General features: G+C 39.0%; 5 protein-coding genes across 20 annotated transcripts; all 5 read right to left on the bottom strand.

Moving 5' to 3' along the window:
* Positions 1 to 1,420: 1,420 nt before the first annotated feature.
* LOC308702549 (uncharacterized protein) lies at positions 1,421 to 16,490 on the bottom strand. Its single transcript, XM_081385492.1, has 3 exons — positions 16,443 to 16,490; positions 15,399 to 15,532; positions 1,421 to 4,475 (listed from the first exon to the last, which is right to left on the bottom strand). Exons 2-3 carry the CDS (start codon positions 15,451 to 15,453, stop codon positions 2,941 to 2,943), a joined length of 1,590 nt encoding a protein of 529 aa, XP_081241618.1. The 5' UTR covers positions 15,454 to 15,532; positions 16,443 to 16,490; the 3' UTR covers positions 1,421 to 2,940.
* A 5,221-nt stretch (positions 16,491 to 21,711) lies between these two features.
* On the bottom strand, positions 21,712 to 29,690 carry LOC308702545 (uncharacterized protein). 2 transcript variants are annotated; one of them, XM_081385477.1, is made up of 3 exons: positions 29,584 to 29,690; positions 28,551 to 28,684; positions 21,712 to 24,336 (listed from the first exon to the last, which is right to left on the bottom strand). In XM_081385477.1, the coding sequence occupies exons 2-3, from the start codon at positions 28,603 to 28,605 to the stop codon at positions 22,595 to 22,597; spliced, it is 1,797 nt and encodes a 598-aa protein (XP_081241603.1). In that variant the 5' UTR covers positions 28,606 to 28,684; positions 29,584 to 29,690; the 3' UTR covers positions 21,712 to 22,594. The 2 variants fall into 2 exon arrangements, with proteins under 2 accessions (XP_081241603.1, XP_081241604.1); XM_081385478.1 differs by having other exon boundaries at positions 21,712 to 24,327; positions 29,584 to 29,626.
* A 6,353-nt stretch (positions 29,691 to 36,043) lies between these two features.
* LOC308702547 (uncharacterized protein) lies at positions 36,044 to 47,901 on the bottom strand. 8 transcript variants are annotated; one of them, XM_081385487.1, is made up of 4 exons: positions 46,759 to 46,991; positions 44,734 to 44,816; positions 42,336 to 42,461; positions 36,044 to 38,259 (listed from the first exon to the last, which is right to left on the bottom strand). In XM_081385487.1, exon 4 carries the CDS (start codon positions 38,240 to 38,242, stop codon positions 36,710 to 36,712), a length of 1,533 nt encoding a protein of 510 aa, XP_081241613.1. In that variant the 5' UTR covers positions 38,243 to 38,259; positions 42,336 to 42,461; positions 44,734 to 44,816; positions 46,759 to 46,991; the 3' UTR covers positions 36,044 to 36,709. The 8 variants fall into 8 exon arrangements, with proteins under 8 accessions (XP_081241613.1, XP_081241609.1, XP_081241614.1 ...); XM_081385483.1 differs by lacking the exons at positions 42,336 to 42,461; positions 44,734 to 44,816 and adding an exon at positions 47,852 to 47,901 and having other exon boundaries at positions 36,055 to 38,259; XM_081385488.1 differs by lacking the exon at positions 44,734 to 44,816 and having other exon boundaries at positions 36,063 to 38,259.
* Positions 47,902 to 48,984: 1,083 nt separating this feature from the next.
* On the bottom strand, positions 48,985 to 67,900 carry LOC308702538 (uncharacterized protein). 2 transcript variants are annotated; one of them, XM_081385463.1, is made up of 3 exons: positions 67,348 to 67,900; positions 64,666 to 64,991; positions 48,985 to 56,356 (listed from the first exon to the last, which is right to left on the bottom strand). In XM_081385463.1, exons 2-3 carry the CDS (start codon positions 64,871 to 64,873, stop codon positions 52,713 to 52,715), a joined length of 3,852 nt encoding a protein of 1,283 aa, XP_081241589.1. In that variant the 5' UTR covers positions 64,874 to 64,991; positions 67,348 to 67,900; the 3' UTR covers positions 48,985 to 52,712. The 2 variants fall into 2 exon arrangements, with proteins under 2 accessions (XP_081241589.1, XP_081241590.1); XM_081385464.1 differs by lacking the exon at positions 48,985 to 56,356 and adding an exon at positions 57,005 to 61,905 and having other exon boundaries at positions 63,943 to 64,991; positions 67,348 to 67,374.
* A 2,964-nt stretch (positions 67,901 to 70,864) lies between these two features.
* Positions 70,865 to 103,291, bottom strand: LOC308702542 (uncharacterized protein). Of its 7 annotated transcripts, XM_081385471.1 has the most exons (5): positions 101,480 to 101,625; positions 98,846 to 99,023; positions 97,921 to 98,395; positions 76,809 to 76,970; positions 70,880 to 72,441 (listed from the first exon to the last, which is right to left on the bottom strand). In XM_081385471.1, the coding sequence occupies exons 3-5, from the start codon at positions 98,294 to 98,296 to the stop codon at positions 71,549 to 71,551; spliced, it is 1,431 nt and encodes a 476-aa protein (XP_081241597.1). In that variant the 5' UTR covers positions 98,297 to 98,395; positions 98,846 to 99,023; positions 101,480 to 101,625; the 3' UTR covers positions 70,880 to 71,548. The 7 variants fall into 7 exon arrangements, 6 of the variants coding, with proteins under 6 accessions (XP_081241598.1, XP_081241597.1, XP_081241599.1 ...); XM_081385473.1 differs by lacking the exons at positions 97,921 to 98,395; positions 98,846 to 99,023 and adding an exon at positions 103,170 to 103,291 and having other exon boundaries at positions 101,480 to 101,621; XM_081385469.1 differs by lacking the exons at positions 70,880 to 72,441; positions 76,809 to 76,970 and adding an exon at positions 81,199 to 83,409.
* Positions 103,292 to 122,265: the final 18,974 nt, after the last annotated feature.

Raw genomic sequence — 122,265 nt, forward strand, 5'->3', positions numbered from 1 at the left:
CTAGAGACAAAATTGTACACCTCCAGAAGGCTGGAAAGGGCTATGGGGAAATTGCCAAGCAGCTTGGTGAAAAAAGGTCCACTGTTGGAGCAATCATTAGAAAATGGAAGAAGCTAAACATGACTGTCAATCTCCCTCGGACTGGGGCTCCATGCAAGATCTCACCTCGTGGGGTCTCAATGATCCTAAGAAAGGTGAGAAATCAGCCCAGAACTACACGGGAGGAGCTGGTCAATGACCTGTAAAGAGCTGGGACCACCGTTTCCAAGGTTACTGTTGGTAATACACTAAGACGTCATGGTTTGAAATCATGCATGGCACGGAAGGTTCCCCTGCTTAAACCAGCACATGTCAAGGCCCGTCTTAAGTTTGCCAATGACCATTTGGATGATCCAGAGGAGTCATGGCAGAAAGTCATGTGGTCAGATGAGACCAAAATAGAACTTTTTGGTCATAATTCCACTAAACGTGTTTGGAGGAAGAAGAATGATGAGTACCATCCCAAGAACACCATCCCTACTGTGAAGCATGGGCGTGGTAGCATCATGCTTTGGGGGTGTTTTTCTGCAAATGGGACAGGGCGACTGCACTGTATTAAGGAGAGGATGACCAGGGCCATGTATTGCGAGATTATGGGGAACAACCTCCTTCCCTCAGTTAGAGCATTGAAGATGGGTCGAGGCTGGGTCTTCCAACATGACAATGACCCGAAGCACACAGCCAGGATAACCAAGGAGTGGCTCTGTAAGAAGCATATCAAGGTTCTTCCGTGCTTCTCGGCGACAGCCAAGAAACCTGACTGATCTAGAGATCTGTGTGGAGGAGTGGGCCAAAATCCCTCCTGCAGTGTGTGCAAACCTGGTGAAAAACTACAGGAAACGTTTGACCTCTGTAATTGCAAACAAAGGCTACTGTACCAAATATTAACATTGATTTTCTCAGGTGTTCAAATACTTATTTGCAGCTGTATCATACAAATAAATAGTTTAAAAAATCATACATTGTGATTTCTGGATTTTTTTTTTTTGATTATGTCTCTCACAGTGGACATGCACCTACGATGACAATTTCAGATCCCTCTATGATTTCTAAGTGGGAGAACTTGCAAAATAGCAGGGTGTTCAAATACTTATTTTCCTCACTGTATGTTTTAAAAAAAAACTTAATATTGCTGCACTCATGCATTGCAATACAAAGCAGTGTTAGATTGGATAGATCTAGACATCAAATATTAGCTCCAAATTCCTATCAGAAGATATCCATGTCTGTCCATGTATTTTGTCTGGTGTCCAAAACCAGTCAAACTTGTCAACAGAAAGTCTTGTCTGGTACCCATAACATTTATTAACAGTTTTCTATCAGCCTGAGAGTTTGACTGAGAAAGCCAGGGAAAAGCAAAAGCAGGAGACGAAGTGATGAGAATAAAAAGAGCAAAGTTTATTGAATAATCTTAGTTGCATATGCATCAATGCTCAGACTTCTTCTAAATGTCAATGTATCAATTCTAAGACTTCATACAATTTCGACAGGTGTCGTCATACCAAAGCAAAAACGATGGAAAATGACTGCTTCACAACATCGTCCTGTGACGTTAAACACCTTGAATCTCTTATCCACACAATCATAAGATTAAACAACAATAGCATGCACTGCAAGAGCAAGGAAATAAAAAAGGTAATAAAAATATATAAAAACATGAAATGAAAATTAATAATAATGATTAAAAGCTAAATCAAATGACAATTACATAAATGACTGAACATTATTATAAAATGTAATAGTATAAAAAACAAGAAAATAAAACAGATGTATGGTTGGTGTTTTTTTCTTGTTTGTTTGTTTTTTACAATTGCTTCAAAACTATTTCACCTGTACTCAAAATCAAAAAAAGCTTTCAGATCATACACACATCAATCGATAATATAAACACTATACAGATTATTCATTAGACACTATATCAAAGAAATTGAGAACACAGCATCCATAACATGTCACAGAAAAAAAAAGTATATTGCATACAGTAAACTAATTTTGAAATTATATAAAAAGTAATCGCAATGGAGTAAAGTGAATATATTGTATAATGTACTGCAGGTATAGTATTTTATTGATTCTGTCCACAATGTTGTCTCTTTCCAAGCAAAGGGAAAAATCCTCTGGACTGACGGATTCAGCCTTGACAACACTCTTGTTCTTTCTAGTCCTCATCCTCTTCCTCCTCGTCTATTACATGTGTTCTTTCACCTCTTCCTCTCAGATTGTTTTCATCCATTGTTCAACAGATCTGCCTTATATTTTGTACAGTTGGTTTGATCACATCATTAGAAACAAGTGTGAACAAATTTGAGTCGTTGTGTAAATGATGACAACTGTTTTAGTTGGTTTGACTTGCAACAAATGCAATAGTCCAATGTATTTTAGTGAGTGAGTATGTTAAGAGTTTTGCGAAAAGAGTGCATGAGATCTGCAAATAGTGTCTAACTGCCTGAACTTGTTCAGGGTTTTGAAGAAAGAGGAATTTATTCAACAAATTGGTTTAGGCCATTGAGAATTTGGTTCATTAGGCCATTGAGAATGGGGTTTAGTGTCTTAGTAATTGTGAAAAACTGTAAAGTAACACACACGAGTTGCTTAGATCCTTCAGCAGTTGGCATATTGGTGACGTCTGAGGAGGACAGAAAACCAGAAAGACATTCAGTTTACTCGGGATTTCCTTGTTTTATCTATTAGTTAGAATGGATATAACTAAATATTTTATGTAACTGCAAAAGCTGAATAATCAAAGGCTACTGATTAATCTGTGAAATAATCAACGAACAGTCGATTAATCGTTGCGATAATTTTTGATAAAATCAATTATCAAAAAAATATGTTGATGCAGAACTACACAGCATCACACCTGGAAGTACAGCATAAGAAATCTAACTTCTTATTGTAATTTTAGGCATGCATTTTCTTTTTATGTCCGATTAGAGTAGATAAATGAGTGAAACTCTTTCCACATGGATGGCAGTGATACGGCTTCTCTCCACTGTGGATCTTCTCATGTATTCTCCGATATTCTGACCTCTTGAATCTCTTGTCGCAGTGTGAACACTTGTAAGGTGTTTCAGTAGTGTGAACTGTCTGGTGCACTTTCAGAGCACCATCTGTAAAAAAACGCTTCCCACACTCGGCGCAAACATGATCCTTCACACCACTGTGTCGTTTCTGGTGTATTTTTAATGCAGTCATATTACGAAAACCCTTTCCACACAAGTAACAGACGCAAGGCCTCTCCTTTGTATGCACTTTCCGGTGGTCCCTTAGGAAATCTGGCCTAAAAAATGTTTTACTACATTGGTCACAGTTATATACTCTTTCTCTAGAATGACTAAGCAGATGTACTTTATAAACACCTGACTTAATGAAACTCTTTCCACATTGATCACATGTGTGCAGATTCTCTCCAGTGTGGATTTTCATGTGATCCTTAAGGGCTCCTTTTCGTGCGTAACTCATCCCACACCGATCACATGCATGTGGCTTCACGCCAGTGTGGATTGACATGTGTTCGTTAAGGGTTGCTTTATGTGCAAAACTCTTCCCACACTGATCACACGTGTACGGCTTCACTCCAGTGTGGCTTTTCATGTGTTCGTTAAGGTTTCCTTTATGCCTGAAACTCTTCCCACACTGAACACATGTGTACGGCTTCTCCCCAGTGTGGATTTTCATGTGTACATTAAGGTTTCCTTTATGTGTGAAACTCTTCCCACACTGATCACATATGAATGGCTTCTCTTTAGTATGGTTTGTCATGTGTACGTTAAGGTTTCCTATTTGAGTGAAACTATTTGTAGCCTGATCATAGGTGTACAGCATCACTCCAGTGTGGATTTTCATGTGTACATTAAGGTTTCCTTTATGCGTGAAACTCTTCCCACACTGATCACATTTGTACGGCTTCTCTCCACTGTGGGTTTTTATGTGTAAGTTAAGGTTTCCTTTTTGTGCAAAACTCTTCCCACACTGATCACATGAATACGGCTTCTCTCCAGTGTGGATCCTCATGTGATCGTTAAGGTTTCCTTGATATGGGAAACTCCTCCCACATTGATCACATGAGAACGGCTTCGCTAAAGTGTGTATTTTCCTGTGCTCATCAAGGATTTTTTGTTGCGCAAAATTCTTCCCACAGTGATCACATATGTACGGCTTCTCTGCACAGTGGATTTTCCTGTGTTCGTCAAGGTTTCCTTTTATTGTGAATATCTTATCACACTGATCACATGCATACGGCTTCCCTCCACGATGAAATTTTATGTGAAGATTAAGATTTTGCTCGCATGAAAAACTTTTTCCACACTGTGAGCAAGTGAAACTTGTTTTGTCTTCTCTGTTCAATGAGGGACTCACGGATGCTTCTTCAGTTTTGATTTGATGATTATTCCCCCCTTCAATCAGTTCTTCAACCTCCTTCTCTTCTATCAGGTCTAAAATGAAAGTTGGAAAAAAAGTTTTAAAAAATTAGATTTTCAGCAAATCATAAAAAAAAGTGAAATATGAAATTAAAGGACACAAGAACGCTGATACTCAGTACCGATACAACCAAAAGTACACAATAATCGATACCAAAGTCGATACCACGATAAAATAACAAATAAATAATAATACTTAGACATTAACTTTGGGGAGGGGGGGCATTTTTACCCTACCTACCTGTAAATACAGAAACTTAATAGTTATCAAACAGTCTGCACTGCATAAATTCTAAATTAAATATAGATAAATCCTTTTTAAAGCTACAAAAATTCTTAAGAGCAGTGAGATTTTCTGTTACCTTTGTTCTTTGATTAACTTTAACGACAGAATTAGTGGCTGCTGTCACTAAGATCTGCCGCTGCTGACAGAGACGCAGATCTCACGTCTCATTCTCTCACAACTCTTTACGTTCATTTTAGACTTTAATTCATTTAAGACTGCTCTTGTAAGGATACTTGACAAAACTTGGCATATTTGTGTTATTGTTGGTTCAAGCGCGAAAGAGAACTCGATTCTGGCGAACTGTCTGTGCTCTCGATCCCAGTGCACGTCTTTCTGTGTGCCGTGTGTCACATAAACATGACATTCACAGACAGCGCGTCCTCTTGTCACGCTTGAATGGTTTAAATGCATTGGCATGAATAAGAGTGTGATCATATAATGTAACACTAGCCAAAGGATGACAGAAAATACGGATGCTGCGTTAAATATTTTAACACATTAAACTGGACAAAAATGTATTGCATGTGTTAACATTGCCAGCACTAACTGTTACACATGCTGTTCACGTTCACATATCTGACGCGAATATTTGCCAATACGGGCATTTTGACATAACTGTGTATGTATTTTAACGTTTATGAGTAATAGGCCGCAACAATCTGACACTCGCGAGAGGCGGCTACGTGTGTGCGCTTCGGTTGAGCACGCACTGACTGAAGACCGTCTCTCAGAGAGCGTGCCAGTCCTTTATAGTTTAAAATCACTAGAATTTATAAATTGGCATGATATAAAACAATGTGCGCTACAGTCTTGTATTGCACAGTCCAGCTCACAAAATCAATGTGGATACTATGGATGTGCGTCAGATTTTTGGACAAGAAAGACTTTGAGACTCTGAGAAAGACTCTGCACCCATGTTTCCTTGCTCATAGCTCTTCTGGAAGCTTCCTCATCCCTCGCTCCTCGCTTGCTTGCGGTGCAATCAGAATTGAGATGTCCTTCAAGATGGTTAACTTTGTTTTTTAGATGTCACAGGCTGGAGGACGGAGGAGCGAGAAGTAAAGGAAGCATTCATTTGAGTAATGAGAAGCACCCATAGTTGTTTGTTTGAAATTAATGTAAACAGTTCAGAAAGAAAACGCATGTGTAACAGTATGTTGGATCCATGCAGCTCTTAAAGTGACCACAGCCTAATAAACCTACTCTCCTGTCTTTGTCCTTATTGTTCATCTAACAACAAAACTAACACTGCTCTTGACTGAATAACTTTTGTAACTTTGATTAAGGATTAATCTAGTGTGTTTTTACATTATATTACTTTATTCAATTTCTGTACCTGAAAATTGTGATGTTTCACTAGCATCTAAAATTTTTGAACCACTGACCCAACGGGGCCAGCAGAAAAAAATTCTTAGCGTTGAGTATTTCTAAATATGCGATATGCTATTAAAGGTGCATTATGCAACTTTTCATGTTAAAAATACCCGTTTTTCTAACCCATACATGCTTAAACAATTGCCTGATGGGCTGAATGAGCCCTTCTCTGATCACTGCGATTGCCTCTATAATCCTGTACAGTAAAATAAATAAGAGGGATTCGGGCTGAATTTGAGACTGGGCGTGACGTCATGCGCGTTCAGTTGCAGTGTTGCAGTTTCATTTGTTGCCAGAGGGGGGCATAGTTCTGCAAAAACTCAGAGACTTGCGCAATGCACCTTTAAATGAAAGATAATATGATAGAGCAATAAAATCAACCGTGAAAGTAACAGAAGCTTCTATAAAACATTTCAACAGGCATAATTAGGCTGAATAACTAAATAAAAAAATATATTTGCTAAGCTAATTTGATTCATATTCTTTGACCCAATATTAATTACAAATGCAATGAATTGCAGGGATTGGTCCCTGGTATCGGCAAGTACCAACTATTGGTATCGGACTAATTCTGGAAAAAGTGGTATCGGTGCAGCACTAATTTAAAATAAACAAATCAATCAATTAATCAATCAATCAATTATTAATAAAGTACACAAAAAAACAGTGTTCGAAACAGTAAAACAGTAAGTTTATAATCATTTATAATTGAATGGTCGGGTTGGGAAATGTCACATCAATCTTTGCGTAATGATGTCATGTATATAAACAGGAAGATGAAATATTTTCAAGAGATGACAACATCTTACATAATCATCATAATACAAACAAGCACAACATACAAACAAAATAAAACATTTAACACATCATAGCACTCAGGTCTCTCTCTTATTTGTAAAATTGGCTTTATGCCCAGATGCACTACTTCCTAAACTTCAGCCAGCTCCTTTGTTTCCTGTCTGCCATTATTGGACAAACTGATTAATCCAGGTGTGCCTGACCTCAGTAACAATAATCAGACACACCTGGATTAATCAGTTTGTACAATAATGGCAGACAGGAAACAAAGGAGCTGGCTGAAGTTCAGCAAGTAGTGCAGCTGGGCATAAAGCCAATGGTATGACTGTACAACAAGGCAAGTTCTATGGAAGTAAAATAATGTCAAATGTTTTTAAAATAATAAAGCCTATTGAATTGCACTACTTGAAAAAAATAGGCATTGCATTAACCATGCTTGCATTTTAATACATTGTATTTTTAGGTCTTGCATTTTTATGGGCTGAAATTCAACATGGTTGAATATTTAAGCTGTGAATATTTCAATTAAAAAGTTCATTATTAAAATTTCAAAAATACATATTCACCTTTCATATTTCACTTCCAAAATATTAAATTCTGTTTAAAAATACAACCTATAATATTCAACAGGCAATTTTCGGTCTATTTTATTTCGCTTTGCAAATTCGATTCAGTGGTTCAAATTCGACAGTAAATTCAACATTGACATCCAGGAACTGCAGGAAAAGCAGTAGCTTGCCGAGCATACTCTCCATCTGCTGTTAGTCAACTTCACCTACAGGTGGTGCAAAAGCACGTGTTGTTGACTAAGACCAGCAACAGTTAGAGCAAGTCAGTCATTCATAAAACTCATTTACAGCAATGTAAGTGTATTTGTGATTATTATGACAGCTGTTTTATGTTAAATTCAGTGTCTTCACGGTTACTTTTCCTGTGTAGCCTACATGCATCTTTCTCTACCGTGAACGAGATTATAATGTTATTCCCCGATTAGGGGTGGGCGATATGGCAAAAATATCATGATTTTTTTCAGAAAAATCACGATTCACGATTTTATCACGATTCTTTTTTTATGTTGGTTTTACTATTTTCTGACTGAGCATTACAGCCAAACTAATATCCATATTTTAAAAACAAAGCCTTAGGTAACAAAATATAAAATAAAAAAGAATGGCAGAAAGGGGCGAAGATAAAAATATTCGTCATTATTTTCTTTGTTATAAAATATTAAGATTAAAGATACACATTACACATACACAATTTAATATACAAATTTAATATACAAATTAAACAGTGCTTTATTTTTTCAGCTACAGTAGGTGTATTTAGCAGTAGCATTGAAGAAAGTAATTAAATGAACAAATATGAAAATTAAACAAAACATAGTTCACTGTATAAATTATACATTGATACTTATTAAAGCTACTATTAAAATTATCAGTCAAGAGCAGTGAGTGATTTTCTCTTTGCATTTTGTTGTTTTATTAACAATAAAGGCATAGTTCTATAAATTCAAATTGTCATAATTTACTCTCTCAGGTTGTTTTAAACTCGAATAAGTTACTTTCTTCTGTTGAAAATAAAAGTTACTGAGCCACATTCTTCAAAATATGAATATTTGGAAAATATTAGAAGGAAATTAATACAGGTTTGGAACAACATTAGAGTGCATAAATAATGAGAATTTTTATTTTTGGGTGAACTATCCCTTTAAGGACAAGCGGCAGTTTACTATTCAGCTACTGTCTCTTTAAGAGCTGCACGCGACGCGTCTAATATACATGCATTTGATGAGCAGATTTTCTCTCAATTTTCTCAAGTTTGCTTTCACTTTAGACAGAACCGACTTTATGTAAATCTTGTGTGTATTTGACAGTATTAGCACAATAAGACTCGAAAGATAACTTAGTCCAGTATCTAGGCGCTGGTAAGACAGGCTTTTAGTGTATGTGAGCTTCACATGTAACGTTAACTTAACGTACGCACTCACTGAGAAACGCGGATCAGCACGCGAATTAAATGTTTAACCGACAAGTCATTATTAAACATGCAAATTATGAACTTTTGTGAACTGTAGTGTCCCGTTCCGCTGCGTAAACTTTTTATGTGAATATACGTCGCGTTGTTTAGTGGGACAGAGGCGCCAGAACAGAAACTGGTAGATGCACGATACTACGATATTTCTTAAAAAGCAGATCGTGGAGACATTTTAATCGTCCACGATTAAAAATCGTCATATCGCACACCCCTATCCCCGATGCAGATGTACAGATCCAATGTTACATTTTTGAGGTTGACATATTTCTCTTGGTTGTTTAGTTGCCTTAACTTTATATTGTGGCGATGTGCTGCATACAGGCTATTAGGGTTTCCCTAAATACTTCAGGATTCCCCTGCTGGACATATAAAAAGCTTAACGTAGCTTAATGGACTACAGTGATATAAAAGACCAAACTCGCATGCAAGCAGATGGACTGAGAATAATGCGCAAAGTTAAATGCTGAGCGTTTCCCAGTGATAGACTGGCATAAAGTTGGCTTGACGTTGAACATTCGCACATTTAGGGACCGTCTCTAAAGTGTATACGACTTTGGTGTACACATTTCTAACTTCGATAGCATTTGAATAGAACGACTTACAGTCATAACACCAACTTTAAAGTGTTCATGTAGTGTCAGGCATAATGCGCACCCTTTGGATTTTTGATAATAAATATCATATAAATAAAAAATAAAAAAATTTAAGTTTGCTATTGAAGTTAGAAACGTGTATGCCAATGCTGTATGCAACTTTAGAGACGGTCCCTAAATGTGCGAATGTCCAATGTCAAGCCAATTTTACATTTAGCAGACGCTTTTATCCAAAGCGATTTACAGTTAAACTAACAATATGCAAGTGCTATGACTCTTCCCAGTTTAAGCTAATGCAATACACGTAGGCATTCTATATATATATATATATATATATATATATATATATATATATATATATATATATATAGAGAGAGAGAGAGAGAGAGAGAGAGAGAGAGAGAGAGAAAGAGAGAGAGAAAGAGAGAATAGAAGAGAAAGTGTTAGTATTAATTGATCAAGTGTTGATTTTATGCCAGTATATCACGAAACGCTCGGCATGAAACTTTGTGCATTAAGTTCATATTCTGAGTCCATCTGCTTGCCTGTAGCCTATAGTAGCCTACATCCCCAATAAGGTGCGAGTTTGGTCTTTTATATAACTGTATTAGTCCATTAAGCTACGTTAAGCGTTTTGTCCGTAAGCGAGTATGAGGTATTGAGGGAAACCGATTATAATCCCGTTCATAGAGAAAGCTGATAGCATGTAGGCTACACAGGGAAAGTAACAATTAAGTTATTGAATGAAACATAAACACAGCTTTTGTGTGTTTATCATCTTTTCCGCATACTGACACAGATAATCATTTTCATTTTATGAATGAATGACTTGCTCTAACTGTTGCTGGTCTTCGTCAACAACACGCGCTTTTGCACCACCTGGTGGTGAGGTCGACTAACAGCAGATGTAGAGTATGCTCGGCAATCTACTGCTTTTCCTGCAGTTTCTGGATGTCAATGTTGAATTTACTGTCGAATTTGAACCACTGAATTTATGGAAGCGAATTTGCAAAGCGAAATAAAATGGACCGAAAATTGCCTGTTGAATATTATAGGTTGTATTTTTAAACAGTTTGAATATTTTGGAAGTGAAATATGAAAGGTGAATATGGATTATTGAATTTTTAATATGAAAATGTGTTTGAAATAGGGCTGCACGATTTGGGGAAAATGTCATATTGCGATAATTGAGGTCAATATTGCGATTACGATTGCGATATGCGATATAATAAACAAATGGTTTCATGAGTCAACTTGCTTGGTTCTCAAGGAAAATAAATGCACACACAGATTAGTGATAATCAGCCTAAAGAAAAAAGTTCTTTAGTCAAGAGCAGTGAGTGTTTTTCTCTGTTCCCTTTGTTCTTTGATTAACTTTAGCGACAGATTTTTTTTTGATTGCATTTTAACAAGAACAAAACATAATTTACATACAAGAGTACATATAGGCCTAACCATACATGTCAGGGGTAAAGAAAAATAATAATAAAAAAAAAAAAAAGCAAAAAGACACTGAACGGAATGAAGACACTCGACAAAAAGACATTTTGGCATAATTGTGTGTGTTATTGTTCGTTCAAGCTCGAAAGAGAACTGTATTCTGTCATGCTGTTTTGTGCGCACGCACGATATTAGTGCGAGTCTTTCTGTGTGTCACAGTCAGACATTCACAAGCAGCGCGTTCATTTTGGCATACATGTGTGTTGTTCGTTCTACCGCGAAAGAGAACTTGATACTGGCGCGTGTCTATCTGTGTGTGTGTGTGTGTGTGTGTGTGGAGGACATTCACAGGCAGCTCGTTCTTTTATGTATTATCGCGCATGAATGGTTTAAAAGCATTTGCATTAATAAGTGCGTTAACAGCGCTAATTTGTTTATTTAATATAAAATCGCAACATTTTGCGTCATATAATCGCGTAGGCTTGACATCGCGATTGCGATACGATTAATCGTGCAGCACTAATTTGAAATGTTTTTAATTGAAATATTAACAGCTTAAATATTCAACCATGTTGAATTTCAGCCCATAAAAATGCAAGCCCTAAAAGTACAATGCATTAAAATGCAAGCATGGTTAATGCAATGCCTATTTTTTTCAAGTAGTGCAATTCAACAGGCTTTTTTTATTTCAAAAACATTTGACATTATTTTACTTCCATAAAGTTCTGGCTACGCGCACTAGTGTTGGCAAAAGTACCAACTTTGGTACCAATTTGGGATTGAAATTTAAAAACTGTGACGATACCAGAATTTTGAGCGCTGTTTAACAGGTTCTTAACACCTCTGATTGGCCATTGCATTCACACGCTCAACATTTATGTCTCTGATTGGTCATTGTGTTCACATGCTAAACATATGTCTGTGATTGGCTACAATGATCAACGCTTCAAAAACATGTCTTCAGAGAGCGCTTACACAGATACACACGGGAGAGTTTAAAAGCAGGAGTCTATCAGCGGATCTGTCTTTCAGTGGATATATTAGGGATCCACTGACAGACGCCTGCTTTCGAACGCTTCCGTGTGTATCTGTGTAAACACACTAACACACATTACCAAAGCCCACCCCCAAAACACTGGATCAGACAGGTAAGATCTAACATGTGCTATAGTATGCAAAATTACCAAATAAAGAAATAATTAAAAACAGACAATGGCTCTCTATTATCCTTACATAGCTACTATTTAACAATAAACAGCCAAAAAACGTCCATAACATTAACAAGTTGACATTGTCCATAAACACATATACATCGTAAACATGCAACAAATAATACATTTATCACGAGATCAACACAAACACCAAGTAAATACAGAATAGTACAAGGCTGTCGCTCATTAGTCATCATCCAGGTGCATGATCACAGTGTGTCTTACAGTAAGGCGTAAGAGTCTGAGACGCACGTAACCTATAGGGGTGGGACGATACAGGTACCTCACGATTCAATTCTGTGGCGATATGTGGTCCACGATATGATAATATCACGATTCGCGATATCTACGATATTCAATATATTGGAAGAAATTTCATCAACGATATATCACGATATATGTGACTGAAAAGAAAAAGAAGGAATAAGGAAACAAGGAAATTTTATGCATTTATTAATGCCAACATTTCCAACATTGTGCAAAGAAATATGCATTTGCATTAGGGCTGGGCGATATGGCCAAAAAATCATATCTCGGTATTTTTGGGTTAAATGGCGATATACGATATATATCTCGGTACTTTCTACATTTTTCCATTTGGATAAAGAAAATCTGTATTTATTTAAAAAACATGCCATTTTCATCCTGCCCAATGATATCCTACAAACAATGTTGATATTGGAGGATATGGAAACAAATATAGTGAATGTAATGTAGGCTATGCAATATATTATGTGCAAAAAGGTGGTTAAAATCACATTACATTCTAACAAAAATAATGCTTTTGTTTTTAAATTGACTAAAGGCTAAACTAAAAATGAAAATAAAAACAAAAGAACTTAAACTATTAGCCTGCGTTTGATTACCCCGTTATAATGATCACTTTCATAAAAATATACTTGTAGGTTTAAAATTCCCCATATGGCATATTTATTGTTTCCAACAACAAATATTTTAGCAATATGTATATTTTAGTCAGAATTATTGCGCTACTATTCTATTGTGCTCCGTCTGTTTGGCGCGCATGCGCGCGGCGTCGCTCATTCACGGAAGCTTGAATATTAGCGGAGATTCAATTGCAGAAGCTCGTCCTCTCCTGACAGTGAAATGGACATATTTGTTTGACTTTCTAACATTTACAGATGGAGAATATACCTGTGAAATGTAAGTTAAGCACTGAGGAAAGCAACACATCTCAAACGCATATACAGCGCAAGTATTTATCTGTCAGTCAGCAACAGTATCTGTCAGTAAGCATCTGACAGGGCAAGCTGCTTTAAACTTGTTAACTATATCTTACCAGTTATTTTGAAGCCCTTAATATAAGCTTGTGTCATGTTTAGGACAAATTGTACTATGTACTTTCACTGCGGCAGCTCACACTGCGTCTTCCGCGTTTTTGAGATGTGCTCATATCAAACTACTGTATCGATATAAACGGTATTGCCTCATTCCATATCGTTTCAAAAAAATATATCGATATATCGTACAAACTCGATATACCGCCCAGCCCTAATTTGCATAATAACTCACTGCCTCCTGGTCTTAAATGTAAACACTGTACATCTAGACAGATAAAAGCGCATGAACATTATAAAACAACATGAACATTAACATGTGTAAACCATAATACTGAAACGTCAGTAGCGAACGAGGTGCATTTGCAGATTCGTAGTGTTGTTGTTATATTTTATCTTTGCAAAGCAGTTCTTGCAGATTGCATAGTCTTTATCCAGTGCCTTTCCGTCGACTGTCTCGTAAAACCCTTTAGAGTGGAAACTAGCGGGTGGGTCTTTGATTAGTTTTTAGCGCAATTTTCCACCGGACAAAATTGCGCTTGTTAACTCATGATTTCTGTTCTGTCTGTGCGCACCAATCTTGCACTTCTATCTACTCCTCAACCAGACCACCTAGAGACTTCGGGTTTTCGGCATTATGTTAAGGAAGGTCTAATCTCGGGAACGCACAAAAAAATCCAGGAAAAGATTTAACATCTCTTAGTGTTGTGATCCCATGAGGTGAGAAAATTGCGCTAAAACACTCACCGAGTTTTTATTACTTTTTTGTTGTTTTCCGCCATTCTTCTTGCTTCTCTTTTTTTCTGCAATTCTCTGTTGTTGTTAGTTAACTTGTGTTCCCGGCCGCTGTTTGCGCCACTTTACCCCTATTTACTCGAACAGCACCCCCCGCAAACAGAATGGTAGATATTGGGTAGTGACAGTGACACTGACAACGGGTAAATTAATCATTTTGTGTTGTAATAAAATATCGATATTGGGCGTTAGTGTATCGATTATTTATTGCGACAGAGAGCACAACAATATATTGCAATATCGATTTTTTTTCCCACCCCTAGTAACCTACATGTAAATAATTAAAGCGCATATGTATATTGAACACACAGGAGAATATATTTAATTAATTGAATCGCAGCCTTTGTGATCTCACAATAGCACTATGCTATAGTATGGTTTTTAAACAGTTTTAGTACATTGTGCAGCCTTAGAAAACAGTCTAATAATGCGGTTCATGAATTCTCATCCGTGGAATACACCGATTCCGGTATTTTGTCCGTTACTTTGATTTAATCAAGGAATACACACAGTGATGTCTATGCTACCGCAATAACAGACTGTTCAATTGTAATTTGACAATGTGTTTTATTCATATCAGATAAACTTTGCGTAGGTAACTGTTAAGTTTACCCTATTCTTCTCCCAGTTCACCGGCCACTTACTTTCATGTGTTTGGGGAGAAGTAGATGAACTTATGTGTTGTATATCTGACAGATCCGATTCTCTGAAGTAACATGGCGGCGCCCATCACGTATTATAGAATTAACATGACCATTATAAAAGGTATTTAAACGACAAAACACATTCACTTACAGGTATTCTGCAATTGGAATATCAGATGTTTCAAAATCTAGTTTACAAGATTGTGAATATTTTGAATAAAAAAGGAAAAATTAAAAAGCAATACATCAGTCATACAGCTCTATTGTGTCTGCTGTGTTACGTGACAAGCATGATGCGTCAGCATGGAAATAAGATACTCAGCTAGAATATTTTAAAACTATGTGTGAAAGGGTTAATTAAGTTATTTCACAGCTCTTATGATTTTCTGACTGCAATCACTGAATCTGATGAACTACTTTAAGTATTATAACATTACTGAAGAATCAAAAATAAACACCAACCTATTTGTTCTTCAGTATCTTCCTCCTTTATTCTGCAGAACTCTGGATCATTCATGTTTTCAATTTTCTTTCACAAACTCTACCGTCTTCACTTGTAGGCTGGTGGGAATATTCCAGCATTTACTGGTGAATCACTGTGGGGGGAGCAGAACAGCTAAAATCAATGATGCTTTTATTAATTCACACACTTAAAGCACAGTGTTTGTGTTTATCTACCGAACCATCGAAATATAAAGTTATTTAATTAGTTTTAAAACAAGTTCACATATTCTACATATATTTTGTCTGTGAGTCAATCTAATTATATTGAAGAGGCTTCTGAGCAGCTGTTAATTGTAACACTCGTTCTTATAAAGTCTTATCAGTGAGATTATTTAATTAACCACAGTTATAATAACTTCTATAGAGCAGTATATGTCCAATGAACCTAAATATAGTTTATGGCTTCAACTAGTCATTGCGTAGTCATAAAAAATAAACACAATACAATATAATACTGATGTTTTTTTTTTTTTTTCTAGGGAGAGAAACGGCTCTTTAAATACAATGAAAGAGCATGACAAAGCAACATTTTTATGTTTACAATGTAAAACTTTCTCCATATTCAGACTTCCCTCTTGCGATGGATTTAAAGTAACAGCTGCTGAAAAGCCTCTTCGTGTCAGAAATATATTAATGTTAAAAATAACAAACAAAAGAAAAGACATATTCCTGTTAACTACCCTCACAAGATCATACTTTGACTTTTGATCAAGTGCCATATCAGTAAATACCATTATTGCTCCACACATAGAAACAATCATACAGACGAACATACAGAAACACACAATACTCTCTCAGGTCATAATTAATTTAACACTGGTTCCTCACATCGTTGCCTGCTAGGCTATGTTTATGTCAGTCAGCAGACGGCAGAAAAGACGTACAAATAGCTCTGTAGCAGATGAAAAACTTACAGAAAATACACTGTAAAATATTGCTATAACAAGCTGCGCGTTTTTTTATATAATTGTATAAACACACGAAGCACCGTGAACTGCTTACCTTATCTCAAAAGGCTAACGCTGTGATGGCGATAGTGGTGACGTCTTCTTCTTGTTTTATGGCGGATCGCAGACACCATGCGCATTACCGCCACCTATCGCCCGGGTGGACCTTGGACCCAGTTTTTTACATTTGTTCTACAAATAAAGGTATGTACATTTCTAACAGTGTACTTTATATTATATTACCTTTGTATCAAATAAATAAAAACCAATAGTTAGTGCTGCTGTAGGGGTGTTTCTAACTGGCTAATATTGACATATTTCTCTCTTCTGACTGCCTTTATCAATCTTTCTCTATTTTTTTTCTTCTTTTTTAAAGTTGTGAAAACACTATTGTGGAGTTTTCTTTTGCTATTTAAGCAAATTGGAGCATACAAATAATCTAGTCTCTCATTCACCACTATATATGTTTACCCAATGACGACTTCCGCTTCTGAGGAACCTGGAAAAATGTGAAAAGGGACACTCAGCCTACGTTTGCCTTAATTACATACACTACACCAACCTGTAGGATCAATTAAGGGTTATTGGTGTGACAGGTTGAGAGTCTCTAATATTTGTTTTGGCTCATTAGAAGGTTTTCATTTGTTATGGTTGCATATAGCCTACCTCAAATGGGAAGACGCACGCCCACTTTCGTTGAGCCGCGTCTCGACATTGAGCACACCTGTTCGGCCTAATCACGGAGGTGCGTTAGGTTCTAGTGGCTTTATAAAAATAATGTCTAAGCGTGACGTTGTCATTTTTCTCCGTAACTAACCAAAGTGGACAAAAATGTCCAAGTCAAAAAACTCTCATAAAAATGTTACGCTTGGGAGCAAATACTTAAGTTTGGTCTCATTTTAAAGAAGACCCTTGGCAGATTGTTGTTGAAGTGAAAATTAAAAATAAGCTTTCAGTAAGATTTTGTTTGGGCACAGTACCAGACTTTCCTCATTGGATGCCAGCAAAACTCCACTGGTGTCCCACTGGTGAAAATCCTCTTGAAAATCCAGTGATTGGATTTTCGATTTGCAGTTGGGTTCTTCTCTCTCAAATATTACAAGCACACAAACAACCTTTTTATTTTACTACATACATAAAAAAGCACACTTAGACATCCATACCAACAAACCCACACAATTATCGCTGCATAATTTATCCAATTGGCTCTATAATATGCCGGAGCAGAAAACAGGAATAAAGCGAGTATTTGCTTTATAGGCCTAACCTGAAAAAATGGCACCATCTGATAAAAAAATTGAAAATAAAAAAACATAAACTGGCGACAGGGTGTTGGGCGCCCAAGGCTCATCGATAAACGAGGGCCGTCCGGTCTGAGCCAACAGAAAGTCTACAGTGGCACAATTTACCATATTTTAATGATGGTTGTTGGAGGAATGTGTGCTTATGATGACCCATCCACCATCGAAAGAGTTAACAATGGGCACATGAGTGTTGGAACTGGACCTTGGAGCAGTGAAAGAAGATTGTCTGGTCCGATGAGTCCCATTTTATTTTACATCACATGGACACCGTGTACATGCACATTGTTTACCTGGGGAAGTATTCGTCGGCCCTTCATGTGGGTGTAAATGCGATCATGACTGTCAGACATGGGTGGAATGATTTTTAAAAAGACACAGCATCACTCCTGTGCTTGTTTTTTTTTTTAGGGAAAAGCTCTTTTAGTAATAAAGACCACAGGGAAATTGTTGCTGCACAGCATGCAAAACTATTAAAAGCCTGCAGTGTGAACAGAACTCTTTTAGTTTAACTGCAAAGAATGCAGAGGAAGCACTCTTTTAGACTGCTAATGAATGCAGAGGAAATCTTTTAGACTGCTAATGAATGCAGAGGAAATGCTCTTTGAAAGGCGACCACCGCTGACTCGTCACACCAAAACTGTCTGGAGCGCTACTTCCGGGTTTTAGAACACTGTTGAGGATTGATTGTAGAGCAAAATCAAACAAAATGCTTGGCTCTGAAGTGAAAGCTTAAAGGATTAGTGCTGCACGAGTCCATATATTCCCGCGTCACAGGGCGTGGTTTGCGATGCAAATCTCACTTGCCAAAGTCTATTGGCTTGTTTTAATTTACACTTAAAGGTGATTGAGCTCTTAGGCAAGATCCCAAATCATCAGACACCTGTTGTTAAATCAAATGTGACAGATAAGGAATTTTCCTTTCAAGGGAACAAAACGTACGTTGAATCATTAAAGTGGAAACATCACGACACCAGAGGAGATGGAAACAATGAGAATATAAACATGATTACAGTAAAGTGATAGTTTGGTTTGCATAGTTTAACTTGATCTAGCTCAGCTCTGGTTTGATCGTCATAAAACTATAGAAGGCATTTTAGGAAAGTAAATGTTAAAAATGTTCCTTCTGGTGGAATGATCTGCCTAACTCAACCAGAGATGCTGAGTCCGTAGCCATTTTCAAGAAACAGTTGAAGACACATCTTTTTCAGCAACACTTGATTGTTAGGCAGAATAATGAATAGGTCAGTAAGTTAATTTTTCACACAGTGAATTAAATGGTGAATGTCTCTCAGCTTATCTCATTTTGTATTGCATATTTATTTGTAGTGTAAAAAATGTTGAATAATAATTGTAAAATAGTAATGATTGTTTGTAGATTAATATTTTATCCCTCTATGTGTTCTGAAATAAATGTCCTTGTGTATTGATGACTTCTGAGGAGGACAGAAAATTTGAAGGAGATACACTGTCGCCAAATGTATCGGGACACCCCTCAAAATCATTGAATTCAGGGGTTTCAATCACTTCCATGGCCACAGTTGTATAAAATCAAGAACCTAGGCATGCAGACTGCTTCTACAATTATTTGTGAAAGAATGGGTCGCTCTCAGGAGCTCAGTGAATTCAAGCGTGGTGCCGTGATAGGTTTCCACCTGTGCAATAAGTCCATTTGTGAAATTTCCTCACTACTGAAAATTCCACGGTCAACGGTTAGCGGTATTATAACAAAGTGGAAGCAGTAGGCAAAGTAAAATCACAGAGCGGGGTCAGCGCATGTTGAGGCGCACAGTGCGCAGAAGTCGCCAACTTTCTGCAGAGTCAATAGCTATTATCTACAGACCTCCAAACTTTGTGTGGCCTTCAGATTAGCTCAAGAACAGGGTATAGAGCTTCATGGAATGGGTTTCCATGGCCGAGCAGCTGCATCCAAGCCTTACATCACCAAGTGCTATGCAAAGTGTCAGATGCAGTGGTGTAAAGCACGCCGGCACTGTACTCTAGAGCAGTGGAGATGTGTTCTCTGGAGTGACAAATCCCGCTTCTCTGTCTGGCAATCCGATTGACAAGCCTGGGTTTGGGGGTTGCCAGGAGAACAGTACTTGCCTGACTGCATTGTGCCAAGTGTAAAGTTTGGTGGAGGGGGGATTATGGTGTGAGGTTGTTTTACAGGGGTTGGGCCTGGCCTAGTTCCAGTAAAAGGAACTCTAAATGCTTCAGCATAACTTAACATTTTGGACAATTTCATGCTCCCAACTTTGTGGGAACAGTTTGGGGATGTTCCTGTTCCAACATGACTGCACACCACTGCACAAAGCAAGGTCCAAAAAGAAATGGATGAGCAAGTTTGGTGTGGAGGAGCTTGACTGGCCTGCACAGAGTCCAGACCTCAACCCGATAGAACACCTTTAGGATGAATTAGAGTGGAGACTGAGAGCATGTGCCTGGTTGCATAAAGCACCTTAAGTTTTTCCTTAAAGTATGATACTTAAGGGGCGATTTCCCGAAAAATTCGGATTACAACTGCTTTCGTCGTCTTCAGCACTTCAGCGACTGGAATAAGTGGAACTCTGTTCTCCTTACGGTGAAGTGCAATGGAGTATCGCCGTTGCTCTCCGCCATGTGCTTGCTTCATTGCGAGCGACAACCCTCACAGTAAGTGCGTTAAGTGTTTGGGTTTTTCGCATGCACGGGAGGCTGTTTTAGGATAGTCTAAATGTAAATTCTGTGACAATCTGCTTCTCAAAACCCTCCGCTCTAGGCTCACGGTTTTTGAGAAGGAGTCATTAGTTTCCCCCCGTCACGCTCCCGAGACCGCCGAGGCCTCTCGAGGATCCGTGACCTGGGGTTCGGATGTAGAGTTTGAGGATGTGGAGTATGAGCAGACGGGCCTCACCCTTTCTCTCCCTCTCTCTCCCGAGCACGCACATGGCATGCCAGTTGAGTTCGCGCATGATAATTTATGCCCCAGCCCGGGAGCACGTGAGTCGGTTTCTTTCGGGCTGGAAGATGTGATTTATACTGCAGCTTCCAACTCCGAGGATTTTGGGCCTGCTTTAACCGACGACGTTATCCCGCCTAGCGGCCAAGAAATGCGGCCTACTGCGGCTTACAAGGAGCTTATGGACGTGCTTTCGCGCGCTACGGAGAAGCTCGCTATGGACTGGCCTGACGAGTCCCGCGAGTCACAGTCGTCTAAACTTGACGAGAGATTTCTTAATGGCCCTAATTCTAGGCCAGAGCGAAGAAAGCTGCCCTTTTTCAGTGCATCACGAGATTTCCAGATCCTGGAAGCAGCCTTTCTCTGCTCGTCTGATAAATGCGGCAGCCGCTGACTTCACCAACCTCATGGGTTCTGTGGAGCAGGGTTATTCCGCCATTCCAGTGGTCGAGGACACATTAGCTAATCACCTCGCTCTGTCGTCTGGGCCGTCATGGAAGTCGCATCCCCTCCTTCCTTCTAAAGCGTGTAGGACTACTTCCTCCCTAATCGGGAAATCCTACATGGCAGCTGGTCAGGCAGGCATGGCCCTACACACTATGGCCATTTTTCAGGCCTACCAGGCGGACGTCCTGAAGGAAATGAACGAGGGAAATGGAGTGACTCCCGAAGCTGTCAAAGAGCTTTGTAAAGCCACGGATCTAGCCCTAAGAGCCACCAAGCACACCGCACGCGCTGTAGGCCATTCTATGGCGGGTGCAGTTGCCGTGGAGCGCCATCTATGGCTTAATCTCACGGAGATCAGTGACAAAGAGAAAGTTTTTCTCCTAGAGGCCCCTATTTCTCAGTCTGGTCTGTTTGGGAAGCAGTCAACACGCTAGTTGAGAAATTCCGAGCTGCTAAGTCTCAGTCGGCTCCGTTTAAGCAATTTATGCCTAGGAGGGTTGGGGAATCTTCCAGCCCCTCCCCTTCTCAACCCAGAGAACGCCCCTCTCATAGAGCGGAGTTCCCTACTAGGAGGAGTGACCCAGCTCATCTCCCACCAACCACAGTTTGGGGAGCCTGCGGTCGCCCGTACTGCAGGTATAGTATTTTATTGATTCTGTCCACAATGTTGTCTCTTTCCAAGCAAAGGGAAAAATCCTCTGGACTGACGGATTCAGCCTTGACAACACTTTTGTTCTTTCTAGTCCTCATCCTCTTCCTCCTCCTCCTCATCCATCTATTACATGTATTCTTTCACCTCTTCCTCTCAGATTGTTTTCATCCATTGTTCAACAGATCTGCCTTATATTTTGTACAGTTGGTTTGATAACATCATTAGAAACAAGTGTGAACAAATTTGAGTCGTTATGTGTAAATGATGACAACTGTTTTAGTTGGTTTGACTTTTTCCCACCTGCGTTTTGAAACAGTCCAATGTATTTTAGTGAGTATGTTAAGAGTTTTGCAAAAAGAGTGCATGAGATTTGCAAATAGTGTCTAACTGCCTGAACTTGTTCAGGGTTTTGCAGAAAGAGGAATTTATTCAACAAATTGTTTTAGGCCATTGAGAATTTGGTTCAGAGAATGGGGTTTAGTGTCTTAGTAATTGTGAAAAACTGTAAAATAACACACATGGGTTGCTTAGATCCTTCAGCAGTTGGCATATTGGTGACGTCTGAGAAGGACAGAAAACCAGAAAGACATTCAGTTTACTCGAGGTTTAGACATTCTCAAAACCTGAAGGGATTTCCTTGTTTTATCTATTAGCTAGAAAGGGTATAACTAAATATTTTAACTGACTGCAAAAGCTGAATAATCAATCAAAGGCAACTGATTAATCTGTGAAATAATCAATGAACAGTCGATTAATCGTTGCGATAATTTTTGATAAAATCAATTATCAAAAAATATGTTGATGCAGGACTACACAGCATCACACCTGGAAGTACAGCATAAGAAATCTAACTTCTTATTGTAATTTTAGGCATGCATTTTCTTTTTATGTCCGATCAGAGTAGATAAATGAGTGAAACTCTTTCCACATGGATGGCAGTGATACGGCTTCTCTCCACTGTGGATCTTCTCATGTATTCTCCGATATTCTGACCTCTTGAATCTCTTGTCGCAGTGTGAACACTTGTAAGGTGTTTCAGTAGTGTGAACTGTCTGGTGCACTTTCAGAGCACCATCTGTAAAAAAACGCTTCCCACACTCGGCGCAAATATGATCCTTCACACGACTGTGTCGTTTCTGGTCGTGATTCGGCTTCTCTCCACTGTGGATCTTCTCATGTATTCTCCGATATTCTGACCTCTTGAATCTCTTGTCGCAGTGTGAACACTTGTAAGGTGTTTCAGTAGTGTGAACTGTCTGGTGCACTTTCAGAGCACCATCTGTAAAAAAACGCTTCCCACACTCGGCGCAAACATGATCCTTCACACCACTGTGTCGTTTCTGGTGTATTTTTAATGCAGTCATATTACGAAAACCCTTTCCGCACAAGTAACAGACGCAAGGCTTCTCCTTTGTGTGCACTTTCCGGTGGTCCCTTAGGAAATCTGGCCTAAAAAATGTTTTACTACATTGGTCACAGTTATATACTCTTTCTCTAGAATGACTAAGCAGATGTACTTTATAAACACCTGACTTAATGAAACTCTTTCCACACTGATCACATGTGTGCAGATTCTCTCCAGTGTGGATTTTCATGTGATCCCTAAGGGCTCCTTTTCGTGCATAACTCATCCCACACCGATCACATGCGTGTGGCTTCACTCCAGTGTGGATTGACATATGTTCGTTAAGGATTGCTCTATGTATGAAACTTTTCCCACACTGGTCACATGTGTACGGCTTCACTCCAGTGTGTCTTTTCATGTGTTCATTAAGGTTTCCTTTATGTCTGAAACTCTTCCCACACTGAACACATGTGTACGGCTTCTCCCCAGTGTGGATTTTCATGTGTACATTAAGGTTTCCTTTATGTGTGAAACTCTTCCCACACTGATCACATATGAATGGCTTCTCTTTAGTATGGTCTGTCATGTGTACGTTAAGGTTTCCTATTTGAGTGAAACTATTTGTAGCCTGATCATAGGTGTACAGCATCACTCCAGTGTGGATTTTCATGTGTACATTAAGGTTTCCTTTATGCGTGAAACTCTTCCCACACTGATCACATGAATACGGCTTCTCTCCACTGTGGATTCGCATGTGTTGCTTAATGTGTCCTTTTTGTGAGAAACTCTTCCCACACTGATCACATGAATACGGCTTCTCTCCAGTGTGGATCCTCATGTGATTGTTAAGGTTTCCTTGATATAGGAAACTCCTTCCACATTGATCACATGAGAACGGCTTCGCTAAAGTGTGTATTTTCCTGTGCTCGTCAAGGAGTTTTTGTTGTTCAAAATTCTTCCCACAGTAATCACATATGTACGGCTTTTCTGCACAGTGCATTTTCCTGTGTTCGTCAAGGTTTCCTTTTATTCTGAATGTCTTATCACACTGATCACATGCATACAGCTTCCCTCCACGATGAAATTTTATGTGAAGATTAAGATTTTGCTCGCATGAAAAACTCTTTCCACACTGTGAGCAAGTGAAACTTGTTTTGTCTTCTCTGTTCAATGAGGGACTCATGGATGCTTCTTCAGTTTTGATATGATGTTTATCCCCCCCTTCAATCAGTTCTTCAACCACCTTGTTCTCTTCTATCAGGTCTAAAATGAAAGTAAAAAAAAAAGTGAATTAGATAAAAAATTAGATTTTCAGCAAATCATTAAAAAAAGAAAGTGAAATTAAAGGACATGAGAACCCTGACACAATAGTAGATAGTCAGTACCGATACCACCAAAAGTACACAATAATCGATACCAAAGTCGATACCACGATAAAATAACAAATAAATAATAATACTTAAACATTAACTTTGGGGAGGGGGGGGGCATTTTTATACATATTTTTAAAAAAGAAATACAATTATCTGACCAAAAAGTTTGCTCTCAATGTATTTGTTTTATGAGGTTTTTTTTGCAATAGTCCGTAATAAAACAAGAATGAATAAACATTAGAAGCAGTAGCATAAATAAATACAGTAGAATAAAGATACAAATTACACAATACTGTATATTTTCAGGTCGGTCTAACAGAAGTATTCAAGTAAAAATAACACAGAAATTGAATAATTAAATATAAAATAACTCGGCATAGTCATAACTGAGCAAGTTAAATATAGATTAATCCTTTTCTATTGATTATTCCTATTCTTAATCCTAATATATTAATATATTAATTAATATATTAATCCTTTTCTTTTGTTGTTTGATTATTATTATTAATAATAATCCAGACATCCAATAGGAGAAAGTAGCAGGTTTTGAAGGCTGCAGTCACTAAGATCCTCACATAAACTCATAATAAATGTCATATTTACCTGTGCCCTTCCTACCTGTAAATACAGAAACTTAATAGTTATCAAACAGTCTGCACTGCATAAATTATAAATTAAATATAGATAAATCCTTATTAAAGCTACAAAAAATCTTAAGAGCAGTGAGATTTTCTGTTACCTTTGTTCTTTGATTAACTTTAACGACAGAATTAGTGGCTGCTGTCACTAAGATCTGCCGCTGCTGACAGAGACGCAGATCTCACGTGTCTCATTCTCTCACAACTCTTTACGTTCATTTTAGACTTTAACTCATTTAAGACTGCTCTTGTAAGGATACTTGACAAAACTTGGCATATTTGTGTTATTGTTGGTTCAAGCGCGAAAGAGAACTCGATTCTGGCGCACTATCTGTGCTCACGATCCCAGTGCGCGTCTTTCTGTGTGCCGTGTGTCACATAAACATGACATTCACAGACAGCGCGTCCTCTTGTCACGCTCGAATGGTTTAAATGCATTGGCATGAATGAGTGTGATCATATAATGTAACACTAGCCAAAGGATGACAGAAAATACGGATGCTGCGTTAAATATTTTAACACGTTAAACTGGACAAAAATGTATTGCATGCGTTAACGTTGACAGCACTAACTGTTACACATGCTGTTCACGTTCACATATCTGACGCGAATATTTGCCAATACGGGCATTTTGACATAACTGTGTATGTATTTTAATGTTTAGGAGTAATAGGCCGCAACAATCTGACACTCGCGAGAGGCGGCTACGTGTGTGCGCTTCGGTTGAGCACGCACTGACTGAAGACCGTCTCTCAGAGAGCGTGCCAGTCCTTTATAGTTTAAAATCACTAGAATTTATAAATTGGCATGATATAAAACAATGTGCGCTACAGTCTTGTATTGCACAGTCCAGCTCACAAAATCAATGTCGATACTATGGATGTAAAGCCAGATTTCATACATGAAGGGGAGATTTTATATGTGCGTCAGATTTTTGGACAAGAAAGACTTCCGCATAGGATGCACCCGTGTTCCCTCGCTCATAGCTCTTCTGGAAGCTTCCTCATCCCTCGCTCCTCGCTTGCTTGCGGTGCAATCAGAATTGAGATGTCCTTCAAGATGGTTAACTTTGTTTTTTAGGTGTCACAGGCTGGAGGACGGAGGAGCGAGGAGTAAAGGAAGCATCAATTTGAGTAATGAGAAGCACCCATAGTTGTTTGTTTGAAATGAATGTAAACAGTTCAGAAAGAAAACGCATGTGTAACAGTATGTTGGATCCATGCAGCTCTTAAAGTGACCACAGCCTAATAAACCTACTCTCCTGTCTTTGTCCTTATTGTTCATCTAACAACAAAACTAACACTGCTCTTGACTGAATAACTTTTGTAACTTTGATTAACGATTAATCTATATTCACTTTATACAGTGAAGACTATGCAGTGTTACATTATATTACTTTATTCAATTTCTGTACCTGAAAATTTTGATGTTTCACTAGCATCTAAAAATTTTGAACCACTGACCCAACGGGGCCAGCAGAAAAAAATCCTTAGCATTGAGTATTTCTAAATATGCGATAAGCTATTAAATGAAAGATAATATATGATAGAGCAATAAAATGAACCGTGAAAGTAACAGAAGCTTCTATAAAACATTTCAACAGGCATAATTAGGCTGAATAACTAAAAAAATATATATTTGCTAAGCTAATTTGATTCATATTCTTTGACCCAATATTAATTACAAATGCAATGAATTGCAGGGATTGGTCCCTGGTATCGGCAAGTACCAAGTATTGGTATCGGACTAATTCTGGAAAAAGTGGTATCGGTGCAGCCCTAATTTAAAATAGACAAATCAATTAATCAATCAATTACTGACAAAGTACACAAAATAAAAACAGTATTCGAAACAGTTAAACAGTAAGTTTATAATAATTTATAATTGAATGGTCGGGTTGGGAAATGTCACATCAATCTTTGCGTAATGATGTCATGTACAATCAAAGATGTCAACAACTTACATAATCATCATAATACAAACAAGCACAACATACAAACAAAATAAAACATTTAACACATCATAGCACTCAGGTCTCTCTCTTATTTGGAAAATTGTACGACTGTACATAAGGCAAGTTCTGGCTACGCGCACTAGTGTTGGCAAAAGTACCGACTTTGGTACCAATTTGGAATTGAAATTTAAAAACTGTGACGATACCAGAATTTTGAGCGCTGTTTAACAGGTTCTTAACACCTCTGATTGGCCATTGCATTCACACGCTCAACATTTATGTCTCTGATTGGTCATTGTGTTCACATGCTAAACATATGTCTGTGATTGGCTACAATGATCAACGCTTCAAAAACATGTCTTCAGAGAGCGCTTACACAGATACACACGGGAGAGTTTAAAAGCAGGAGTCTATCAGCGGATCTGTCTTTCAGTGGATATATTAGGGATCCACTGGCAGACGCCTGCTTTCGAACGTTCCAAAGCCCACCCCCAAAACACTGGATCAGACAGGTAAGATCTAACATGTGCTATAGTATGCAAAATTACCAAATAAAGAGGCTGTCGCTCATCATCCAGGTTCGTCATCACAGTGTGTCTTACAGTAAGGCTTAAGAGTCTGAGACGCACGTAACCTACACGCATGTAAATAAAGCGCATATGTATATTGAACACACAGGAGAATATATTTAATTAATTGAATCGCAGCCTTTGTGATCTCACAATAGCACTATGCTATAGTATGGTTTTTAAACAGTTTTAGTACATTGTGCAGCCTTAGAAAACAGTCTAATAATGCGGTTCATGAATTCTCATCCGTGGAATACAGCACTTCCGGTATTTTGTCCGTTATTCGATACAGGGAAAGTGCAATCGAGGATTTTATAAAATTGAGTACTCTGATTTAATCAAGGAATACAAACAGTGATGTCTATGCTAACGTTGTCAAATTCAATTGTAATTTGAAAACGTGTTTTATTCATATCAGATAAAATGTGCGTAGGTAACTGTTAAGTTTACCCTATTCTTCTCCCAGTTCACCGGCCACTTACTTTCATGTATTTCGGGAGAAGTAGATGAACTTTTGTGTTGTATATCTGACAGATCCGATTCTCTGAAGTAACATGGCGGCGCCCATCACGTATTATAGAATTAACATGACCATTATAAAAGGTATTTAAACGACAAAACACATTCACTTACAGGTATTCTGCAATTGGAATATCAGATGTTTCAAAATCTAGTTTACAAGATTGTGAATATTTTGAACAAAAAAGGGAAAATTAAAAGCAATACATCAGTCATACAGCTCTATTGTGTCTGCTGTGTTACGTGACAAGCATGATGCGTCAGCATGGAAATAAGATACTCAGATAGAATATTTTAAAACTATGTGTGAAAGGGTTAATTAAGTTATTTCACAGCTCTTATGATTTTCTGACTGCAATCACTGAATCTGATGAACTACTTTAAGTATTATAACATTACTGAAGAATCAAAAATAAACACCAACCTATTTGTTCTTCAGTATCTTCCTCCTTTATTCTGCAGAACTCTGGATCATTCATGTTTTCAATTTTCTTTCACAAACTCTACCGTCTTCACTTGTAGGCTGGTGGGAATATTCCAGCATTTACTGGTGAATCACTGTGGGAGGAGCAGAACAGCTAAAATCAATGATGCTTTTATTAATTCACACACTTAAAGCACAGTGTTTGTGTTTATCTACCGAACCATCAAAATATAAAGTTATTTAATTAGTTTTAAAACAAGTTCACATATTCTATATATATTTTGTCTGTGAGTCAATCTAATTATATTGAAGAGGCTTCTGAGCAGCTGTTAATTGTAACACTCGTTCTTATAAAGTCTTATCAGTGAGATTATTTAATTAACCACAGTTATAATAACTTCTATAGAGCAGTATATGTCCAATGAACCTAAATATAGTTTATGACTTCAACTAGTCATTGCGTAGTCATAAAAAATAAACACAATACAATATAATACTGATGTTTTTTTTTAGGGACAGAAAAGGCTCTTTAAATACAATGAAAGAGCATGACAAAGCAACATTTTTATGTTTACAATGTAAAACTTTCTCCATATTCAGACTTCCCTCTTGCGATGGTTAAAGTAACAGCTGCTGAAAAGCCTCTTCGTGTCAGAAATATATTAATGTTAAAAATAACAAACAAAAGAAAAGACATATTCCTATTAACTACCCTCACAAGATCATACTTTGACTTTTGATCAAGTGCCATATCAGTAAATACCATTATTGCTCCAAACATGGAAACAATCATACAGACGAACATACAGAAACACACAATACTCTCTCAGGTCATAATTAATTTAACACTGGTTCCTCACATCGTTGCCTGCTAGGCTATGTTTATGTCAGTCAGCAGACGGAAGAAAAGACGTACAAATAGCTCCGTAGCAAATGAAAAACTTACAGAAAACACACTGTAAAATATTGCTATAACAAGCTGCGCGTTTTTTATATAATTGTATAAACACACGAAGCACCGTGAACTGCTTACCTTATCTCAAAAGGCTAACGCTGTGATGGCGATAGTGGTGACGTCTTCTTCTTGTTTTATGGCGGATCGCAGACACCATGCGCATTACCGCCACCTATCGCCCGGGTGGACCTTGGACCCAGTTTCTTATATTTGTTCTACAAAAAAAGGTATGTACATTTCTAACAGTGTACTTTATATTATATTACCTTTGCATCAAATAAATAAAAACCAATAGTTAGTGCTGCTGTAGGGGTGTTTCTAATACATCGGTTGCGGGAGAGACTGGGTAATATTGACATATTTCTCTCTTCTGACTGCCTTTATCAATCTTTCTCTATTTTTTTTTCTTCTTTTTTAAAGTTGTGAAAACACTATTGTGGAGTTTTCTTTTGCTATTTAAGCAAATGGGAGCATACAAATAATCTAGTCTCTCATTCACCACTGTATATGTTTACCCAATGACGACTTCCGCTTCTGAGAAACCTGGAAAAATGTGAAAAGGGACACTCAGCCTACGTTTGCCTAAATTACATACACTACACCAACCTGTAGGATCAATTAAGGGTTATTGGTGTGACAGGTTGAGAGTCTCTAATATTTGTTTTGGCTCATTAGAAGGTTTTCATTTTTAATGGTTGCATATAGCCTACCTCAAATGGGAAGACACGCCCACTTTCGTTGAGCCGCGTCTCGACATTGAGCACACCTGTTCGGCCTTTTATACTTCTTATTTATACTTCTGCATCGAACTTAAGCCCAATTTATACCTCTGCGTCGAACTTAAAGGGATAGTTCAGGATTTTAGACATGAATCTCTATAGCTTCCCCATAAGCAGTGTGGTGCATTGACCATGACTTACCCCCGACAGCGTCCTGTGAGCCGAGCTCCGGTCCAGTTTTGGTCAAGATGAAATTAGTCCGGCAAGTTTGCTGGGGTCACGGCAATAAAGCTTTTTTCTTCTCAAATCAATATGTGTTCAAAAGAGTGATATATTTGCGTCACAAAACCGCTGTCTATGGAGAGGTCAGACCTCGTAATGGCTTGGCACTTTTTTCTTCCCCGTCATATCACTGCGCGCTGCCGCTACCTACAGCCAGCTGGGAGCCGCGCACGTGTCACTTTGTTTACAGCTCGTAAAGAGAACGATAGTCGCCTCAGAGCAACATCTGCCACAGGAAATCTTTGAAATGTGTGAGGAGAAAGCGCCACATCTTTGTTTGTACAGTCCGGATAGTCACAAGTCCGCACCATTTTCTACAAAGCTTATACAAACTGATCGCTCTTGGTGAGTAGCTATGTTAGCTCGTTCGTGTAGCTGTTCTGAGCACGTAAACACTGCTGTAAACACTGCCGAACAACTGAAAAAGTAGTGTGCGCCTGCGCAGCTCGCAGCTGGCTGTAGGTAGCAGCAGCGCGCAGTGATATGACAGGGGAGAAAATAGTGCCAAGCCATTACGAGGTCTGACCTCTCCATAGACAACGTTTTAGTGACGCAAATATATCACTCTTTTGAACACATATTGATTTGAGAAGAAAAAAGCTTTATTGCCGTGACCCCAGCAATCTTGCCGGACTAATTTCATCTTGACCAAAACGGGACCGGAGCTCGGCTCACAGGACGCTGACGGGGGTAAGTCATGGTCAATGCACCACACTGCTTATGGGGAAGCTATAGAGATTCATGTCTAAAATCCTGAACTATACCTTTAAGCCTGTTTTATACTTCTGCGTCGAACTGCCGCCGTAGCTACGTCGTAGGCTGTGTGTAGCGCATACCCTACGGCGTACCCTGACGTGCACCTCTCCAAAAATGTAACAACGCATCAACTCTACGCGGACGCAAGCGCTGTGATTGGTCTGCTAGCACCACTCCCTCGGGTTTCACATGCTCCCTCTGCGCGCGTCAATGAGGACAACGACGCAGAAGTATAAATGAAAACAAACACGTTGCCTACAGCGTAGAGGTTCCGGCGTTGGTCCGACGCAGAAGTATAAATCAGCCTTCCGGCATAGGTCCGACACAGAATTTTTTTTTTTTTTTTTTGGTATGATAAGTTTCTTTGCAAGTCTATCCACATGTGAATGCTTGTTGAATGTGATACTGAAGCTTAACATGAGGGGGGAGTGTATTTGTTTTTTTCTTTTTTGTTCCTTTATTTTGTTTATCGCTTGCTTTAAGAAGCTTTATTCACTGATTTGCTGTGTGGTTTGTCCCTTCTGTTTAAGTTGGGTTTATTATGGTATCTTATTAACTGTGGGTATTTAATTGGTAAGCTGGGCAAGAGATCTATTTTTAGAATATTTTAGAATGATTTTTTTTTTTTTTTTTTTGGGTGAAATAAATTTTTGTATCATTTTGGAAAGTCACGTCTCTGTCTTCAATACAGTCAGAACCAGCAGGGTCCTTCATATTATTGTAACTCTTTTTTGGTTTAACTATTTTTGGGGTATATTTTATTTTCCTGGGTGGAGAAATAACCAAGGTGGTGTAGTCAGGTGAAGTACTTTCAGCCAAAGGTTACAGGATATAAGGTCAAATGGACAGAATAACTATACAGTTACCTAAACTCAGCTAATGATTGAAAATAAGATCTTTTTTTTCTGAACCCTGTCTGTGAGACCACAAAATCAAAATTGGATGCCTTCAATGGTGTGACAACACATAGGTGGGTGGGACAGGTATCAAACAGGAAGTTGACCCCGAAATGCATGGACTGAGGGGAATGACATATAGGGTGTTCCTCATTTGTGCATCTTCGTTTCTTTTCATCGCATTTTAGCTTCACCCCCTTAAGATGCGAGGGAAGGATACACCTGTGTATCCTTGCTCATAACTCCTCAGGAAACTTCTCCTTGTTCCTTACTTCCTCACTTCCTTAATTTCCTTCAAAGTAATGGGCTCCTCCAGTTTAGAAGCAATATCAGAATCAAGATGTGGAATAATTGTATACTGGAAAAAGCTATTATAAAGAGTTGGCCAACAATTTAGGGATTTTTCCTTCACTCTTTATTGCTCTGCAAATACAGCTGATGAAAGCTGTATTTGCAGAGCAATAAAGAGTGACGGAAAAATCCCTAAATTGTTCATTAATACAAGGGGCTCCACAGTGGTGCCAAAAAGGAGGCCATATGAGTAATATCATGAGAAGAAGAAACTGACGGATTTTAATGAGATAATAATTTACTCCCATTATCGCCAAACTCATAATGCTTCCAGTAAGACTTTTGTAATGCTACAATTGCCTCATTTGTTTTTTTTTTGTTTTTTTTTATTTAACCTTTATTTAACCAGGAAAGTCCCATTGAGGTTAAAAACCTCTTTTTCAAGGGAGTCCTGGCCAAGAGGCAGCAAAAACACAATCAATTACATTTATAAAAGTTATACAACACAAATAATTAAAAACATATACAATTTAAACAGGTCATTTCAGGTTCTCTCAATCTGGACTTAAAAGCATTTAAGGAAATAAGTTCAGATAATTTAAAGTCTTTTTGCAAAAAGTTCCATGCAGAAGGAGCGGAGTAGACAAAAGCCCTTTTAGCTAACAAACGTAGCTAACAAATTAAATTCGGCCTTAGTTGTGAGCAGCTTTTTAACAAGGTCAGAGCTTGGCGAACTTGCCCGACTGTCTTAATTCTTAAGAGCCAGCTCTTTTGGCTGCAATGTTCCAGATTTAAAGTCGGCATGAAACGGAAGTTGAGATTGTCATTTTTTCCTTGTTGTGACGTATATCCGAGTGAAACGGCTTCTGAAATTAGAAAAAAATGTAGGGCGGGGCTTGATTTCGTCCTTCGGGAATTGATTGGATCGTTGGAGGTTGGGCGTTGCAAACAAAATGGAGGCAGATTTGAATGCCAGTTTACATTCAGTTGTGGAGGATTTCTCTCCACCGGACTCCCCACCGTTAAGGCCATTGCACACTGAGTCCGAAATTTTCGTATGCGTTTTTCGTGTTCGTCAGCCTCAAAATTCGTCACGCACAGAAACCTTGCACACTGAGTCCGATGCGTATTTATTAAACCTTTGCGTAAAAAAAACGCAAAAAATACTAAATGGATTTGTCAAGCAGTGAGGATGGTTTTGTTGCCCTCTTTCTTCTTAAAAAGAGAAAAAGAAAGAGGAAATATTGGGTCCATCCAATCCTGACATTGCGCCGAGAGGAAGCAGAGTTTTTTTCACCTCCTTATCAAGGAGTTGCGAAATTATCCCGAGCGATTCAAAATACATCAGAATGTCAGTGGAACAGTTTGATGCTTTGCTAGCGATACTGGAGCCACATATTAAAAAGAAGACCACCAATTTCCGTGAACTAATCGATCCTGAACAGAGACAGGCAATATGGACACACACACGCGCTGGGCAGACAGAACAGCTGGATTTTGTCGTTCGCTTGTACGGTACGTGGCTCTGAATTGTCAAAAAAAAAAAACTCTCAAAATACTGGCTGTGGATGCGAAAAACGCAGAAAATCGAACCCGATCCGAATTTTTTTATTACGAAAGTTTCGTAGACGTGTGCAAGCGTGATTGACATAACGTGAGGTCGATTTTTTTTTTAACGTGCGAAAATTTCGGACGCGAATTTCAGACTTAGTGTGCAATGGCCTTTACCCTCCCATGAAGGATTTTTTTATTTTATTTTATTATTCCCGTGAACCAAGATGAGTCAAGTCATTATCCTTATTAGACATTCTCTGTTATCAGTCAAGTTCACCCTCGAGAGCATCTCGATAGCCGCACCCTCATCAGCTCTAGCTGCACCCTCATCAGCTCTGGCCGCACCCTTTCGCCATGGCACGTGACCGAAAGAGAAGAGAGGTCGTTTCGAGGGGGGAGGGAAGGGTAATGTATTTGATTAAAGATTATAAGGGTACATGAATTTAAAAAAAATAATGAAGTGCACAGATAAATCATTTATAATAAACACTACAATATTACATATAAAAAGAAGATTTGTCAAATTTGATTTCATGCCGACTTTAACAATGTTTTGACCAATGATTGTTCTATTTGCAAATGTATCAATTAATTTATTGTAATTGTACTTAAACCTATAATTTCCAGAATAGCATCGTTTTATGTTATGTTTGGTATAAAGAGTATAAATAATGTAAAACAGAACATGGTGTGCCATAGGCCCGCACAGTTCTGAGTGACGGACCAAATTGTTTTGGCAAGGAAACTAGGCCAGAGTATCTCTGAAATGGCAAGGCTTGTGGGTTACTCCCAGTCAGCAGTGGTGAGAATTTACCAACAGTGGTCTGAGAAACCCCTGAATTCAATGATTTGGAGGGGCCAAATCATTGAATTCAGGGGTTTCAATCACTTCCATGGCCAGTTGTATAAAATCAAGAACCTAGGCATGCAGACTGCTTCTACAATTATTTGTGAAAGAATGGGACGCTCTCAGGAGCTCAGTGAATTCAAGCGTGGTGCCGTGATAGGTTTCAACCTGTGCAATAAGTCCATTCGTGAAATTTCCTTACTACTAAATATTCCACGGTCAACTGTTAGCGGTATTATAACAAAGTGGAAGCAGTTGGGAACAACAGGAACTCAACCACGAAGTGGTAGACCAAGTAAAATCACAGAGTGGGGTCAGCGCATGCTGAGGCGCACCGTGCGCAGAAGTCGCCAACTTTCTGCAGAGTCAATAGCTACAGCCCTCCAAAATTTGTGTGGCCTTCAGATTAGCTCAAGAACAGGGTATAGATCTTCATGGAATGGGTTTCCATGGCCGAGCAGCTGCATCCAAGCCTTACATCACCAAGTGCTATGCAAAGCGTCAGATGCAGTGGTGTAAAGCACTGGCACTGTACTCTAGAGCAGTGGAGATGTGTTCTCTGGAGTGACAAATCACACTTCTCTGTCTGGCAATCCGATTGACAAGCCTGGGTTTGGGGGTTGCCAGGAGAACAGTACTTGCCTGACTGCATTGTGCCAAGTGTAAAGTTTGGTGGAGGGGGGATTATGGTGTGAGGTTGTTTTACAGGGGTTGGGCCTGGCCTAGTTCCAGTGAAAGGAACTCTAAATGTTTCAGCATAACAAGATATTTTGGACAATTTCATGCTCCCAACTTTGTGGGAACAGTTTGGGGATGTTCTTGTTCCAACATGACTGCGCACCAAGCAAGGTCCATAAAGACATGGATGAGCGAGTTTGGTGTGGAGGAGCTTGACTGGCCCGCACTGAGTCCTGAGCTCAACCCGATAGAACACCTTTAGGATGAATTAGAGTGGAGACTGAGAGCCTGGCCTTTTTGTCCAACATCAGTGCCTGACCTCACAAATGTGCTTCTAGAAGAATGGTAAAACATTCCCACAAACACACTCCTAAACCTTGTGGAAAGCCTTCCCAGAAGAGTTGAAGCTGTCATAGTTGCAAAGGGTTGGCCAACTCCATATTAAACCCAACGGATTAAGAATGGGATGTAATAAAAGTTTATGTGCATGTAAAGGCAGGCATCCTAAAACTTTTGGCAATATAGTGTCAATTCAGCTAACAAAGTTTATTACAAAGACATTACAAAATACAAAAACTGAAGTAGTTTTTGTTTCATTTTGTTTTATTTTACATTATGTAAATTTTACAATTTACATTTATATAAGTTACAATTGGAATGACTCAACATTAACAAACTTCAAAAGCTAAATAAGTGATCAAAGCCTGATTTATCTGTAAAATAATCTCTGATGCAGCACTAGACAGCATCACAAATGGAAGTACAAGATCCAAACTCAAACTACTTTTTTTAATGAAAGATTCTTTACACATGAATGGCAATGATACGGTCTCTCTCCAGTGTGGGTCCTCTCATGTATTTTCAGATATACTGACCGTCTAAATCTCGTCACAGTGTGAACACCTTATAAGGTATTTCTATAGTGTGAACTGTCTGGTGCATGATCCTTCACATTGCTGTATTTTTTCTGGTGTAATTTTAAAGCACTCAGCTCACTAAAACTCTTTCCACACAAATAACATATTTAAGGCTTCCCATTTGAATAAAGCAGGTGGTGCTTTAGCAAATATGCTCAATTTCTTTTTTACTGCATTAGTCACTGTTATTTAGTCTTTTTTCTAAAATGAGTAAGCAGATGTACTTTAAAAACACTTGATTTTCTGAAACTCTTCCCATATGGATCACATGTATGGCTTCACTCCAGCGTGGATTTTAATGTGTACGTTAAGGTTTCCTTTATGCGTGAAACTTTTCCCACATTGATTACATGTGTGCGGCTTCTCTCCAGTGTGGATTTTCATGTGTTCGTTAAGGTTTCCTTTTTGTGTGAAACTCTTCCCACACTGATCACATGTGTGTGTCTTCTCTCCCATGTGGATTTTCATGTGTTCATTAAGGTGCTCTTTTCGTGTAAAACTCTTCCTACATTGATCACATGTGTGCGGCTTCTCCCCAGTGTGGATTTGCATGTGTTCGTTAAGGGTTGATTTATGCGCAAAACTCTTCCCACATTTTTCACATGTATAAGGCTTCTCTCCAGTGTGGGTTTTCATGTGTACGTTAAGGTTTCCTTTTAGTGTGAAACTCTTCCCACACTGATCACATGCATGTGGCTTCTCCCCAGTGTGGACCCTCTCATGTATTTTCAGATATACTGACCGTTTAAAACTCTTGTCACAGTATGAACACTTGTAAGGTGTTTCTCTAGTGTGAACAGTCTGGTGCACTTTCAGTGCACCATCAGTAAAAAAAGTCTTTCCACACTCAGAACAAATATGATCCTTCACACCGCTGTGTCTTTTCTGGTGTATTTTTAATGTGCCCATTTGACTAAAACTCTTTTTGCACATATAACAGACGTAAGGCTTCTCCTTTGTATGAACTTTCAGGTGATCCTTCAGGAAATCTGCCCTAAAAAATGTTTTACCACATTGGTCACAGTTGTGTAGTCTTTCTTTAGAATGAGTAAGCAGATGTACTTTAAAAACGCTTGATTTTCTGAAACTCTTCCCACATTGATCACATGTGTACGGCTTCTCTCCAGTGTGGATTCTCATGTGATCGTTAAGCTGTCTTTTTTGCGTGAAACTCTTTCCACATTGATCACATGCGTACGGCTTCTCTCCAGTGTGGATTTTCAAATGATCCTTAAGGGTTCCTTTTTGTGTGAAACTCTTATCACACTGATTACATGTGTATGGCTTCTCCCCGGTGTGGATTTTCATGTGTTCATTAAGGTTTCTTTTTATTGAGAAAATCTTCTCACAGTGATCACATGTGTACGGCTTCTCTCCAGTGTGGATTCTCATGTGTTCGTTAAGGATTACTTTTTGTGTGAAACTCTTCCCACACTGATCGCATGTGTACGGCTTCTCTCCAGTGTGGATTTTCATATGCTTGTTAAGGTTTCCTTTTTGTGTGAAACTCTTCCTACATTGACCACATGTGTACGGCTTCTCTCCAGTGTGGATCCTCATGTGTTCGTTGAAGGTTTTTTTTTGTGAGAAGCTCTTCCCACACTGATTACATGTGAAAGGCTTCTCTCCAGTGTGAATCCTAATGTGAAGTTCAAGACTTTGCTTGTATGGGAAACTCTTTCCACACTCAGGGCAAGTGAAACATAATTTGTCTCTTTTGAATGAGGGACTCAAGGATTTATCTTCAGTTTTGACATGATGTTTCTCCCCCATTTCAAACGGTTCTTCAATCTCCATGTTCTCTTCTATCAGGTCTAAAATTAAAGTAAAAAAAAGTTTAAGTTTTTAAAAAAATTCCAAAAGTTAGATTTTCAGTAAATAATAATAATAATAATAAAAAATTAAAAAAAGAAATGTGAACGGGAAAGGACAAGTGAACCCTGACATAATAGTAGAAAGTGTGATCCTTTTTATGCTTTATTTGGAATCTGGCACATTTATCATCCAATTATTATTTTTAAAACATGACCAGCACAAATTACAGGATTTGTAGTGAGAACTATTAGATATGTTTGATTAACTGCATTTTACACGTAAGGTTGTAACATGTTCAAAATTTTAGTAATATTGTAATTGTTATACAGTGCTCTAGAGGCCCTTCATAATGCAGAGGGCAAATGTTTTCATAGTTAGCAATGTTACACTAAATTATGTGAGGTGAAGTTTAGTGCAGACCCGTATTGTGATATACATTGTATTTGTTGCCTCTGTATCGGGATACGTATCGTATCATGACTTTGTTGCCAATACACAACCCTAGGTGTCACGTACATTGCCAAGAAGAAAGCTTTTCAGAGATGGCAACAACTCAGAGACTTAAATTTTATTAAGTCAAGTCGTCACCTTCATTTATATAACGCTTTTAACAATATAGATTGTTTCATAGCAGCTTTACAGTAACAAAGATTGTTTTGGCTTTACAGCAGCTCTAGGATAAAGTTATTGTCCATCTAAAGTTAGTTTTGATTGATTCACTTCCGCTGCAAAGATCATTAGTTATTAACTTAGGGGCCGCTAACTAGAGCTGAAACAACTAATCGATTTAATCGATTAAAATCGATTATTAAAATAGTTGTCAACTAATTTAGTCATCGATTAGTTGCTAAATAACTTTTATTTGCCGTAAGCGGCTCATTTCGCGCATATTTTAAATCTGCGGTGACCAAAGTGTGGCAGTAATGAGCCACCGGAAGTTTTACTCAGCCAGTACAGCAGGAGAAGTAGCGAATAGCCAATAGCTGGCCTCGTTTTATGTCACGTGCTTCCCGCACAGCGTCTCTGCAGCATTCAGCGAGATGGCGGAGGCAAGCGGCAGTGGAGTAACTGTACGTTCACACCGCCGCCGACTTGAGCTTCCAAAGTTATCGGAAGTCATTCATTTTCAATGGAAGCTGGCTTCTCTCAGAAAAAAATAATTAATTGCACAGTCTAACCATCATAGAGTGAAAGTGTATCATTTGCATGTGCTTTTAAGTCCTGTCAGTTTTTCTTTTACTGTCTATGGTTTAGCAGGGCGCGCTTGACAGGGCATATGAGCAGAGAGAGAGCCCCGGCCGCGCGCGCGCACTCACCCGAGCGCTGTCTTGCTCTCTCTCTCCCTCGCGCATATTAATCAAAATCAATTGATACGCAGATTCTGCAGTAGGCTACAATGTTGTTTGTAAATGTTTAGTCGTAAAAGCTGATAACATTGCTGTTTAAAGCTTTACAAACATGTTCTGTGATCAGTTTGTCGTTTGCCAGTTCATAATTCAGTCTTGCAGCCTATGACTGAATGAGAGAGGGTAAATGTTTTTAAATAAATTTGAAATGCACTTTTTCCCCCCCAAGTATTCACTGCTCTTTTTCACACAGCAGGTTTTTTGTGTGTGTCCAATTTTTTTCTGGACAACCTTCTGATGGATTTTACTTTAAATTTTACTTTAAAATGTGAGTTCCATTCCGGTTTCATGCCATTGGCACTTTATTCGAAGGGTTGTTTACAATTTCACAGCATAAGCTGTAAAGCTGTTTCCCAGGTATAAGCTGTGTGTTTACAGGAAAAAAATAATAAAATGCAATTTACAGCAATTTCATTCTGTTTTATTCTTATTCTTCGTGAAAATATGTTCTGAAAGATTCCTTAAGCTTTGTTCGGGATGTTAAACTACTTTAGTAGCCCTAAGGACAGCCATGGTGAAAACATTATTATTTGAAATCTCCTTGTGAAATTTGCTAGAGTACGTATGGGTCAGTGTTTTGATTGCAGAAGGGTTTGACACAGGATTACTAACACATAATAAAACACAACTCCAGGTATGTTTTTGATGAGGATATGACAATGCAAAATGGTTAAAATCTCTAAAAAGTCTATGTTGAATGATAAAAACCCTTTGTTAATAATTTACTTGGGGAAAAAATGGGCAAAACTAAAATATAAGTACATAAACCGATTAATCGATTAATCGTAAAAATAATCGACCGATTAATCGATTATCAAAATAATCGTTAGTTGCAGCCCTACCGCTAACACAACACCGTTCTAAAACCCTTAACTCGCTCCGGCCCGCTCATTTACACAACAACAGTGCCTGGTGGCTCGAGAACGCAAACCTTGAAATAGGTTCCAAGGTGCAAGTCTTGAAAAAGAAAAAATTCTCTCTTTGCAAACTTCAAAAACGTGAACCTTTGAAAGCGCTGACGGCATGCACAAGCATATTATGTGTTTAGTCTATAGGTATTAGGGGTGTCAAAATTTAGCGTTTCTACGATCCATCATGATGCAGACGAGGACGATTCGGTATGGGTTCAGTAATAGACCACAACCGATTATAATGTACTGCCGCTTTTCTGACATAATTTGTCGCGTACGTGCTTTGTCGCGGTAGCATACAGTGGCAGAGGGGAGGTGAAACACGAGTACGAGAGAATTAAAAATGCTCCAACTACTTTAAAAGCCTACATCTGGGCACATTTCAGCTTTTATGAACAACCTGGTAAGCACGACCCGCAGAAGACGCGCTGTGTGCGCTCATGTCACTTGATAAACCACGTTAGCTGTTTTCATCCCAAGCTGTTAACGGCAGAGTCTGACTGCTGCTAGAGATGCGAAGATGTGCTCAAACGCTGAATCCGCAGCCAAAAATAAATCATCCACCCGCCCCAATAATTTTCTCTGATTTAAATATCCGCACCCGATGGTCAAATTACAATTATTCTGTGTTGTTGCGCGTGATTATAAATGGATGATCGTCATCTTCAACAGCGGAATCGGCGACGGTTGATGCACGCATCTTTAATGGTAACATAATACTTGATTAATGCACTTTTAAATGAACATTTCTTTAAAACTAAATTTATTTGACAGATTTTCCTTTTCTTAATGGCATAAACAAGCTTTACTCCCTTGAAAATTAAACTGTCTGGAATGTCACTGTTTCTGTCACTGCAACTTCCCGAACAGGTGAGCACATGCAGGCCAGCTGACAGTCTTGCCTGGGCCCGGGACGAGATAATCTTAGATGGGCCCCCCCGCGCCCAGATCTCTCCTTTTCCCTTGCTCTTCCTATCCTCTGCATTAACTATGTTAACAAATACAACTTTGATTTCAATAATGTAGGCTATTAGTAGCCTGAATATTAAAATTGATATTAACAATGCCGGTGAAGTGCAGTTTATTAATAGTATGTTAACTAATGTAGTTAACTAGAGTTTAATAAATGGAAGATTATTGTAAAGTGTTTTTTTTTTTTAATACACCAATTCAGTGTTGGACAGATCAGTTGTTTTAACCCTTCATTAAAGTGAATGGTTCAAATGAATCATTCGTATTATGCGTATCGGAGGTGTCATTAGTGGACTTGTGGCCTACAGCATGCATAGATACAGAAGGTTGGTCTGGGAACGGCCTGGGGAACGCCCCGTCACGTGATGTGAATTTAGCCCGTGGGGGGGAAAAATTGCCTTGGCGGTAATTGAAATACACGGGGCAATCATATTATGAGTGAAATACATGGGGCAATATATTCCAGCTTCACCGTCACCGCCTTTTTAAAAAATATTTGTTTAGAAAATCTCCCAGGCCTCTATTTTCTTCTTCTCTTCTTCTCTTTTCTTTCCTTTTCTGAGCACCGGACTTGTGCTGACCGGACATTTTGAGTGTTCTGAACTTCAAATTAAATGACAATATCAACTTTTGATCAGTGGCCAAACCATTTTTGTGTTGGGGGAGGGGGGGTTCTTGGCCACTATTCCAAGGACAATTAGGAAGAAAACAAATATGTAACTCAAATATTCCTTTTTTTTTATATATATATTTTAATGAGGGCCCAGTTCTCTACATCTGTTTTACCTATACAGATGTAAAGGGAAGGAGGCCTTTACAGGGGAGAGACTAGTTGACATTTCAAGACTGCGTTGTCGTCATGTCGAGCCGCATGTCCTTCATCAGGTCTGGATACTGTAGACTGCGGTAAACCTCAGGATAAACAGAAAAACTAATATTAGCGTAGACGGCATTCTTCTTATGATGTAATGAATACATCAGGATTTATGGGAAGATCTCCCGGTTCCGGCTGACCTAATCTATGCAGCCTAACATTGAATTATATAAGTTTATAATGTGTTATGTGCATGCCAGGTCAAAGAGATGTGTTTTTAGTCTAGATTTAAACTGACAGAGCGTGTCTGCTTCCCGGAAAATGTTAGGAAGACGGTTCCAAAGTTTTGGTGCTAAATAGGAAAAGGATCTACCGCCAGCAGTCGATTTTGATATTCTAGGTATTATTAACTGGCCGGAATTTTGAGATCGCAATGGACGTGAAGGATAATATTGAGTTAAGAGCTCGCTCAAGTACTGTGTAGCTAAACCATTTAGTGCTTTGTAAGTAATCAGCAATATTATAAAATGTATACAATGTTTAATAGGGAGCCAGTGCAGTTTTGACAGAACCGGGCTAATATGGTCATACTTCCTGGTTCTGGTAAGAACTATACCTGCTGCGTTTTGGACCAGTTGTAGTTTGTTTATTAAGCGTGCAAGGCAACCACCCATAAGAGCATAACAATAATCTAGCCTTGATGTCATGAATGCATTAACTAATTGATCTTGTCATTGAGAGCATATGATGCAATTTAGATATATTTTTAAGATGGAAGAATGCGGTTTAACAGATACTAGAAAAGTGACTTTCAAATGAAAGATTGGTATCAAAGAGCACAGCCAGGTTCCTAACCGACGACTTGACAGAGCACCCATCAAGTCTTAGACAGTATTCTAGGTCAGTGGTTCCCAACCTTTTTTTGTCTGAGACCCCCTTTTTCCCAAGAAAATATTTTAGGCCCCCCCCCCTTCACATTTAATGATATTCTCGCTCTTGTAAGCTTGCAGCAAGGATGACAGAATATGTTGTTTTCAAGCAAACGGTATGTTTACTATAACCAGATAAGTTTATGCACAAATAATAGCCTATAATATTGAAAATACCATAACAAAAACATCAGTAGGCCCTTTGTAATTTAAAAACGTAAGCCTAGGAGTAGCCTATAAATTGGCCCCATTTGAAATGCAACAAAAATATTCACACTGGTGTGTAGGTAAACAAAAAAACGTTATTTGTGAGGCTTTATCAATGTGAAGGCCCGTTCACACCAAGCACGATAACTATAAGGATAACGATAAAGATAACTATATATGCGTCCACACCAACGAACGATAACGGTCTTTTTATTCTAAGCACGCGCGCGCCCCATTTTAAATGCGCGAGACCTTTAAATTAGAATGGATTCTGATTGACTGTCAGTGTTTTATCGTTTGACAGCTGAAAAAAAATCGTTCTGAAAGTGATCCCAACGATATCGTTCCTCATATCTTTATCGTTATAGTTGTGGTGTGAACTCTGTTATTCTTTAATATGGAGAACGATTTTTAGAATTATATCTTTATCGTTATCTTTATAGTTATCGTCCTTGGTGTGAACGGGCCTTGAGGCTTTATTTTTGACGCTTTTGGCGCTATAGCGAGCGACAATAAACTTGCGTTTATCAACAGAATAATGCGTCTTTCGGAAGAACATTGTAGCCGGAACTACTTCTCTCTGTGTACATCTATGACGAGTCACGCAGGTATTGGGCTACTCCGCAGCGGCAGCGATCCGAACCAGTGTGAAATAGTCCCAATGTAAACACTTATTTTAGGTGTACCATAGTGGTTTAGGATAAGACAAAAACACGGATTGGAAAATGGATTCATGATGAACTCGCTCATTATATAAATTGTGTAAATTTTGAACAGAAAAAAGTTAAGGACTTGTATTTAATGCTCATTGCTCAAAACTATTCAAAATACAACGCGACCCCCCACAGATCTCGCTGAGGCCCCCTTGTGGGCAATGTGGGAATGTTGTGGTCAATAGTATCAAATGCAGCACTAAGATCAAGTAACACTAATAGAGAGATACAACCACGATCGGATGCGTAATGGATTTTTTTAATTAATCATAACTAACATTTGTTTTTCTTGCAGGAACAACAATCATATGCTTTTAAATGTTTCCCCTTTTTGCAAAAACTTGTGACTTTGGTTGTTGGAGTGTAAAAATAACAAATATGGTCAATTAAACTAGACAGATGTCTCAACTTGAAACCTTGTGGTTACCTAGTAACAAGAGTGCTTGTCTATGAAGAACCAATCAAATTGTAGGGAAATTATTGTAATGTAATTGTAATGTTTCATGTAATTTTTGCCATACCTCTTATTCTATAAAAACTGTTGTATTCATGTTCGCTGATGGGATTCTCAATGAAATTTGTCTGAGATCCTCCGGCTCTGCTTCTTGGGGGAAATGAAAGTGAGCGCCCAGAAAGCAGCGTCTGACAGCATGCAAATATTGAATTGATTTATCCTTCACATCTTGTCCTTAAACAGACAATTTAGTTTTTATCAATGAGACATTGACTAATTAGACAAGACACATTTTTTTTGTAATCATTCTGTTCAAATTCATATATTTTTTAAATAGACTAGAGCAAAGAACAATTATTCAGAACCTCTAGTTTGCATGTTATTTTGTTTAATTGTCAATTTTTTTTTTCTTCAGAATTGTGGGAGAATCACAATCTTTATTTTACACACAAAAAATTGTGATTCTCAATTTATCCAGAATCGTGCAGCTCTACTATAAATAGACGCTGAAGCTGCAGCGAAAATCCGTCACTTGTTCACACAATTACTATTTTCTATATGGTGAATGGGACATAATGCAATACATAGGGGATTGGGAACATGTAGAAACATTATTTCTTTTATTTTGTTTTATTGGTTATTCACTATCACTTGGCCACAGGTGATCACTTCTGTTTTCTTTATTATTTCCTTTGCCGGATTGTTTGAGCTAGTGTTGAAAGGGGCAAGTAACGGGAGCCAACTTTCTATTGACCGTATTGTGTTGGTTAAATCATGTCTGCATACGTCAAGCTAAAATAAAATTAAAAATCAAGCTAAGATCAACAGTCTTCCTTTAAATAATGAAATGACAACCGAGTGCGAGCGAGTTACGAGCCATCCCGTTACGTAGCCCCTTTGTGGCTATTGGATGCCATGAACAGAACGATTCAGACAGTGTAAATATGCTTTTCATAGGGGTGAATGACGTCTGGTTTCACGTTAGTGTCACGCAAACTGCAGCAACGCCAGTCCAGAGACACGATAGCACAGTGCCGGTCATATGTATGAGTCGGCGCAGACCACAAAACATATCGGACCCCTTTGCCAGAATGCTGTATTTTAAAGCGATATGGAGGAGATTAGGTGGAGAAACGGTTTGATGACTTGACTACTGACGAGTATCCTGGAAATCCAGAGTTCTCACGAGAGCACAAGTTGAATTTGCTCAGCGAGTTTACTCTGGCATCGAGTATTGATGCTCATTAAATATGCCCTTGTATCCGAGCTGCACCAATCACATCGGGTTATCTGATATAGGCGGGCCAGAGGCAAGCTAAACAGATGACGACAGCACTGCGACGACGAAGTCATTAGTAAACATTGCAAGATGGCTATGGATGAACACAATTTGTTTGAAACAGCTTTGGCTGCTACAATAAACGAGTTAGACTTGGCTTTTTATCTAAAAGAGGAACAGAAGACGGCGCTCGAATCGTTCCTTTGCAAGAAGGGCGTTTTTTCTGTTTTGTCGACCGGATACGGCAAGTGTCTAATCTACCAGTTACCTCCGCAGGTAACTAAGCAAATGGGGCTTGTTGTGATTGGTCGTAGTGTTATCCAATTGCGTGCAGTGAGATTTTCAAATGCATGCTTGGTGCCACCCCTCGATTTAGGTCTGGATTTCCAGGCTAACTGACCAGTAGAAGAGATAAACGTAATAAACAATATAAACGTAAAAAAAAATTGACTATAACACCGGTGCCATGCACCAACATAAATTACACACTTTTTAAACTACACATTCTCAGCATCATTATGTTCACTATTTTGCTTTGGTAACAGTTTCATATTAAATCTAAAATGTAAATCTATTACACTGTGGCTGTCATAAGCTGTCAAATGCTGCTTTGCCGAGATGTAGCCTAATACATAAATGAAAAGCTATTGGTTATTTTAACAAATGGGGAGGAGCTGCTCAATATATCCCAGGCTGACTTCCTGTTTCAGTGGAAATTACATCAACACACTGAATAACGCTGCACATTTCAAAGCACCTCAGTGGGCCTTTAAGATTTATAACCTTATTGAAGAATCAAGAATAAACACCAACCTCTAAGTTCTTCAGTATCTTCCTGTTTTATTCTGCAGTGTTCTGGATCACCGCTTTGTTCTTCTGTATTTTCCCCTTTTATTCTGGAGGGTTCTGGATCATTCATGTTTTCAATGTTCTTTCGCAAACTCTATCTTCCTCACTTGTAGGCTGATGGAAATATTTCAGCATTCACAGGTGAATCGCTGTGGGAGGAGCTTCACTGAAGCTGAATTGCTGTGATAGGAGCAGATCTGCAAAAAAAATCAGAATTCAGTTATCAAAAATGTATGCTTTCATTAATTCACACATTTAGTTTATCTATCCAACTATAAAAATTTAAGTTATTTCATTTGTTTTAAAACAAATTCATATATTTTACATAACTATGTTTTGTCAGTGGGTCATTCTATTAACAGTATTATCTATTTTTGACATGAAGAGGCCTTTGAGCAGCATATGTCCATGTGAACCTATATATAGTTCAATTTACAACTACAGTCACTGCATATTGTCATAAAAGAAATTAGATTACAAACATTTTTCTTCTAAGGACAGAGACGTCTCCTTAAATACAACGAACAAGCACGACAAAGCAATATTTTTATGTTTCCAATGTCAAGCGTCCATCACATTTATCTACATAATCAGATTTACCACTTGTGTTGGATATGAATTAAATCTGGATCTGAAATTTAAAGCCTCTTTGAGTCAGAAATAGACATTAATGTTAAAAATAGATTAACCAACATACAAAAGATAAATAGAGATCAATGCCTATTAATTCCCCTTACAGATCATACTTTGACTTTTGATCAAGTGACATATCAGTAAATACCATTATTGCTCAAAACATAGAAACAATCATACAGACGAACATACAAAAACACACAATAATAGCTCAGATCTTAATGAATTTAACATTATAGGTCCTCACATAGTTGCCTGCAATGCTAAGTGTTTGTCAGTCAGTAAGCAGACGCCAGAAAAGACGCACAAATAGCTCTGTAGCAGATGAATATAGAACACAGAAAAGACTATGTAAAATGTTGCTTTAACAAGCCGTGTTATTTTTAATAACTGTATAAACATACGAAGCACAGGAGCTACTTACCTCACATCCATAGCTCACATCAAAAGAGTGACGTCGTCTTCTTCTTGTATGGCAGATCGCAGACACACAGTGCATTACCGCCACCTATCGCACGGGTGGACCATGGACACTTTTCACAGACTGTGATTACGCATTTTAACCTGTTGCATTGTAAATCCTGCAAAGTTTTTTGTATTGTTTTGTGTTTTCATTTATAACACTAGGCTATACTTTGTATTAAATTACCTTTGCATCAAATTATAAAAAAACTAGTTAACATTGCTGTGAGGGCAGTGGCAGATTAATGCTGCCTGAATATAAGATGTGCATCAGTGCAATTGGATCAGCACATTCGGTCTTAAAGTGACAGTACGTAATAAACCTAATGCCATCTGTCCCCTTAAAGGTGAACTAAGTAACTTTTTTACCTTAACTGAACAGCTTCGGAGTCATTGGAATGGTTATATTACTTATTTCGGGTTGAATGGTGGTCGTTTCACACCCCCCTGGTGCCCATGAGCGGAAAATTCGCACTTGCAACTTTGAGACGGCGGGCCGCCGGCAGCCGCGGCAGGAAGTCTCGCGTGATATCAGGTCTCGCGATGTAAACAATTGCTTTACGGCCAAAAGAAATCTGCTATAAAATGCTGTCATTATTGCGCTCCCTCACGCTGTTCGAACCCGAATGAAGAAGATGTTTTAAAGAATATCCCATCTGCTTTGATGTCGTTGATCTACTAGCCTCTGGTGTCTGAGAATCACCAAAGAGTTTTTACAACAGTGTTGTCAAATATCTATTCCGAAGCTGTGGGGGGAGCTCTAGAGAGAAACCTGCGAGCAAAAAGCGAGAATACAGCGAAGAAATCCCGAAGCTACTGAGTGCTGCTTTAATATTGTAAAACCCAGCTCGATCAGCCCAATGGAGGCATCCAGTCAGCGGGTGAAGGTCTCTGCGTGTCACTGTCTTTTCTCACGGCAAAGTATTTTTGATTAAATGAAATACATTTTCTTATATGTATTTTCTCGTTATTTCATCTGACTCCATAAATGAAAAGGTTTTAATGATATCTGTGCATCATTAAATGTGAGTGCATGTTTGACTCTTCTTTTAACTTTTTACTGAAAATAATGTCAGAGTCGATTAGAATAAAATCAAATGTTTACAATTTATTATGTCAGTTAAATGTATCATGTCAATTTCATAATCAGTTCAAAGATATTAGATACAAAAAATCAAATGCTCTGGAGTAAAGAGAGAAGACTCAATACCTTGACATTGAAAAATACATGATGCTAAGTGTTTTGCTTACACCGCATCACGGGCTGATCTGGGTTACAGAAACGCGCTGATCCTCTTGTTGCATTTCATTATATAGACAGAAACTTCTTTCACATGGAAACATCTGCTAACAATGGGAATTTACATTCAGAGTTGACACCTTTTGGGAGTAGGAGGCCATTTGCCTGGAAACCCATCCTCCTTTGTGTGCCAGTTAAACTCTTAAAAACCTTATTACCTTTTGTTTTACTTCGTTGGGAATGAGACCTTTGTACCAGTCACACTGAGACATTTCAAATGATACCAAACATGTGTAATACTGTATGATAATTATTTACATTAAACCATATAGATTCTTGGGTGAATTTTGAGAGAGAAGAGATTGGGGAAGAGGGGAAGAAATGTAGTGTAGGATTGCTTAGGAGGGACTTTTGTCTCGAATAATGGTGCTAGTTTCACAAGAGAGTTCAAATGTTAATTTCCAGCAGTGTTGTAATGTAACGGAGTACAAATACTTTGTTACTGTGCTTAAGTAGACATTTCATGTACCTGTACTTTACTTCGCTATTTAAATTTGTCAACTTTCACTTTTACTCCACTACATTTCCTAGATAAAATGTATACTTTTACTCTAATATATTTCCACTAAGCATCTTCGTTACTCGTTACTACAAAATAAAATCAGAAATGTGTGCGACTGCAATAAGGGAGGTTTGGCGAATCACTGCTCCTAGATTGCATTACGCACGCTCCGCACGGCGCGCGCTCTATTTCAGCGTAATGCTTGTTTGTTGCCATGCCAAAGGAGGAGGAAGCTCAACTGAAACCGCCATGGAAGCACGAGCACCTACTGCAGGACCTCCCAGTATCGTAGACGACCACCCTGACGATAGTGGTGAACTCGGTAGTGGTGAAGAAGATAACCTTATAATACACCCGTGGCCATATTTGCAAGAAATGTTAATAATAATAACAATAATAATGACTGGCGTATTAGTAGCTGCTGGACATAGGTGGCCTGTGTGTGTGTGTGTGTGTGTGTGTGTTAGATGGTGACCTGGGGAGTAAGCCCTACAAATGCTCATACCACATGACCAAAATGTTCTCCCTACCAGCAGGTCTATTTTTTTTTTTTTTTTTTTTTTTTGAAAGAAATAAGTTATTATTTATTTTTCATTTTTACCTGAAGTTCATACAAAAGTGAAATTTCTGTTTCTTTTTTCTTTGATGTCAGCTCTAAAAATATGCTGTTTGTTCTTTGAACTTAAGAGAATTGTGCCTGAAAAGTCCTGGAAAAGACTGTGATTTTGATTTGATGAGTGAGATTAAGAAGACATGGGAAGTTGGAACTGTGGTGGATTTTAATTAATCAACGTTAATTAATCAACTAACATTTGTTTTTCTTGCAGGAATAACATTCATATGCTTTTAATGTGTCCAAACTCTTTGGGGAAAAACTTGTGACAGTATGTGTCTATGTATATTAATAACAAAAAGGGAGAAGTGAAACTAGACAAGTCTGTTAGAACAAATTAAGTCATTGTTAAAACCTTGTGATAAGTAATCACAAGATAAGAGTTTGCTTTACCTAGTAACAGAGGGGTTTGCATATGAAGAACCAATCAAATAGTGGGGAAATTATGTAATGCAGCCTGACATTTATGCCATACCCTGATTCTATAAAAACTGTTGTATATGTATTTTTCGGTGGGATTCTCAATGGAATTTGTCTGAGATCCTCCGGCCTTGCTTCTTGGGAGAGATTCCCTGAGAACTACTCGGGAAGATCTCCTGGCCGTGATTAAAGCATTTAAAGGACATTTGCAGATCTGTTTGTCAATTTATTCCTGCGCAGGAAGCTAGTTTAGGTAGAAAGCTAGTTTAGGGAGGAAAACTAGTTAGGAAATCGAGTCAGAAAAGCTGGTGATCTATAAAGTGGGGACGTCGGGGACGGGAACCAAAAGATAGAGCCAGGTAGTCAGTTACAGGTGATCTATAAAGTGGGGACGTTGAGAACGAGACCCAAAAGATAGAGCCAGGTAATTAGTTTAGGAAAAATCCACAACAGAACCCTGAATATGCTTTACTATAAGAAAGCCACCATAAAGTTCACAATCAAAGTTCTAACCGCTTGCTTAAAAAAAAAAAAAAAAATAAATAATTACTTCAATTACTTAAGTACATTAAATATCAGAAAATTACTTTTGATACTTAAGTACAGTATATATCAGATACTTTAAGACTTTTACTTAAGTAATATTCTAAAAGGTAATTTTCACTTCTACCAAAGTCTTTTTCTAGTACGATACTTGTACTTTTACTCAAGTATTGATTTCTAGTACTTTATACAACACTGATTTCCAGAAAGATCCTTTGTCCTCTCAGGGAGTGGTCGTACCTCAGGTAGACTGCCTGGCATTTACATCTAATTTCTCATGTCTTACAATATTAATCAAACAACAAAAGAAAAAGAGAAAAGCATTCACTGCTCTTTATAAGGATTAATTATATTTCATTTATATAAATAAATATGTCTGCTTGAAAGAATAAAGAATGATGTATGCAAGTTGTTATAAAGAATGCATACATCATTCATTTAAAAGAATACTGTTCTTCTTTTGGTGAAGTGGTTTCATTAAATTTTAAGATAATTAAGATTAAAAAAAAATATGATGAGAACATGATGTGGTGTGAGAGCGGTGTGGCTTGTCGGACATAGCAACAGTAACTAAAGGGGGCGGGTCTTTGCGAACGGTCAATTACGAGGTTAACGGGTGTTTTTGGTGTAAGACCAATTTGTCTTTCATGAGATTAATTCCTCTTCTTGGCCAGGTTACATTTCTCCATGTCGTAAATCCTAGGGTCAAGGCTTCTAAACTGTGAATTTAGAAAGGGCGTGATATTTTAACATTTATCAATTTTCAATCATTCGTACAATGGGATTGACAGCATACAAATGTTTCATGAATCAAACGTGAACCCTGTCGTCAGATGATTTCTGAGCTGGGATCTGCATTCGTTTCTACGTTAGATTGAAAAATGAGGCCCATTAACTTTATTTATCTTGCACTTTTGGCTTTACAACTTTGCAGACCGTTTACATTCACAGACAGCTATATTACACCCTGCATGAAAGGGAATATTCAAAAAACCATAATGGGGGACTTTAAATGGTAAATGTGAATGTCTCTCTGCCTGTCATCTCATTTTGTGCATCAAAAATCTTTGTTTTTATTGTAAAAAATATAATTGAATAATAATTGTAATTGTATACTAACAATTATTGTTTGTAGATTAATATTTTATCTACAATGTGTGAATATGTATTCTAAAATATGTGCCCTTTTGTTTTTCTGTTTCAGTTCTAAGCAAAGTTGGCTTATTGATGACTTGTGAAAACCTGAAGGAGATTGGTCAATTCAGTTTACTCAGAATTTTATTACAAAGAAGTTTTCAAGTGATTTCCTTGTTTTATTTATTAGTTAGAATAGGTATAACTCAACATTTTAACTAACTGCAAAAGCTGAATAAGTGATCAAAGCCTACTGATTAATCTGTGAAATAATCAATGAGCAGTCGATTAATCATTCAAATAATCTTTGATTAATCGATTATCAAAATAATCTCTGATGCAGGACTACACAGCATCACACCTGGAAGTACAGGATCAGAACTCAAACTACTTACTGTATTATCAGACATGCATTTTCTTTTATGAAAGATTAGAGAAGATAATTGAGTGAAACTCTTTCCACATGAATGGCAGTGATACGGCTTCTCTCCAGTGTGGATCCTCTCATGTATTTTCAGATATATTGACCGTTTGAATCTCTTATCACAGAGAGAACACTTATAAGGTTGTACTCTAGTGTGAACTGTCTGATGCACTTTCAGTTCTCCATCTGTAAAAAAAGTCTTACCACACTCCGGGCAAACATGATCCTTCACACCACTGTGTCTTTTCTGGTGTAATTTCAAACCACTCGGCTCACTAAAACTCTTTCCGCATAAAGAACACACATGAGGCTTCTCATTTGTATGAACTTTCAGGTGGTCCTTCAGGAAATCTGCCATAAAAAAATTTGTACTGCACTGGTCACTGTTATATAGTCCTTCTCTAGAATGAGCACACAAATGTACTTTGAAAACACTTGATTTTCTGAAACTCTTCCCACATTGATCACATGTGTATGGCTTCACTCCGGCATGCCTTTTAATGTGCACGTTAAGGTTTCCTTTATGTGTGAAACTCTTCCCACATTGATCACATTTGTGCGGCTTCTCTCCAGTGTGGATTTTCATGTGTTCGTTAAGGTTTCCCTTTTGTGTGAAACTCTTCCCACATTGATCACATTTGTGCAGCTTCTCTCCAGTGTGGATTTTCATGTGTTCATTAAGGTGCTCTTTTTGTGTGAAATTCTTCCCACATTGATCACATGTGTGCGGCTTCTCCCCAGTGTGGAACCTCATGTGTTTGTAAAGGGTTACTTTATGCGCAAAACTCTTCCCACACTGATCACATGTGTATGGCTTCTCCCCAGTGTGGCTTTTCATGTGTACATTAAGATTTCCTTTATGTGTGAATCTCTTCCCACACTGATTACATGTGAATGGCTTCTCTCCAGTGTGGATTTTCATGTGTTCGTTAAGGTTTCCTTTTAGTGTGAAGCTCTTCCCACACTGATCACATGAGTGTGGCTTCTCCCCAGTGTGGACCCTCTCATGTATTTTCAGATATACTGACAGTTTGAATCTCTTTTCACAGTATGAACACTTGTAAGGTGTTTCTCTAGTGTGAACAGTCTGGTGCACTTTCAGTGCACCATCAGTAAAAAAAGTCTTTCCACACTCAGAGCAAATATGATCCTTCACACCGCTGTGTCTTTTCTGGTGTATTTTTAATGCACCCATTTGACTAAAACTCTTTCCACACAAATAACAGACGTAAGGCTTCTCCTTTGTATGAACTTTCAGGTGATCCTTCAGGAAATCTGCCCTAAAAAATGTTTTACCGCATTGGTCACAGTTATATAGTCTTTCTCTAGAATGAGTAAGCAGATGTACTTTAAAAACACTTGATTTTCGGAAACTCTTCCCACATTGATCACATGTGTACGGCTTCTCTCCAGTGTGGGTTCTCGTGTGATCAGTAAGGTGTCTTTTTTGTGCGAAACACTTCCCACATTGATCACATGTGTGTGGCTTCACTCCAGTGTGGATTCTCATGTGATCATTAAGGTTTTCTTTTCGTGTGAAACTCTTCCCACACTGATCACATGTGTGCGGCTTCTCCCCAGTGTGAATTTTAATGTGTTCAGTAAGGGTTGCCTTATGCGCAAAACTCTTCCCACACTGATCACATGTGTACGGCTTCTCCCCAGTATGGCTTTTTATGTGTACGTTAAGATTTCCTTTATGTGTGAAACACTTCCCACACTGATCACATGTGTACGGTTTCTCTCCAGTGTGGATTTTCATGTGTACATTGAGGTTTCCTTTTTGCGTGAAACTCTTCCCACATTGACCACATGTGTACGGCTTCTCCCCAGTGTGGATTCTCATGTGATCCTTAAGGGTTCCTTTTTGTGTGAAACTCTTCCCAGACTGATCACATTTGTACAGCTTCTCTCCAGTGTGGATTTTCACATGTTTATTAAGATTTCCTTTTTGTGTGAAACACTTCCCACACTGATCGCATGTGTATGGCTTCTCTCCAGTGTGGATTCTCATGTGATCCTTAAGGGTTCCTTTTTGTGTGAAACTTTTCCCACACTGATCACATATGTGTGGCTTTTCTCCAGTGTGGATTTTCATGTGTTCATTAAGGTGCTCTTTTCGTGTAAAATTCTTCTCACACTGATCACATGTGTATGGCTTTTCCCCAGTGTGGATTTTCATGTGATCATTAAGGTTTCCTTTTTGTGCAAAACTCTTCCCACACTGATCACATGCGTATGGCTTCACTCCAGTGTGAATTCGTATGTGATCCTTAAGGGTTCCTCTTTGTGTGAAACTCTTCCCACACTGATCACATGTGTGCGGCTTTTCTCCAGTGTGGATTTTCATGTGTTCATTAAGGGTTGCTTTATGAGCAAATGTCTTCCCACACTGATCACATGTGTGCGGCTTCTTCCCAGTGTGGCTTTTCTTGTGATCCATAAGGGTTTCTTTTTGTGCAAAACTCTTCCTGGACTGATCACATGTGAACAGCTTCTCTCCAGAGTGGATTTTCACATGTTTGTTAAGGTTTCCTTTTTGTGTGAAACTCTTCCCACATTGAGCACATGAATACGGCTTCTCTCCAGTGTGGATCCTCATGTGTTCGTTAAGGATAACTTTTTGTCTGAAACTCTTTCCACACCGGTCGCAGGTGTGCGGCTTCTCTCCAGTGTGGATTTTCACATGTTTGTTAAGATTTCCTTTTTGTGTGAAACTCTTCCCACATTGAGCACATGAATACGGCTTCTCTCCAGTGTGGATTCTCATGTGTTCGTTTAGGGTTCCTTTTTGTGTGAAACTCTTATCACACTGATCACATGCGTAAGGCCTCTCCCCAGTGTGGATTTTCAAGTGTTCATTAAGATTTCTTTTTATTGTGAAAATTTTCTCGCAGTGTTCACATGTATACGGCTTCTGTCCAGTGTGAATCCTCATGTGTTCATTAAGAATGACTTTTTGTGTGAAACTCTTACCACACTGTTCGCACGTGTATGGCTTCTCACCCGTGTGGATTTTAATATGTTTGTTAAGGTGTCCTTTTTGAGCAAAACTCTTCCCACAATTATCACATGAGTACGGCTTCTCTCCAGTGTGGATCCTCATGTGTTCGTTAAGAATTACTTTTTGTCTGAAACACTTCCCACACTGATCGCATGTGTGCGGCTTCTCTCCAGTGTGGATTTTCATATGTTTGTTAAGGTTTCCTTTTTGTGTGAAATTCTTCCCACATTGAGCACATGCGTACGGCTTCTCTCCAGTGTGGATCCTCATGTGTTCACTAAGGGTTCCTTTTTGTGTAAAACTCTTCCCACACTGATTACATGTGAAAGGCTTCTCTCCAGTGTGAATTCTCATGTGAAGTTCAAGACTTTGTTTGTATGGGAAACTTTTTCCACACTGTGGGCAAGTAAAACATATTTTATATCTTCTTTTCAATGAGGGACTCAAAGATTTTTCTTCAGTTTTGATATGATGTTTCTCCCCCACTTCAAACAGTTCTTCAATCTCCTTGTTCTCTTCTATCAGGTCTAAAATGAAAGTAAAAAAAAAGTTTTTAAAAAAATTCTAAAGTTTGGTTTTCAGTAAATCATTACAAAAATCAAAGAGAGAAATGTGAAAGGGAAAGGACATGTGAACCCTGACATAATAGTAAAAAATATGAACATCTATTGACACGAAATCCATAACTTTTGTTGGCACAGTCTGAAGATGATCTTACTCGAATTTGGTGAAAATACGACAAATGGTCTAGGAGGTGTTAGAAAAAGTAGGTTTTTCAAGATAAAATCAAAATGAGGACAGGAAGTTTGCCCAACAATGGCAAAGTTGGTATCTAAGTTCTCGGCTTGACCTAAGGAATCTATTGAGACCAGTTTCATTCAAATAGGCTAATTTGATCAAAAGTTATTAACATTACTGGAAATTTCATTATAACTTTTGACCACAAGGTAGCGCTACCCCGAAAGTACCTCCGAGTACTGTCAAGGCATGGTGCCGAAGATACATACCTAGTTTCGTAACAATATGCCAATGCATTTGTAAAATATAGCATTTTACGAAAAATTCAAAATGGCAGATACCCAAATTGTCAACATAGTAAAGTTGGGTATCGTCCAACTCGGCATGATGCAACAAATCTAAAAAGACCATTTTTTATTTTTTATTTTTTTGGCCGAAGTGTTCAGAATTTATAAGAAAAAAGAACCATTTTTCATATCTCCTGACCACTAGGTGGAACTGCGCCGAAACTGTGCAGGACCCACAGTTGCGGAGATATAGCTTCATGTTCATTTTAGCAGGAACTTTGTCGAATTCGTATGCGCGTTATTCGCAAACGGTTTGATGAATTGACATGGGGATTGAAAAAGGAAAATTCTAAACGGCGTAAACATTTTCATAATGGAAACAATGTAATCGAATTGTCTAGAGCCAAATCAATAATTATGTTTCTAGTCCTTACGGCTCAAAAGTTATTAGCACAAACTTGAGTGCAACTTTGGACAGTTGGTGGGGCTAGAGGGATTGAGTTAGAGACTCCAAATTTGCTATGACAGTTGAGACTATTTTCTATCTGTGCCACATTTCTTAACTTTCCCCCAAGTAATTCTAAGGCAAGTCAAGTCAAGTCATCCTCATTTATATAGCACGCGTAGCCTACGGCGTATCCTGGCATGCACCTCTCCAAAAATGTAACAACATTTTTTTTAGTGTGTAATTGCATGTTATTGTGGACAACAATGCAGAAGTATAAATGAAAACCGACACGTAGCCTCAGCATAGAGGATACGGCGTAGGTCCGACGCAAAAGTATAAATCAGCCTTAATGCACAGATCTCTTTTGAAATACTGTATAAGATGTGGTATGTCCTGTCTGTTTAATCCCTTAAGACACAACAGACTGTGTTTACATTAATTTTGCATCATAAAAGCATTTTGAGATGTAAGTTAATTTAACCACTTACACAGAGTTGCACAAAGCTGCATGCTCAAGCGCTCTTCACAAAACACACTCATTTGAAATTGAAAGCAGCAGTATTGTCAGTGAGTTTCAATATATAAGCCCAATACATTCCAAACAACATAAAATGATGCCTTCGTAGATCATTTGTAAAGAAAATACCGGCAGGCGAAACCTCACACTGCAAGCGTAACATCAAGCAAAGTGCCAGTTTCTCACAGAGCATATCCTGTGCAATGAAGCCTGCAAAAGTCATTGTTATTCGCTTCCATATACAAACTTTATGAAAGATTATTTTACGGAAGGTACGAGTGGTGTGTATGAGGAATTGGAAGCAAGCAGAATACAGGTGTTTCTAAAGCACACGCAGCGGCATCGTGCATATGCAGCTAAAAACCAAGCTCAGAATAGATTCTGAAATTCTCAGACAGAGGCGCACACATGAACTGACACAATAAGGACTGCCCGATCACGAAAAGTTGACGGAAAAGTCACTGTCCCGATCGGGCCAATGCTGCATCGTCGTGAAAGCTTATCATTTGCACGTTTTTAAGCCTTGCCAATGTAAACATTCAAGTGCAAGAAGATGCGAAAGAGAGCTCAGTTTGGTACTCGCAGTTTGTGTACACATTCAAAGCGCCCAAAAAGCAATTAATATCTTCTTGCACTTGAACGGACAATTTCACAAAAAATTACGTTGACATGCCTGTCTTGGCGAGTATCCTAGTAAACATACTTGGTTATGTCTTAAGTGAACGTAAACAGTTGAGAAAGACAACGCATGTGTAACAGTATCAGACTGCAGCCTAATATCCCTGCTGCTGTCTGTTTTTTAATGTTAATCAAACAACAAAAGACTCCTTGCAAAAAAAAATTACTTACTCCTCTTAAGTAATAATTCTTCAACTTTAATATTTATCTATTCTTAATGTATACAGTGAAGACTATGTAATGTTATTTACATTTACGTTATTCAAGTTCTGAACTGTAATCTACTGTACCTAATCTGTATATAACTTACTGTTATATCCACTTATACAAAAGATGTGTTAGCTAATATGTTAACCTTAAATATATAGAGAATCTAGTGTGCTTCAAAACAATAACAGAAATGCGCATTTATGTCTCTTGATTTGTTTAATTTGTATTATGCTACCTTCTAAGACCTGAGCTTTGGTTTGGCTTGCATTTTAGATTTCTTCTAGCTGTTTTGGGTTAGTAGGAACCAATAAATATAAACCAGATATTATCTTTGAACATGAAGCTCTTTTTGAAAAAAAATATGTCCACATATGTGGACAAACAATCAAGACACCATTGTGTAACAAAATGCAAATCTCTTTTATTTACAGCCTGAGCACTGTTCCTGAACATTTTTCATTGTTACTGTTGCATATATAACAATATATATATAACAAGTTTCAATTTCTGAACATGGATATGGAAAAACTAAATTTAAGAAACAAGCTATCATATCCAATAGACCTTGACAATTTGCTTGTTTCATTTTAGCTTTTTTGTAACACTCCAAAACTTAAACTTCTCCAAACTAGGAATGTCCTTTTTGTCTATGGGAACAGTTAATCGCACTTAACCGCTGTGAAAGACTGTGTAATCGTTGCGTGTAGCTTGCAAGCACAAGATCACCTTGCATGTTACAAATCGGACTTGAGATTTCCCCAGAACAGCCTGTCGCTCAGCAGCACCCTGCATTCTTCAGGTTGACCACCTCTGGAAGATGTGCATTAGCCCTTCTGCGGACTGAAATGTGGGGCACTTCCTTCACAGGGCGCTTTTTCTCTGGCTATAAATGGTCTGTGTTGTCTTCCTGTTCTGAGAGGTCTGTACTGTCTTCCTGTGCATTGTTATGCTGGGCCAAGAATGTCTTAGCCACTTCCATTCAGAATTCAAGAAATTGCATGATGCCCTTTCTTGGTGTGCTGCGTACTGTGTGGTCTTGGCGGTACAGTAGCCAGGTGTTGGCTAAAGCAACATCTGTGAAGTGCATGAGCATCCGAAGCATCCACTTCTTGGTGCAGACACTCATTCTATAGTAGCTGATCATCCTGTCTGTGAGGTCAACCCCATCCATGTTGTTGTTATATTCACGAACAATACTTGGTTGTCTGATAGACACATATTGTTTCTGTTTCTTGTCCCATCACTGGCAGGTGTCTTCAGGCTGTGCATCACGGACAACAGACAGTATCAATACCGGCTTGTTGTTGTGAGTGAATTTTAATTAATCAACTTTAATTAATCAACTAACATTTGTTTTTCTTACAGGAACAACATTCATATGCTTTTAATGTGTCCAAACTCTTTGGGGAAAAACTTGTGACTTTGAGTGTATGTGTCTGTGTGTATAAATACAGTTTTGGGAAGTGAAACTAGATAGTCTGTTAGAACAAATTAAGCCATCATTAAACCCTTGTGATAAGTAATCACAAGATCAAAGTTTGCTTTACCTAGTAACAGAGGGGTTTGCATATGAATAACTAATCAAATAGTGGGGAAATTGTGTAATTATGTAATGCAGCATGAAATTTATGCCATACCTCTATACTATAAAAACCGTTGTATATGTATTTTTCGGTGGGATTCTCAATGGAATTTGTCTGAGATCCTCCGGCCTTGCTTCTTGGGAGAGATTCCCTGAGAACTGCTCGGGAAGATCTCCTGGCCGTGATTAAAGCATTTAAAGGACATTTGCATTGCATTGGGTGTCGATTAGTAGACGCCCCAGTTTAAGGAATTTGGTGTCGATTTGAAGACGCCCCAGATAAAGGTATTGGTGTCGATTTGGAGATGCCACAGATATTAAGATCGATTGGGTGTCGATTTGGAGACGCCCCAGATAGTTAGGTTTAGGAAATATCCACCACATTGTCATACCACTTTACAACACAAATTTTCCCATCTTCAGTTGTAACTTGTGCTGAGGTACCTCTTCCATTCTTTTTCATTGTTTTGCCACTTGGTAGCTTCTGCACTGCTTCGGAAACCCAATTCTTCATAACTGTTCCAATCAGTTACACCTGCTTCTCCATCATTCGATTCACAGCTTTTGATAGATGTAAAGAACCGATCGCAGTTCACTTTTGTACCAGGATGGAGAGTTTCAGACAGACAATCAATGACCAAACCTCCCAAACCCAGTTCACCTGGTTCCTGGACCTGTGCAATCAGTGCATCTGCACCCTGATATAATTCAAAGTCGAGCATGATGCCTTCCGCTTAAGCACAAACAAAGTTTTTCATGCCAACTGGATTAGGTTTCATTGGCAGATATTATCGACAAGGACAGGCTCCTGTAAATGGTATAATTTGCTCAATAACAGAAACACTCTCGGGTCTTGTCTGAGACCTGCAGCCTTTCAGAATGCGGTCAAGAAAAGGCCTCACCTTCCAGAATTTGTCATCATCAATGACCACCTTTACTGATTGCCTCAGTTTGTAAAATCTGTAGAGTGTGAATCTTTCTGTGATGGATGGAAATCTTAACGCGCTGGACCAGTACATCCTGATTTGTGGGTATGGGTCACAGGACATCAAAATTGAGGCACCTAAAAAATTTTACATCTCGTCAACTGATGTGCTGAGTGGGTACCCACTCCTAGTTAGTGCTGTAGCATTGGAGCAGTATACAAGCAGTTTCATTAAAGCTTTATCAATATACTGGTTTACATAGTCCAGTGTGGTCCAGCTTTCTCTGTCCTGCTCAGTTTTCTCCTCAGGCTCAAACTGGGCTAAGTTTGGGGTCAATTGAGCAGCCCTCCAGCGCACTCCTCGTCCTTGCTTGGGTTGTCCTTGAAAGCTTGGTCCTGGTGTTGGCTCTTCAGGATCATCGTTTGAGCCATTAGACTCAACCTGCTGAGTCCCACGTCTGGGAGTGTGCAAAATGGCAATGCTACGGTCTGAATGATAACCATAAGTTTCACCACGGAGATGTTTACGTCCCCGGATGGTCTCAGCGAACTGTGGAGTGGGGTCTTCATCCCCACTACTCTCCTCCTCACTGCTGCTTGGCTCCTGTTGTGGAGGATGGTAATCAAAATCCTCTACGGGGTCATCATTGTCAGACGAGTCCTCTACCTCTGAGTTGTCCCCAGCAATTGACTATATCATAAGAAAAATAAAAGAAAAAATCAATGTAAAGTTATTTATCACACATGCAATGCCAATTTATACTGTTGTAAACTATTGTAAAGTGATGTTTTCTAACAAATTCTTCCCAAAATACGGTTTCAGAGTAAAATTTTTTGCTAACATTTTTAGATTTTAAACAAAGCTAAGTCCCATTGTCCACATATGTGGACCTTAAAGGGGAAATGAAGCAGTCAATCAAGTTTACATGATTTACAAGATGGATTTCCACCATAATCAACAATTATATAAGAAACATGACAAATGTTAATATATAAAAGAAAAAAACGTTATATCTTTCGCGGCCAGGGATTGTGCAGTATTCTAACATGTGATGTCACGGGGTTGGTTGGCTTTAATAAACCTGGCTGAATGTAGGAATATCCCGACATCAAACTGTCTACACCACAATGTATTGACCGCTAACAACTAACAAAGTCTAACGTTATATGTTATTTAAAGCAGATGGACTCTGACACGGTGGGCATTGCAGTACAACAGCCACACTGACACCAGGTAGCGTTGCAACTGGCCAACCCGCTCTTCGCCCCAAACCACCACCGGCTGTTCGACATAACGACGTACCACTGCTCGGTTCCCACACCATATCGGCTCAAATGCATATATTAATACATGCTAACTTACATGGTGTTGACAAGAGACAGGAATATGATGGCAGACATCGCGAACAATGTTTCCATGTGCAGTTTGTTAACATATAACGTTAGACGTCGTCTTTTTGTCTGGTACTAATAAACTTCACTAAGTTAGCTAAACACTAAGTTAGTGTTAGCTAGTTCATGCTTACAGCTGTTAGCTAATAGTGACTGTACCAAATGTTCGTTGTTCGCGGTCAAAACTCCGTGGTGTAGACAATTTGATGTCGGGATATTCCTACATTCAGCCAGGTTTATTAAAGGGTTAGTTCACCCAAAAATAAAAATTCTGTCAGTAATTACTCACCCTCATGTTGTTCCAACCGCGTAAGACCTTCGTTCATCTTCGGAACACAAATTAAGATATTTTTGATGAAATCAGAGCTATGTCTCACTCCTCCATAGGCTGCTATGTGACCGAAACTTGCTGGCCCAGAAAAGTTATTAAAGAGATCGTTAATATAGTCCAAGTAACTCCAGTGGCTCAATCTTAAGTATATCAAGCGACGAGAATACTTTTTGTGCGCAAAAACAAACAAAAATAACGACTTTATTCTACTATTCATTTCCTTCTATCTGGGCCTCGTAGTGTTTTTGCGCTGCACGTCTGTGTTGCACGTCATCACGCATCACACACATGACCGGCGTCGGCCAATAGTGAGCCTACGTGGTGACGTGTAACACAGACGCGCTGCGCAAAAACACTACGCGAACCAACTAGAGGTCCAGGGAGAAGGAAATGAATAGTGGAATAAAGTCGTTATTTTTGTTTGTTTTTGCGCACAAAAAGTATTCTCGTCGCTTGATATACTTAAGATTGAGCCACTGGAGTCACTTGGACTATTTTAACGATCTCTTTAATAACTTTTCTGGGCCAGCAAGTTTCGGTCACATAGAAGCTTATGGAGGAGTGAGACATGGCTCAGATTTCATCAAAAATATCTTAATTTGTGTTCCGAAGATGAACGAAGGTCTTAGGCGGTTGGAACAACATGAGGGTGAGTAATTACTGACAGAATTTTCATTTTTGGGTGAACTAACCCTTTAAAGCCAACCAACCCCGTGACGTCACATGTTAGAATACTGCACAATCCCTGGCAGCGAAAGATATAACTGTTTTTCTTTTTTCTTTTATGTTTACATTTGTCATGTTTCTTATATAATTGTTGATTATAGTGGAAATATATCTTGTAAATCATGTAAACTTGATTGACTGCTTCATTTCCTTTAAATTTAGCGGCATAGTAAATCTTTACTATTACAAACATTTGTCAAATTTGCATGCCATATTAATCATTCAACACTATTATGCATAACTTAAGAATCAACAAAGAAATTTTATTAGATTTTTTACCTTGTGGACGTTTTGGTCTGGTGTGGCTGCCTGACTTTTCAGATGTGTTCTCCGCCATCTTGGAGTGTTTTTCTCTTCTGACATCACCAGATGGCAGTGTAAGTGTCCACGTGTGTGCACAGAATCAAGTATTATGGTGCACACAACCAAAAATGTGATGTCCATGTATATAGACGCCAGGTCGGAGGAGGTTATATAAAGTATGTATTTTATGTCTTTTATTTATTTTTCTACACAGCACATTGATCCACTTCGGTTGTTTTAAAGTTCTTTATAACTAAAGTTTGATTGATTGATTGACTGATTTAGATAGAAGCATTAAAAACTTACAATCTCTTACTTCCGCCAATATGGGTGAATAATTTTGATGACATCAATCTGCACTTCACTTTCTCATCTGATTTCTTGTCCAATCAAATGCTCTCTAGAATAGAAAGCGTCCCGCCCCTTAGACTATAAATAGACGCTGAAGCTGCGGCTGAAATCAGTCATTTGTTCACACAATTAAATTTTTTTATATGATGAATGGTACATAGTGCACTATATAGGGGATAGAGGACGATTCAGACAGTGTACATATGCTTTCCATTGGGGCGAATTAAGTCTGGTTTCACGTTAGTGTCAGGGGGTGGAGCTGCACGAAATGTCCCACCCTGTCTTCCTGTTTCAGTGGAAATCTGAAAGTTTTATAACCTTATTGAAGAATCAAGAATAAACACCAACCTCTTTGTTCTTCAGTGTCTTCCAGCTTTATTCTGCAGGGTTCTAGATCAGCTCTTTGTTCTTCAGTGTCTTCCTGCTTTATTCTGGAGGGTTCTAGATAAGCTCTTAGTTCTTCAGTGTCTTCCTGCTTTATTCTGCAGGGTTCTGGATAAGCTCTTTGTTCTTCAGTATCTTCCTGCTTTATTCTGAAGATTTCTGGATCATTCATGTTTTCAAAGTTCTTGCGCAAACTCTATCTTCTTCACTTGTAGACTGATGGGAATATTCCACTGGTGAACTGCTGTGGAAGAAACTTCACTGAAGGTGAATTACTGTGGTAGAAGGAGCTGATCAAAAAGCAAAAATAAATCAGTTATCAAATTAATGCTTTCAAAAATTCAGACTTAAAGCATGTTGTTAGTGTTTATCTATCCAAGTATCAAAATTTACATTTATTTAATTTGTTTTAAAACAAATTCACATATTTTACATATCTATATTTTATCTGTTTGTCAATCTATTTTTTAACATTATTATCCATTTCTGATATGAAGTTGCTTTTCAGCAGCTGTTAATTTAAATCCATCACAAGAGGTACATAAATCTGAGTAATAAAAGTGCATACTTCCATGGTAAAACTAATCCACACGGCTCTGGGGGGTAAATAAAGGCCAATTATTATCTTAAATGAGCGATGCGTTCATGTAAGAAAAGTATCCACATTTAAAAACTTTATCGACTAAAATAACTAGCTTCCGGCAGGTGGCCGTACACATTGAATTACGGCAAAAGAGTGAGCCTTGATCTGACGCATGATGCATTGACGAACGCGGGATTGCAGAGGATAGAGCAAAATAAAACATCATTCACGAATTACAAGTCTAAAACGAGAATTTTTCAGGGTTCGTACACCTTTTCCAAGGTCAAATTCAAGCACTTTCAAGGTCCATTTTAAAGCTTTTTCCAGCACCTGGAATGTATCACTGTCTAAGTAGATAATGCCTATGAATAATACTTTTCATTATATTACTGTCCAAATATTGCTTCCCAGATAATGTGATTTTCAGGCTGTAAAACTGAAGTAATAATATGAAGACATAGGATTTGAACAGAAATATTTTACAGGCCTTGGTTTTGGGACACATTCTTGAAGGGCTAGATTTTATTTCTCCATTTAATAAACAAACCATTCAGTCAGATAGGTAGGCCTATTTGTTGTGAAAGAAATACAATTACAATTTCAAGCATTTTATCCCAAATGTAAGCGCTTTTCAAACCTTGAAAACACAACATCAAAATTCAAGCATTTTCAAGGATTTCAAGCACCCGTACGAACCCTGATTTTTAAAGAGAAATGTCGGAGGAGCTTGAGTTTATTTCAAAGCCCTGTTTGTTTGAACTGCGAGAGGCGTCACGCTAACGCTACTCCTACATCATAGGAGCTATGAAATAAGCTAGTTATTTTAGTCGATAAAGTTTTAAATGTGGATATTTTTCTTACATGAAAGATGGCCTTTATTAACCCCCAGAGCCATGTGGATTACTTTTATCAGAAAAGAATGCACTTTATGGACTTCAAAACAGAAACCGGCCATTCACTGACATTATAAAGCCTGGAAGAGCCAGGATATTTTTTTATATAGGCTAACTACGATTGTATTCGTCTGAAAGAAGAATGTCATATACACCTACGATGGCTTGAGGGTGAGTAAACCATGGGCTAATTTTCATTTTTGGGTGAACTAGTCTATCCCTTTAAAACAAATTCACATATTTTACATCACTATTTTTTTTTTTTTCTGTGGGTCAATCTATTAACAGTATTATCTATTTTTGACATGAAGAGGATTTTGAGCAGCTGTTAATTTTGACACTCCCTCTTATTGAGTCTTATCAGGGATATTATTTAATTTACCACAGTTATAATAAATTCCATACAGCAGCATATGTCCATGTGAACCTAAATATAGTTCAATTTACAACTGAACTATACTTAAACATAACTATACTATCATTGCATACTGTTATAAAAAATAAAAATTATATATATATATATATATATATATATATATATATATATATATATATATATATATATATATATATATATATATATAAACATGTTGGTGTTTTTTTTTTCTAGGGACAGAAACGGCTCTTTCAATACAATGCACAAGCACAACAAAACAATATTTCCCATGTCAAGCTTCCTTCACATTTATCTACATATTCAGATTTATGTAGGCTACCTCTTGTGACGGATTTAAATTAAGAGCCGTTGAGAAGACTCTTCATGTCAGAAATATGTTCAAAATAGATTAACGTTAACTTAACCCACAAACAAAAGATAAATCGAGATCGATTAACGTTACTGTGAATTACCCTTGATCACACTTTGACTTTTGAACAAGTGACATATCAGTGAATGCCATTACTGCTCCAGACATCGAAACAATCATACAGACGACGAGCATACAAAAACACACAATAATCGTAGATCTTAATGAATTTAACATTCGTTTCTCACATCGTTGCCTGCTAGGCTAAATGTTTTTGTCAGTCTGTCAGCAGACGCCAGCAAAGACGCACAAATAGCTCTGTAGCAGATGAATATACAAAACAGAAAAGACCCTGTAGAATGTTGCTTTAACAAGATGTGTTTTTATACTTGTATAAATATACGAAGCACCGTGAACTGCTTACCTCACATCAGAAGACTCAACGCTGTGTGATGGCGGTAGCGGTGACGTCATCAAGGCGAGGCGAAATTATCAAAACGATATTTTTCACATTAAACATCAAACGAAATTAACAGTGAGAACTGTAAGCTAAACCGAGCTTTTTCCTTTCAGCAGCACTCCATCTGTTGCTTGTGGATGTTATGAGATGGAGAAAGAATCCATTTTAGTTTTAAGTAGCCTAGCCTAGTGTTAGAACAATTCAAAATTAATTTTGTCATTATAGACCTTATGCACCAGAGAAACAAGGGCGCCGCCATCTTTGGAAAATTGTCTTTTAACTTCCGTTTTGCGGTCGCTCTGTATATTTATATGGCATTTCTGTCCAGGAGTAATTAGCTTTTTAAGTGGATTTACTTAATGTAAAGTTAACGAAAGTTATCATGAGGACTGTAATGTTTAAAGCAGATGACTTAACAAATGTAAATCGACCGGGAAGATTTTAAAACGAGCCGTTCATTAATAAACACGCAAAACGCTGTGAAAATACAGACCGGAAGTCAAAAGACAATGAGCGCAGCGCTGAAAAGGGGCGGAGCTACATAAGGTCTATACTGCATATCAAAACAGTAATGTAGACAGACATCTCATTCGATCTAAGAATTATTCGAATAATTTGCAATGATTCTATCTTTTATTATTAAAAAAAAAATCATAATAAAAAAATCAATAAAATTACATTTAAAAAGCCCCAAAATCATTTGATACTTGGCTGTCCTATGGAAGCCAAATTCCACCACAATTGGACAATAAAATAATTACGATTCTTTAAGTCATAATAATGAGAAATTTTCTCATAATCATGAAAAGTATTATATTGCGAAACCTTCTCATAATAATGACATCATATCTGTTTATGTAATTTGTAGCTCTCATTTTGTCTGTAGCAACACTTTAACATGTTAATGTTAATCATTAATGTTGATCCATGGATTTCAAACGAATAGAAAACTAGAAAGCACACATATACAAGATATCTGTTGTTCACAATGGGGGGGGGGGGGTCTTATAAAACGCATTCTAAATCATTAACATCTTCAAGACATTTGTAAGTTTTATAAGCTGTCATGCTCATGCAAGACAAAAATTGCAGCAGACGTCACTCATTCCCACTGTAACCACTTCGTCTTCCATGTTCCACGTCACTTCTTGTATGTGTACATATGATAGTGGGAGATCTGCCTGGTCCCATTGAAAAAGAAATCGAGGCAATTTGCGGTTGCAGCGTGCTGTGTAAACAGGGCCGGAGTGGGGCCACTTTTCAGCCCGGGAGTTTCAGGCCCAAGACCGGCCCACTTTTTCCATGGTGGAATTCCAAATTAGCACTTTTTTAAAATTGGATAAATGAAGCAACAGTTCAGCTCGTACTATTGTGTAGTTAGTATTAATACCATGGGTTAACAAATAATGTAAAGGTTAAATAATTCACTTAGACTTTATAAGAAGCATAAGAAGCAATTGCAACTTTTTCACACAATTCTGACGTTATATTTCGCAATTCTGACTTTATATTTCGCAATTCTGACTTTATAACACGCAATTGCTACTTTATATCACACAATTCTGACTTTATATCTTGCAGTTCTGACTTTATAAGTAATTGCGACTTTATTTCACACAATTCTGACTTTATAATTTGCAATTCTGACTTTATAACACGTTTTATGATTTTATATCACACAATTCTGACTCTATATCTGGCAGTTCTGACTTTATAAGCAATTGCGACTTTATATCACACAATTCTGACTTTATATTTCGCAATTGTGACTTTATAACACGTTTTATGACTTTATATCACACAATTCTGACTCTATATCTTGCAGTTCTGACTTTATAAGCAATTGCGACTTTATTTCAGGCAGTTCTGATTTTATATCTTGCAATTCTGACTTTATAAGAAGCAATTGCGACTTTATATCACGCAATTCTGACTCTATATCTCACAATTCTTTATAACACGCAATTGCAACTTTATTTCAGGCAATTCTGACTTAATATCTCACAATTCTGACTTTTTAACACGCAATTGCGACTTTATTTCAGGCAATTCTGACTTTATATCTCGCAATTCTGAGAAAAAAAGTCAGAATTGCGAGATGTAAACTCGAGATAAAAAGTCGCAATTATCTTTTAAAATGTTTTATTCTGTGGCGGAAACAAAGCTTCCATAGCCTACCTCCTGGCCTCTTCCTCCCATCCATCCTCCCTGACGCGTACCGTTACGGCCGGCCCAGCTATCAGTAGGCGCCGGCGGAGCCGCGGTAGCCTCCCTGAGAAAACGTTTTGAAAAGACGGGCTATGGACCCAACCATTTCTATAGGAGGGGAGGGGAGAACTCCCTCACATGGTACAACCCATGCTGAGTTGCGCGCTGTGGTGGCAGAATGCGGAACGTGTGTATCCTAATGTAACTAATGTGACATTGAAATGTAAAAATAATAATAAAAAAAATTCCTCGACCGGCCCAAAAGTGAAGCGGCCCACCGGGAATACTCCCGATTCTCCCGATTACCCACTCCGGGCCTGTGTGTAAAGTATGGACTAAAAAGATATTAAATGGATAGGCTAGTTCACCCAAAAATCAATGAAATGAACAAAAATTGTTCCAAACCCATAAGACTTTCATTCATCTTTAGAACACAAAAGAAGATATTTTTCAATAAAATCTGAGCCAGTTCTGTATTTTCCATTGACAGCTATGCAACTACCAGTTTGACGCTTCAAAAAGTTCTGCAGCACATTTGAGCTTCTGCAAGAACCAATGAGGTTCATTCTCGTTAAAAGGTCCCGCGTGGCTCCTCAAAGTATATAAAAGTATGTTCATTAATAAAAACATTAACATCTGTAAAAATTTTGACATTATTTTTATAAGGTAAAATTTAAATATTATGACTGTTTGAATTTATTAAAATTAACCATTGGTTATCGACAGAATCATATATTTAGATTGATAACCACAGTACAAACAATGCAGGTTTCTATGGTATTTGTATAAAAAATAGTAGCCAAAATACATTTAGTATAAATGCAGAAATGCTATAGCTTAATTACAAAAAAATACTGTAATTATATTCCATTACTTATATTAATAATATAATACAATTATATAAGTATATCCCACATTTCTGCCACAATACCATGGTGCAGTTAGTGTTGACAAAAGTTGCTGATAAAATAAGCAACACATTTAATCAGTGATTACTTGAAAAATATACAAAACTGTAGGTCAGGGGTGGGGAACGTTGATCCTGGAGGGCCATTGTCCTGCAGAGTTTAGCTCCAACCCTGAAAAAAACATTTGGCTGCCTGCAACTTCAGTAATAATGAAGACATTGATTAGCTTCAGGTGTGTTTGATTAGGGTTGGAGCTAAACTCTGCAGGACAATGGCCCTCCAGGATCAACGTTCCCCACCCCTGCTGTAGGTAAACCCCATAAAGTTAGACCCTATAAAGAAACCAACATGCTTAATGAAGACCAGGAGTCAAATCAGTTGACTGAAGACATGTTCTCAACATTTCCAAATGCTGTATAAAATGTGTTTGAGGATCCAGCCTCAAACTTAGGAGACAGAAACACAGTTACTTATAATCAGATGAATAATCTGTTGACGTCATTTCTACAGGTTCTAACAGTATAACAGTGCAGATAATTATAGCAATGCCCAAACATGGTATTGTATCTAACCCAAATTTGTCCTTAAAAAGGTTTAATCAGACATATATGGAGGACAGAGGGTAAAACACCACCAGGACTTTATAGAAAAATATTACTGTCAATTGTATACAGAATAATATACTACATTCTAAAAATAGACATATATGTTCAACAAATATCAACTATGCCCTCGCTAACAAAAAAGGCGATAAACCAGTGAAACTCCAATATTGCACTGCACTCCAGTGATTATTCCCCCAACCAACCCCAAATAAAAGAGGCAAAATTAACATTTCCCCAATGCAAGTGCTCTTCTGAATATCATAAAATTTTCAAAGGCAATTATCAGAGAAAATCTCAAACCATTGCAAAAAACCCGTCACTCTTGAGTCATCACGTCTCACCAACACAGATTTATACAATAGATTGTTTGATGCATTGTGTCACATTTGGTGAGGATGCAGCGTCACACTTCAAAGTGCTGGAGTGGATCTGAAGATGAACTGCTTACTTTGATTTTAGACATTTGTTTTTTGTATGATTGCGTAAAGAAGACGAAGAAGCGAAACTTTTCCCACACGGAGGGCAGTGATACGGCTTTCTGGTGTGGGTTTTCATGTGACCCTTAAGGTGTCCTTTTCGTGCAAAACTCTTCCCACACTGATCACATGTGAAGGGTTTCTCTCCAGTGTGGACTCTCTCGTGTGTTTTCAGATGTTCTGACTGACGGAATCTCTTGTCGCAGTGTGAACACTTGTAAGGTTTTTCTCCAGTGTGGATCCTCTGGTGTCGTTTCAGTTGAGCATCATCAAAAAAGGTGTTCCCACAATCAAAGCACATATAATTCTTCACACCACTGTGTCTTTTCTGATGTATTTTTAAAGTAGCCAGCTCACTAAAACTCTTTCCACACAAAGAACACACATGATTCTTCTCTTTTGTGTGAACTTTCATGTGGTTCTTCAGGGCATCTCCCCTAAAAAATGTTTTACCACACTGATCACAGATAAACGGTCTTTTTCCAGAATGATAACGCAGATGTAATTTAAAAGAGTCTGACTTTCTGAAACTCTTCCCACACTGATCACATGTGTATGGCTTCTCTCCAGTGTGGATTTTCATGTGTTCCTTAAGGCCTGCTTTTTGTGTGAAACTCTTCCCACACTGATCACATGTGTGTGGTTTCTCTCCAGTGTGGATTTTCATGTGAAGCGTAAGACTTTGTTTGGATGGGAAACTCATTCCACACTGAGGGCAGGTTAAAGTTTGTTTGGCTCTTCTTTTCAATAAATTACTTTCACCCAGAGAGCAACTCGAAGATTTTTCTCCAGTTTTGACATGATGATGTTTTTCCTCCACTTCACTCAGTTCTTCACTCTCCTCGTTGTCTTCCATCAGGTCTAAAATTAAAGTAAAAAAGGTTTAATTTCCAGTAAATCATAAAAAAAAAGATCAACGAGAGAAATGTGAAGGGAAAGGACATCCAGTAAAAGTGAACCCTGATGTAATAGTAGAAAGAAGAGAACTGCTATACAACGATTATCTTGATGCATTTATCTTGTTTCCCATTATTTAAGCATTTTTCTTTAAATCAAATATCCATCCAGTTTCCAAACTGCTTGTCCTATGTAGGGTCACAGGGATCGCGGGTGGCTCTGCTCTGCAGCTGACAGTTTTATATGGTTGTATTTTAGGGGCTCTGTAATGCATCCCTTTTCACTTACAGTAACCAAACTAGATCTACAGTTATAGATCTCGTCAGACCGAACAACTTTCATGCTCTAATTCATACACCAGCCCAAAAGGAAGTTGGCTATTATGAGTTGTTTGAAAAACTATTTGATATACTCCTCCTAGGGGATTTATCCGATCGCCACCAAACTCAGTCAGCATGAAGAAAAGAATTTGAGCATGCTAAATTGTGAGGGGATTTGTAAACACTCAAATGGTTTGGCCGTGGTCTCTCAAACTTATGGCGCAAAAAGGGAAACTGGAAGTGTGTTATAACTTCTGAATACATTGATTTTGAGGGACAAAATACAGGCAAGAACCAGTTTATTTGTAGTGCACTGACAACATAATTTTACATTTACGCATTTGGCAGACGCTTTTATCTAAAGTGACTTACACTGCATTTCAAGGAACACATTTACATTCTTATCAGTTCTTGTTGTCCCTGGGAATCGAACCCATGACTTTGGCGTTACAAGCACCAATGCTCTACTGTTTGAACTAAAGGAAGTTTTATATAATTAGCTAAACAATAAGGTTAATAAAAAAATATTTTTTTTTAACTTAAGATGACTACTTATGGAATTACAAAATTTTGAGCTGCAAATAACTTCTCACTCATTTCAAAGTGACCTTTAACATTACCTGGAACTTACAGTGACCTTTAAGCCACCGGGGTGGCGGCGGCTGGGCTTGGGCCTGTCATCACTGCTTGCAGCTATATTTATGCATTGAAAGTGTTAGAGCTACTGTAGGCCCAACTTGGCTGTAGGCCAATCTAGGACACTGCAGGTACACTAGTTACAATGTTTCACAAAAAAAAAAAAAAGTTTTTTTTGTGTTTGCTTAAAGGTGCCCTAGAATGTGAAATTGAATTTATCTTGGCATAGTTAAATAACAAGAGTTCAGTACATGGACATGACATACAGTGAGTCTCAAACACCATAGTTTTCTCTTTCTTATTTAAATCTCGTTTTTGAAAAACACCCCTGAAAAACAGGCGAATCTCCACATAACACCAACTGTGACGCAACAGTTGGGATCATTAATATGTACGCCTCTAAAAATTTGCATAAGCCAGCCCATGCTCAGTGCCAGGCGAAACTGCACAGCCGAATCATCGGAAGTTCTGCAGGTGAAGAAACAAGCGAGGATCATAGAGAAAATGGCAGATCTATCTATAATCTATCTATAATCTATCTATAATCGGATACCGCTACAGTTTAATTCAAAGTTGTTAGTTGCTCTGCCCATTTCACTGCGGACTGTTTTTCTAACCTGGAACAATATCAAGCAGGCTTCTCTCGGCGTCTCAAACGGACGAAGGGGGCAATTTCAAATAACGTTATATTCCCGCAAGCGGTAAGTAGTGATTTTATTAACGATAATTTACACTGTGTTATCTAGATCCAGCGCGATATTGTTTTTTCCTCGAGAGACATCGTGGCTTGCAGACGAGCGAACAAAGCATGGCAGTTGTTCAGTGTTTGGATGTAACTACAAATGAACACAAAAATATTTTTTTAGCTCCTTCATCCGAGCCTCTGGAGAACCAGTGGGTTATGTGAATTTCTGATGTGTAATTGTTCAAGTCCAGACAGATAATCTTTCTCTCAAAGTCGTTCAACACTGTTTATGCATCAGTAAATCGCGTTGCAGTGATAAGATCTTCATTCACGCGACCGACAGGCTGTCATCTGCTCAATGCTGGAATAGATCTAAATACTTAAAAAACTTATCATGATTCGTTAATCCCGATAGCTGTAATAGTAAAAACTTATAATCGCTGTAATATTAAATGTTTTCCAGATAGCTCTACATGTAATGCCAGATATTTCATATGCAAGCATGTCAGCCAATCACAGCAGTGGGCGTTTACACTGAAGTCTCACAGCAGACACGCCCCTTCAAACAGAGTGTCCAGATCAGGGTATGAAATCAGGCTAGGAAATATGCCTTTTATTTCTAAATTAAAACAAATTTTGATCTAATAAACATACTAACATTATAAGGGCACCCCAGGAAACATTATAAAATAATAAAATAATCCATTCTACGGCACCTTTAAAACAAGCATATTTTGTTGAATGTAGACATTGTAAGTCCACTATTTACTCAAAGATTCATCCATGTACTAATCTTTATCAGTCTCTTTTATTGCAAATTGCTGAAAGCACAAATATATATATATATATATATATATATATATATATATATATATATATATATATATATATATATATATTTATAATAAACTGACTGGCAGGATGCCAACATAAAAAAAAAATCAGAAGAGTAATGAAACAATTAGGGCTGGAATGACGCGTCGGCGTAATCGATCACGTAAATTAGTAAATTTTCATGAAATGTGTCGATTCGTCATGCTATTTATGTTCCCCAATGATGGCTGCTCTGCACGTTCTGTAAAACTGAAATGGCAGACCACAGCAGCACAAGCAAAGAAAAAAAAATCCTGGGTCTCTTACCTCAAAGCTAGGAGATGGCAGCGTACGTATTTGGACTATTACAGTGAAATTTTACACATCACCAGTTGTACGAGCTGCCATGGCTGCGAACTCAGGGCCCAAACGTACTCTCAGCAACCAGTTGCAAAGCATTTAACACTAATTTAAAATATCTAATGGAGGAACTCGTTACTTGATTGAACTCATTTATTTATTATTTAGCTAGACCCTGTCGATAGTGGTAAAACATCACGGTTATATGGAAATTGCCATGTTTGACACTGCTGCTATGCTACTTTAATCTCCTGAATAAACAAAACATTTCACGATTCACACTCGTAAGCAGTTGCTGCTGTAAATCCCCCAAAATAATCAATAGATTTATAGATGGAAAAAATAATCATTTGTTCCAGCCCTAGAAACAATTAGGTGGGAGTATTGGAGAGATTCCAAGAAGAAAAGGAGAAAAAACGTGATGATGAGATCATTGTTTAAAACTGTATGAAAATGTGAGTTGCAAATGCGATTGTGAGTTGCATTGCTTTGTTGTCTCAAACAATAATGTCTGATTTTGACTTCCTGACTCGAGAGATTTATTTTTTTTTTAATGGAGAAGACTTTCTACGACATTCTGATAACATGCCATGCGAAATGAACACTAAAGCAATTTTGTATTTTCGGTTTTGTTTGTTATTTTCATGAAAATGTTTAATTATTCCAGTGAATATGGGTGGGCAATATACCAGTAGACAGATAAACCAGTTGCAGTGTTGCATCATCACAAAGTTCTTTTATTCATGCATTTTAAACCTTGCCAGTTTAAACTTTTTCAGGGCTCTACTGATAAGAGTCTCACATGGAGAGATTGGAATTTATTTGTGTGCCTGAGGTGCAGGGCAGTATTTGACTATTTAAGCGCAATAAGATGTAAAATAACTCAATTCTGTTCTTGCATGTTACTGAATTGAGTTCTTTTTCACAGTTTGTTGCGCTTAAATTGTCAAATTCTGCCCTGCACTTCAGGCACACAAAGAAATTTCAATCTCCCCATGTAAAACTCTTATCAGTAGAGCCTGACTGGATGAGTTAACTATCTAACCTTATTTCAAACTGTTTAAAACAAAGAACGAATATAAAGGGTTAGTTCGCCCAAAAATGAATCATCAGTCTGGGTTTGTCTGATCTACCAGCAAGAAGAAACAAGCCAGCTAACCAGCCTAGTCTCACTTTCAGGAATTCCGAGTTAAGGACAGTAAAAATAATAATAATCTTTATTGTATAAGGTGCTATAGAAATAAAGGTGACTTGAAAGGTCACTTGACTAATTGTTGAAAACAAAAATAGTCGAATAGTCCAAAAAAAAGAAAATTTAGTTTCAGGCTCCATTTTGTATCCAGATCATGGAACGTGTCCCATATATTATTTGCTACTTTAACTATGTTATTTCACAGCTCTTATGACTCTAACAACAACCAAAACATATATTTACCATTACCACTGATTAACTGATAAAGTTTATAATCTTAATGACCTTCAGCATCATTAATGAAGAATCAAGAATAAACACCAACCTCTTTGTTCTTCGGTATCTTCATGTTTTATTCTGCAGGATTCTGGATCATTCATGTTCTCACTGTTCAACTCTGTCTTCATCACTCTTATGCTGCATTTATTGGTAATGTCCTGTAGGAGGAGCTTCACTGACGGTGAATTGATGTGTGACAGAAGCAGATCTGCAAAAATCAAAAATAAATTATTGAATTGATGTGAAAATGATGTGAAAATGAGGAATCAGTCAGTCACAGACTATAACAAAATAAATGCTCTTAAGAAATGTGTATCTAGTAGATATCAAAAGTGGTGATGGTAGTTTGCCTCTCTCTTTTGACACAGATGAAATGAGCTTTAAATGGCACATGTGCTATGAAGTCATCAGGATAATGAATGAGGTGAAAACAGAAACTATTGATATGTGTTTGTGGTAGAAACATTATTTGAGTCAGGATGTATGCTGCTAAAAGAGTATAAAACTGCTTTATAGTATTTTTGCTCACAATCTAATCAAATTTCTCAATAATTTTCTCAAGTAAATTTCTCAATAATACTCAAAATAAACCATCACTAATACATCCAAAACAAATACAAATGACATTCATCTTCAGAGTTTTTTCCACTTCCTTTCTGTTACAGAAATTAACCGTTAACGTTACAGTTATAACTTCCGTACAGCAGCATAATAGGTCAATATGACTCTATAGTTCGATTTTCAAATAAAGTACATTCATAGCAATGAAGGAATTAGATCGTTACACACCTTTAAAATGAAGAGCGCGACAGAGCTAACTTATATTTCAATATTTCCTTTATCAAACTTACTTCATATTTATATAGAGATTCACGTTTACCTTTGTTGGTAGATTTAAAGGGTCCCGCGCGGCTACTCACAGGCTCAATATGAAGTATTTGTCAGTAACTCTTCGACTATATTTTTGAATTATAACAACATACAGTAAATAAAGCGTACAGAGCCCCGCTATTTCAGCGATTACGTCCTCGTACTCGTCTACTACTTCTTTTTCTTCTGGTGTTTTATGGCGGCTGGCACACCAACTTAAATGGTGCATTCCCGCCACCTAATGGATTGGAGTGTGGAGCACATAATGGTTGGAAAGTTGGGAAACAACAGGGGACATGTACCCGTCCTATGTAATCGGTTGTGTTTGTTTACATCTGTACCTTTCCCGTGATTAAAAGTACAGCTTTTAGGTTGTTTCCATAGCACTGTTAGCTTGACCTGTGGATACTTTTTTCCTGGTGAAATAGAATGAGGTTGTGATTTTGGCTACATCATATACACACATTTTGGATGGTGATTGGAAATACGTTTATAATAAACAATAACAAATATACTATTGGAAGGCATTTTCTGCCAAATTTAAATAAATAAATTAAATGATTAAAATGAAAAATCACGGGCATCTTCAGGTGCCAGAGAAACTGTTCAGAGTAAGTAACCGGTAGGCCATGTTAGTTATGATGTTAGACTATGAAGAATTGGCATAGAGATTTTCCAGCAGCTGTTAATAGTGAGACTCATGAAACCAACTTTACAGAATCAACAGCAGAGATCTGACCTAGTGTTTGAGGTAGAAAGGGATTATTTGAGTCAGGGTGCTGCTAAAAGAGTATAAAACTGCCCTGTATTAGTATTATTACTCACAATATGCGAAGAATAAAATTTTCACAGCTCTCAGTCAGAAGAGTTTGGCGAGCGACGATACATCTTCTTACTGGTGGGTCACATACCAGCTTTTTAGGTTCATACCATTTAGGCGCCCCCTCCTGTGCTTGAGAGTGAAGTGATTTCAGTATAGGTGTACATGATGAGATCCAAAGACATAATAAATACATAGACGTCCTATTGGCCGCTGGATCGTACGTAAACGGCGCCGCCATATTGTGGAGGGCAACTTTCCCATATGTCTCATAACGGGAATTGAGAAAAATGCCTGCTTGTGTGCTACTTGGGGCTGTACATGTCGCCCGCACAATTGAAAACAGGTCGCGGGAAATTACCTTTCACAAGCAAGACTGAACATTTGTTTCTGGTTGTATTTGGTCATTATATACTAATAGTAACGTTACTTGGCCACTGGAGTCAGTCAGAATAAAATCGCTAAATGTCGCTAGTTAACTTAGCCGTGAAAGTTGAAACATGAGTTGAAATTATTTATATTATAGCTTATAGCTATAATATATTTTATATTATAAAGTAAATGTCCTGAGATCTAAATATTCATCTATATTTTCTTAAAACCAACTTTTATTACAAGTACTTGTTTCGGGTACTAGTCACTATTTCATTTACTTTTTTATTATTGTCTACATTATTCTGCTATTGATATTACATTGTTTTTGCTGTTATTATTATTATTGTTATAATAATATTATACCACTTGCGATAAATCTATTTTATGCTGTTAAATTATTGTACTATTCTCACTAGTCACTATTTAACTTATTAGTTTTTTATTGTCTATATTCTATAATTGATATTTCATATTCTATTGCTGTTATTATAGTATTATACATAAACTATATGCTATTATCAATATATTATTATACTTATATAATTAACCTATTCATTACTATTTTATTTGCTGTATACTGTTTGTTTATTTTATTGACTATACACTAAACTATTTACAATTACTTCTCACTTTATCTTATATTTACTATTTGCAGTGCACTGTAGTTGTACCATATCATATGTATTACCAGAAAGGTAATAAAATCACAAAATCGACGCCCCTCCCACGATTGTTGATTGACAGGAGCGTTTCAACACAGCCCCGCCCTCGCTCGTGAGCGAGCTGTCAATCATAGCCCGCGCGGACCGGCGCGTCATTGTTGATAGCTGGAGCACTGTCTATGAGCAGAATGGCTTCTAAGCGATTGTGGTGTTCTGTTCTTGGGCGTAATAAGGAACACAGCAGTCATTTTGATGTTCCTAAATCTGAACCGCTGAAGACGCAGTGGCTGAGTTTGTTTTCTAAGGGAATATACCCCACGATCAACGTCAATGCTTTCATGTTTGCGCGAATCATTTCACCAGACTGCTTTACAAACGAGGATCAGTAAAAAGCTGGTTTTGCTAAGAAGCTGCTCCTGAAAAAAGGATCGGTACCAACTTCGTGTTCCTGCTGCACCTCCAGAAGAACTGAAGTGAGTGTAACGTTTTATTAAGCTTTATATTAATCTTTATATTAATCTTTGCAAATCGCTTACACACTTCACGATGAATACAGCTATTTTTACACTCAGGGTACACTACGGCATGTTTTCTATGTATGACGTTCTCAATATAATTCATAATCCCACGTTTATAATGACCAATGGGTTATGGTTATTGTGTTATTGTGTTACAAACGGTGTACGTTGACAAAGTACTTTGTCTTGCACTGTTTTGTATATTATAAAAATGTCTACCTGTATTTACTTAATGAAACTGTAATACACTGTAGCCATTTTTATTAGATTTTTAATTTCCTGGTATCAACAAGTCCTAGTACCCAAACAAAATGAACTATTATTCCAGCTTGTCTTAATTTATACAATACGTTCATTATTTCTATGAAGTTGTATGAAATGTTTGTAGGTTGGGAAGTGATGCCATTGAATCCGAACAAATCACAACCTTATTTAGCATCACTTCTTCTACCCAACAAAGTGCCATTTGAATTGATGCGTAGTGGCCACACCACTGCAAATTCAGAGCCTTGGAAAGAGTTTGGAGACTTGACGTGGGGTTAAAAGATGATGGACATCAAGACTAATACCTGATGCAGGCGAACCAGGCTGGATTATGTTGCACCAGACAGGCGAACCACGCAGAGCTCATGTCCTCCGTCACTTGCCGGTCGCAACCAGTCAGCGCATGCACAGAGTTTTCAGCAACGGATAGTAGTGACTGCCTTCATGTAGCGTATGTCCCACTTGGAAAACCTAACCTTTTTTTTTCTCCCGCCCTCTTCCGTTTCTCTCTCTTTTATATTAAATTTCCTCTGAACTTCCTCATTGGTTTCCGCCCATTAGGAAAGAACCGGTATGGACGTTTTCCAAATCACCACAAAGTGGTAAAGAACAGATGCTCTTTCTCTGTACACTACTGTCTGTTTAGTGATAGAAGCAAGTTTAGTCAGTCTGAATCATAACAATGACGGGTCTTACAAAATTCAGCTCATTTTTATAGTTCCGTCTGAGATTATTATGAATTGTCTCTAAAAACAAACAATTCAGAGATTTAAAAAATATGTTTGATTTAATGCCTTAACCAAAACAGCTTTGCTTGCCATGACCATGATTTGGGATGATCATTAATGTACTTTCTAGGGGAATTACAGTTAAACCACATAAAGAGACCAAACTGCTCAATGAAGACCAGGAGTCAAAGCTGAAGTTGACAGAGAGTTTACTGAAGACAAAGTTCTTCACACTTCCAAAGGCCGTAGAAAATGAGTAAGAGGATCCAGCCTCGAACTGACTAAAGACACAGAAACACTAGTACATATAATCAAATGGGTAATCCGTTGACATCATACGTACAGAACGTTCTAGCATATATAACTCAATATTTCAGCTAACTGGAAAAGCTGAATAATTGATCAAAGCCTAATGACTAATCTGTGAAAATCAAGATAAAGTCGACTGTATTTTAAGACAGGCACTTTTTTTTATGAAAGATTAGAGAAGTTAATTGAGTGAAACTCTTTCCACATGAATGGCAGTGATACGGCTTCTCTCCAGTGTGGATCCTCACATGTATTTTCAGATATACTGACCGTTTGAATCTCTTATCACAAAGTGAACACTTATAAGGTTGTTCTCTAGTGTGAACTGTCTGATGCACTTTCAGTTCTCCATCTGTAAAAAAAGTCTTGCCACACTCCGGGCAAACATGATCCTTCACACCACTGTGTCTTTTCTGGTGTAATTTCAAACCATTCATCTCACCAAAACTCTTTCCACACAAAGAACACACATAAGGCTTCTCATTTGAATGAACTTTCAGGTGGTTCTTTAGGGAATTAGTCCTAAAGAAATGTTTACCACACTGGTCACAGTTAAACAGTCTTTCTCCAGAATGAGTACGCAGATGTAATTTAAAAACACTTGATTTTTTGAAACTCTTCCCACATTGATCACACGTGTGTGGCTTTGCTGCACTGTGGATTGTCATGTGTACGTTAAGGTTTCCTTTATGTGTGAAACTCCTCCCACACTGATCACATGTGTACGGCTTTGCTCCAGTGTGGATTTTCATGTGTACGTTAAGGTTTCCTTTTTGTGCAAAACTCTTCCCGCACTGATTACATGTGTATGGCTTCTCCCCAGTGTGGATTTGCATGTGTTCTTTAAGGGTTCCTTTTAGTCTGAAGCTCCTCCCACACTGATCACATGCATGTGGTTTCTCTCCAGTGTGAATCCTCTCATGTATTTTCAGATACATTGACCGTTTGAATCTCTTGTCGCAGTATGAACACTTGTAAGGTGTTTCTGTAGTGTGAACTGCCTGGTGCACTTTCAGTGTACCATCTGTAAAAAAACGCTTCCCACACACAGAACAAATATGATCCTTCACACCGCTGTGTCTTTTCTGGTGTAATTTTAATGCGCCCATCTGCCTAAAACTCTTTCCACACAAGTAACAGACGTAAGGCTTCTCCTTTGTATGAACTTTCAGGTGATCCTTCAGGAAATCTGCCCTAAAAAATGTTTTACTGCATTGGTCACAGTTATATAGTCTTTCTCTAGAATGAGAAAGCAGATGTACTTTAAAAACACTTGATTTTATGAAACTCTTCCCACATTGATCACATGTGTACGGCTTCTCTCCAGTGTGGATCCTCATGTGTTCACTAAGGGCTACTTTTCGAGTGAAACTTTTCCCACATTGATCACATGTGTGCGGTTTATTTCCAGTGTGGATTTTCATGTGTTCAATAAGGGCTCCTTTTTGTGTGAAACTCTTCCCACACTGATCACATGTGTGCGGCTTCTCTCCAGTATGAATTTTCATGTGTTCGTTGAGGGGTGCTTTTTGTGTAAAACTTTTCCCGCATTGATCACATTTGTATGGCTTTTCTCCGGAGTGAATTTTCATGTGTTCATTAAGATTTCCTTTTTGTGCGAAACTCTTCCCACACTGATCACATGAATACGGCTTCTCTCCAGTGTGGATCCTCATGTGATCGTTAAGGTTTCCTTGATATGGGAAACTTCTCCCACATTGATCACATGTGTACGGCTTCGCTACAATGTGTATTTTCCTGTGTTCCTCAAGATTTTCTTTTTGTGCAAAACTCTTCCCACATTGAGAACATGTATACGTCTTTTCCCCAGTGTGGATTTTCATGTGTTCGTCAAGGTTTCCTTTTATTGTGAAAATCTTATCACACTGATCACATGCATAAGGCTTCCCTCCACGATGAAATTTGATGTGAAGATTAAGATTGTGCTCGCATGAGAAACTCTTTCCACACTGTGGGCAAGTGAAACATATTTTGGCTTTTTTTTTCAGTGAGGGACTTAAGGATTTTTCTTCAGTTTTGACTTGATGTTTCTCTCCCGCTTCAATCAGTTCTTCAATCTCCTTGTTCTCTTCTTTCAGGTCTAAAAATGAAGGTAAAAAAATAAATAAAGTTTCAAAAGTTTGCTTTTCAGTAAAGCATAAAAAGAGAGAAATGTGAAAGGAAAATTACATTTGAACTCTGACATAATAGAAGCAATTATGAACATGTTGATGCATTCATTTGAATTTGGTATGTTTATGAGAACTATTGAGTGTTTGATTACCTACATTTTACACGTCAGGGTAAAAATAGTTTTTTCACAAAGAATTTGCAAAAATTGTGAATCAGATTAGCCTGGCTAACGTCAGACCTCATCTCATTGAGACGTGGTCTGGGAACCACATGTTAATTTTCTCGTATTTGAGGCGTGGTTTACGAATGCCCAGAGCCATTTATTGGGCACTACAAATGTCTATCAAATGCGCCTGTACATAGCTCATAGCCAATAGTTTCAATTATACCAGATGACGTATGTAGAGCGACAGAAATTTGATGAGGAAGAAGACGATGGGTCAGAGATTTGTGTGTACACGATGGCGTTCAGCGACTAAACTACTTAGAACACTATCTAAGGCTGCATCGAAAGGTAACTTCGCGTCTGTTGCCATGTTGGATCCATAGATATAAACAAACTGCTTCGGTGTGTCGCATAGACGTCGTCATCGTGTTGCTACTCCCTCCCCGTTCTGTGATTGGTCCCCTCGCTGAGGCGAAAATCTGGTCCATGGAATCCAGGCTGCCTAGCAGCGTGAATAAAATCGCGCTGCACAAAAGGCAGCATGGGGAAACCCAGGCTAGAACCAGATATAAATAAAGGTAAAATAAAATAGTTCAGACAAATATTTAGTCAGACTTCCTGATGGTTGCCATCAGTATAAACTTTGTATAAATCAAAGTATGATTCGTTGAAAACCAAAAGTAAAAGAAAATTAAATTTTAGGCTCAATTTTGCACCCAATTCATGGAAAGTCATCCAGATAATATTTGCTTTAAAGCTGTAATATACTGAAGAGTTTTTGGTTTAAAATGAACAAAAATCAATAAAACAATCAGTGTTTCTCATTAATTACCTACACTTGCATTTTTTCCTAATAATAACAGAAACAACTTCCTATACTCTGTTGTTTCTGGTCATAAAAGACAAGAGAAATACATCATTTGAAACAATTTAGAGGGTATAATTGTAAAGTGTAAACTCATAATAACAACAAAACGTTGTAATGTGGTAACAAAGAAAACAAAACAGCAGTGTTTACCCTACAATGTATTGAGCGCCGCTGCAAAATCTTCACATGATCAGAAATATCACGACATTCACTTCATTCACTTACACAACTAAAAACATTGAGACATGGCGACCGGCGGCGCTGCTAATGCGGTGGCTCTGAATCCAATTGTTGACAAGAAAGGAGGAAAGAGCCACATATGGAAATATTTTCGATTAGGTTAATGTCACATTGCCATAAGGGGCCGTTCACATAGGGCGTTTTTTGTGCATGCAAATTCATTATTTCAAACGTAGGCAATGCGGCGCTCGCTTTTTCCAGGCGGCCTCTGTTCGTGGTTGCATAGCAACGACAGACGCCACGGGAGAGCAAGTGCTTGTGGAAAGGAGAAAGCGGTACGAACCGCGAAATTGGTACTCAGAACCGTGCATCTTCCAGGCATGAAAACTCCTCACCTTTCGGCGAAATTCGCCGTTTTAAAACCTAAAAGGGTCACCTACGTGATTTGTGCAGATCCGATGAGAAAATATTGAATGGGGGTGGGGGGGGGGGGTCGAGGTCGAGGCCAGCATTTATCCCCTATAAAGTTACCATAAACTTCGCAGCTTTAAAAAACAATCATCATTCCTAATGCCGAAACATGACAGCCAATACGAGTCAGAGTAACGGGCAGAAATGTTTTCAAAGTCTTTTACACCGCGAGTCTGACAACTGGACACACTGCCGAACATAGAACCGCACGTCGGAAAGCAAGCCTGAGGTAAGTTAGCTTACAATGTTAACTGTCCTGTCAGATACAGACAGCGATGTTGCCAATGTCATTATTTTTACATTTTGACATAGAAGTGGGCGAGATAATATCGCGAGCGGGCGCGGGCGCCGTGAGCGCTGAGCGAGCAGGAAACAAGTAACAGTTAGTGCAGTGTTATTCATTGCGCGGCTCGCGAGCCTCAAGTGGCTCGCCAAGCTTTAATTTGTGGCTCGCATGGCGGTAAATAATACGGTGATATGATAATGCATTCACTAGAGATATTTCATAAAAACATTAATAACAAGTAGGGCTTTAACATTACCCGTTAAAAACTCACAGTGTCAGCTCTATTACAAATAATTTCGATTGGATTGAAAGGGGTGGTTTATCGAGAGAACGTGAAAAAACTTGATCGATTGAAAACCGAAACTGAAAGGACGACGTATGACGAGCTGAACGAGCTGTTCTCGTGATGAATAAAGTGTCATATAAATGAGTCCAAAATGAGTCCATCACATAAATGAGTCCAAAATGAGTCCATCACAGTGATCCAAAAATCCTGTGCAAAACACTGGTAGCCTAATACTATGTCAATGCAGCTTACATGTTTTTTGGGGGGGTGTTCATCACTGTGGAGTATAGTTCAATTCTATTAATAAATGACAAATTTGTACTAATTTCATCTGTTCGTGTTAACTGTCACGCGTTACTCACTCATTACATTTATTTGGGGGGGGGGGGGGCTGGGTATGCCGCCTTCTCACCTTTTTTACCCCTGACCTGTTTTCATGCCTGATCTTCATTGGTATTGGTACAGAATACAGAAATTTTGGTACCGTGACAACACTATTAGATAGTTATAAATGGGCTAATCACAAACAGACCTTTTCTACGTTTAAGGCATTAAACATACTGTAGGCTACATTCTCTTATCACTAAGTAGAAAGACGTGTTCTGATAACTTCCACATTCTCTGACGACAAAACGAACAGTCACTCAGGCGCACTTTAATAAAGTAGGTCAGCTACGTTAATATTGAGGAAGGTATGTAGTTGAATAAGGTTAGGATAGCTACGTTAATATTCTTTAGCAATATTAATTAGTTAATAGCAATATTAATAGTCAAAGGTGTTACAGTCTACCGTTTGCTTTTTATTTTATTGTTTGCCATCTCATCCAGTAGCGGCCGCTCTAAACGTATTGTAGCGTAGGCCCATTACCAAATCAAGCGAATAATAGCTAATAGCCAGCTTGTTTTGAAAATGGAAGATAACGACAAGAGACCACGCTGTAATTCCTGCCTATTACACACACACACACGACCCACAGAAAAGACGTGTGTCAATATCGAGTTCTCTTTCGGGCTTGAACAAACCACAACACACAAATTATGCGAAGTGTCCGTTTTGTCGAGTGTCCTCATAAGAGCAGTCTTAAATTATTTAAATAAAGTCTTAAATGAACGTAGAGATGTGAGAAAATGCGACGCGTGTCAGATCGCGTCTCTGTCCGCAGCGCCTGGTCTTAAAGTGTCATTAATGTTAATCAATGAACAAAGGTAAGAGAGTACATTACTCACTCAGACCCAGCGCCAGGAGGATTATTATACCAGTAGCCTAATCATGAATGCACTCCGCTATCTTTTAACACATCTCCGGCGAGCGGCTTTTTCGCGCAATGAATCAAAGTTGTTCGTTAACTTCATTTTACTCGTAGATATTCGAATATATTCGAATACATTGCTTGATATTCGATATCTGTTTGAATTAGATTTTTCTCAAAAGTGACAGCCCTAGTGTTTATTACAAATGATTTATCTGTGCACTTCATTAATTTTTAAAAATTCATGTGCCCATATATTCTTTAATCAAATATGTTATCCTTCCCTCCCCCCTCGAAACGACTTCTCTTCTCGTCATGTGCTATGAGGGTGTGGCAACTCCCCTCAAACTGTTGGTCTGCTATGAGTAAAACCATGCCCTCTGTTCAATATTTCGTTTCATTTGGAAATACATCAAAACACTGGAGAAAAGTTGTTTGTAACTTCCGGTTCATGGCGACTTTAAGGCTTAAATTGGCTATACATTATGGCTTTATTAAAGGCTCATTATGGTTTAGTACTCTCACCAGTATATTTAAGTAATTAAATTAAAACCATTGTGATTAGTGGTCGTTTATACGAATACTAGTCAAAAAGATAAATCTTTAGTCAGGGTCAACCATATTAGGGGTGGCACGATCCGCCTTTTTTGCCTCCGATACCGATTCCGATACCTGGGATTCAGTATTGGCCGATACAGAGTACCAATCCGATACTAAAATAATAATTCAAAAAAGTGCTGAATTACCTAATAAACTGTATCTGTATGCTTGACTGTGGGGAAGAGACTGTGATTATTCTTTTGAGAAAGGCTTTTAAGCTTGACTTAAACATTATTTTACTAACTAAAACAAAAAAAGGACAAAATATATAGGCTACTATATAATTAAAAAACATTTCTTTTAAAATTTTAAGCGCAGCTTTTTAATGAAGCAGCAACATATGATAGATAGGACAGAACAACTAAAGCTATCAATAAACTTTCGTTGCTCAAAAGTATTGTAATATGAAAGGCTCCAAGCGGCAAGAAACGCTTATGCGCATTTCGTGCGCAGAATGATGCGCTTGAAGCGACATGGAGTCACAGTGCACAGCGACAGCACTTCGCATTGAAAAGTTCAAAGCACAAAGGGAAGAGATATTGATGCGTAGTGTTATATTATGCAATTAGTTTGAGCCTTTTAACAGTTTTAATATCTGAACAGTAGTGCTCTCTACTCCAGTGTTGTGATCTAACAGGCATCCGGGAGAAAGTACCGTGAAACTCTACGGAAAGTACGGTCTCTCCCACCCCGAAACGCGGGCGGGATTTGTATGTGAAAATCTGGCAACCCTGCGTGATGCGTGTTGCTCATCTCTCTTTACGGCATGTCTCTCAGGTGTTGTTAAGCCTTTGTATGACAATTTAGGACTAAGGGACGTGATCGTATCGGATCGGGTTATACTCCCGCGATTCATGCAATATCCGATCCAGTGATTTTGGCCAGTATCGGACTAATACCGATACCGAATATCGGATCGGCGCACCCCTAAACCATATAAATAAGCATATAGTCTGTTTGCACTGTGTTTCAAAATGAAGAGCGCACTTTGTTCAGGCAATCAGCTTGTGATCGGTATTTTCCACAGCTCAGAGCGGATTATTTCACAATGAATGAATGCATTGAACTCCATCTCTGAATGTGTTGTGAGTTTAGCATGCAACGTAGTTGGCACCTGTGATGGATTTCTAATGAATAAAATAGTAAACTGTATATCAAACTAATCATAATCCAAACATCTAACCTTACTTCTCCTTTAGGCCTAACATATAACAATTGAACAAAATGTACTCTGAAGATTGTGTCGAAACCAGTGTAAAATTCTGAGATGCTGACCAGACAATATCAAAAATATACTGTCGAGAATAGTCTCACATGACATATTGAGTAATCAACTGAACTTCTAACCTTTTCCATTTTTTTACTGATTTGAGATCTAAGTTTGCTTCTACCTAGTAACAGAAGGGTTTGCATATGAAGAACCAATCAAATTGTAGGGAAATTATGTAATGTATAATGTCATTTTTGCCATGCTCCTATTCTATAAAAACTGTTGTATTCTTTCTGCTGGTGGGATTATCTCTGAAATTTGTCTGAGATCCTTCGGCTGTGATTAAAGCATATTCGAAGGCATTGTCTGGAGTCTGTCTAGTTAATGCTGCAGAGCATGTTAATTGGTGAAGATTACTAAACACTTTGATAGTGTTATAGGGAAAGGGACGAGACTTTGTCCGTCTCAAAGCCAGTTGTCGACTGTATAGTGCTAGAGTATAAAGATTATTATTTCCCACAATAGGTTAAATTATTTACTTATGAAATATTCATTTTCATTTATTTTACAATATATGGCTATTACTGTCATGGGAATAATAATAATAATAATAATAATTTTAACCTTTATTTATATATATATATATCGTTATATCAAATGACAGCATTGCCTCACTTTTTTATCATTATTTATTGTACATTTGTTTTCAATGAATCAAAACAACAGTTGAAGACATTACCTGCTCATATTAGTCTTTTCTTTTTTTTTTTCATTATGTCTTTACTTTTTGGAGGGGCATGAAGTTTTGATATCGTTAGTGGCAAAAATCAATGCCTTTAACCACAGGTGACAGTACACCTCAAACCATCTTATGTTTTCACACTTATAGCTTAGCCTCAACTTGTGTGGTGGATTTTTAATAGATAAATTAGTAAACTGTATATTAAACTAACCATGTTGTTTCTAACATCTAATCTTATTTCTCTTTTTAGGCCTAACATTAGGCTTGGGCGGTATTCGAATTTTGATACCGTCAAACCTCCTCCCTATTTTACCGGGGTATACGGTATTACCATGACTAATTAAAAATTATGACATAAGGGCTCAGACGGTCACCAAACTGTTGGCTTGTGCCAGGCTACACCATTCAGAAACTGAATGCCAGATCGGGCAAAAAAAAAAAAAAAAAAATCAAGCCCAACCTGTGCACGTTGTGTCTGAGTCTGGCCGACGGCATTAACTGTTTTTATGAGCCCGATCCCCCTATTATTCAACATAATATCTGTGTGCATTCAACAAGCAAGAAGTGCCTTTGTAATCCGGTGATGCGTGTCCATTGATTTTTATTAATAAAACTTTTCTGCAAAGATGGAAGTTGACGATCGCCATCTCCGTAGTGAACGCGCCTATAGAGGGAAATGCACATCATTACACAATTAGAGAGTGGCCTTTTTCTTTTCGTTTTGAATTGTTTTGTTTAAAGAAATTGACGATCGCCATCTCTGTAGTGAACGCTATAGAGAAATGCACACCATTGATAAATCAGACTATATTTCTTTTCGTTTTGAATTGTTTCGTTTAATGAAATTGACGATCGCCATCTCCATAGTGAACGATAGAGAGAAATGCACATCATGGATTACAGTAGGCTAGTTTATTTCTTTTCGTTTTGAATTGTTTCGTTTACTGAAATTGATGATCGCATCTCCGTATGAACGCGCCTAGAGAGAAATGCACATCATGGATTACTTAGCCTAATCAGTGAGTAGCCCATTTCTTTAGTTTTTAATTGTTTCGTTTAAAGAAATTTCAAGTTTTATTTATATTTGTCATGTCTGTGAGGCATAGCCTACACTGAGTTTCGGTTAATTTATGAGATTTCAATGCAAGTGACCACGGCATGCCAGCGCCCATCATGTCAAAATTCAGGCAATTGGTTGATGAAAAAATTATTAAAATTAAAATACAATTTATACAAAACGAAATTCGTTTGAAAGAGGCCTTTTACAAAACGAAATTTATTGAAGTGGTCAAATCGTCTGACTCCCGATGCATCCCATCTTATTTGTGCTGTTCACTTTTCCTAATCAACAAAGATGGAAAAAATAACATTATAATATTTTAACAAATACGAAACATTCAAACATTCGCTCACATTTAATGATGCACAGATATCATTAAAACCTTTTCATTTATGGAGTCAGATGAAATAACGAGAGAATACATATTTAAAGGGGGGGTGAAATGCTATTTCATGCATACTGAGTTTTTTACACTGTTAAAGAGTTGGATTCCCATGCTAAACATGGACAAAGTTTCAAAAACTAAGTTGTACGTTTGAAGGAGTATTTTTGTTCCAAAAATACTCCTTCTGGTTTGTCAAAAGTTTCTGAAAGTTTTTTTCGAGTATGGGTCTATGTTACGTAAGATGGTGCGGAATTTCCTTATATGGGTTCTAAGGGCACTTCTCCCGGAAGAGCGCGCGCACTCGAGAGTAGAGACATTCACTGACCAGAGCGAGAGAGCGAAATGTCACCAAAGAAGTGTGTTTTTGGTTGCCAGGGCAAGACAACCCTGCACAGATTACCAAAAATAACAGCATTAAGGGACCAGTGGATGGAGTTTGTTTTTCCTGAGCATAAACGGAGTTGTGTAGACTGTTTGTTCCCTGCATTTCGACGATGATTGTTTTATAAACAAAGCCCAGATCGACGGATTTGCAGATCGTCTAATGCTTAAGGATCGAGCAGTCACAATGATAAAGGTTCGGTGAGTAAAACTGCTACAAATGTCTCTGTGTGTTGTTACTAGCTTGACACTAGCTCCATACGGCCCGCCTCCAGCCGCTCGTTTTTTTCCGGAAAGACTCGGTACAGCCTATCTTTCTTTTATAAATATAATAAAACTAAAGACTTTTTGGAGATATGAAGGATGCAATACTACTCTATAGGTACTCAAGATTAACAGGAGATTGAGTGAAAATGAGCATTTCACCCCCCCTTTAAATGTATTGCATTTAATAAAAAAATACTTTGCCTTCAGAAAAGACAGTAACGCGTAAGGACCTTCCGCGCTGGTCGGATGCCGGACTTTGGGCCGATCGAGCGTGAGCTTTAAGTCAAGTCAAGTCAAGTTTATTTATATAGCGCTTTTCACAACACAGGTTGTATCAAAGCAGCTTCACAGTAATAAATTAGAACAATACATCAATGTTTGTTTCTAGTGGAACGTCTACGTTCGGTAATGCTGATCAATAGTATCGTTGATTGATTAATTCAATTAAATATCCCCAAATATCCCCAACTGAGCAAGCCAAAGGCAACAGTGGCAAGGAACCGAAAAACTCCATCAGGTGACCTAATGGAGAAAAAAAAAAACCTTGGGAGAACCCGGGCTCAGTCGGGGGCCAGTTCTCCTCTGGCGTTTATGAACTAGAGGTCGGATTTAACTGTAGGATTAAAAGTATTATATGAATGCCTGGCTGAAGAGATGCGTCTTTAATCTAGTTTTAAACTGGGAGAGCGAGTCTGAGCAACGAACAGTATCCGGAAGACTATTCCAGAGTTTTGGTGCTAAATGTGAAAATGCTCTCCCTCCTTTGGTGGATCTGGATATCCTAGGTATGACCAAAAGCCTCGAATTTAGTGACCTTAAAGAGCGCGATGGATTATAGGGCGATAGAAGATCGGTTAAATAGACTGGAGCTAAGCCGTTTAGGGCTTTATAAGTCAGTAGCAATACCTTGTAATTAATACGGGACTTTATAGGTAACCAATGTAGGGATGATAAAATCGGTGTTATATGATCATATTTTCTTGATCTAGTTAGAACTCTAGCGGCGGCATTTTGGACTAACTGTAGCTTGTTTATTAAGGATGCAGGACAACCGGCTAATAACGCATTACAGTAATCTAGTCTCGAGGTCATGAATGCATGAACTAACTTTTCTGCGTCAGAAACTGATAGCATATTACGTAGCTTAGCAATGTTTCTAAGGTGGAAAAAGGCTGTTCTTGTAACATATGAAATATGATTTTCAAAAGACAGGTTGCAGTCTAATATAACACCCAGGTCTTTTACTGTAGAGGATGAAGTAACAGGACATCCTACTATGTTAAAGTTGTATTGTGAGAGGTTTTGTGGGTGGTTTTTTGAACCGATAAGTAGTACCTCTGTCTTGTCTGGATTTAATAAAAGAAAATTATGCGTCATCCAATCTTTTATATCTTTAACACACTCTGTCAATTTGGATAATTTAGCGTTTTCATCTGGCCGTGATGAAATATAGATTTGAGTGTCATCAGCATAACAATGGAAACTAATTCCATGTTTCCTTATAATATTTCCAAGTGGTAGCATATATATTGAGAATAATAGAGGGCCTAACACAGATCCCTGCGGCACTCCATAGTTTACTGGAGTTATGATAGATTTTTCTCCATTTAAATAAACAAAATGGTAGCGGTCAGATAAATACGATCTAAACCAGCTTAATGCTTGTCCTTGAACACCAGTATAATTTTGTAGTCGATCTAAGAGTATTGTATGATCTATAGTATCGAACGCAGCACTAAGATCAAGTAAAACTAATATTGAGATACAGCCTTGGTCAGAAGCTAAAAGTAAATCATTTGTGATTTTAACGAGCGCAGTTTCAGTGCTATGATGCGGCCTGAATCCAGACAGGTGTGAGTGTAAAATTACAAATATGGGAATTGAAACCAGATGACTAAATTTGAAGCTTGTGATTAACAATGAAGTAATCATTAAAACAAAGTTCGCTTTACCTAGCAGGGTTTGTCTATGAAAACCAGTCAAATTGTGGGGAAATTATGTAATGCAGCATGACATTTTTGCCATACCTCCTTATTCTATAAAAACTGTTGTATTCTTTTAGCTGGAGGGATTCTCAATGGAATTTGTATGAGATCATCCGGCCTTGCTTCTTCTTGGGGGAGATTCTCTGAGAACTGCTCGAGAGATCCTCCGGCCGTGATTAAAGCATTTAAAGGACATTTGCTGAGGTCTGTGTGTCGATTATTCCTGCACAGGAAGTAAGCTAGTTAGGGGAACAGGTATTAGCTCCCAGCCGCCGTCTATGTGTAGACGCGCTAGAGTATAGGATTAGACTCAGCTGACGTAGATATGTAGACGCGCTAGAGTATAGGATTAGACTCAGCTGACGTAGATATGTAGACGCGCTAGAGTATAGGATTAGCACCCAGCCGACGTCGATGTGTAGACGCGCTAGTGTATAGGATTAGCACTCAGTCGACGTCGATATGTAGATGCGCTAGAGTATAGGATTAGACTCAGCCGACGTCAATGTGTAGACGCACTAGGGTATAGGATTAGACTCAGCCGCCGTCGATGTGTAGACACGCTAGAGTATAGGATTAGCACCCAGCCTTGCTTTTTGGCATGTTTTAGTTATTGTCATGCCTTTTGGCAGGGCTGGCCCGAGGCATAGGCGAACTAAGCGGTTGCTTGGGGCCCCCAATCGAGTTTTTATTTATTATTTTTTTACATATTAATTAACTTAAACAAGTGACATGAATGAATGAATGAATGAATGAATGAATGAATGAATAATTCAAGACAAGAAAATTCAGATTTCATGATCAATATACCTGCCTACAACTGCTGCTGTGTCTGCCAGTGTTTGAGTAATGCGCATAAACTAGACAACTCGCGAGCATAGACAATTCGTGCGCAGTCACAGTAATGTTAAGCCATGTCACAGAAATTTGATTTGCCTTACATGATTGACATTTAAATCAATGATTTATCCTTTAAATTTAATGATATTCAGAACAGAACAAGAATAAAAAAATAACTATAAACAAGCCAAAATGAAATAATTTAAAGCGAAAGTGAAAGTAAGCGGCGTTGGGCTCACGTATCTCTCTCATTAGAATCAAAATGTTTCAACATTTGCGATGTATTTGGATGTTAAACTATTCTTTATTATAGGCTTATTTGTACTTCACTCACGTTCCAATATCGACAGAAAAAAATCATCCTCTTCACATGTGCAAAAATGAGCTTGGAAACAGGGTCAAACCCAGCACAATAGGAGCTACCACAGTGGAGCAGTGCTTACGCTGAATGGTACAAATTGTACTACTGATTATTTAAACAGAGCAGTGTAATTTTTATATGTTAGGGTGACTATTTTATTATCATATTTTATTACGGCTATAATGAACACGTGCGATGTCAAGATTGCAATGCTGGAATATGTTGTGTGTGTGTGTGGCGCGGGCGCGATCGAACAGTGGAAACATAAAAACATACTCCGTCATGTTCATACAAGACATCATTCAAACTGCAAAGTGTTGCAAAACGTTGGAGGATATTTTGCAAATAATTTATTTAATATGTTTTGAGACAGTTTGTTTTCAGAAGTTTCAAAGAGTTAGTAAAAGAGTAAAGACAAAGTTAAAACTTTTTTATTTAAGTATCTATTTTTTATTAAGTATTTATTTTGTATTAATACATAACCTCATTGTAGTAATTTATAATATAACACTAAAGCGTGACATTTGTGTCAATAATCGTCAAGCACAAGTGACTCCGCGTGGTGGGAGGGGGCCCCCAAATCAAATTCTGCTTAGGGCCTCCAAAAACTCGGGCCGGCACCGCCTTTTGGGGGGACTAAAATTAGCTCCTACTGCAGAGTAGGGTCAAACCCAGCACAATAGGAGCTACCAGAGACACAAGTGTACACTGATTGGCCGAACACATGCCAAAACTCCGGCAGCCATTATTTTCAAAAAGCTAACATGCAGTTTACATATACCTACACCACAAAAACTGAAACAGCATTGACCTGTTGCCTTTGTCTACTGCATTGTGTTCTTTAGAGCCTAGATGAGATGTAGCATTGAAAGTTGTTGTGAGAGATTTGTCTCTTAGCCCTCCTTTTAGCTCTTTCAATCATGTAATCTCTGTAATCACAAAAAACCACGTCACACAACAAAATCACAGCTCCATGATCACGGCATCCACAATCCTCAAGTTGGTATTGTTGTTGAATGCCACGCTTAAAGTGTAAGTTGCAGGTTAACCACCACAACCAATTAATGTGTAAATTAAGTGCTCAATATGTATATATGTAAACATTTCTGTCTTAAAATGCGTTAAAATAACATTTATTGGGGTTTCTTCAAGGTAGCGCGTTTTTACAGCAACTGGGCGATGACGTCATAGAAGGAAGTTGCAACCATACTCCGCTAGACTCCTACTGTTTGTGGCTCGATTATGGAGAACGACTGGGAGACTGAGGAGGTGGGAAACTAGCGTTGTCAAAGTACCGGTACTTCGGTACTGAAAATGTGACGTTACCAGCATTTCTGTAGTACCGGGTATATCCGGTACCCAGTAATAGGCAGCTGCGTTAAGTCGCTTCCATGTTTATCTAAGCACGGGGCTCCAGACTAACTTTTATTACTATGAGCACTGTAGCCGATATATACCACGAGTGTCTGTGTATATTAAACTGCAGAAATACTATTTAAGTATTAACATTGCATGCTCTTTGTCTCTGTGTGAATGAATGGCGCAGACGCGCGGTGTCATTTACCTCACACACACACACACACACACACACACACACACACACACACACACACACACACTGAAGCACGAGTGATGCGCGCGCTGTTTTCAAAGGTCTTCACGGCAACCCGTCAAAATAAAAGTTCGGTTTAACTTTGCGTGCATGCTGCCTGAACCTGTTTGTTTTGCGAATAGCTTACTCTCATTTCAGGCGGGATCACGGTCCTCTTGAAGCCAGCACACACGATTATGTTTACAATTGAGTTATTTGAATATAACTGCTAGCCTACTTGCCATTAGACTACAGTGACTCTAGGCTTTGAGTTCCTCTTATGACGTCACGCCCAGCCTAGTGGAAGGGAGAGGGAGTGCTTAAAACCACTAAAAAGTACCAACTTTTCATATTATATTCAGCATTTTGGTATGAAAAACATACAAAACAGTGGTGGGCGGTTCTTATCTTTATGTTTATTGCATTTCATTCGTGAAAAATTTTACCTGCAACTTACACTTTAAAGGTATAGTTCACCCAAAATGTTTAATTCTGTCATAAATTACTTTCATTTACCACAACTGATGTGTGATCTGTTCATCAAAAAAAAAATTACTAAACCATTCAATTCATATGGATTAGTTTAACAATCGCTTTATGAACTTTTTGAAGCATCAAAGTGTTGTGTAGCTGTCAATGGAGGGACAGAAAGCTCTCAGATTTCATCAAAAATATCTTTATTTTTGTTCCCAAAGAGGAGGGTTTATGGGTTTGGAACGAAATGAGAGTAGGCTATTTAATGACAGAATTAGAATTTTTGGGTGAATTAACCCTTTAAATGGAGTCGCTGTCAGCCAACTAATATGTCACTTCAGAGTTCCTACTGGCGATGTGAATCACAGCCCCAATGATGTGACAAAACCAGGAAAATGGCCTAAAGGGAAAACCACCCTGGTTGCTGGTTCCTATAACTAATGAAGGGGATGGATTTACAATTAAACCCGGCTTCCAAAAAGAATAAATATGTACTTGTTTTGTATTTAGTTAATTTTCTCATGCAACCAAATTATTGATGCTAAAACTATATATCTTGCAGCCCAACTCACCTGTGACCCTTACTAAATTTGCTTGCATACATGGAACATAGTGAACATAGCCCCTTTTAGGTGCTCTAAGCGATGTCACGCGTTTTTTAAGCCAAACATTTTTTTGTCACATAAAGCAAACATCTCCTCACTATCTGCTAGCTGCCTGTCCCCTGAACACACTGTAAAAAAAAAAACACAATCTCTGTAGACACCCCAGGCTCCACAAACGGCAACAAAACCAAACTGGGCTAACCCGCACCACGAAACATAAACTGTTCCAGCCAATAACTGACAAGAAGGATTTGGGGGGTTAGTGCGCGGATGAGGAGGAGGGAGGGTCTAGCCAGCCTCCTTTTTGTTTGACAATATTCTGAACGTCAACATGAAGTGACGTCACCCAACATCACTTAGAGCACCTTTAACTATGATTATTTCATAGCTCTTAAGACTTTTCTAACTGCACTAAATCTAATGAACTACTTGAGGTTTTAGAACCTTATTGAAAAATCAATAAGCACCAACCTATTTGTTTTTCAGTGTCTTCCAGCTTTATTCTGCAGGGTTCTAGATCAGCTCTTTGTTCTTCAGTGGCTTCCAGCTTTATTCTGCAGTTTTCTAGATTATCTCTTTGTTCTTCAGTGTCTTCCAGCTTTATTCTGCAGGGTTCTAGATCAGCTCTTTGTTCTTCACTGTCTTCCAGCTTTATTCTGCAGGGCTCTAGATTAGCTCTTAGTTCTTCAGTGTCTTCCTGCTTTATTCTGCATGGTTCTAGATCAGCTCTTTGTTCTTCAGTGTCTTCCTGCTTTATTCTGCAGGGTTCTGGGTGAGCTCTTTGTTCTTCTGTGTTTTCCTGTTTTAATCTGCAGGGCTCTGGATCATTCATGTTTTCAATGTTCATACGCAAACTCTATCTTCTGCACTTGTAGAATAATGTGTATTCCAGCATTTATTGGTTTAAATGCTGTGGAAGAAGCTTCATTGAAGGTGAGGAGCAGAACTGTAAAAACAAACATAAATGAGTTATCAAATGAATATTTTCATTCCTTCTCAAACTTCAAAAATGTTGTTTGTCTTTATCTATCCAACTATCAAATGTTAAGTTATTTAATTTGTTCACGTATTCTAGGCTACATGTTGGTCAATCTATTTTTTAACATTATTATCTTTTTTTTTTTACACTTGAGGCTATTGTTTATTGTGATACTCCCACTTATTAAGTCGTATCAGGGAGATATCGTTTCATTAACAGTTATAATAACTACCATACAGCAGCATATGTCCATATGAACCTAAATATAGTTCGATTTACAACACATTTTTACATTTACAGTAATAAAAATAGCTAATAAACTTGTTGCTGTAAACTGTTAGAGCATGCACAACCAAATAATATTTTAATATTTACAATGTCAAAAAAAAAATGTAAGCTTATAAAATATTTATTTACCTCGTGTTATGGATTTAAAAGGTTCCGTCTCCGTGGTGAATATCGTCGTTCTCGAGATCGATTCTCATTAATTCCCAACACAGATCATACTTTAACTTTTTTTTCTTTTCTTTTCTTTTTGGATCAAGTAACATTAAGCGACCCCTCCCTGCTCCAAACATCTAAATAATCATACAGACTAACATACAAAAACAGACGAATTACTAATTTAACTTTAGTTCCTCATTTGCTGCTAGGCTAATGTTACATGATGTTTATTTCAGTCAGCCGACGCCAGAAAAAAACGCACAAAATAGCTCTGTATCAGATGAAAACAATACAGAAATGAGACTGTAAAATGTTGCTTTGAATACTGTTTTATATGTATATAAGTTAATTGTATAAATATACGAAGCACCGTGAACATAGACAGTATATAAACTGGACACAGCGACCCCATAGGTTTCAACGGAGAGAAGTTGAAGCACATAAGGAGCAGTCATTTCCTGATTGCCAGGCGTACTGCGCAGACTCAAACTGAGCTTGACGACGGGGATGTGACGTGGCAGCCTGCCTGACAGTTGTAAGTTTTCTAGCAGCTGTGCCAGACGAAATCGGAACCATTCCCTTCCGAATCTTGCAGAGACGGAGAGTGTGAGAAGGAGCTGTCCATGAGCTAGGAGCAGGAGCAACGTCATGACTCTCTATGGGCTTCTCCTTTGACTTTATCGGACTTTATGCCTCCGCGTCCCCCAAATTGCCCGCGAGCTTCTCTTCCTGTCTCTACGGTAATTTCCAGAGAGTCGCATGGTTTTGACGCAATCGTTAGCCTACTTTTACAAAAACTGCTTCTACGGGGCCATAACGTAAGATACAAGGTAATGGAGCCTTTTATACATTGTCGTCAGAGCCGGATTAACGCAAAGGCAAACTAGGCACGTGCCTAGGGCCCGATTGGCGGGATGGGGCCCAGACAGAGGGACCAAAAAAAAAAAAAAAAAAGTCCTATCTACAATTTATTTCAATATTTATTAGTTAACTAAAAATAGTGACGATGTTTATCTTAACCATAGACTGTTACATTACTGCAGTTAAACCAATGAATGTGTCCGTTACAAAGCGGGTGCCGGCTTCTGAAAGTACAGGTATGTGTAACGAACGCATCCATCAGGTGCTGCGAGGCAAAAGCCTAATAAGCACACAAAGAAGCACTGCTCAAAATGCAGGTGTGTGAGTTGTCGTCATCTATTTTGGAGTGATTGCAATGTATTCTAAATATAAACTTGTACTGTAGATCAGCGTCATTTCTGGAAAAATCATTCACCGCTTTATTACGAGTTTAAAAGAGCGCGAGCGTCATTAACGTGCCCAGACGCGACGCTTTGAATTTGCGCGTACAATGAATAACATAGCTGACTAGTAAAAAAGCTACAAAATTAAAAGACAAGACGTCTGTATTCTAAGTTAAAAAGCCAACACACTACAATATTTTTAAATGTTTCAAATAAAGGATCTCATATCTATGGGTCTATCTTCTAAATTCTGCTGCTGATTAGATTCCTGACATTACGCCAATAATATCAGTTTATATATTTTTTTTCTGCTCAGTAGCGATCGTGTTTTTCTCTTCCACTTGATTTGTGTATAACATATTTAAGGTAGCAATGCAATATAAAGCACATATGCTCATCTACTGAAGTGTGATTCTGGAACTGTGAATAAATTGAATAAAACAGCAAAATAACAACAACAACAACAATAACATCTTCATTAAACAAAAAAGAGATTACCTTAGATAAAGTTTGATTAATATGTACATACAGTACCGGTAAAAGTCTGGACCCATTACTATTTTTAATGTTTTTGATTATTATGCTCTACAAGCCTGCATTTATTTGATTAAAAATACAGAAAAAAAAGAAACAGGAATATTCAGCAAGGATGTGTTAAATATATAAAAAGTGATAGTGAAGACTTTTTTAAAACAACTTTTTAATAATCAAAAATCCTGAAAAAAAGTATCACAGGTTATAAAATAAATATTAAGCACCATTTCTAACATTTGATAATAAATCAGAATATTATAAAGTTTTCTGAAGGATCACGTGACACTAAATTCAGCTTTGCATCACAGAAATATAACGTATAGTAAAATAGAAAACCATTATTTTAAATTTTAATAATATTTCACTATATTATTTTTTCTGTATTTTTGATCAAATAAATCCAGGCGTGATGAGCATAAGAGACTTCTTTCAAAAACATTAAAAATAGTAATGTGTCCAAACTTATGTAGTACTGTGTAAGTAAAAATATACTGCTTTTAAAATTAAATGTTGTATAAAAAGGTTAGGAATCATATTTGTTTCAAGTGTTTTTTTATTGGGGGTGGGGGGCCTCCAACATGAATTTTGCCTAGGGCCTCCTAATGTCTAGAACCGGCCCTGATTGTCGTGTTTCTTTAGAAATAAATAATGGACAAATGGAGTCTTTAAACGCCTCAGATGTAAAGTTATTCGCTGTCAAAGTGACGCCAAAATGAATGGAAGTCAATGGGATGCTAACAGCAGGTGAAGGCTTGTTAGCCAATGGCGGCTCCCGGGGGTACCTTCAAACTAATACGAAACGCTTACCCACTGACCGTGAACTGCTTACCTCATATCAAGAAGAGAATCGGCGCAGTGATGGCGTTAGCGGTGACGTCATCAATGCGAGGCGAAAATCATGAAAACACGACTAAAGAATAAGGCCGTTTCTTGTCTGTACTTGTGAAACGTTATCAGTCGCTGCCCAAGTACTGTTCCAATCAGGGCCGGTTCTAGACATTAGGAGGCCCTAGGCAAAATTCATGTTGGAGGCCCCCCACCCCCAATAAAAAAACACTTGAAACAAATATGATTCCTAACCTTTTTATACAACATTTAATTTTAAAAGCAGTATATTTTTACTTACACAGTACTACATAAGTTTGGACACATTACTATTTTTAATGTTTTTGAAAGAAGTCTCTTATGCTCATCACGCCTGGATTTATTTGATCAAAAATACAGAAAAAATAATATAGTGAAATATTATTAAAATTTAAAATAATGGTTTTCTATTTTACTATACGTTATATTTCTGTGATGCAAAGCTGAATTTAGTGTCACGTGATCCTTCAGAAAACTTTATAATATTCTGATTTATTATCAAATGTTAGAAATGGTGCTTAATATTTATTTTATAACCTGTGATACTTTTTTTCAGGATTTTTGATTATTAAAAAGTTGTTTTAAAAAAGTCTTCACTATCACTTTTTATATATTTAACACATCCTTGCTGAATATTCCTGTTTCTTTTTTTTCTGTATTTTTAATCAAATAAATGCAGGCTTGTAGAGCATAATAATCAAAAACATTAAAAATAGTAATGGGTCCAGACTTTTACCGGTACTGTATGTACATATTAATCAAACTTTATCTAAGGTAATCTCTTTTTTGTTTAATGAAGATGTTATTGTTGTTGTTGTTGTTATTTTGCTGTTTTATTCAATTTATTCACAGTTCCAGAATCACACTTCAGTAGATGAGCATATGTGCTTTATATTGCATTGCTACCTTAAATATGTTATACACAAATCAAGTGGAAGAGAAAAACACGATCGCTACTGAGCAGAAAAAAAATATATAAACTGATATTATTGGCGTAATGTCAGGAATCTAATCAGCAGCAGAATTTAGAAGATAGACCCATAGATATGAGATCCTTTATTTGAAACATTTAAAAATATTGTAGTGTGTTGGCTTTTTAACTTAGAATACAGACGTCTTGTCTTTTAATTTTGTAGCTTTTTTACTAGTCAGCTATGTTATTCATTGTACGCGCAAATTCAAAGCGTCGCGTCTGGGCACGTTAATGACGCTCGCGCTCTTTTAAACTCGTAATAAAGCGGTGAATGATTTTTCCAGAAATGACGCTGATCTACAGTACAAGTTTATATTTAGAATACATTGCAATCACTCCAAAATAGATGACGACAACTCACACACCTGCATTTTGAGCAGTGCTTCTTTGTGTGCTTATTAGGCTTTTGCCTCGCAGCACCTGATGGATGCGTTCGTTACACATACCTGTACTTTCAGAAGCCGGCACCCGCTTTGTAACGGACACATTCATTGGTTTAACTGCAGTAATGTAACAGTCTATGGTTAAGATAAACATCGTCACTATTTTTAGTTAACTAATAAATATTGAAATAAATTGTAGATAGGACTTTTTTTTTTTTTTTTTTGGTCCCTCTGTCTGGGCCCCATCCCGCCAATCGGGCCCTAGGCACGTGCCTAGTTTGCCTTTGCGTTAATCCGGCTCTGGTTCCAATTCAAAGTTCACATCTATGCTGCGTTCCAGTCCACTTTTAGACTCGCAGTTGCGAACTTCCCTGCCTGAGCGCTTCCCCTCGGGGGAATCCCCGCCACCATTTTGAAGTGCGTTCCACTTGAAGTGGTCGAGGGAAGTTTATGGACAGACCCCCTCGTTCCCTCGATTTTGACCGAGGATAACAATTATGTTTGTTGGTGTAAAGTCAAGTTGATTCTGTGAAATTAAATGTTTTTCACTTCAAATCAATTGATTTGATTATGCTCAAAAACAAAAATGTAACATAAAAATGTGCTTAATGATAACATAAATTAACTGGTTTGACAAAAAGCTAAAAATATAATTATCATGTTTGAATCAAATTGACTATTAGGCTGGATAATTGTAAGGATGCAGGTAACAATATTACTGCAGGCATACCTACCACTTTCTGTGTGCAATACTTCAATTATAAAATAACTAATTAGATGGGATAACATCACAAATAATTATTTTAGGATTATGGTAGATTATGCCCTACATATTAGGTCAGGGTTCACCAATCTCGGTCCTGGAGGGCCGCTGTCCCTGCAGAGTTTAGCTCCAACCAGCTCCAACACACCTGTTTGAAAGTTTGTAGTATGCCTAGTGAGACCTTGATTAGCTGGTTCAGGTGTGTTTAATTGGGGTTGGAGCTAAACTCTGCAGGACACCGGCCCTCCAGGACCGAGATTGGTGAACCCTGTATTAGGTAAATAGACTATATTTTGTCAGCATACAAAGGTTATTGATATAAATTGATCATTTCCTAATTGTTTCAATTTGCAGTTATTGAACCGATTTGAATCAACACTAAATGGACTTTGAACAATGAACAACGACACTATATGTTCATGTTCTGTTGAAACATTGAACTCTGTTTGCATCACTGAATCATTTTTTTCCCGGAAACATGCCATAGAGATTGAAGTACAATTTATTTAATGATAGTGTTGTCAGAAACACAGTGTGTACTGTACAGTAACATGTACTTCTAAAAGTGTTAGGCTACATTTATAATTATTCCCACCTCAGTTCACTCATGCCGCACTCTTCACAAAGATGAGTGTGTTGCGGGAAACAGTCTCCCATGCAGTGTCTTCAGATGCAAACATCAGATTTCAGCCAGTGTATGGTAATCCGGAAATTCCATGGATACAGAGAACTCACATACTCACAATATACACATTGTAAAAAAAAAAAAGTTGCATGTATGCCATTCCAAACAACGATTTTAGTGTTTCTGAGTTGCATTTAACAGATACTGACAAATAGCCTACAGAAAATTTGCATACTACACATAGTACATACTGGATTCTGCAGAAATAGTAAGAGTAGTAGGCTATAATAGTGTGCAATTTCGAACACAGCCATCATCTCACTGATCTATATAAATGATTGGATTGATTGTGAAGTCATAAAAAGTGATGTCATGTGCCCGCAAATTGGTATTCCCTCAAATTCTATTGAATTAATAGAAAATCGTAGCCTGGGTTTCCCCATGCTGCCTTGCGTGCAGCGTGATTTTATTCACGCTGCTAGGCAGCCTGGATTCCATGGACCAGATTTTCGCCTCAGCGAGGGGACCAATCACAGAACGGGGAGGGAGCAGCAAGACGATGACAACATCTATGCGACACACCGAAGCAGTTTATTTATATCTGGATCCAACATGGCAGCAGACTCGAAGTTACCGTTCGATGCAGCCTTAGATAGTAATAGCCTAACGCCATCGTGTACACATAAATCTCTGACCCATCGTCTTCTTCCTCGTCAAATTTCTGTCGTTCTACATAAGTCATCTGGTATAATTGAAACGATTGGCTATGAGCTATGTACAGGCGCATTTGATAGACATTCGTAGCGCCCAATAAACGGCTCTGGGCATTCGTAAACCACGCCTCAAATATGAGAAAATGAACATGTGGTTCCCAGACCACATCTCAATGAGAAGAGGTCTGACGTTAGCCTCTTAGGAAATCGCGGCTAAGGAAATCTTAGCGGCTAAGGAAATCGCCTGATTTTTTATGAGAAAACATTACCTAACGAGTCAGTGTTTTTATATCTGAAGTCTGTACATTCTTACAACGCAAATTTTCTAAACATTTAAATCATTATTTATTTAAAGTCTGGAATACTTTGTGCTTAATAAAAGTTACGTTCATCTTCACTACAGTAGCAAATATCAGATCAGCTCATGGACGAGAGACACCTCAGCAATTGTATTACAATGAATATTAAATGAATAATTAGCTCAACAATATATACAAATAACACTAAATTATTTGCAAACTGTCATGCTAGTAAAAAGCCATTGAAATTGAGCTGACCTGTGCCGTTCGGTTCTGATTCCACATAATGTTAATGGTCCACATTACCTGAATAGAACAAATGCTTTAAAATTAATTTTGGGTTTTTATAGGACACTGGATATGAAGGGTAAAACAGTGAATGTTGTTTGAAATATAGGTGAAATATAAGTTATTAGGCGTTCAGAAGCTCTGTTGGGAAATTAAAACATTAAAATACCAAAAATTATTCATAACACTTTATTTGCATCTGCATTTCATAATTATAAACTACATATTGTCAAATTACATGACTATAAGTGTAACAAAGCACTCAGCCTAATAAAATACAGAAATCAGATCACAATCAAAACTAATCTTTATTTATAAAAATATTAATCCTGGGCCCTATACCATTAAGCCAGTTTAGGTGGCTAGCCAGGTATGTTTCAGTTTATATTGCGCCAACCCTGGGTTTTAGGCACCATGAAATTGGTTTGGCTTTTAGCAGTGTTCATCTCCATAGTAACTTACGCTCCAAGGTTAACCTGGTGCGGGGCAGGTTATGTTTCAGGTTAGAGGTTGCAGACCAAACTTGGACCAATCAGCTGTGAGCAAAGTAACATGTCTGATGCGATAAAGTCACTCCACCTGTTTCTACTCCAAATTAAAGGTCACCACATAGCAAATGATTTTTTTAAAGACAAAATCGTCTGGCTTTTAGTAATGCTTATTTATAAAAATAATATTGTATGATTTAGATCATATTTATGTAATTATCATACCCTTAATCGATCACACATGTACAATTTTAGTTTATCAATTAATAGTACACAGTTTAAATGAATAAATAAAGGTAATATAAATACGCTTTAGAATCAATAGATAAAGCTAATGACTACATGTGAGCTTGAATGTTCAATTCTCTTCATACTTTTATCAACTGTATAAACTAACTTCACAACTTTTAATTGCACTGATATAGCAAGACTTTTTCTTTTAGTTGTACTCTTTCATAGACAGCTATTTTCTTCTTGCTGTGTAAATTTGTTTAAATTTGTAATATTTTTCAATCTCGTAATATTCTCCAGAAGAGAGAAGTGAATCATGCTTCTTCTCTTGTGAGAAATGAATTGCAGATTCTCTCTTTCTCAGCATGTGATTGGCTGTTCGCTACTGATGTCACACCTGAACTCCTAAAACTCAGGATCAAAGCCTGAGTTGACAGAGAAAGTTGATGATCAGCATCATGGTACCAACAAAGCCTGGTTGGATTGGTTTGGTTTTGTCAACTCGAAACTAATCCTGTAACCCTGAAGTTATTCAACTACCATCATACGGGCCCCAGGGTTAATCGTGTGAAAAACATACAGGAATCATAACACCATTGGTTTGTTTCTATCTTCTGATATCTGCACATGCTTCTACGGCACACCCTTTCTCCTGTCTTAGAAAGTAACATGATCAAGTAATATAAAAATCAATAGTCATTTGTTTGTTTTTTGTTTTTTTGCTCTTTTAGGAGAAACTTATTTTTTTGAGTTGATCTGAAACACATTTGAAACCGCTGGAACTTTGTTCATCTTGACAACTTTAATGATGTTAATGATGATAATGTTTCTTTGTTCCATCTCTGCTGGTCACGGCAGATTTATTCTGAAGATATTGCTTGATGCATTGTCACATTTGGTGAGGACGTAGTGTTGCTGGATCTGAAGATGAACTCCTTACTCCGATTTTAGACATTTGTTTTTTGTATGATTAAGTAGAGAATTCAACCAAGCGAAAGGTTCCCCACACTGAAGGCAGTGATACGGCTTCTCTCCAGTGTGGATTTTCATGTGACTCTTACAGTGTCCTTTTCGTGCAAAACTCTTCCCACACTGATCACATGTGAAAGGCTTCTCTCCAGTGTGAACCCTCTCGTGTGTTTTCAGATGTTCTGACTGACGGAATCTCTTGTCGCAGTGTGAACACTTGTAAGGTTTTTCTCCAGTGTGGATCCTCTGGTGTCGTTTAAGTTGAGACTCATCAAAAAAGATATTCCCACAATCAAAGCACATATAATTCTTCACACCACTGTGTCTTTTCTGGTGTAGTTTTAAAGCAATCAGTTCACTAAAACTCTTTCCACACAAATAACACACATGAGGCTTCTCCTTTGTGTGAACTTTCATGTGGTTCTTCAGGTATTCTGCCCTAACAAAGTTTTTACCGCACTGATCACAGATAAATGGTCTTTCTCCAGAATGAGAATGCTGATGTGATTTAAAAGAGTCTGACTTTCTGAAACTCTTCCCACATTGATCACATGTGTATGGCTTCTCTCCAGTGTGGATTTTCATGTGTTTATTAAGGCGTCCTTTTAGTGTGAAACTCTTCCCGCACTGATCACATGTGTGCGGCTTCTCTCCAGTGTGGATTTTCAAGTGTTCCTTAAGGCCTGCTTTCTTTGTGAAACTGTTCCCGCACTGATCACATGTGTACGGCTTCTCTCCAGTGTGGATTTTCATGTGTTCTTTAAGGTGCTCTTTTCGTGTGAAACTCTTCCCGCACTGATCACATTTGTGCGACTTCTCTCCAGTGTGGATTTTCATGTGTTTATTAAGGCGTCCTTTTAGTGTGAAACTCTTCCCGCACTGATCACATGTGTATGGCTTCTCTCCAACATGGATTTTCATGTGAAGTTCAAAACTTTGTTTGTATGGAAAACTCTTTCTACACTGAGGGCAGGTAAAATATTTTTTGGCTCTTCTTTTCAATAGAAAATTACTTTCACTCCACAAGCAGCTCAAAGATTTTTCTCCAGATTTGACATGATTATGTTTCTCCTCCACTTCACTCAGTTCTTCACTCTCCTCATTCTCTTCAATCAGATCTAAGACGAAAGAAAGAAAGGTTTAATTTTCTATAAATCATAAAACATTTACCCTGATGTAATAATTTAATTTACCTATATTTTCTTCTGATATTTAAGCATTTTTTTTTAAAAAATCAGATATCCATCCAGTTTCAAAACTGTTTGTCCTATGTAGGGTCCCAGACGGCAAACAGGGAAAAGCCTTTGATGGATTCACACAGTATTCACAGGTAAAGTAACTTTATTTGCTTTAATTGCTAAAAATAGTGCTGTCTAGCGACTTAAACCGTTCAACTTATTATTCATGCCATTATGGCTAATTTTTGAATAGTTTATAAAAATCAGGACTGAATTGTACACTGCAGGGGTGGGAAGAAGATAATATGTTGATTAATGTGAGAGCCCAAACTGTAGACAATGTCTAATTGGTCAGAACCCCTTTGAGGGTCGGTCAAACAACAAGAGTTTAAAACTTGACGACACGAACGAATCATCAGTCTGAGTTTGTCTGATCGACCAGCAAAAAGAAACAGCTAACCGGTCAGTCTCACTTCCTTTTTTGCAGCACGCCACACATTCAGGAAATCCCCCAAAAATCCAGTAAAAAACAAACAAACAAACAAAAAAATGCTGCTTTAAAGTAAAAGGCAAAAAAAGAAAATTTAGTTTTAGGCTCCATTTTGTCCCATATATGATTTGCTATTTAAACTGTTATTTAACAGCTCTTATGACTGTTCTAACTACAACAAAAACACATCACCATTACCACTGATGAAGTTTTATAACCTTAATGACCTTCAGCATCATTAATGAAGAATCAAGAATAAACACCAACCTCTTTGTTCTTCAGTATTGTAACACAAAGGAGACAGCCCGCGCATGTAATTAAAAATTGCTCAAACTCCTCGTGACCAAACCCCATTTGTCGTTGTCTGACTTGATTAGATTAACGCAAATTCTAATACACAAAACACCTCTATTGTCTCACAATGCCGCCAGGCAGGACGTGCGGACCCAAATGGCGCATGCATCGATTGCCCTCCTTGGAATCACGAGTCTGCCATCTTTACACCCCCTGGAGATCGTTGAGACACTGATTAACAGCTCAGCACAACAGAGCATTATCTACCGGACTAATTCAATCAACACTAGTAATGCGCACACACATAGACTCTATCCCGTGCTCGAACCCTCAAGACTGTCCGCACACACACACAAGGAAACACACACAGATCCTACCATTGTATGGATCGAAATCATCCTGTGAAATGTTTAAAATGTATTCTCGTGATGTAGGCATGATCCTTTGTCCATTGAGGGCAAACACACATACATACATACATACATACTGGTCTTCCCCCTCAGGAAAGAAAGGAGGGGGGGGGGGAGCAGACGCAGTTCACGCACCGGACACACAAGCTGTGAACTTTCAGTACCCCTTTACACACACAGAGAAGCTCGGATGTGCGGACATTATGATCAAAAATCACCCTTTTCCAAATGTATTCTTGAAATGTATTTGTTTTATGTGATGGTCCTTATAAATCGGACCGCTATAACCTAGTTTTATGATATACTCAAAGAATGAAATGCTTGTTATAGTGAAAAATCTTATATCTTTACGACTTTAAATCATGACATAGTCGTCCACGGTATTGTTCTCTTCCAAAAATCTCAACGGTAGTGAATCTTTAACTCAAAATCTCCGAAGACGCATTCTTTTATTAATTCCGGTGTTATTAATATTGGGACCAAATTTAACTTCTCCATAACTGTTAGAAGGGGGCGTGAGCCTCCGCAAAAACGTCAGGAGGTAGTCGCCATCGCCCTCCCAGGCGATTGGGTCATACACCTCAAGAGGCGTGAGCTCAGCTCCTTCAAAATGCCGCGTAACTCTGAAAACATTGCAGTCTGCCAGAGAGAGAAGAATACCACGCTTCCTTCCTTCCTTCAAGGAAACCTTCGCTCGCTTTTATTTTCATTTTCTTCCAAGTTTATTTTCCTAACTATTTTACTCCAGTAAATAGTCTGTTTCAACCAACAACGAAACCAACTTAAAGCTAAGATCAACTTGCTAAGTTTCGCTCGTTTCAAGTTGCCATAGCAACGACAACGCCGTGACCCACTGCTCCGGTGAACACGTGACCCAGGCGCTTTGGTCTGCACCTACGCGACACACACGCACCAGGAAGGCCGACAAAGAGTAACGTAGACTTTAAATTTGTAATCTGAAGTGCTGTTTCAAATGTCTAATATTACTGTGCCTATTGGGTTTTTGTGGTGAACGATTGAACTGTTTCTTCCTATCTCACAATTCTCTCACTCACACTGACTCACACTTCTTCGCATACACATAAATACATGCCCACGTGGTTCTGGACAAAACACCAGACCACGTGCTCCAACACACCCACACACACGAAGTCATTCTTAAAATCACTCTTACTCTCTTTTGCTCATCTCTCTCTCTCTCTCTCTCTCTTATATTCTTCTTTCTTCCCCTATATTAACCTTTGATTCCTACGTTTATTTTGTTGTTTTCCTTATTGCGATCGTATATTGTTTTGTTTATGCATATTTACTCCTGTGTGATTTTAAAGTAGTTAGTTCATTTAAATAAACTTGTTAAATCATTTGAATCAAGTTTGCTTTGTTTGTTTCAAATCTGAGTCCCTGGGTAGTGCAGATCTTACCTTAAGCTCTACGGTCAATTTTACTATTGAAAGAAATCTCAAATTGTCTAAACACGAGGATAATTATTTTCTTTGTGGCCACAGGAAAAGTGTTATCTTTTGGTGTTAAAGACGCTAGATTTCCGTTCAGAAATTGTACAATTCGTGTGCTGGACGCACATTTTGTACAATAAATGAACATTCTTCAACTTATACCTAAAATTTCCCCAAATTGAAACATAGTTCTATCTGCCTATATCATTAATTACAACGAGAAATCGTGTAATTGTTGATATACGTTGAAGTTGACCTACTCCCTAGTTGGGAATTATTTAATTCATGTAAGCAACATATGCATATTCTCATTAATGCTAATTTGAGCTAATTATTTCCCCAAAATAAGTCATTGTTGTTACATATTTATTGGTGGAGAATGCGGGCACTCTCATACTCAGTTTGATACAGATTGTGCAAGTTTTGTATTCATGTGTGATTTTGAAAGTTTAACAATTTTGTGCGCGCTTGAATCTGATAACGTTATTGAATAAGTATTGCATTACTGAATAAGTCGACTCGAAAAAAAAAACTGATCAAAGGGCGAAAAGCCATAATCCGCCAGTAAATCTGGTCTGGATAAAAACTGCAGTTACAGTATTGTTGCGAGTTTAAGAAAAATCAGTTTTTACTTGACCGTACATGTAATTCTGTGTTGAGACCTGTGTGTGGATCAGAGGAATCCCACAAGGCACTACCGGTATTTTTCTGTAAAACCCGAGAGCAAATAAGCTACTCCGGTCAGAAAGAATATATATTCTATTGTAAATCGTTCGTAAACGATAAAATACGGGTTATAAAACTCTGGTTTTGCTCACCAGAAAGAAAACCCTGTTTCCGCGTCTGTACAGACCAGAAACAGATCCGCCGAGATCTTATTAAATTGTTTGCAGTGTGTTTGTGTTTGCAAAGATCTGCCGTGATCTTTAAAAAGAAGTATTTGCAGCGTGGTTTGGTGTACGTGCGAAGGCCTGCACGCTTGAAATTGTGCGTTCTGAAACTTTCTCCAAATACCGCCCGGTGACGTGGTCCGCGTAAGCTCAACACTGCCACCGCGTGTTCAACCACAGGTACAGACCTGTTGGTCATTTTTCTTCCGCTTTGATTTTGGTGATTCAAAAATTTGCGGTCGTTGATATCTAAGAAAGTTGTTTAAATACATATTTGTATTTCCCGCGCGCTGAGTTCGTTAAAACAACCCTTTTTGGACTGAGACATTTTATGGTGAATTGTCAAATTCCCAAAAACGGAACCGGAAATCATAGGGTGTCTCGATCCAAAAGCACTGATAGTTCACCCGGAAGAGGACAGTGCCCCCTCGCGGCCACACCCCTCTGGGTCAACTATCCCTCTTCTGTTCGAACTCTCTACTCTGCTGTGTTTCCATTTCTAAATCTGCCTTAATGATTCTGTTTGGTTTTATTCCCATTTCATAATCATTTAATAACAAATTCAATGTTATAGTAATTATTTTATTTTAGAGATCTTTCTATTTCTCCAAAACAACAGAACTTTTTCTCTCCAAAGGTAGTTAGATTTGAAGTGAAATTTGAACTTAATTTAATTTTGGTTATTCCCATTGTCACATTCCAGTCATTTTAGCCTTGAGAAGGACACTGCCCCCTGGTGGCTGAGCCTTCTCAAGTCAGCTATCTGCCTGCTACAAATTTATAGATTTATTAAATTTAATAACTTCAGTTATTGTAATCATTAAAAGGAATCGATTCTAATTCACTTGTGACTCTTCCTCAGGCTTAGTTGGATGTGATCTTGAACCAATTTTGAATTAAGATTGTAAATTGTGTCAAACAATTAGGGTGCACCACAGAGAGACGCCCCCCTTGAGGCCGCAATAAGCCACTGCAGCAGCCTACCACCCCCTCTTCTGGTTTCCACCTGCATTGAGGTCACTGCTGAACTTCCATCGGGTTAGGTTATTTCAGAATAACTCTCATTCTATCCAAACTCCTTTCTACTATAAACATTAGGTGGCAAAAGCCGTCCACACCTTTATTTTGCTTCTTCCCTTTTGGGTTAGTTTAATTTTCTTTCTCTCTTTAACATTTTATTTTATTATCATTGTTTTCATTTACCTGTCACGGGCCACCTGATTTTTGTCCTATTTTCCACCTAACTCACTTTGGTGTAAGCCAGGAATCTTAAAATCACTTTAAGCTACTCTGCTCACTCCATTTTGTGTGTCATAGGCAAGACTCTCAGCACCTGCAGTGGACTGTGGGAGCCCGGTTGGACCTCCGTGGGCCGGGTTGGCCAACTGACGTTACCAGCACTGACCGTGCGGTGACTCTTGAGTTCCTCTTATCTCTGCCCCGGCGGCGGCACGCAGTAGTGACATCAGCAATCCGGTGCCTCGGAGTGCCAACCTCCACGCCGACGCAAAAGTTAATTGTTGGGACCGCTGCACAAACCACCGACAGCCCCTGTCACTCCAGCGTACGCTGGTGGGTTCTGGGCAGCACCCACCTTTACATTGCAATCGGTTGGCTGGTACCTCCGGGACTACTAGGATTGTGCTTACGGTCACTCTGTTTGAGTGGGCGTGGCCGTGAGCAGAGTAACAGAGAATCCAAGGTCACGGCGGTCAGGTGTTTGGGCGCCAGAAAGGTTGACTGCGCTCCGCGGGGCCCGGCTGGGTTGACCTCCGTCCATTTCAGGTAAACTGAACTTTGATAATCAAACAAACAAAAAAAAAACAAAACAAAACAAACCCTTGTCTTTCTTATGAACCACATAATCGTAAATATTTTCCTCTGGGCACATCCCTTGTGCTATTAGTGTCCAAAGTGCAGCCCAGACCAAATCACTGACATTTTTGTTAATTTTGTTTCTTCCCTCCCTTTCAATCCTCGCCTACTCTGCTTTGCATGTTCTGTTGCAACTTGTCTTGCAGAGCACCAACGAGACCCCAAAAGGCTAAGTAATCAGAGGGACAACCGAACAGCATCTATTTTCGGGCCCTGTGCGGACCCGCCTAACTGTCTAAAGTCAGTTAGCCAAAGTTCTATAGACGGCACACCGTCCTATAGTTTATTAGTCTCGCGACTCGATTGCATTGGCCCTTCTTGTGTGTCTTGTGTGTTGTGTTTCTCTCGCCTACAGTGAGTCAAAATGTCCCGTGCATCCAGTCCTGCGGAACACTGGAATAGCCTCGAGGCGTGGTTAACCGCCATAACTACAGGCTGTCTACCCAAGGACTTCGGTGACCCAAAACTCCTGACCCAACAGGAGCTGGACGACAAAGTGGACCAGATCATGGCCCAGGACCCCACGCAAGCCTACAGTGCAAAAGACTGGAGTCGCATCATCGGGAGTCTCTCCCACTACCTATTGTCCCAGGCACGTCTGCTGGAGGAGGACAAGGCCAAGCTGGAAAAGGACACCGCCGGACTAAGGACTCAGCTGAAGGAGGCCTGCACACAAAAGGAACAAGCACAACAGCGTCTACAGGAGCTACTTCTGGAGGATGAGGATGACACCCAACCGGAACTACAACAGGAAGTGGAAAGACTACAACAGGCCCTGGAGGACCTGCGTCTGGACACGGACAGGACAGTGGAGGCGGAGAAACAGACCACTGCAGCCCTCAATGACGATCTGATACGTGGAGAGGCTCAGCTAGAAAGAGCACTCACAGAAATAAAGGACAAAGACGCAAGAATTAAGGCTTGTGAGACATTGTTGCAGAAAGCCCGAGCTGAGATTAACGAGCTCATCCAACAGAGACAGGATCTCAAAGACGAGCTGGACATTGTCCACCGCGAACTCAAACATGCGTACGGACTGCAAGGTGGACTGGGGGGGGGGACACATGCCACTTCGTCTCCCCTCACCAGCGAACCTGCACTTCACCACCAAACGCTTAAAGAAGAAGAGGAAAGCCGACGTCATGACACTATCCCACCTGCTGGCCCCGTCCTGGAAGGACGAGCCACCAGTCACCGCACAGCATCCAAAGAACTGGACAAGCTTGCAAGAAACATCCCTACATTCAATCCAAATCCAGCCGGGGGCAACGACGTGTACTCTTACTTAACCGACATTGAATTCCACTTACAAACCGTGGACAACGTCACGACTTGGGACAAGTTATACCTCCTTCGGACCACTTCTGGTCGTATTGTAAGAAGTTTCCTTGATAGACAGCCAGAATCTGTGAAACAGAATTATCCACAATTACGACAAGCCCTGATCCGCGAATTCTCTAACCCAGACTCGGACCAAGGCATCATTGCGGCAATGGACCTCAAACAAGCTCGTCTGGAAACACCGCAAGCCTACTACGAACGTCTGCGACTCGCTTACTTCGGACCGAGGAATGAGGCATTTATGGAAGAGGACGTTAGTTTCAAAACGCTTTTCCTGCGGAATCTCCACCCCACTCAAAGTGCACACCTGGGCGTTTTAGTTTGTCCACGGACCCTGTCAATTCAACAATTACGTGACCTGGCCCACAAAGCATACGTAAAACAAACGACTGGGTCTGACAAACCTGGGAAATACCCCACAGTTTTCCCTGTCACTGCACCCTTTCCAGAACTGAACTTAGAAGGTGCACAGCCTACCAACTACGGACCCAGCAACAGACAGCCACGACCGTTCCAAGCTGGCAGAGGACAGCGTGGGCGGGGGGGAACCCGCCCAAAACCACAAAATGACCGTTTCAGGGGATCCCGGGACCGACAGCACTTCCCCCACAACCAAAAGGGGGGGGGCAGCTGGGATGCCGACCGACACCCCAGGAGAGGCCGACCCCGATCTCCCCGAAACACAAGCCCAGAGAACCGGCAACGGGACCCCTCCCGACAAGACACCGGTAAGCTCAAGATGGAGCCCAAATCCAGCGGGAACAGTGCAGCCACGTCCGACGCAGAAGAACTTCTGAACGTCCTGAGAGACTTTCTCAAAAAGAAACCCCACAAAGAAGACAAAGACAAACCAGACACTGCATGACTAACCCACAGGCCTGAAACCAATGCTATATGCACTGACAGCCCACCTACCACTGCTGTCAAACCCCACACTGCTGAACTTGCTGTTACATTACCTAATGACAGCTCCACTCACTCCCTCCAAGTGACAGGCCAACAAAACACTACTGTCCAACCACAAACTGTTGAACGTGCTGTTACATCACCAAACGACAGGGTCACTCACTACAACCAGCTGACAACGCCACTTCCTGAACGGGACTGCAGCAGCTCTCATGATAAAGTACCAGACAGTGCTGTCTTGCTGATCTGCACCCACGACAAGCCACCTGACACCTACCCTCATTGCTTGTCAATCAACACGCAAGGTTCAACACCGCAACTTCTGGGCAACCTAATAGAAAGAGGAGTGGCACGAAAACTGTACTTAACAGTTACCTTGGAAAAGGAAATGCAGATCGAAGCACTGGTGGACACCGGCTCTGATCTAACGCTTATTTCTGTTCAGCTGTTTGAAAAACTCAAATGTGAAACTCAAAGACAAAACAGAACTCTTAAATTCCACACGTGTGAGTTGAACGTGCAGTCATACAGCCAGAATGACATCCAGCTAAAGAACGTGGCTCCCATTCACCTGACAATCGGTCCGATGAGCATAGTCCACCCGGTATATATTTCTCCAGTAAATACTTATCAATTTCTCGTAGGCAAGGACCTGCTGGACCGCTTTGAACCATTATTAGACCTCAAGCACCTACAAGTTTGGGCGCAGGTGCGCGAACCACACCCCCTTCAGCCACACGACTCCATCGAACCAGACTGTCAAACCACAAGGTTCACGGGAGTTCCATCAGCCAGACACGAGGACAAAGTCCCCACAGCTGATCAGGGTTCAAGTTCGCTACTCTGCACATTCAGAACAACGCCAGACTCTGATAATTACCGCCCCCAAGTAAAAACTCCCCTGCAGTTGCAGGATGTGACCACAACAGACATTACCCTGGCACTATGGGCAGATAACTCAGCCATAAGTCTCTCCCTATTCAATGCAATCATTGAAAAGACTCCAGACCTGCCCTACACCTGCAAACGCACACGTTTCCCTTTGAACCCAGATCCATCCTCAATGACATCTGCCAAAGGAATCTGTGCTTTGAACTTGACATGGAATCACCGACACTTGACCCATTACTTTCTGATTCTGGAAGACCCAGCCCACGACGTTTTCATTGGAGCAGACATTTTGATTCGCCTCAAGGCTCATGTGGACATGATTAATGAAGTCGTATGGGCTCCCTTGACTTTACAGCCACCTGTTCCCATCAGCCATGACAATCTACTGTCAGGGCAGACCATTCCAGAAGTCTGCACTCTTATCAACGAACAGGGAACGGTGGTACCTGCTTACACTAAGGGGGTCGCTGTACGGCTCAACCTGCGACAAGGCCAAACCCTAAACCACACACTGGCCTTCTTCCAGCCTTCACCTGAGTGCGTGGAACTCGGACTAACCCTCGAAGCCACACCCCTCACTGAAGTGTCATCTCGGGTAGTCTACATCCTATTCAACAATTGCACGGCAACTGACATCGGCATCCCCAAAGCCTACAGACTGGGATGGCTAGTCAGTCACGCCTTTCATGACTTTGACCTGACGTTACCCGTCATAGGGCCCATTCCACCTGCACTGATACCTGAAGGGCATACTGACAACACATTGCTCACAGCACCCTTCCAATTCATTGCCATCACATCTGTCATGCCGGTGGCCAAAAACCAGGTGTGCAGAACGGAGCTGACAGAGGACAAACAGCTCACAGTGTACACAGTCTCCCACCAGCCTGTCACTGAGACTGATACACCTGCCATGCCTGTCACTGAGACTGATACACCTGCCACGCCTGTCACAACCAGCTCAACTGACGACAAGCCTACGGAGGAACCGTATCCAGGTTTTGAATCCCAAGTGCAACAAATTCTACAGGATGCTGACGCACTTCAGGACAATGCCGATCGCCAAAAGCTACGACAAGTCCTATATAAATTCAAAGAACACTTTGCTAAAGACTCTTTAGACTGTGGTCTCACCAACCTCCACACAGTGCGCATACCCACGCACCCCAAGGCTCCTCCCACCTTTGTCAAGCAATACAAGATTCCCATTGCCTCACACGAACCAGTGCAGGAAATCATCGAATCCATGCTTGAAAAAGGTGTAATTCGAAATTGTAATTCCACCTACTCTGCACCCATCTGGCCCGTTCTCAAGCCAAACGGCAAATGGCGGCCAACAATAGACTATCGAAAACTAAATCAGCAGGTGCCGTTGTCACGATGGCCCATGACACAACTGGAGCAAGAAATACCCAGAATCAGGGGAGCCACCATCTTCTCTACACTCGATGTGGCCTCTGGATTCTGGACTATTCCAGTGCACCCAGACGACCAACACAAGTTGGCCTTCACCTTCGGCAACCGCCAGTACACCTTCAACCGATGCCCATTCGGGTATGCAAACTCACCAGCTGAGTTCAACATCTTCTTAAACAAAGCCTGCCCTGACGCCAGGACGAGAGGTAACCTGATTTACGTTGACGATGTGCTCATGAAAAGCACGACGGTGGCCGACCACCTAAAAGAAATTGACTATGTTCTGAACCAGTTATCTGCTGCCGGCGCCAAAATAGCTCTACACAAGGGGCAGTGGTGTCGCAAAAAGGTAAATTACGTGGGCCTGCTCATTGGACACCATGGCATCGAACCACAATCAAACCGCATCCATGCCATCCAAAACATCAAGCCTCCCACCAACGTCTCGGAACTTCGAAGCTTTCTGGGAGTATGCAATTACTCCCGGCAATTCATCGAACACTATTCAGACATAGCCAGGCCTCTCACAGCTCTGCTGAAAAAGGACTGCCCTTTCGTCTGGTCAGACGCCCAAGAACACGCCATGAAAGAACTTAAAAAACATTTATGCTCAGCCCCTTGCCTTGCGTACCCTGATCCGCAAAAAGAATTCCACCTCGACGCTGGGTTTTCAAACCAATGTCTAAGTGCTGGCCTATACCAACGGCATGACCAAGACAAAAAGGTGATCGCATATGCCAGCAAGACACTTCTCCCTCCAGAATGCAAATTCTCTGACTGTGAAAAAGCTTTGCTCTGTACGGTATGGGCCATTCAGCGCTTCTCCAACTACATTGGAGCACAAAAGGTCATCATTGAGACTTGCCACCAGCCCGTCATATTCCTTAACAGCCAACGGATAAGAGACGGTGTGGTCACCAACTCACGCATAGCTACATGGCTAATGGCTCTCCAAGGACGAAACGTCGAAGCCAGATATGCACAAAACCACAAATCCGCTCTAGGTAACGGTCTGGCGGCATGTCAAGACTGCTCTGACAACGCACCTGCTGCAACGCTAAATACACCTGAGCCCCAGCAGCCACAACTGACCTGCCACAGGTACTTTGACAAAAATGCGTGCGAAGGCATGCCCACAGCTTACGTCGACGGATGTTCCTACAACAGCGAGGGCATCCTAAAAGCTGGCGCAGGGGTACTGTGGGTAAACAACCACCCATGCCCACCCCAAAACTTCAAGCTGGGCCCCCAGTCATCACAATACGCAGAAATAGCAGCAATTCTCATTACCCTGCAAATCGCAGCAGCCCATAACCTCAAAGAACTGCTTATCTGCACAGACTCGAACTATGCCAGACTCAGTTTTGTGTGCCATCTTCCAACCTGGAAACAAAATGGTTTCACAACTGCTAACAACAAACCCGTCAAGCATCAACACCTGTTCCAAGAATGTGTCAACATCACAACAACACACGACATTACCGTGTACTGGAAGAAGGTGAAAGGACATTCTAAACTCCCAGGCCAAGACAAAGACCTCAACGACCACACTGACGCCCTCGCAAAAGCGGGCGCCCTACACGGAGAACCGTGGGTTTCCCCAAAAGCCCCACCCACCCCAGAAGTAGCAGTGATAACCCGCAGAAAGCAAACCGCACCTGCAACAGCACCTGCGTCAGAACTTCTGTCACTTACACCACAAATTTCCAACAACGACCTTGCAGATATGCAAGCATCAGACACTGCCATACAGGCAATTAAAACGCACCTCCTCGACCCCTCCACCTCCCCTCTCACACCTTCAAATCTCACTGATGACTCCGATCTCAGACATCTATACAACTCCAGACACATGTTACGTGTGCGGGACGACATTCTTTGGTTTGTCAACGATGACACCACTTCGCTAAAACTCGTGGTACCTCGCTGTCAAAGGGGGGAAATGATAAATCACGCCCACAACGCACCATATGCTGGGCACCACGGTACCAGAGCCACATATGAGACACTTAGACAGGTGGCATACTGGCCATGTATGCAACAGGATGTGGCAGAATATGTGAGAGAATGCCTGGTCTGCTGTCAGTTTCACCCAACAAACCTGACTCACAGAGCCCCGTTGCAACGCAGAGGAATCACGTTCCCCTGGTCAGACCTTCAAATCGACTGGGTAGGACCCCTCCCCCGGTCATCAAGAGGCAATAAATACTTTCTCACGGTAGTGTGCCAGTTTACCAAATGGGTAGAGTGTCTGCCAGCACCCAACGACACTGCCCAAACAACGGCATATCTCCTGATGAACCACATCTTCTCCCGATTCGGCCTACCGCTCAGAGTCAACTCAGATCGAGGAACTCATTTCACCGCAGAGATCATGCAAAAGATCTGGAGAATCCTAGGGGTACAAGCCAAACTTCACATCAGCCACCATCCGATCTCATCCGGACAGGTAGAAAGGTCTAACCGAACGGTGGTCGCCATGTTGAGGAAATATGTGGCAACTAACCAGAAAGACTGGGATGTGAAACTTCCCCTGGTGCTGATGGCCCTCAGAGCCACCCCGCAGGAATCAACACGAGTATCCCCATTTGAACTCATGACCGGGAGGCAGATGACCCTGCCATTACACCTTTTGTACCAACCGGGAGACCACAACCTCGTCACTGCCTATACCACGTCCCAATATCTGGACGAGCTCCATAGACATTTGAAAACAACTTTCGCTTTCGCCCAGCAACACCTGAAAACCAGCGCTGAGGGCCAGAAAGCGCATTACGACCGAAAGGCATCGCACCAAGAACTCAGCGTGGGCGACAAAATCCTGTACTACAGTTTCGCCTTGCCTCCCAAACAACTGTCAAAAAAGTTTCTGCCTCACTGGACTGGCCCTCATGAAATTGTGAACAAACTCTCCCCCGTAGCGTATCAAATCCAACTGAAAAGGGGACCAAAAGAGCCAGTCCTCAAATGGGTCCACCGCAACCAGATTAAGAGATATGTGACAACTAGCAGGAACAGACAGGAAGGGCCTAATGCAAGCTAACCTCAACCGCCGTCGTTACAGGAAAAGAAGACTGGACCCTCCGACGGGACAACCCTCGCTGACCTGTGCCTTTTCTCTTTCCCCTTTGCTCTTCCACACCTCTCTCTCTCTTGCCTATAATAGGATGCTGCTGTGGATCGTCATCATGTGCTTCCCGACGACCGAAAGCCAGCCGCCACCTGACCTCGTCTCCTCAGCTCCGGCCTCGGGAATTGTGTTGAGAGAGCAGCCCGGACTGCTCATAACGAACTGTCGGACACACACCCAGAAGGTGTACGTGCGACTCGACCCTCGAAACGTCTACCGTGCACACTACCCAAAGACAGCCGTCATGTACAGCTGGGCAGGTGCCAAATGGACGGAGGCCGCCCTCAAACACGCTGAAGCCGACATCGAACACATGCTGAACCAACTCGAGAAGATGACCCTCACCCAGGCTGAATTGAGCGGGCACAACAGGCGCTCCAAACGTTTCTTAGGAGCCCTGCTTGGAGCCGCTGCTGCCGTAGGCACCCTGTTCAACATTGGTATGTCCAGTGTCAACGCGGTGAACATCGCCACGGTACGACGACAGGTAGCAGAAATCCAGACGGAACTTCCACAACTGAAAGATCAACTCACCACACAGAGCGCATCTTTGACCACCATAGGCAAGACACTGAGAGGCACGGTCACTGTCCTCAACACACATAGCGTCATGCTGAACAGGACTGTGAGCTCCATGAAACAGATGTTCACAGTCTTCCAGAACGATTTTGCCCAGACCCAACTGGTCACCGCATTAATGGGCGACATGCTCAGAGAAGTGAGCTCTTCCATAGACAATTTAGC

The sequence above is a fragment of the Scardinius erythrophthalmus genome (genome assembly GCF_964197995.2).
Source record: "Scardinius erythrophthalmus genome assembly, chromosome: 14".
In the NCBI taxonomy this organism is placed as follows: Eukaryota; Metazoa; Chordata; class Actinopteri; order Cypriniformes; family Leuciscidae; genus Scardinius; species Scardinius erythrophthalmus.

Bases quoted from the DNA above. Each gene is read 5' to 3' on its own strand.
- LOC308702549 (XM_081385492.1), bottom strand. From the start codon at position 15,453: ATGAATGATCCAGAGTTCTGCAGAATAAAGGAGGAAGATACTGAAGAA. The intron at 4,476-15,398 runs GTTGGTGTTTAT...CTTTCATTTTAG, and splicing joins AGATACTGAAGAACAAATAG to ACCTGATAGAAGAGAAGGAG.
- LOC308702545 (XM_081385477.1), bottom strand. From the start codon at position 28,605: ATGAATGATCCAGAGTTCTGCAGAATAAAGGAGGAAGATACTGAAGAA. The intron at 24,337-28,550 runs GTTGGTGTTTAT...CTTTCATTTTAG, and splicing joins AGATACTGAAGAACAAATAG to ACCTGATAGAAGAGAACAAG.
- LOC308702547 (XM_081385483.1), bottom strand. From the start codon at position 46,864: ATGAATGATCCAGAACCCTCCAGAATAAAAGGGGAAAATACAGAAGAA. The intron at 38,260-46,758 runs GTTGGTGTTTAT...CTTTAATTTTAG, and splicing joins AGATACTGAAGAACTTAGAG to ACCTGATAGAAGAGAACATG.
- LOC308702542 (XM_081385468.1), bottom strand. From the start codon at position 98,296: ATGAACATTGAAAACATGAATGATCCAGAGCCCTGCAGATTAAAACAG. The intron at 83,410-97,920 runs GTTGGTGCTTAT...CTTCATTTTTAG, and splicing joins AGACACTGAAAAACAAATAG to ACCTGAAAGAAGAGAACAAG.
- LOC308702538 (XM_081385463.1), bottom strand. From the start codon at position 64,873: ATGAATGATCCAGAAATCTTCAGAATAAAGCAGGAAGATACTGAAGAA. The intron at 56,357-64,665 runs GTTGGTGTTTAT...CTTTCATTTTAG, and splicing joins AGACACTGAAGAACAAAGAG to ACCTGATAGAAGAGAACAAG.